We start from the raw sequence: 132,155 nt of genomic DNA, 5'->3' as shown, positions 1-132,155 counted from the left end.
AAGAGTTACCTAGTCACAACATACAGAGTTTCAGCCATGTGTACCACGTTATAAAAATATCATAAAAGATACGAAATATGATCTAGATATGAATAAACATAATCTCACATGTTCCCAACAGGCACAACCTCTTTGTAAGCCTAGCAGAAAGTACAACTCTTACATAATGAACCAATCACAGCTAGTGTTGTTCTTTATTTCTGAATGCAATGTTCCCACTCATTTAGCTCCGCCCACCTGGACTTGCACAATTGGTACCGTTGTACTCGCACGTTTAACACTTTTCCCACGATTTAAATTATCCAACGGTATGCCTGGAACAGCGCCATCTTTTAGTCTAGGCCTAGCATTTGCATATCCTAGAGCTGCCATTTCTCAGGATCTCTCTAGTAACATTCCTTTGTGAAATGCAATGAGCACAAAGTGCTGCATGGTGTTGCTTTGAAATCGACTCGCTTGTAATGATGTATCCATACTTGCTTTATGCCTTTATCTTTAGCAAAGAATAAAAAAGGTTGTCCTCAGCCTTTTCTTAATATGCTATTACATCCGTAAGCAGCTCAAAACGGCATTGTCTTTTACTCTGGCAACTGCCAGTCGGGATGCTGTATTCGCTACTAGGACGTCACATCACGAACGTAACCGATCAGGTACATACATTTTGCATACGAAGTCACGGAAATTCAGCTCCTAGAAGATATGCCAATATTTAAATATTGGCATTACGGTCGCAGATGATACTTCAGAATCCAGTTTTCTTCTATAGTGCTTTTATTAATATTCTACATTTCCATTGGTTTTTGGTTCCCTTTAAGTAAAACTATCAGGCAGATTATTTCTCTTTAATGCAAAGAGAAAATTCAAAATACACAATATTGTTAATTGAATTCCACGTAATCCTATACATCCTATCTCAAGTCCAAAAACTACAGACTTCCAAATGAATTCAAATAGTCTTGACTTTTCTGATATAAATACAATAATTACTCCAGAATGTCTTTAAATTAGTTCACGATTTAATCCCAAGCAGTGTGTATAAGACCAAACGTGAGTAAGAACTTTAGCAATTCCTCTCGAATTATATCTGAACACAACTTGTAAATTCTGATCAAAATACACCCGCATAATGACCTAAACCGAATGAATGATTTGTTTATCAAATTCCGATGAAAGACATTTTCGCTTGACCTATATGGTACAATAATATGAAACAATTCAACGAAAAACGATAGTTTAATTATAAACAAGACTGGACATGAACCTCTCATGATACGCACATAGTCTGTTTATAACATACCATCACGGAAAAATGCAAGCTATGCAAACATTCCCCCTGCAAAGCATCATCATCGCGGACAAAAGTTAAGCACACAATGCAGCTTAAACATACATACCAATACATGTGTGTGTGTATGTGTGCGTACTACGTTGCATCAGTAATTACAAATTGATAAGAAGACAACTATGAGAATCTTCTAACCTGAATACGTACTATAATATATAATTTCCGAACAGAATACGATAATCCCTAGCACAAAACATCCTTCTTGACTCAGAGCCGGAGCCCACCCACCCCATCTCAGAATATGAGCGCAAAACAGCCGAAACGTTTCCAAGAGTTAGCTTTCTTCACCATTAAATAGTTAAAGGCATGCTCTGGTAACGTTTCTAAGGCAGGATATACCATTGTATATTCTATTCCAGAGACCCCTTGCATATTTGTTTACCCCTTCCTGATAAAGACATTTATGGATCTGTATCTGGCTTTACTTTTGTCTTCTCCAGAGTAGCAGTTGATGCAAAGTATGCACTTGTTTGAACTTTGGTTAAAACATTTTCTCCTCAGTTTAAGAATTATTTATATTAATTTGTTATTTCTTTATATATTGTCTGTCTGCCGGTCGGTTGTGTTCTCTCTCCCACAAAACATCTTACATAGATTTGTATTTTGTCTCTATACTAGTTTGTCTGTCGGTCAAGATTTTTTCTGCTTCAAAAACGAACATCTTTCTTTAATTTATTGATTGTTGGTCTGACTCTCTCTCTCTCTCTCTCTCTCTCTCTCTCTCGATCAAAAATATATACAGGAGACTGATAATAACGTTGCTATGTATTTCAGGTGTGAGGGACGGGACTCTGGTTCAGTCTGCCATATCACTCGCTTCAGGAAATTAGCAAGTGAAGAGTAAAGAAAGAAAACGTTGAATGTTCGGCAGAATATCACGGATGTAATCATTGTCAGTGATATTTGTGTCATATCATTACGGGAACAAAACAAAGATTCACATTTTCGTATTGACCGCGACATGCATTCACCTACATGTAGATAAATAATTGCTTAGTAGTGTTAATTATTTTGATCCAGATCCTCTTCTACACAGGCTCTACGGACAATAATAGCTAACCTCTATAATATTTACCTTTCATGGGTAGTTGTAAACTAGGGTAAAGGTTGCAACAGCAGGAGTGTGGAAGGAGATCAGTTTCAGCAAATAGTTAAGTCCAACATTGTATATGTTTCTTTCCATTGTAAAAAACTCTGCCATATACAGATGTAAAAATGGCGATATAATTATGCATTGCAATTGTTTCCAGGAAGAACTAATGTGTAACAATTCATTGATCAGCTTCCATTGAAAATAGACTAGTATATTGAGTGGGTAAAATAAGGTCATGTATCCATTCAAAGAGGTGGATACTACATTTTGAGCTGAACATGAACCGATTACTTTTAATCCTCATACAGAATGAATTAGGCTTTTGTTTTTAAAGCGAAATAGGCAGATCGCCATTTATCTTCTTCAAGCAGCATTTTTATATCTATTTTAAAAAAAAAAAATACTATCCAACGATATCCTTGTTTCTGTTCTGAATTTTCCCCAGCAGTTATGTGTTCATGCCCTACAGCACACAAACAGCTTGGTCGTTATTGTTAACATTCGTAACGAATAATTAGGGCGCGCAAAATTTTTGTGTGACACTCCTAACCACCGTCAGTAGATTGATAACTCCTATAGTCAACTTACATGATGTTAGAGACAAACAAGTATGTAAGCAAACTGTTATAGTCAGCCTGTTTTATTCTTGTCGGAATCGTCTCAGAAAAGGCAATATGTGTATTTGCTATAATGTTTTCACAAAATAATCACTTTCCAAGTTGCTAAAGTTGAGTGTTGATGCTATGTATCGAGACGAAAATTGAATGTCAGCGACGGAGGCTGTTTTGTGTATGCATCTTTCGGGAGGAAAGTTTCGTTTTTGTTATAAATTCATCGAACATAAATATTCCTTATGTATGATCCTAACATATTTCAACCAACTTCTTGTGAGAGAGAGAGAGACAGACAGACAGACGGACAGGGCATATAATAGCTGCAAACTATTCAGCGTGGGAGCTACTCTTTCAACGTATATTGGACGCAGACAGTACTTCACCGATATAGGATATCATGTATGATTTATTTATTGTCAGGACGTTAAGTGAACTAGCACTGGATATTTATTATATTGCAAACAACGTGTCTCCAGAACAGATATTGTGAAAAAAACAAGTATATTTACAGTTAGAGAGATGAACACAAAAGTATATTTTTAAGTGCGCAATTCTTCCATTACCCATTATCTCATCGATATCATTGCTGTGGCATATCCCATTAAAATTCCAAATTATCTTGTAAGTGCGTGGTGTGTATCGCTTAAGCTCCTGTACATTTGGTGATACTCAGGAAGTGGATCTATATTTCGTTTTCGTGATCGTGGCATAAAATTGAATTTAGTTTGAATGTTGTATTGAAAGCATAGAAATTAACGATGATCCATTACAAATATACACAGTAGTATTTTCTCTTTATGAGATTTGTATTCCCGAACCCTTTAACTATTTATAAACAATGCCATATGCAGTTGAAGTTCAAGTTGTCAATGGCAACAGCTACAGCTGTCTTCGTGAAAGCATGTAAAAAGAACTAAGCCTAGAAAAGAAGTATACCACTTTTGTATTAATGCTAGAATGAACAATTGCGCAGGAAAATCGGCAAGATTTCTGGCGAGAAAAATGTCAAAATTGTTTAACCTCTGCATCAATTAGGTGTTCATGCATACTAACAATTAACATACTTTCACGCATGGATGTACACATACTCACACACAAATAGTCCAGGGACATCGAGACTCTTTGAAAGAGGCAGTTTACTCAAGGATATCACAATTGTCCACCAGAGGTGAGGCCCGCAAAGGAACTGTTTGTTTATAATTTGATTTGAGAAGTGTAGAAGCGATGGTCGCTTTAAAATCTAGCAAATCGGTACCTCCATAGCTTGCATGGTTACTATTCATATCATACAATCAATTTAATCTCAGCGGAGGTTCGTCGGAATTCAAAATAGTGAATTCATACATGGGTAGAATATAGTCCACAAAACGAATTAAAACACAAAATGCTATTGCAAATGATAATGGTAACCTAACGATGCACTGTAGTATTATTTATATCATTATTCCATTATATATTAGACCCAGCTAGTAAAATAATGATGTAACCTGCCTGTTGTTTTCGTTTTGGGTCGACTTTCTTCATGAGCATCTTCCATTTTTAACACGTTCATCTCAGTATTCAGAATGTTCTAAAACGCGATCAGAAAAAAGGTAAAATAGTACAAATGACCGGCGACATCTGAATGTTGGTTATGCATTTTGTGATACTTTGTACTTGAAAACGCGCGTCCCATATGGCGAGGGCATAAACGGTGAATTAAGAACACGTTTAGTCTCATTTTTGTCTTCCGTAAGAAGAGATTAAGTTTGAAATTTGTATATATGTTGTAGATGGCTTAAAACTCTGTCATCTGTTCAAAAGATAATCATGTTCTTAATTACCTGGCAGTCTTTTAAAAACGCAGAAATATGGTGAAAAGTGCGGGATTTTACGACATACGTTCATTTATTTTGACAACATAATAAATAAATACATAAAATTTTACTTAATAAATCTTCGTTCATTAAATGGCACATTTGACCAGTACGGATAACTTGATATTTCGTAAATCGTATTTACCATCTTTACTGTGATTAGCAAAAATATGTAAAAGGACGAATGTTTTACCACTGTCATGTTTACTTTAGCTAGACGTGTTTATTAAGCTAGAATACCCATAATGCAAATGTCCAAAGATGTCCGAAATAAACTGACACGACTGGAAAGTAGTCACACGCTCCACGTCAACCACCAGTACCAACACTACGCACGCACCCCCTCCCCGACATATACCGATCCATGTAAGCAATCACACCAGCTCTATTGTTATGCGCATAAAGCTATATATCATTTACCAAGGTCAATTTACTTCAGCATGAGAATGGTTACAATGATCTAGTCACAAACTATTCGACGTCTAAGAGATTGAAAACGCTCTGTAAAAAAGAAAATGATGTCATGGCATAAATACTTGTCGTATCGAAACTGTTTATTTGAACATGGCTACCCATTTTCTGTATGTGCCTTTGATTAATCTTAATTTCAAGGTCTTCAATTAAAAGTAGTACTTCACCCAATACAGCGACATTTGTCAAATGAAAACATTGAATTTCCTTGTACATACATGGTCGAGAAAGACACGAATTTGCCACTGGATCATAACACGATATAATAATATCCAACTAGGGTTTTCATACTGAAATGAATCGTATCTCAAACGTATTTATTCCATTGTGAAAACCGATATGTGTCCCTTGAGACAGCTTGGAAAATAAAGACCTTTGTAATAATAAATGTGGAAAAGGTACTAATTTATTTCATAAGGAAAACAAATTAAATTTATGACGCATGTATATATATATATATACATATATATATATATATATATATATATATATATATATATATATATATATATATATATATATTTGTTCTGTGTTAGAAACTTGTCCCCCATGACATCCATTCACAGTGTTAGTGATTTAATATATTTACAGAGATAAATTGCCATTGATATTTGTATGATGTTACATCATTACAGTTTCCTATCTCGACTGTAATTGAAGCCTTTTGTTTATATTAACTTCCTATTAGTTTCATATTCTTTTAAATACAACAATCACGATGACTAGCAGCAGGCAAACTTTCATATATATGATTTCTAGGTTGGATTCCACATTGCAAATATCAATAAAATTATCCTTCAAAATCATAACTAACTCGCAATGCAACTTCTTTATATTGTACCATTGCCTACAAAAAGTGGACACCAAGTTTAAATTATTCTGAATAATCTTTTTAATTATTCCATTCTGTTGAAACACCACCACCCCTCATCACCCCCACCCCCGAAAAAATAACACAACTTTATCTTGTTTCGATTAGAATATTGAAGTGCCAGTTTATTGAAAAGATAGTAAAACATTGTTGGACAGACAGGGGTTGTTATCAAAAGTGAGACTTATTTCATAAGTCATCTTTCAGAACTAAAGAATGTTCCGAATTTCACTTTTAAAAGGTAACATTTATTCTTGTAATAAAACTGTTATGGGATTATGCCACTAATACTTTTGGGATGTTTTGGTTTATAACTTGAACTCCAAGGACGTCGCTGAAACTGTATATAGTAGATACGAACACCAACCGAACCAAACTAAATAGGTTTCGATATGATAATTTGCACGAGTAACCAGTTTCAACTACATAATCCCTGTCATACAATCTTCTGATTCTTACATTGTAGAATGTAGACAACAGAGGTACGTTTTCAAGTGTTACAAATGAAGGTTGAAGTTATAATGTGTCTAATTGTGTTGGTCAACCATCTTTCTCATCAGGTATTCACTCAAAGAACAAGAGACATACAATCTGCACACTGTACTCACCTCTTGTTAGGGCATTATTGCCATGGTAACTGACAACCACCAAAAGGACAACGAGGTGTAGCATTATGTAAGATCTAGCATGACGCAATGGCCGTGCTGACTCTATATTTGGTTCTTACTCCTTATAATTTGCCGCTCACGTGTCCTTTGCACATCTGATAAGATACCAAATGTTCTGAATTAAATACAGCACGATCTTTCATGTGGATGTATCATGATGAGTTCAACATCTGTAATCAAGCCAATCCTCCCTTACCTTGAAAGCTTAATTGTTTTCAATGATACCTTTAACTTTTCTCATGGCGATCAAGCAAACAAGGAATCAATGTATTATCATTATTAGTATCATTATATATATATATATATATATATATTCCACAAGTTGGGTGCAAATAGGGGAAATTAAATGATACAAGACATGGGCAATAACCACATGGAGTAGCGTTCGCTAGCTGTATTTACGATTATTATAAAGGATTCGTCTTCTTCAGGGCTCTGTGCAGACGGTTCGAAATATGACGACAAGGTCGCAGTGCTCATTATCATACCCTGTAGACCTATCTCGAACCGTTTACAAGATACGGTCTCAGTTTTTACTGCAAACATTACAGCCATAGTCAATGTTTTGAACTTCACTGAACTCTCTCAAAAAAATGTTTAATCATCACCTAGGATTCCTTTACAGCACCGAAAGACACGTAAAATGCAAATATGTCAAATCGTTAATATTCCAGATATTACAGAAACATGGTTCACTCACATAATCTGATTGTATTTAATGACAGTGACCACTTAGACTGAAACAAATTCTTGTCTAGTGTGTTGACGTACACCCTGAGACAGACGTACGTTGATAGTAACTTGATGAAGAAAGAAGAATATGTTACGTAATATTTAACCCTTATAACCATATTTGAACTTAGATGCCGTGTAAAGCTAGTAAAGACATATGTGCATGTGCATGTATACATATTCTTATATATACCTATTGTTTATTAGGTAGATAGAAAGTTGCAGCTAATTTTGAAGTAACTCATAAATTGATCTCCATACTTAATAAAACAGCTCCCATATTAGCCACAAACTTTGCAACAACACTGAAAGCATTGCACTGTTTATGTCGTTCCAAAAACTAATTTCTAAATCTTTTTCCATTAACTTTCCACACTGAAAACCGAACAATAACTTAAATTTCGCAATTTCTTAATTGTTCATGTCATACAGAAACGTAATATATTTATACAGCATATTCCAAGCTTAATGTACTTGCTGTACACCCAGTCACGTCCTTAATGAGAGAGTAACACAAAGTGCCCTGCCAGTCACACATTTTCGAATTGAAGATTCCATACATGAACTTTACGTATTATATAAATTAGTAGGTTCTATATACTTGGCAAGATAAGTCGTGTGACGCCTCGACCAGTAATCTCTTTAGTGGATGTTTCTTTGATTTATATAGAAAGAAAAAAAATCGCTGAGTTAAGGCGCGATTGTGCTGCTCACGTATAGGACACATATGCTGACCTAGGCATACCTTCTCATGAGCAAACTTTTGTACACAATATGCAACGTGCCTATTTTCAGTGGCAATCGAACACATTCTTGTTGGATGTATCTACGTTAAAATTGGAGACCCCAATTTCATGGCGTAGACTCGATCGATGATGTTACCAAAAAATAAATACATACATACATACATACATACATACATACATACATACATACATCCATGCATACATACATACATAAATAAATAAATAATAACGCATTGGACTTTTTAGAAGAATGCGTTGGATATTTTAGCCCTATATTGTTACAATTTTACTGCGTAAAAAATTATGTTTGCTTTTATTTTCCTTTGAGAAAAGCATAGGAATCTGCATGTCTCTTAAAACTTGTATAGTATTAGATATTACGTTCATTTTAAAGGTTTTAGCTATTTATAACCTTTATTTTAACAAAATCTAATTAAGATGTATACATTTTGTCATAAAAAATGGTTGACATACGAAGCTGGAAGAATACCCATTTGCCTACTATCATATATTGTCGGTGCATTCAGAGAGATATTCTTTTTTCACCGCACAATTTTATTGGTCAAAGAATAGCCACTTTTCATTGTGGCTTTATATCTTGTCAATTTGGATCTAGTTTAAAGGCATACCTTTCCGGTTTATTACGTTCAGTTCTGAGTAGAGGTTATTACTTTTATCGAGGGTAAAGAAAAACTACAAATTCATTTAATAGGAAAAACATTTAATTTACCGCGCAATATGTTTACCACTCTTACTGCTTCAATGCATAAGCAATTCTGCAAACCTTAGACATAGCGTAATTTTCAAAACTATTTTTGTTTGTAGGTTCAGTTTTGAAATAACTTAGTTGGTATCATACAGTCAGTTTAATTGCTGGTGTGAAGTATATAAATTTACGGTGTTTCTTTCTATTTTGCACCTATTACATTTTGGTTCAAAATTTGTTCACCAAAATTAGATGTAACTGATAGAAGCAGATATAAGCAAATATGAACAAAGATCAAACGTTGCTAAAATGATTAGGTAACAAAATGGAGTCCTAAGAGTGACAATGTGCTGTCATATTAGCTCCAAAATTAAGTTTTTATAGATATCTTAAGGAAATGAAATGCCAGTAGATAACTATGGATAACTTAATTAAAATAAAATATAAATACCAAATAAAAGCAAGGAAACGATGATGTTTAAGTCTCACTCTGGATCGGTCTGCGAAAGTAAAGTTGGAACGTTTCCAGTACTTGCTATAAGCGTAACATTTTAAACTACACTTCTGCATTGTGTTACTTACCTCTCGACAGGGCGCCTGTATAGTTACAACCAATTACTACCAAAAGAACAATGACGTGTTTCAGATTGGACGACATACCCAGGTCAGGTGACGTTATGGAAGCACACCTGGATTGCCCTCCTTATATTCCAACGCATGCATCTCTATCGGCACTGATAGCAGTAAGGTTTTACTTAAGAAGATATGTATCGATGCCCCATACGGAAACAATATCGATGGGTGAAACAGTGCTGACGAAAAGTGCACTTCAAGTGCACGGTCAGATAAGTTTTATCTCGGGAGAGGCTATTTGAAAATAACCTACCACAAATTTTAAACCGATAATAAAGTATTGAATTTCATAAGATAAACGAGCAATACAATATTTATATACACCGCACCTACATGTACAAAGTACAGTTATACCATAAATAAGTACCACTCAAGGGGTGAATCTGTCTTTTGTCTTTACAAAAAGATGGTCTTTACATGCAGAAAATATGCATTGGTTCGTGTTTATATGGCTGTATGGAACTAAATCGCGTTATGCACAGTTAATCATAATTTAAATGAGGTTGCTAGACAAGAAAGATAGTATTTTTCCCAACTAAGAAAATAATTCTTCGGAGCAGTTTTAATACAATAATACGAAAGTGACAAAAAATTGCTATTAAAATTTAAAATTGACATACCATCTCTCTGACACTCGCCTTTCATCTACCCATACCGTACAGTGCACGCATATAGATACTTAAATTTAACCATGATTACTAGAATATATAGCTAGATGACGAAACTTCACTCTGGAAGAACGACTACTTAAACACTCAGTAGCACGTTTAATAAGTTTTGAGTAAAACGCGAGACATTTTTAATTCAAAATAGCCTGAATGATTTGTGATTAGGAGGCAGTGACATTTTAAAGAGAGAATTAAAAGACTTTCTATGTCACTTGTCGTTACATATTCTTCTCACAAAGGACGGTCTATAAATGCATTAATTGTATTATCTTTTTAATGCATTTGGAGCTGCTCCTTCTCCGCTAGTGATGAAAGCAAAAATAGTTGCACAACAGTCCTGGCGAGGTCTACTGGAGAGGTTTAGTTCCTACGCGAATAGTCTTGAATATTATGATCGCCTCTTTCTTTGTAAAAGCAAGAGTTAGTTACGTGGGTTTTTAACACAAATACAAAACAGTTATTTGCTTTGATATCGACCTATATAAGTATAAATTTATGTGAAGCTTTAATAAATGCACCCAGGCCCAAGATATCCGAATAGGATAGATTAGAATGGTGAAAGGAAAGAAAGAAACACAAATATTAATTCTCGCGGAACTACTTAATGGCATGACTGCTATCATCGATGCAAGAATGAATAACTGGCATGCAACATCTACGTACATTCATGTTCATATGTAATTAACTATTAATTTGGATTGGAAGAACTTTGATTTTTCCGTTTCCAGAAAAATACGAGAATGTACCTATATGAACTAAACAATGGTACTTTAGTAGTGTGGTGGACGAGCTTCAATAATTTTGATAAGTTTTTTTTTATACCTACGTGTCTACAAGACTTGCTGCCAGACAGTTTCATACCATGATTAAAAAACGAACCAACATGTAGAGATCCCTCTTAATATTAACAAGGCTCAGAATCTACTTACAGTCATGGAGCCAATATTAAGTCTCGTAACTCCGCTTTTATTGTTCCTTCATCATCCACATAGAAAGCTCTAAAATATCACAAGTGGACAATATTGCACGATCTAAATGAAACAAGAAACAAAATGAATTAAAACAGCAGTACTTATTATATTATAGGTGCTGGTGGCGCTTCTTTAGTTTCTTTATCATTTTGTTAAATAATATAGGTGGTGCCTTACAGTCATCAACATACTATTGCAAAATAGGTTGGATTTAGAAATGAACAGTCAGTTGAAGCACAGGATCCGTGTAAGGACGCTCGGTGTCTGCCTTAACAGAGTACAAGTATTAGAAGTAGACGACTGAACGTGTCTATTATAGACCCAATAACAACAATGAAGCAGATCATCCAGCCCTCGCTAATAATTGCTGATATTTTTGCCAGATACAACAAAAAAAAAAAGGTTTCGCGAAATATAAATTCATTATTAACTCTATTTATCCTGAAGACCTTAAATCTCTTTTCGAAGTGGTGAACATACTGTTTTTACACAATATGTTTAATATACCAATAGGTCCATCATCAATGATGAACATTTAAGAATCTGTAACCTGATCGATCTGTTTTCACTTATTTCACATTCGACTGCCTAATAACAAATATATATTTACCTGATAAAATAGGTTGCACAAAACAGGCAGATCTCAAAACCTCTGCCCTACTTCCAGAGGAATTTCAAAGGAAATCATAGCTTCCAGTCGTAGCCATACGTCCCCGTATAAAGACGGTTCAATGGATGGAGACAACGCTGGAGCCACCTTTGAAACACTCTGTAGCACCTACACGATTCGGTTACATCATTAAGCCTCAATTTTGTAATACAACAATTATCGCCATAACCAGCGTTTCAATGTACTTTGAAATGTTTCTAAAGACGTTTGGTCTTCTCTTCGGATTCCCTTTCCAGTCCGATAGCCTGGCAAAATATTAAATATGACAAACCGTTAAATTCCAGATATTACAGAAGCATGGCTTGCTCATATAATCTGGAAAAAATATTTGTTTTATTGATTGCTTAGTCCCATTTGCATCAAGGGAAATGAAAAAGCAGGTGAAAGCTGCAGTCACCCGCTGAACATCAACCAGAGTGCATACAGTGGCAGTGACCCACAAGAATGCAAGATATTTTTGTTTAGTGTGTCGATTTCGATCCGGTGAGAGAGATGTATTTTGATGTTAATTCATGAAGCTGTAGCATAATTTAATCCAATTAACCACTATTGTATTAAGGCTACTTCCATCCATCCATCCATCTATCCACCCATCTATCCATCCATCCATCCATTCATCTATCCATTATTAAGAAAACTAACACATTAGCATGCTACCCATATATTTTATTTATATCATACAAAACTACACATACTTGCATTTCAAACCCAGTTAAGACTGAATGCAAGCAACTGTGTATTAATGGAATGAATGAACTCTGCACAAGTTTTTCTAGCGTATCCGCAACAAAATGTAGTTCTTTACCTTTTGCGAGTAATCGTAATCTCATTTGCAAATGATACGGTGCTTCTTTTATGTTATGAACTTCTATTTTCATTCATATTGATGAAAAACGGTTATTATTTAAATATGAAAGATGGTTTAAATGAAAAGAGTGAAGCACTACAAACACAGCATAGTTAAGTACTAAAACAGTGAACGCGCAGGGAAATACATACTAAGTGAAATGAGGAACCAGCAAGAGTTAATTCAATCATTTCAATGTATTATAGTCGATCTAAGTTATTATTCTGATTTAATTAACATTACAATTGAGCACGTAATTGTACCTATCATCCGTTTCTATATTTCGCCTTTCCTTGGGTTTGTGTGACTATGTTTTTCCATCATTCATAGGTCCAGAGACATCATCGCAAGACATAAGCGAATATCACGGATTTTTACTGGTATCCTTCTACAATGGTCCAGAGAGAGAAAGAGAGAGAGAGACAGACAGAGAGACAGAGACAGACACAGACAAAGACAGACAGAAAAACAGATATGTGGTGATGGTGGTAGGGTAGAGGAAACTTACCAAGAAGGCATTTATCCATAGCGCATAGGTATGATACCAATTAACTCAGTGAGAGAAAAAGGCCGGGCAGTAAACCGACCTCCATCCACAAATAAGAAGAAAGAAATAAAAACAAAGTATTAAATAGATTATGGTACGTGTCTTCCTCCTAACCAAATATATGCTGTATAGTCTTGATAGTATTGTTATTGCGGACACTGTAATAAAATCCCAAAGAGCGTGTAGAGCTTACCAATCTTGTAGGTTTATTGGTACAAATTCCGCTTTCTTTTTCTCTTTCACTCCACATAATTCTCTACCTCATGAATGAGAGAGTGAGAGAATGAGAGAGAAAGAGAGAGAGAAAGCACATAAGATTTCGATGAAACTGTGTCTCATATTCTCATATTCATCTCTATTTTGTTATATCGTTAATGATTAAATGAGGTGTTTAAATTTTTTATTAAAAGGAAACGATGCTTGCGAGTTTCATATTAATGACAAATTTATATAAAGAGTGGTATATCATTGTGACAGCGTATTACTATACATATATTTTATATATATCACATACAAATACATATATCTGCCCTTTGAACGGGGTTAAAATATGCTACGGGCAACTATATATTGTATTGAATGTGTGAACGAATTCGTTACATCCCTGCAAGTGTGTTCACTAGAAAATGTAATTATATGCCTTTTCTTGTTCTTCAGAATCACGTTTGCAAATTGATAAGTCAATTGCTTTCTTTTTAAGTTTCTATTTTATTTACATTGATTAAATCAGTATAAGACAAACTTCTAATTTAAACAGGAAAGATTGTTTTATGAGGAAAGTAGAGCAATGCGAGCTCGTTAGCTTCTTGTACACACTGAACGCTCAGGCATTCACGTACTGGTTTATTGAAATTAGCGTGGAATGGAAACTAAGCAAAATGACGAACCAACAAGAGGTAATTGAAACATTTTAATATATTTACAGTTGATCTAAGTTCTTATTACAAATTTGACTTATAGTGTCGACCGGCTATTGTAACTATGTATCGTTGATATTATGAACACTGCAGAGATACCAAGGAAAGTGTAAGCATACCGTTGCTAAGACCCTTGTTCTTGCCGGTTACTTGGTTCACGCTCATTTTTATGGTTTCATCCAACCCAAATTGTTTTCTTTCTCGTTTATCGTTTATCGTTATTTTCATACATCATTAATGATTAATAAGCGGAAATTCATCATTGATCTATAGGCCTACAGTTGAAAGAATGTTTTATATATTCGTATTATTGCGCTAAGGACGTATCACAATTTGATATCCCAAACAAATTGGTACATCAATCTGATTTATGCCAAAGTTTTAAATGCCACGTTATTTTTAGGATATATATATATATATATATATATATATATATATATATATATATATATATATATATATATATATACATTATACAACATATAAAACTCGTTCACAAATGATGTTATTATTGTCCTAAATGCTAAATGCAGTTTCAGTTACTGTATAAATCAATCACACTTCTTGAATTACATGGAAGAAACACTTTAACCCGATAACTATATTGAGGAAATGGTACGTCACCATTGGGAAAGGAAAGAATGTTTATTTTGTTTATGTTTCTTGCTGCTATCCCCCAGGTGTTACTCAGAACCTTTTGCACTTAAATGATTTTGTACTTTATTGTTTGCGCATATGTCTGGTGATACTATTTCAAAGATAGCTAAAAACTGTAAAACCGTAGCATGACTGCATATTGCAGACCTGAACATGTGTACCTCAGCGCAGAATAGTTCCATCAGTAGTATAGAAAAAATGAAGGTTCTGGACCACATTTATCATTACATGATAAAATAGTGGTCAAGGATGAGCCCCCATAAATCTATACTACTGAGAAATGGGGATTCTTTATCACATTTTGCCATGGGGTTTCTGGACCACTTTTGGTAATGAGTGTTCTGGACCATCAGCCGTGGTTCGTACCACTTTTCCAGGAGTGGGAAATGTTTTTTGGACCACTTTATGCCATAGGGATTGTGGGCAACTTTTGGCTCTCCGTGGTTTATCTCGTGATACTGTGTCCATGCACGAGTGCATGAATGTCGTCAGTAGAGTATCGTTTATCAATAGAGGAGAATAATCTTTTTTATGATCGTTGTAGATAATTTGGTTTTACTGTGATAGGAAAATTCTCATAGAGTAGTAATGCAGGACACATGGTACTAATTATACGGAAGAACTGTGAACCAGTCTAGAAATGGGTGAAGAAATAATAGAGTATTTACGGGTTTGGTGGTCCATAATGGTTAATAATGAAAACTAAAATTTTAGTAAAAGTATCTTTTGAGAGCTTATCCTATATGTAATTTTTAAAAAAGACAGATTTCTAGTGATGCAATTTTAGCATTCTTACAGGCTTGACTCAGGATTACTCAATAATGAAAGTAGCACATGATTCATTTGGAACAGTTGTTAAATTTGGAATATGATGGTGTTTCCACATGTTTAGTATTGGAGCTGAATTAGTAGCGTATGTCCTGCATGTCACCATGGTGTGCTTGCTTGTAATGCTGATGTGTGGCTATTTTGGCGGCGGCATGTTTTTTTTTTTTTTTTTTTTTGACTCTTTGGCATTTTTCATGACGGTGCCGTCGTTATAGATGATGCAGTATATTTTGACTCGAAGTGCGATAAATTCCGATATGGTTACGCCATGAGTTTCGTCTTTGAACTTTCTTAGCACATTGTTATTGTCGTCGTAGTGGAATGGATGGTCTTGTTGATAATCGCTGAGATCGAAGAGTTCTCGGAGTTAATACAGATCTGCGTAGACGTTGTCGGCGTAAATTTAGTACACGAGCGAGTCAGGATCGGTCATGAGCAGCTTGGCTTTATCGCCGTATTGGTGTCTACGTGCGTTCGAGTCTCGGATTCAGCCAATGTGGGTATGTGAGAAAGCTTGCCAGTAGCTTCTCGAGGGTCGGTGTTTCTTTCCGGGGATTTCCCGGGTTCGTCCTCCACCATTAATACTGCCGCCATGTATAACTTATCGTGTGCTGAAAAATGGCGATAAACCTTACAACAACAAGTACAAAAACGTAGATAGGTTTGTCCAACTTGAGATGGGTTTTTCTAGATTCGATCGCGACGAGTTCTTTGTCCAAAATTTCCATGCTGACAAAGGCATCTCCTCCTTCTTAGTGATTGACGATCTCGAGCTGTTGTTCAAGAGTTTGAAGAAGTCTTTATCGAAATCCATCAGAGATAGATAAAACTTGAGGGCCCGATGATCTTTGTCGTTCACACGTCCATGTGGAGAGCTTGTTCGTGCAGCCGATGATGCATTTCATAGTGTGTTTTGTCTCGAAATTGGGTACCAGTTTCTTCACTTTGGCAGCTTTGAGTCCGAACCTCCTTTTCTGTTGACGTTTTTGTGGAGAGAGCATTGAGTGGGTGACAAGAATTTGTTCGTCGCAGAATAGATAGTCGTTATGAACGTCGTGGATAGGTGGTGGATACCTGAGATAGACATCCAAGAAATATCCCCAGTCGTTGTGGCATCCTGCTTATCTTTCCTTGAGGAACTGCTCTTCGGTGATCCAGCGAATATAACCTATGGGAAGGGGTTGTGACATGGCTCATCCCTAGAGGTTGTCCGTATCGAAATAGTTGATTTATACGTGTGGTTTTGTTGGATCGTAGATATTCCATGTATTTGTGAATAACGACGGTGTATTTTGTTTTCTTCTGATGACGGAGATTCGTCCGCGTACCATCTGGTTGATGGACATGAACACGTCTGCATCGGTGAAGAGTTCTAAGGTCACTCCGGATTGTTTGAGAAGGGTGTCCCAGAAGAGTTCCGTTGAGGAGACATACCAGAGGGGATCGAGTTGGATAGTGATTCAAGAACATGTGTCTGAAATGACCGAAGAGATCCGCTAGTAGGAGCACTTCCTTCTTGTGTCAGAGTTCGTGATAGTCTCCGAGAGTTTTACATCCGAATTCGTTCCATATATTGTTCGTTTATTGGTCGTTGAACCCTGATAGGTGGAGATTAGAAGAAAAATGCGTCTTGGGAGGGAAACGAAGTTTTCTTGAAGCGTGAAGATCCATCGATGATTTTTTAGGGATAAATTCCCTTTTTTAGCAAATATGCTTTGATGCATAATTCTTTTCCGAGGTGTGTAAACTTAGGTCAGTTTTCAGCGATTCAGTTTATATTTTGTGTAATACTGCTGACTGTACCGTTGTATCGGACGATGTTAAATATAACTACGTCTCAACCACTCCTCGTTCTCGTGCTCGTCAACGATCTTCTCACAATATATCATCTCACGTACGTAACTCAAATCCTTGTTTGCATAGGCTATGACATCCTTCGTACGCTTCAACCACTCCTTAGCATCCCCCTCTTAATTCCAGTAATGGACTTCGAAACTCCTCATTCGAGCCCAGTCGATCCACACTCAAGTGATAACACTCTTTGCTATACCACAAGTACATCTCTAATACAACTCAAAGCGGTCTAGAACCAACACAGTAAAACAAAACTAGTATATAACTAGCCTGAGGGCTTTCGACTCTTAATGAGTCTTTTTCAAAGGTAAATACAATACATAGACAAGACAAACAAATAAAACAGAACAACCGTTGTGCTTGCAAAACTTTACATGACTATTTCTAGAGGAATGAAACCTTTAAATTTATTATTTTTCAACTAGCTTACTTCAAAAAATATTTTTATATTGACCTAGAAATCGATGAGCCATAACGACATCTGTCATTTTATGTAAATTTATTTAAGATATGTTACAGATATCACGCTTTGCCTACCTATACAGAATAGAGTCACATAGCACAACCGTATCAGGAAAGTAAATGAACAATAATATATAAAATTATTGCAATATGAAAAGGATATGAATCAGTTCGTCAAATATGTTGTACACTTCATCATTTGTTGATGAGCTTTATAACCACATAATGTCTGATAAACGTAGCATATGGAAACCATTGCATTTGCTTCAAGTGGCTCTCAGACTAGCACACTACATCATTGAAACTAAAACAGACTTAAATTGTCAATATTTGCAACTTGAAAGACGGCATGAAATTCGTTACTGAATTTGACCTTATTGCAGAAAAGAGCACAATGAGCAAGAATGCAGCTGTTACACTATTTGTTTGCTATGGAAGTCTTACTTCTTGATCGAATTGCTGAAATAACATCTGTTTTATACCTATCGAGGAATTACAGGGTTCAATCTATTTAATAGTAGGACACTTGTATCATCTCTGTACATCTGTACGAACACAAGTACACACACTGACTTGCGAAGTTATCGTTTTTTTTTCTAATATAGTAGAGAACAGTGGACCTTCTTGCTCCCTCATTCAATACGGGATGTGAAAGGCATTATTTATATTGTAACAGCTACGTAAAAGCTAACTATGGAACTGTGATCTACAGAGGCTAAACGAGGTAGAATATCGAAGATATAGAGATTCTGTGCTAAAAACAGAATAAACTGGAAATGATGGTCAATTGTTCCATATTCTTCCTGAACTGTCATTCTTAATACTACTGTTTTGAGGATAGATATAAATGTGCATTTATAATGTAATAAATATGGAATATGCGCATTTAGTTATAGCGTCCCGTTTTAAGGAATTCTTAGATTTGTGCGATTACTTGTGTGATTATTGGAATAAGGCGCAATGGAAATATTGCTAGTCCGAAATACTTAGCCAATTATTAGGAGCAAACGTCACGAAGTGAAGTGTTAGTGAGTTTCCATGATGCCATGATTCACTAGTAGTGAATTCAGGACAAAACCAAATGAATGTCCCTGGCCTGGAGTAAGATAGTCCATATTAAAATCTAGTTGTGTACATTGGTGGTGGACTGCAGTGGCAGTATTTACGGTATGAAATCGGTAAATTACACAAAGGAATAAATAAGAAGGGACTTAGCAGATACCGTTTATGTCGCCATGGGGGCAAATGTGGTGCAGTTATTTTGGTGAAATGTGCCTGGAAAGCATATATTGACTGGCCTAAGGTGGCGGATTTAAAATAGTTCCCAGTGTTATGGGATACTCGTACATTTTCTAAGGTGTGAACGGTTGGCTGTTTGGAAACATGATGAAGATAAGCCCTGCAGATGTGCGGTTGATAGATATTTGGTAGGTTGTTTTATATGTGGTCTTACATTATTTAGAGTAACATTTAGGTATATCATGAACACGTCGGGCTTTCTAATTTACAACTGAAATTTTATGGAAGTCTTTGGAAAGTTGGGGTAAAATTATGACTTCTAGCGAGAATCGCGCCAGGGTTTAACAGCCGCTCGGGCAAGTATATACCCCTGTTTCAATTCAATATCAGCTCAGTCTGTGCAAATAATGCTTTTAACAGTTGCTTTAGATTTTATGATTATTTTTATTACTGCGAGTATTATTTTCATTCGATAAAGCTAATCTTCATGCAATTGTTTCTAATGTTTTTTCCTTTAGATATCTCTCAAGAAACCACCTATACATTGTATCCATTTCTAGTGTCTTTAAATAACAATGACATTATTCCACTGATTTTAATTTCATTTCCTTCTTTATTTTCCAGTTACTTATAAACCATTATGAATAAAGTGGAAACAAAACCCAGTTTTGATATGGAAACTATTTTGTTCAGGTCCGTCCAGAGCATGCTGCCTCTGTGATCTTGTCTTGAATCGTGTGTAGCAACTCAAAACTGTTGACCTGCATCACGTAGCTGGGTTTGCTGGCGATGGCACTTAGTTCGTGCTGATCCACTTCAGGACCAATTCCGATGCTGAACACGTCTGCTGTTTTCTTCAGCAGAGCTGCCTCTGCTAGTGTAGCGTTAGGATTCACCGAACGTCCGTCTGTAATTACTATTACAATGTTTGTGGCATTTGGTCGTGAACCATGCTGAGTTTGGAATATCTCTGTCCGAGCTACATGGAGCGCGTCGGAAGTGTTAGTTCCCTGTCCAATGTAGCTGATATTCTGGATGGCATTCAGGACATTATTTCTGGACGTGTAAGTATTGAAGTAGAATCGGACATTCACCGTGGAGGAATACGTTATCAGGCTGAAGAGGACGTTGCTCACACCTATGGCAAATTGACGGGCAAAGTTGTAGACAAAGTCCAGGATTTTCTTAAAATTTTCCGGTCCTTCGCTGTCGGATGAGTCAAGAACGAATAAAATATCGGCTACCTTAGGACCACAAGCTGTTAATAATAATAATAATAATAATAATAATAATAATAATAATAATTATTATTATTATTATTATTATTATTATTATTTTACGACGATAATGTTTACATTTTATAACAAATACTAATTTTGCACACTTCCCTGTTGTCTTAAATGATGAAAATTATTTGATTGTGCATTAGAGTAAGTTTTGTGAACTTTTAGATAAAAAGCAATTGAAGCTCAAAAAGCACGCCTATAAAGTGGGTCAGTGGAAGGTAGATAAGCACATCAAGAAGGGGGTGAGGTGGGCAAAATAGGTAAATAATAGGTTGAAAAAAATTCGACCGCGATAATGACAAGTTAACTAACATAATTCAGCATAATACTGTATCAACGACTGTTAAACAGTATATCGATACTATGGTGCAGAGAATAAATAAATAAATAAATAAATAAATAAATCATTAAAGAATTAAATTTTTAAAAAAATAAAACTGTGCCTAAGTACCGCAATTATATCCGATCGATTGAACTTTAAAACCCAGGTTTATTTTCATCGATGAAGCTTTGGACAGACGCATGTGTTTATTTTGACTCAAGAGGCGTGTTTGTGCTGACACCAGGAGTGTGTGTTGAGTTATACAATGAGTTTCGCAATATAAGTTTGCCGATATTAGCTTCATATGAGCTCTGGGGGTCAAAAAAGACTCTTGGCAGTCGCACGAGAACTCCTGTGTTAAAGTGGCCCATAGACTTAGCATGCGGGGAACTCTATAACGTCAAAGTGTGTATACGGTCATATGATAAGTTTTAAAAGTGGCTGACATAAACTGAAGTCACTTAATAATAGTGTTGTAGTCGACCTCAGTAGGCGTACATATGGGAAATCCTGTGTTAAATGTGTCCATGGGCTGAATATGCGAAGTCAAACGTGTTTATCGGGTTAAAAGCGTACAGAGGGACACAAGGGTTTAAACAGACAAAATGATTTTAGGGTCAAAAGTGTTGATTTGTTCCAAAGGGTTATGGGGATAAACAATAAGAGTAATGGGAATAGGGCAAAGAAGCACGCACATGCACACTACATGGATAATGCAACACTCGCTTTTTGATTACTATGTAAAATGTATAGGTGTCTACAGGAAATGAAGACAAAGTAATTGTTACTGAATTTAACACAGTGGAAAAGTGTCGAAGATGTTGAGCTTCGAAGAGTCGAAACTTTGTTGAAGTCTACGAGCAATTAACATGGCATATATATATATATATATATATATATATATATATATATATATATATATATATATATATATATATACTATATAACACCGTTAAATTCAGTAAACAATTATCTGGTGTTAAATTCCCGTAAACCCATATACAGTTTGGATAATAATAAAAAGGAGGGTGATATATGGCCTGTCTGGTGTGCATGTTAGTGTTGTCTTATTCACATTGCCAGTCTCATCCCCCCCTCCCTCCCAATCATTTTGACCCCATTCTCCCCATAATTACTTTTGACCCTTTCGATCCTCCCAGCGATGTCAAACCTACGGACATGTTTAACAAAAGACTTCCCATGCGTACATTTGTAGAGGTCAACTCGAACACTGTTACTATGACACTGTAGTTGAGTTAGCAATTTGTAACACTGTTACCATTTGACCCTATATACAGGTTTGACCCTTTAAAGTATCACGCATGTTAAGCCTATAGACCGTTTTAACACAGAATTACTCGTATGCCCGCATGAGTCTTCTCTGACCCCCAGTGCTTCCATATAATTGCTACGGACAAACAGTTCATAGTCAATGATTTCATTGTTTAACGGCTGGTAACAGGCGACAAGTATCAATATATCTAACTAAAGGTGCTCTAATTACCACGGCAAGAACAACATACTAAACGAGCAGATTAGGACAAATACGTTCACTATCATGATTTATATTCAGACAGACAGGAACTTACTTATGTATCTCCAACATTAGAACCAATATAGAAAGACGCACGGATAGACAGATATTATACTTATAAAAATGGCTATCCTTCGGATACCGTGGAACTTCAAAATTTTGAAGTCAAATAGCGATCAACTGCAGATCTAGGTTATTAAACAGGAAAGGATCGTGCACCATAAATAGAAGTTATGCTATTATGTTTGGGAACATATATATTTTGTCTGAGAAAAAGAAAATGGTTGCAGACATAATTTAAATGCTTCTACTGTAAGCAAAATGCCATTCACATCAAAATGATCTTGTAGAATGTTTGATTGATTTGGTCACTAGACAAAAAGACAGACTATTCAAAACAGGTGATACATATAAGGTGTCACAAATTTATAAATACTGAGCATAACATTGCACTGGTGTTGCACTGGTATTTCACATAGTCAAAACCAATAGGAAAATATTATATATTCAAAACTGTAACACTGAGACAGCTTTATCTTAAATATATACTATATAACTCGATTTCAAATCTCGTTGAAGGTCTTCCCTAAAAGTTATTATAAGATAAAAATGCACTAGAAGAATCAGCATCCTAATCCTTTGCAAAGTTTAAAATGATACCTTTAAATAACAAATTAATTGGACCATGACAAACGAGTTTGAATAATTTAAACGTCACACTTATAGTAATCCACGAGAGAGAGAGAGAGAGAGAAAGAGAGAGAGAGAGCTGTTTGATACACATGACATTTACCTGGTTTTGTTGTTGTTGTTGTTCCCATAGTTGTGTGCGTTGTAGGTTTAGGGGTCGTAGTGTGCGTCGTAGGTTTAGGGGTCGTAGGAGCCACTGAAAGTATAACACATTAAATGAAAGGAATGTAATAAAGTATAATAAAATACTATTCGTCTATGTATTCTGCTGCAATCACAATCTGAATAACCCTCAAATACAGTTCAATACCCACAATACTAGCAAAATCGTTGGAGTCATTTCTTCCAGTACAAATAAATATTCAAAAAACTACGCACTATTACTTATAATATACATGTATATTAGCTAGCTACCATACGTAATATTTTCGAAGCATTTTAGAAATTGATAAATGCGCATGGGAGGATTGTTGCAGACTCATGCAAACGAATTACCTTTAACATTGTGTCAAAATAAATATTTAAAATTGTGTCAAAATAAAATAAACGCCTTTCATCGATAAAAATGTGATAAGTTCATATGTTCTGCAGCATTTACTTTTCTTTTTTTATGTCATGTAGTTTAAAATAGCAGTTGATAACAAAATATTGACGAAGCTCAAACTTATTCAAATTGTATAAATGGAACATTACGTAGATACAATTGTTGTATACGAGCATCTGACTGCCTAGGAAGCAGCGTCCTAAATTAGCGCAGACTCCAAAGAACCTGACCGTCTTCTTGGATGCCACAGAGGACTTGCAAAACAGGGGCGCGGACATGTTTCAACTTCATACCAAACCAACACAGCTACTGGCAACATCACGCTGGTTCAGTTAGCGTGTCTATGGGATGTATTAAAAATATTGTCGTCAATGATATCTACTCGAGAACATCAAAAGGCCGCCGAAACGATGAGAAGCATCATGTTGAAGGACTACAGGTCAATCCAAAACGTTTCATTTGATGCTGTAACCAGGCTGTGTGTACTAGCGTTGCGGGCTTTATCCGTTTGAAATTGCGGGTTTCTTGTAGCCGATGGATTTCGATTAGTCGGTAATCATCTTTAGTCTCCATAGACGTTGTAGGTCAGTGCGTGCCAGACAACAACATTGATCAGTTTTGAAAGGAGAATATTGTCTACTTAATACCCAGCATACTCACATCTGTCATCAAAACCATCACGGTAAGCGCTTACGGATTATATCACCGGTGATGTTGAACTCGACGACGATACCGATTTTATTACTGTCCCGGACGACCGGATTGACGTCGTTATCAATCATGGGAGGCGAGGTGGCGAAAGGTGGCGAAAGGTGAACGAATCTCTCGTTAATGGGGTAGTCCGGTATCACAATACAATGGCCGCAATGTTTATGGAACCAGGAGCAACTCGCAGAAAGGGATTTTCAGCTACTTAGAACGTCATCCACTTGGGCTTGGGCCTTATGAGTGCGATAATTAGATCCAGCTTTCGTGTAGAACGACCAGACACAGAACACTTAATATTGGGGCCGGCGAATCCTGCCGATAACATTACGCTGATAATGAGAGGAAGGTTAAAAAAAAAAAAAAAAAAAAAAATCATGACTTCGAAAATGAAGACAAACTACTGTCGAAGGATTATCTGCGCTACAATAGGATAACAATTTCCCGTTCACACTGGGAATGATAAGTTAAACTAGGAAGACAGACATCACTGGTAGCACCCAGAGCACACCAGACCATCTTGTGGTCAACTGTTATGAATTGTATCAGATACGTTAACAAAAACCAAGCCTTACTACTGATGTGGTGGCATTGCTGCTAAAATGAACATAGAACTCTCATACCAGTTACATTTTCGCCGGCACATGTAAAACTCTCAATCGCTGATATCGATAACTCCAGACAAATGGTTTCATTTTTGTATTTTTCTGTTAAGTTTTCTAAAGTAACCCTTTCCCCCGTATCACATTAGTTTACCAAAAACTCGACACAAATGAAAGATCGCACGATACTGCATTGTCCCTTAACAATACTACTCTTTTAGCATATGGTGACATCAGGGAATCTGTCAGCTTCGTTGATTCCACCGCAGTATTATCTGTAGCAAAGGCGATCGGTTAACGTTGAGGAATATGTAACCAAGGACACGAACTAATTAAATTTCATATTGCGCTTCTTGAAGACAAGCTATAACGGACCACTCACCGCTGTACCTTAAGCTCCAAGACTAACAAGAGATCCGACGGAACAATGTCATCAAAATTGAAGAAAAACTACGTCCCAAAATTGACGAGCGGTCACACCTTTTCTTAAATAATTACCAACACTCATTTCGTATGTTTAACTATGTCGACCAAAAAGGATCGGATAAGGAACGAGGCAGTCAGAGAAATGGCAACAGCAACACCTGTAATAGACCACATTGAAACACAAATGTTTTGTTCACTTCATTAGAATGAAAGAATGAACCGCCAGTAAGCCACAATTCAAGCCTAAAACATTACAAATTCACGTTTTAAAAGAAAAGGAAGACCAAGAAAAAAGATGGATAAATGGAATAGCATAGATATTGAGAAAACGCAACAAGATAACAAGCCAAGCCACATATTACTCGTGGCCAGAGACTCTGAGACGCTTTACCGCACAAACAGTATGAGAAAGAGACAGAGACAGAGAGATGATATCGACGTTGCGCCTGTTGGTGCCTATCTATCCATAGCATTTCAGGGTTTTGAATAATGATCAACGTCGTTGCCATCCCCATTAATGTGACTATTGTCAGTGTGTGTGAAATATATCAAACGTCCTGCGATTGTTTACAACCCTACCTCAGTGTGTTTTGTGGCAAAAGATGAATAGATGATGAAATTCGTGTTATTGCAGTAACAAAGCTTAACTCAGTCTTGGACCACGTATCGACGGCGTTTCAAGATTTATAGTTACTTTACTACGTTATTATGGGAAAATATGAACGATTTTTACTGAGTAATACTGAACGACCTAACGAGTGCAGTATTAGTCCGAAGAAAAAAAGCACAACAGGTTTATATTTTTCACACAAATGCAGTAACATTTTATTATATACTCTTTTTGTGGTATTCCATGAGGCTTAATAATAAAATATAGTAATAAAATAATATACTGTAAGTAACTTAATGTATTCTTTATTCCAAAATAAATAAACAGCAAAATATTCATTAATACATAATACAAATATTCATGTACACGTTGAACCGCGCATTGAACTTCGTTCTGGCGTTCGGCATTCATTCTAAACAAATTTCGTTTTGGTCCACTTAAAATTGATATTTAAAGTCTCATTGTGAATGAATGCGCATTGGAACTACCTTTTCACCTGGTCTGGAATGGATGGATTTTAATTTTCTGTCGATGCAAATCCGTTTTTCGTTTCTGCTCCAGATGAACAGATCTATCACTTAGTCAATTCCGTACAAAGATAAGTGATTTGAGCAATCGAGGGAATCCGCATATAAACATCCACTTCTCTGTTTCTGTTCTGTCATAGCTTGTTTAGGATCATGATGTGGGGAAAATATTAATTCTTTAAATTTAAATTATATAAAAGATAAGCGATTGAATCACACATTCATTTCGTCTTGAGTGCAGTAAGAAGAATGCGATTTGTTGGAGCATGTAGCTGTAATCACAGTATAAATTCGCGGAGTGTATCGAGTTTTGGAACCAATGACGTGAGGCATGTACTTCTGATAAGAAGAGCTAAGAAAGTACGTTTCGAAGCATTTTAATGCAAAAATAAGTTACTCTATTGCCATTCTTATTGTCAGAACCAGAAAGCATATTTTTATACCCTGTCCGTTGCACGCTCTTTGTTGCAGGGATCCAAGCTAGGTACATGACATGTATGACTTCTAACGCCAGCCTAATATAGGTCTATATCCAAAACATTGCATTAGAAAGGTTAAACAGGGAGAATGGCAGCGTAGCTGCTGCTGATAGTTCGTTTAGCCAGCTAAAATAAGACTTCGTCGTCTTGTCTTATTGGCTCTGATGCTCATATGTCTACTGAAGCCTTCAACTGCATTTTTGTCTCAAATGTCGTTTTTGACTGACTTGTAAAATGGCATGTCTCTGATAGACATGCGATAGCCCTTGGACTCCGTATGTTTTTCTATGCTACTTTATTGACCCTAACGAACACTGGTCATTGTCCCAATCATTCTAGTTGCGAAAAGCTATGATCAGAATAGTATTTTCAGTTATCCGTGTCTCACGTTTGATGTGGACATTACAAATACCATATTCATTTGTTTGCTTGGCTGAAAGTTGCTTTTTTGACTCAGTGAATTTACTCACATTGTTAACTGTAATATCTCGTCTTTGAAATGGACGAAAGTATCTTCTAGATGAAGGCACAATCAAAAGTAGTTCCTAAAACACTATAGTGTTTTTAGAGACACGTGTCGTAAATGTGAAGACGTGCAGGATGGAAACATAATGCACGATTCTGACAATGTAAAGTTAACAAGGAAAAAATGAGCATGTAATTAAAGTTAATGTAAAAGGAATATTTCATGTTGCTTATCATCGAATATAAATCATACACGCCTTGAAAAGAACTGATAGGATTGAACACCCAAAAGGAATGATTGAGTCGTTATCGATAAGATTGAAGCAACTTAAATAATACCCAGCGCAAGAGCAGACAAACGCGAAAAAGCCATAAAAAATATCATAATAAATTCACCATAAATGTTCGCATGCTCTGTGGTGTCAGTTCGAACAACAGAACCGTCGTTACTGCAACGTTAAACCCATTGCCATTGTGGTGAGGAAAGTTAAATATAGGGCCTGCACCACCAAATACAGTGCATTGTGTTCACCTTAAAGTGCTGCTTCGCGGTGCAACAACATAGTTGTTTTTCCTCTTATCGTCGCTAGAAAGCTTGTATAATTAAAAAAAGCGTTAATAACCTTTCAGCCCGTACACGTTTCGCTATGTATAAATTGAATAAAGTACGCTTTCAAATCATATCATAGCATTAATAACTAAGGATATATATATATATATATATATATATATATATATATATATATATATATATATATATATATATATATGTGTGTGTGTGTGTGTGTGTGTGTGTGCTACAAATTAAAGTATGGATCTTGCCTTCATGTAGATACTGAGTTTAATCGCCTATCATTTACTAGTTATCAGATACATATAAACATCTGATGGTGTATAAATCTGGGCTGATGTCTTACAGTAACATAACTCAGTATGAGTGGATTAATTTCCACCGATGAGATTATAAGATTATGACAACGTTTGGTCAAGTGTGACCGAAGTCTTCGAAAACAGAATGATATTAATTAATTATTCATGTATGAATCAGGCATACATTGCTCTCAACAAAAACATTGTTCATTTTTCTTCCGTTGTTAAAATATTTTAAAACCTTGAATCTAGAATCAAACTTTGGGCCGAATTTTCGTTCCCCTTCCCCCGCACTCAATCTTTGACAATGTCGCTTTGTTCTTCACTAGTTAAGATAATACTATATCCATTTCAGTAACAACACTGGTTCTATTTTGCGAAATATTCGAATATGATGCAGATTACAAGTGTATGCAAGGACCGATGAATGGATTCCACTAATATATGTATGTGAAAGACGTAAACATTTGAAATTAGTAATGGCTGGAATGCCTTGAGATATAGATGTCTCTGGTACTTACTTGTTGTCGGAAAGACGGTTTTTTCTGAAAAATAAATCCAGTTTCTGCATTTAGTACATACACAATTCTAATAAGTGTAGAGGATGAGTTTCATTGGTTATCCACCTTCGCCCACCCCCAGCATCCCGTCCCGCTGCCGTAAACCCATCCCTAAAAATAAGTAAAGATTTGCATTCTATATATTCTGGAGTATGCGCTTAACTTGGTTATGCCTTTCTCTATCATGCCATTTAAGCGCTTAACTTGGTTTTGCCTTTCTCTATCATGCCATTTAAGCGCTTAACTTGGTTATGCTTTTCTCTATCATGCCATTTAAGCGCAAATACGACAATTTCATTATCTTCAACCACTTGTTCTTTATAGCACATTTTCTCATTTCCGTTTAGAAATCGATTGTCGATTGATCTATTGAGAAAGCGCTATTTAACTCGAAAATAATGATGTAAGAAGAAACCATGCTAAAATGTGTTCGTTTTAAAATGACAAATACCTCCATTATACATTAAATTAGATCTATCCAATTTTTTTCTCTTAGAGTGTTGTTAACAACGCCATGGAGCAGTCTCGCGAGTTATCTGAGACCACATGTGTTCAATAATTGAGACTGACAACTTCCTGTGTCTTTATTTTTTCCTATCGTTACCATCTCGTCCACACCAGGAATGTTGCATTAAATTCAACTACTTAGAAAATTGGGATAAAAATTGCCATTTTGAATTTTGTTTTGAATTGTCTCGAGACATATTGGTACTATTTGGCCGAATTTAAATCAGAGTTATACATTACGCGCGGAGATAAAATCTATACAATTTGTGGAACTACGCATTGCTAGAAAAAACTATGCAGTACAAATGTGCATAAACGTATAACGTCAACCTTAGATCGTGGATACTGTGTGTGGGTGTGTGTTTAGGATTTTTTTACGTAGCTTTAACAATGTCTGCAGTGTGGCGGTTTACAATGATGCCTATCACTGAGGCATCATGTCGCAGACATGTAGCATGATATCCCACCCAGTCACATTATCCTCACACCAGGCCCACCAATCCTAACAATAAGCTCTTAATGCTAAGCGCCTAGCGAGGCAGCTGTTAGGACCATTTTTGTAAGTCTTTGGTATGACTCGGCCGGGGATCAAACCCACGACCTCCTGCATCCTAGGCGGACGCTCTAACCACTAGGCCACCGGAGCGGAATAATCATGGATACGAAACTTACTCTAAAAGTCTCAAATACGAATTTTCGTGTTAAATATTAAAAATGAGAAAATAACAATAAAATTATACGTATTAAACGTTTGAATCTACTTTGAGAAATATTAGCTCACGATTCATATGAAATCCCCTCTACCTCTTCTGTTTTCTCAGAAAAGAAGAAGACGAAAAGAAGAAACAGTACTTGACCCTGAACTTGAACATGCATCTTGTAATATATACAACATAATGCAGTTGCGTTAAAGAAATAGTTTTCATAACAAACTACATTAATCTTTCTTTGACAAGGCAAATCAAAGGAAGTCTGAAGATTAACATAGGAATTGTGAAAGCGGCTTTTGTGTAGCCGTGGTATGACACATTTCTTAGTACTTATATTTATTCTTGAAATTATCTGCAAATTGTCATCATACTGCATATATTGCATACTATAAACTACTAGGTGAACATCAACGACAATTACATTCACCACCACCACCACTATCGCTGAATGATTTTTATAGTTTTCTTTCCACGAAAGTAATAAAGCACCAATATGAAAGCTAAGTTACACTTGGTATCCATACGTTTAGATAAAGACCTACCTGCACAAATCCTGTCGACAATCTGCTGGTGAATGGTGTCCAGTTGATCGAAGGTGTTAACTCTGAATACATGACTCCTGTCAGAGGCTACATCCCTTAGCTCCATGTCATCTACGTCATTTCCAATGCCAATGACAAATGTCTCTACACCATTCCTAAAAGAAGTGAGTTTCATTACTGTATATATACAAAATAACAAATCCCAACATAACCGTTACCAACGAAAACAATCATTTTCCCCACCCCCTCCCAATACATATATATATATATATATATATATATATATATATATATATATATATATATATATATATGCGCGTGTGTGTGTGTGTGATTAATGAGGGAAGCAAACAAACTTGTAATATATACGTCTAACATTGGCACAGTATATAACAGTTATCCTTTTCTTCTTCTTTCATGTGGCTTCTTCCTCGGTGTACTTGTTGTTGCTGCTAAGATACCCAGTAGTGTACTGATTCTTTGAATCATTTTCCATTATCCCAAAGTAAGATTTCCAGAGAGTTTCTTTGTCACATATTAGAAAAGGAAGAAATTATGCGTTTGTTTGACTATTGGTAGCTTAAGCCTGACCATGTAACCAAATGTTAACAAAATCTAACTATATCGAAAACATACACACATAAGCACAAACACATATATAACTGGCATATCTCCGTTATGTATGCTGCTTTAAGCAAATTCATAGTAGATAGCACAAATTACAAATACTCTGATACTTAATAATTTCTGAAAAGTCAATAGCTTAAGTTTCAAGCCATAAAATATCATTATTCGAATTTTGAACAAACATTACGACACTTACTGATGAGACAAATTTAAATAGCGACCGAATCCTGACACGCTCAATGTTTCCTGGGCACAATTTACGATGCGTATGCTCTATACATTGCTAAAGTGTTTTCCTACAGACGAAGACATTCGAGTCACTTCGGATCTTACTACAGTCGACTGAAAATAATCGCGATTTATAGTAGCTTTCGTTTCAATGTTTAAGTTACTTCATCTAATGGACAAGTGCACTTAAATAACTGCGTTTGACTGTTTGGGATCACGTGATTATATAGTACCAGAATTAAAGATACCAATAGTAAACATTCAAACCACTCACATGTGAAGTCTCCTAGCCTCTTCGACAGTTCTTTCATGCTCCAGCGATCGTCCGTCAGTCAAAATGATTGCGAATCTGTGTGATTTAACGGTCAATATATTGTCAGAGAGCTGAGATCTGGTCAAGTCTAACCCTAAATGTAAGTTCGACTCTCCATCCCTAAACGGAACCTTCAGAACATTTTGCATAAATTCCGTTTTTGTGTGATATCGAGTGATTGGAATTTCCAGAGATACGCCGGTTGCGAACGTTGCTAGTCCCATTTGTGTTGTATCCGGTCCGAAGTCGAATTCATTGGCTACAGTATTAACAAACTCCAATTGTTTACGGAAGTTGACAGTGCCCTCACTTCCAGAGGAGTCCAAGAGGAAGAAAATGTCTGCTGCACCTCGGCCGCAAGCTAAAAGTACAGTTAAAGGTATAAGCCTATAGTTATTTGTTATCTAATTAAGTGAAACTAATACTACCTGGCAACAAATTATAAGCATTTATCTTCCCTTAAAGTTTTTGATTGATTTTGTTTCTTTTTAGAAACTTATAAAAAATAGTATTCAATATTATAGTTCAATTGTTTGCGTCGATTCAGCGATAAATTAGCACAAATGATAGTAACTTATGCTGACGGCTTCAGTCAAGTATGAACATAATACAAGAACGTTTGAGCGGACGAAATGAAATATATGCATAATTATATGCATTTGCTTGAAAAATTAAGATTGAATTCATTGTGAGGTTTATTTACATATGGCATATTAATGGCGATGAATAAGTAAACGTATTGTTGTAAAGCTTCTACACTGAATGTTAAATATCACCGTAACATTCGCCAAATTTTGTCTTTTTGTTTGAGGGATATCTATATATAGTTTCTTTTCAACACATATTACAATTGTATTTACGCAGATATGCCAGAATATATATCTATATTTCAATGACTGACCCTTCCTCCCATTCCCATTCAATACAAAGTTAAAAACTTGGCTAGATTCTAACACAGAAAGACAATGATTTCATGTGGACGTCGCTATCAATGATCAACTGAACCTACCCATCGCTCTAGACTGCTTCTACATAGCGGCAGCTGGATATATAGAAGGCAACTTATTTCAGACGTTTTAGCTCAGAAAATAAACATTTAAATATAGCACCCAATGAAACGTATGACACCATTTAAGCTTACACGTGACTTGAAAGAAAACACATTAAATTAAGTCCATACTCACTGTGACATGTAGTATCCGTCAAATCCTGACGAATTGTCTGCAGAAGGTCAAAGCTGGTAACAGTGAAGGTGTGATTTTTATTTGAGGCAATTGCAAGCAATTCCCTGGGATCCACTGCATTACCTATTCCTATTGCCATGACAGTCACATCTCTTCTCTGTTTCAGTAATGTAGCCGCTTGCACAGTTAAAGCTTCTTCATTCGATTTTCCGTCCGTTAGAACAATGACTATCTTATTGACGTTGTTGCGAGCTCCATACTGGGGCATCAAAGAGTGCAAGCGTACGTGATCCAGAGCAAGATGTGTGTATGTCTCGCCGTTTGGATAGTGCGCACGCCCGATTGCACCAAGTACATCAGCTTTACTGGCGTAGGTGTTGAGATTGAATTCATTAGTTACGTCAGTAGAAAACGTTACTAGAGAAACCTGAGTTTGATTTTTACCAATCTCAAACTCTCCGGTGAAGTTTTGTATGAATGCCAGCTGCTTCTGGAAATTGGGAAGTCCCTCGCTGCCTGAGCCGTCTACCACAAATACAATATCTGCAGGTTTATACGGGCATGCTGAAACAATTGAAAAATATATAGAAATATAACTCTATAACGATGTACCATGTCATCGCGCTTTTTCGTCATGTACGACGCAGAATTCCTGCTATTCGTAGAATTTGTCATTGGAACAAAAGCAGAAGAAGAAGAACAAAAAACACAGAACAAACATATTGACATAAAACGCGTGTTGCTAATTCATTTGTGTAACATTTAAGTGTAGAGAAAATGTATTTGTGGAATTATTCCATAATTTATATCTTCCTTAAAATAAAGTGTCCCATATCTTGAAGGAGCACATTTCTCTGTACTAAAGACAACTTAAATATTGCGATATATCTTATCTTTATGACTTGCTACTATGGCACGAACCCAATTTAAAATTCTTTAGATCATGGGTCAAAAGGAATTATATCTACTGGATAATAAATATGACCCCTAATGATTAGTTGATTAATGTGACTGACACGTGTCCATTTTCGGCAACTCATAAACCCAATCACAGGTTAGACGTAAAGAGCGTGTAGATGAGACCCGTACTCTTAATTTCGACCACGGTTAAGTTTATTTACATATCGGCAAGCAACATCTGATAAAATATTCTGTTTCTCAGCATGTACTTTGACGAATATTGTCCAACATTCAGCAGCGCGAAATGAAAGCACTGTAAACATGTTTCACAGTGGAGTAGAACCTTTTTGACAATGCGAAATGAAAGCACTGTGAAAAGGTTTCACAGTGAAGTCGTAAATTTTTGACAATGGGAAATGAAAGCACTGTGAAAAGGTTTCACAGTGAAGTCGTAAATTTTTGACAATGGGAAATGAACCTGCTATAAAGTACCATGGTAATGGAAAGGGAATAATAGCAAATAATAAATTTGAACTGTCACTGTAAAGATGAGTCAGTTTTAAGAATGTTAATTCTTTAGGCATTAATTTCGAAGAATAGAAAAGAGAATGCTTAGAATAAACGGTGTTTCAGACTTACTTCTGTACTGATCTATTGTATGAAACATACAAGTAATCTCAATTGTCTTGAACAATTATATGCCACCAAACATGATCCTCGCTTCTTTGAAAACAAAACTGTCAAGAAAATGCTCATACAAGGTAATGTGTGCAGTAAGTCTTGTACGTATTAATTTGACAACAACAAATAAGGTGTTTCATTGCATGATGCAATACGAAAAGTATGATTTTACCTCAAACGCCCTATACTTGTTTTGAGTCAATCTTTGTTCTTTGGGCATGTGGCATGCAACATACATTTATATTTTTCTTGTGTAGTATTATTTTATATGCAGTATAACTTTAATTGTTTAAAGAGTTGAACAAGCAGATTGCCTGGATGATAACATTGCTTCTGACCTTACAATATATCGTAGTCAAGATGGATGTGAAGCAATAAGTTCGTAGTTCACATGCTTTCCGATCGGATAAACGAGGAATCATCACGTATCTAGTATACGTTTGAATGTACTACTGCATGGAAATGGTCATGAACAAATCTTAAATATGGTAAAAAGCGTGTTGGACACGAGGCCCAACGTAATTCACTTTATGAATACAACTTAGTTTACCTAGATAAATATAATGCTTTCTAAGTGTTGAACAGTTTCTATCATTGATCCAATTTCCTATTTTCGCTATAAACATCAAATCTCTCTTCTTATTTGGTGGAAAAAGTTTCAAAACAGACACAACTGATTTTACAACAACATAATAAATGAATACAAAATATTTAATGGAAAAATGTCTCGAGTTGGCATGGCTATACTGGCTCTGCCCATTGGCTGCTTAAGGACACATATGGATATTATATATAATCTAATATTACGTTAATTGGATTTATCTCTCATATTTTCTTTAACTAAAATGTAACAGGTCGAAAATTCTTTGACAATTTTTAGTGTAGATGGACTTGCTTTTAAGCAAGAATCTCTATAACGCAAATTAAGTTTAAGTCCAAAGAAGTAAAACTAAACTGAAACAAAAATAGAATGATGGCACTCCTCTATGACCGCCACCACACCACACATCACATCAATACCCCTGATGCACACTAGCACACGAAGCTTTATTTTTGTGTATACAATTCACCTAGGTCACGTGGTTTCTACATAGTCTTGCAATGGAGTCTACAAAATTGAAAAATTATCAAAACAAGAAAATTATTTCACGGCTTAAAAATCTTATCAGGTTATAAGTAGGTATATTAAAATGTCAACCCAATGTCAAATGTTGCTTTTAAGGTCTTCACCCTAAACATGAATTTCGTCCAGTATAAGTACATTTGCAATATTAAGACAATGAATTTCTTTCCACACATATTGTCGAAGAAAAAAACTATGTCGCTACTGGATGATGACGATTACTAGCAGTATCTAAATATGACTTGTATATTGGAATGAGTCGTATCCCACGCACACATATATATTGCATTGTGATGGCCTATATCAGAGTCATTCGAAACAACATGGGGAATAAAAACCTTGGCAATAATAAATGCTAAAATGGTACTAATATATTCTTTGCATATACATCCTGATCTACGTATGTCTAAATTCAGGTGCCATAAATATCATTCGTCTTCGTCACGCGAGTCTTGCGGATAGACGAACGGATAATACCAAATCAATATGATGTTGCGGCGTGCCATTGAGACATCTTTTAATGCTGCTGTGGTCGAAACTATTCACCCGTAACGTCAGTTCGCAGAGTGAGTGATTTAACACATTTTCAGAGATGTATTTCCATTGTTATATTTATGATGTTCACTCATAACATTTTCCCATCTTGACAGTAACTGCGTCGTTGTTGTTTAGATATACTTGTTATTAGTTTCATAATTCTTTTAAATACCTTAATCCCCATAACAGGCAGGGGAGTTTCAAATGTATTATATCTATGGGTAATTCCCCACTGCAAATACCATTAACATTATACTTACCAAATTATATTTGACAGGGATAAACACTTTTTTTTACATTGTTTAGCTGCTTAGAGTAAATATGAAACCAAGCTTCGATTTTTTGCAAAGATGTGCATATAAATTTGTGTCGATCATTCCATGATATTTGAATGAATCTCAAAATACCCCCAAACAAAATATTAGATGTTGTCTTGTTCAGATTGGACAACCGAAGAACCAATAGGTAAAATGATGATTAAACGTGTTGAACAGCCAGACAATGTTCTCAAATGCTAACCGCATGTCATAAATTCTTTGAAATAATTGAATTTCTCTTTAATAAAGCACAAAATCTATTCTGAGATTCTTTGATGACGCAGCTAATTATGTTATGATGTGTATGTTTTAACATTCATTAAAAAAATTGATATTTTACACATCAACACCAATCGACCCAACAAATCGAAGTTTCGGTTACATACTTTTGCACAAGTAACCGTCTTAAATTACGTACTTTTTTGTTATAATGCATCAGATATTAACATTGTAACAAGTAGGCAACAGGGGCAAATAATCTAAAGCGCCGCAAACCTCGATTGAAGTCACACCGTATCTAAACTTGACGGCTCACCATTTGTTCTCCATCAAATATTCACACAAAATGAGAGACATACAATCGTTCCGCTGTACTCACCTCTTGTCAGGGCATTAGTGCCATGGTAACTGATAACCGTCAAAAGGACAGCGAGGTGCAACATTATGTAAGATCTAGCATTACACCATGAGCGAGCTGGATTTATGTTTGGTTCTTTCTCCTTATATACTACCGCTCACATGTCCTTGCAGGTACGATAAGATACCAGTGTTCTGAATTAAATACAGCATGATCTTTCATGTTGAATATGTCATACTGAGTTCAACATGTGCAATCAAGTCAATCCTCTTCTGCCTTAAAGACTCAGTTCTTACAATAACTCCTTTTACTTTTTCCCATGAATCACAAACTGCTATAAATTAATCATATCTTTCACTTTTAAAACTAAAAATTGCTATTATTTATTTTTCACTAGGAAAAATGGGAACAAAATTGGGTGGATCAAAAGATATGATAAAAATACAACCACGGGATAGGGTATGGTTCATTTAGTATATGGGCACGCTAGTTATGTTTTGTGTCTAACTTTGTACCTATTATATACAATGGTAACCAAGCTAACATATGGGAAAAGTTCGATGACAGAAAATCTAGTAATTGAAAACTGTCGGAAATTTGTATAATCTCCTAGAAAATAAGCGTTCTGTGTAACCTAGCTTGTTAAGGGAGTTTTAACAATTTTAGTCATATCGTTACGATATCTACAGTGTGTCATTGCATATCTTGCAATGGGTACCATGTCACATCCATGTAGCATCATGTCCCAACCAGTCATATTATTTTCACAACAGGCCGACCAATTCTAACACTAAGCGATTAATGCTGAGCGACAAGCGATGCAGCTGTTAGTACCATTGTTATGTCATTGATTTGTCTCAGCCGGGTTATGAACCCGCGACCTTCCGCATCCGAGGCAGCATGTTTCGGTATGATTTTAATTGCTATCATGCAGTTAGTATCGGTATGCATTTATACTCCTACGTCTTTCAATGGGAAATACTTTAAATTTGTATTATTGTTGCACAGTTTCCAATGATTTACTCTTAATTCCGTTATTTGCAAAAATTACTGCTTCTACGAAACTATTAAAAACAATCATCTTCAATATTCTATTTCCTGAAGTAATTTTATCTAGATTACCAGCAACGACCAGTGCAATAAAACTCATGAAGACATTTTCTTTTTGACACTTCGAGTCTTACAATCCGTTTCTTTAGCCAGGGGCACCGAGTGGCCCAGTGCTCTAAAGCGCTCTCCGTTAAGGGTCACTGCCATCTCACCTCTGTATGCGTGGGTTCTAGTCTCAGATTCGGTCAATGTTGGTATGTGAGAAAGTTTGCCAGTAGCTTCTCGTGAGTCGGTTGTTTTTCCTGGGGGTTTTCCCGGGTTCTTTCTCCACTATTAATACTGGCCGTCATGTTTGGCCTATCGTGTGCTGAAAAATGGCGTTAGACCCCACAACAACCACAACAATAACCGTTTCTTTAACCAAGTATATTGCATATCATATTTCACTTTATCAGATATATTACAATACACCCTTGTTTCACTTTCAATGTTTTATTTATGTTCGAAATTTGCGGTCCAAAAGTGGAAGCTGAAAAAAGCAAAAGCGACGACGAAAGCAACTGTAGGAAAGAACCAATGAAAGTAACTTGAGAACAGCAAAAACCTACATGGAGTTGAACCTTAAAATGATCGCATGACATCAAAACAGCCGACGACAAATGCTTGAATTAAAAAGGAAAACATACTTGGATCGAATTTGGAGGCATACACCTCCGAGATAAATATTTTTTAATTGTTTATGAAGGGTAAAAAGCAATTAATCATTTCAAGACCCAATAATTTTACAGTATTATCAATATGTTTTCCATGTTTGTTACTGTATGTATCTTAGAAAAATCTGCAGATCTAAGATATATGATAATGTTTAAAAGATAAGTTATTTCTATAATCAGTTTTGAAATGACTTATATAATATCATACTATTTATTGAATTTGCTGCATGAAACCTATAAATTTGCAGTTTTCTTACCATTCTGCACCTGTTAGATTTTCCTTGACAAATTTTCAATAAGAGTAGATAAAAAAGCACGTGACTAGATATAAAATACTTTAAGACCAAAATTAAAAATTGGCACTGTGATTTAGTCCCAAAGTGCGGCTTCTCGACTGGCAATGTCCTATCATATTACCTCTAGATCTGTGAAAGAAAGAAGTGAATTTGAACAGTATGCCATAAAATATATATTCGACAACTGTACTGTACGAAAATTACCAAATAAAAGCAAAGCAGATGACGATGTTTCAATCACGTCATTGCTGAATCTCACTCTAATCGGTCCACGATAGCGCAACTTGAATGTTTCTAGGCTTCCAAAAAAAACATATGATGTCAATCCAGACGCCTTCATTCTCAAACTACCAAAAGAATCTTGATGCGTTTCATAGTGAACGAGATACCCAGTTCAAGTGATTTTCTTTATTGCACCCGTTATATTACAACTCATGTGTCGCTATCGGCACTGATAACACCAAGATCGGCCTGAACGAGATATGAATTGATTCTACATCTGGAAGCTATCTCGACAGATTACAATATGTTGATAAAAAGCGCAATTCATTAATAAGTTCAAATAATTTTTTTTATGGGGGTGGGTGGGGTGGATTCTTAAACAGCTTCCAGAAAGTTTAAACCAATGTTAAGTTATTGTATTTTATCAGAAAAAGCGATATTTTAAAAAAGTAATACAGGACATTGCTTTGCTCCGACGCTCTTTATATACTGCAAATATGTATTGGCTCCTGTTTAAATGTGGAATTAAGTCGGGAACTAAGTCTTTTTTAATTAAAGTGTTTCTCCAGAGAAAGAATATTATGTTTCGGAGCAGCCAGCATAAAACCAGATAGATAGCTAGATAGATATATAGATAAATAGATAGACATAGAGACAGACAGACATACAGACAGATAGATAGATAGATAGATAGATAGATAGATAGATAGATAGATAGATAATCTAGTGTCTTTTATTCAGCAAAAGGATCTGACAATGATAAAACAGTTACTTAATTTATAACATAAACTGTCAACCTTTCTCTAACATTTTTCTTTTCATCCACCATTCTTTTACGACGCTCACATATAGTTTCTTACATTTAACCTTGATGATTCGAATATTTAACAGATAATGAAACATCTTTCTGCAACAACGATCATTCAAACATCCAATTGCACGTGGAATCAGATTTGCTTAAAACCGTGAGATAACATTTGCAATTAAAACACACCTAACTAACTTATGATTAGAATACAATGACCCGTTCATACAAGAAATCAGGTATGTATATGTGCTATGTATACTGTGTGCTTAACTGTCTAAAATGATTGTTAATTGTAATTTAAGCTAATGGTCACGTGTACACAACATATTTATATAGCCAACGTTTGTCCATGATTGTGAGTTGCACTTTAAGGTAATATTTCTAAACATAATTACATGACATTTTGACCGTAGAAGGTTCTACAATTCCGATTGTTTACGAATTTGATTGGAAAATGACCCACATTCTGGTCAACGTTTTGTGTCTTAAGTTTCTCTATAAAGTTTACGTTGTAAACAAAGTATTTAGTCCTATTTTAATATCTGTCTAGCGTAAGCACTTTTAGATTTGTTCAGATCTAAGTAGGCGGAAAATGAGTTTTTAAATCTTTGTTTGGAATTACTAAAGTGTTCATTGACGGGATTAACTCTATTCGGGAATTAATGCGAATTGATTCAAGAACATTCTGAAATATTTCATTGTGATGCGTCAAGTTTCTTCTGTACATCAACACACTCGAGACTGGGGGCCCCGAGTGGCCGAATGGTCTAAAGCGCTCTCCGTTACGCATAACTGCCATCTCACCTCTGCCTGCGTAGTTTCAAGTCTCGGATTCAGTCAACGTGGGTATGGGAGAAAGCTTGCCAGTATCTTCTTGTGGGTGGGTGGTTTTTACCGGGGTTTATCCCGGCTTCTTCCTTCACCATTAATACTGGCCGCCATGTATAGCCTATCTTGTGCTGAAAATGGTGTTAAACCCCACAACAACAACAATCGAGATTGACATTCATTCAGAACATTATATTTTTTACTTTAGGTTTATAGTTTGGACGTATTTGGGATTTAATTAACAATACTACCAGTTTCTCATAAATGTGCAATTTATTACAAAATGAATTAAAGTATTTGTTGATTGTACTAAACTTGCTGGTTTTTCTTCTGTATGTTACTTAGTTTAAGATCTTATAATCACAACACTATACCACTCCTTATTACTCATTCTTATCCCCAAAGACCACGAGGATACATTGCAAAAGAGGGGTCACAAATGCGTTTCAATTGTAAATAGTGTGCCGGTTTCTCCGTATACACCAATTGTGGTATAATTGGTCATATTGCGTCACAAATTCAGTTTTCCTTCCTTCTCTAACTGCCAATGTAATTCGAAAGAACCATACTTAGAGCGCCTTTACCACTAAATTTCAAAATAAATTATTGTACAAAAATCATGTTGTGGACACCTGATTGAAAAGAAAAGTAAATATGCAGCATGAAATTTGTTTCCCGCATGAAATCTTGTTGTGAATTATGCTGACTTCTTCCTTATACAAATAAGATTTTGGTACATTTATTTTATACAAAATAGATATTGACATTGATAATGAACCATATATTATACATTTCTGTGAAACTTTAAGAAATGCACTCAGTCCCAAGATATCCCCATAGGATAGATCAGAATGATGAAAGGAAACAAAGAGATGCAAATGTTATTGCGCGCGAAGTGATTTATCGACCACATTCTTATCATTGGCGCAATAATTAGTGGCTGGCATGTAATATTTACGTGCTTATATGTTGCGTATTTCATAAATTATTACATTTATTTTAGCTAGTTCTGTTTTTCAATTTCCATAAAATTAGAAGACTATACCTACAGGAACTAAAATGAATGGTTAACGAGCTTCAATAACTTGAATACGGTCATACATGATCTGCATATCAAGACATGCTGCCAGACGATTTCTTATCAATATTTCTAGCATGAGGCACAGATCCCTCGACATATAAGCAAAGTTCAGAATCTGGTAGCATTTATAAGGCCAATATTAGGTCTAGTAAATCAATCTGCATTGTCTCATCATATGCTGGCGGATTATGATGAGACAATGCATTCCTCCACCATTAATACTGGCCGCCATGCATAGCCTATCGTGTGCTGAAAAATGGCGTTAAACCCAGCAACAACAACAACAATCAGGGGACTTGACACATGGCCACAAGTTAGAGTACATTGCATTTACCATAGATACCAATTTTATTTGATTCCATTGGAGGCAAGACATTTCCAAAATGTAAAGTATTCGGTTTTGTCAACGCTTTAAAAAATACATATACAATCCAAACAATAAACCTTGTCCCATTTTGATATTTACGACTGGCAGTATGGCAAAAATGTTATCAGTAGACGATTATCCCAACCTAAACCAAATTTGTTCTTCGTAAGTAGCGCAATTAATTTCAGTCCATTCGTATAAACGTTCGACTACAAAAACATTAATAAATGATATACAGACGAAATTATTAGGATCATCTAAAGAGCCTTTCTTGTTTAGTGGTCATATAATACCTTTTCCCCACGATCTAGAAAACATATCAATATTAAAAAGTTTATAAAAACTGCTTCTATCAATGGTGTGTCAAGCATCATAGTACACTTGAAATAGACAATCCTTATCCTATCTTGACCGCGAGCATTTTCAGATATGAGTCTAAGTACACTGTGTACAGCTTCCTCTTCATCTTTACGTTCATTTAGTACATCACAATCTGCATGATGTTTATGCATCACAGGGACCTTTTATGACTATTATAAATGACTTTTCTGGATGTCACGAGTTCTCTAAATAATTATACCACTCTGAGCCAGATGTAAGACTTGCTAAAATAAGCTATGTTATCACAGGATCTAAGTATTTTCCAAAACGTTTTTTAAATTATCTATCACAGAAACAAGAAAGTTACTTTGGTTATCTTGATACTTTCTTTACTTTGCAATTATATTTGAATTTATGTTTTGCTCGCTTATACAGCTCAACAGTCACTGGATATTTAATTACTTTAAAACTGAGTCACGCTAATTTTTGTCATCTTTGCTATGTTCACACTCAGAATCCTTCCAAACAGGTTGAGATTATTTTTTTTATAGAAGCATCTGTGTTGAACTTTGAAACATATGCAGTCGTATAAAACGAATTGTTTAACACACTTACAGACTATTCAATATTTTCGTTAATCAATGTACATAAATCTGAATACACTGTTAGAAACCTCTCACTAGCATCTGATAAATACATATCCTTAAACACATCTTTTAGAATATATATTAACTGTTCAGAAAAAATATCTTCCATATAAAGCTCCCGGGAGACCCAGTGGCCTACATTGGTCGCCTTGACCGATCACTGCCATCTCAACACTGAGTGGGTTCGAATCTCAGGCCCAGCTAACGATCGTATCTGAGAAAGCTTGATGGTAACCTCCTGTCATTCGGTACTTCTTACCAAGTTTACCCGGGTTATACCTCCACCGGTTATAATGCGCGCCATGTATAGCCTATCTTGCGCTGAAACATTGTTTTAAATCCAAAACAACAATGCTTTTTATAAACATTGTTTGTATTGTCCTCTGAAATATTATAAGGAAAATGTTGGGTGCATTTTAATGGGAAATGTACACTATCGTACTTCAACATGGAAGTATGTTGTCAAATGGTAATGACCTGATGAAGGAACGATGCAGTCTACAATGCTTGCACCTTCGTCAGTCATTCGTGTTTAATTGCCATCAAAGCCACTTAGCAACCTTCTATTAAAAGCGTGTACTCCAAATGTGCAACACATCTGTACAAATGATTTGCCGAAATTGTTCTTTCTCTCTCACACTCATTTCATTTTCTAGGTATAAAAAAAATCGCTTTCATACAGGACAGTACCACACTCAAATTCTAAGTTATCATCCTGTATATAGACTAACAAATCTTTAAATCATGCATTGAAATGAAACGAAAAGCAGCATAGCATCTGGAGAAAGTGATCTTAATCCTCGCTAGATATGATTTGTAAAACACAATGCCTTCTCTTCTATTCACTTGTGTCATGTACAGTAAATCCTTCTGGAGAAATATATAAACAACATAGTATTATATTTTTAGCAATATTAAAAACCTTGCACTCAAAATATAAAATCACAGAATTGTCGATTTTAGTAAATATTCATCTCGAACCACCTGATTTCAGTAATTTTCTTTATCAAAAAATAGAGACACCATCTTTGTTTTTAACCCTAATATAACTCTTTATTCTTGAACTATATAAATATGTATATCCATTTAAGGAGCTATGAAAGTACTACTCTACTATGATTCATAGAGTCCAGTTCAGAATAAATATGATGAAAACTACATGACCGCTTATATGTAAAGACCTTCACTGTTTTCATGGTAAAGTATCAATGTGTAATGTGTTTTGGTGCATCACAGAGTCCCTTGTCCGTCTTAAATGGACCTCAACCGATTTCTGATGAATTTTCTTCCATCTTACAGTCCATTACCCTGCTCCTGGTCCCATCGTCAAATGGGAACGTTATGTCTATGTTTCGTGAGTGAACTGGTCTACCTCTGACACCATAAACATGCCGCCGACCTCGTACTTGCTCCTGCCAGGTGCAAAGCCACATGCACGTTGTTTATCAACATCAAAACAGGTCACTATTATACTCGTCACAAATATATTTCGTGTCATCAATCACTAGCTGTCATATTTTAGAAATGAAAAACAGTTTACTTGAACTTCATTTAAATATGGAATGAATGCCTTCCCGGTAGAACGCAGCTCTGTGTAAAGTACACTGACAAGCCTGTGAGTCCTACCTCTCCCAAATTATTTACGGGCTTTTTGCAGCACGTTCATTGTGTCCTTATATCTATTAAGCTTGCTAATTATAGAATGGTCACGCTTGTTGTCTCTGGACGGCAATCTGTAAACAAGCCCTGTGGTAACATCCTCCGCTTGCGACAAATTAAGTTTGTCCTGGATAAAGGACCTACCCTTGGCCTAGAATATGTCCCAACTTTTGTTCGCGAGGCCCTGAGTTCCATAGAAAAACAAATTATTTCAGCTAGAATGTGTTTCAAGTTTGTCCACCTGGCTCTCCGTTGTCTTAATATTATATTTTAGAGTTGGATTTTCACATTTCAGACTCTCGCTATAATTTATTAGAGAGCATCATTGTCAGCCTTGAAAGTAGTTAATGGGGGGATGTTTAGGGACAATATAAATCCCAGTCAAAAAGGTCGTGTGCACGAATAGGGACAATGGGAATTTAACATGGACAAACCCTGAGAGCTGTTAGGGATAATAGGAATATATATCCTGTGTATGCGAGAAAGCTGGTTAGTAGCTTGCCGCTGGGTTACTTGCTCTTTCTGGAACTTTTCCGGATTCTTCATTCACCACACAAACTGGCTTACATATATGGCCGATTACGTGCTGAAAATGGCATCACTGACGAGAAAATTTACCACCATCGACCTTTACTGACCAACAAACATCTTTACTGACCAAACCTTTTGTAGATCAATCAGCGAAACAAATAAAGGAAGGGGTGGTTTTATAATCATCAATAAGACGTATAATTACGATCCAGCAATCACATTTACCATCCTGTACACACGTAGCAAACGAAAGGTGTAGTATTGTGATTGTCACTTAAACAAATTTGTGATTTTACCATCCAACGTTTGCGTTTGCAAATAAAATAGATGAAGGAAAGTAGGGGATAAATAGTGGCTATTAACACACTTATTTACCATTCAACACACACGCAAACGCATAAACACACACGCATATACACAACGCCAAACGGACGAAGAAAAGAGTAGTGGTGTAATAGTCACTAATATCCAGAATAGCAGTCCCAACACCCACAATTACAAATGAAACAGGTGAGGGAAATGTGACGGGCGATGGTTAGAGACCATTACCTAACTTCCCTGTACCTCGTCCGTTTTGGTTGTCAGCATCAACATTGAGAAAAACCATGATGTTGAAGTGTTTGCGTGAAAAAAAATTCTGTTTGTGAAACCGGCTTTTTGTTTTACCAATCATTTAGAAACCTTCTTACTCAAGTTTATATTTTGCAATATTTTTATTATATTACTTTATTTGGAAGTATGAGTTTTCGCTTACCTCTGAGCGGCCATCAAGATTTGCAGGAAAGTTATAATACCCTACATTTTATTTTCAATGTTCTTGTCTTTTTGTTAAGGAAAACTAAGCATTTCTTTAAGGTCAAAATTTATATTTCAAGAATGAATAACTCCAATGTGGGTAATTCTAAAATTAAAGAGTGGCTTTTCAACACGTGTATCAGATCTGCCTTGCAAAAAACAGAAACAAAAACCAATAAAAAATACAGCCAAATTGCAAATAGCTTTTGTTGGTAATCAATAATTTTGAACAATTATAAGAATACTGAGTTCTAAACTGTTAAAGGCATAAATAAAACATTTAGCAATTCAGTAATTCAACATAGACAGGAAATAAAAACAAAACATAAATAACGTCCGTTTTTTTCACCGTATCTTGGATATATCAAGAACATCAGTTTCTTTCTGACCGGATAAAAGAAAAAGGTATTTTGCATAAAGGACAGTAGTTCACAAAATTCGTAAGTCGCATAAAGCATTTGAAATGTAGCAGTTCAGATAGAGCAATTACCTTTCTGCATTTGTGAATAATAATTTGTTGTAAGTAAATTTGCATAAAGCATTGAGTAATTCGCATATCGCATAAAGCATGCAGTATTTAATAATTTTTACTTGATTTATCGGCTTTCCACACTTCATCTATATCGTGAGTCAGCTGTAATTCTGTCTTCAACGTGACTAGCAGGAACAAATATGGGGGTTTAGCTTACTTATCCGTAAGGAATGCGTGTTTGGCTCACTTGTCCGTAAGGAAGGGACTTCTGTCGCACCTATCCATGAGAAAAGGGGTTCTGGGTCACTTTTTATGGGGTGTCAAAGGGGGTTCTGACTCACATCATTATTGCTGTCACTGTGTTTGTTTATGTCTTTGTGTCCATGAGCGAGAGTGTGATGCCATCGTTGAATAATCGCTTATCATCAACGAGGCATACTCCTTTTTTGTTCATGATTGTGGTGGAGATCTGATGTGGTTGTGATCTGAAACTTCTCATTGAGTACTACTTGAGATGACCGTGTAGTGATTGTGTATTGTGGGTGGCTACATGAGCAGTGACATGTTTTATTTACTCATTTGGCTTTTTTCATGAGGATGTCATCATCACGTGAGATTCAGTACATTTTGTATCGAAGTGCTATGAATTCCTTGATGGGTATTCCACAAGTTTCATCTATAAATTTCCTAGCAATTTGAATTGTCGATGTAGTGAATAGGATGGTATGATGGAGAATGGCTGAGGTCGAATAGCTCCCGATGCAGATGCATGTTTGCGTAGATGCCTTCGGTGTGAATTGCATACACGAGTGAGTCAGTATCGGTCATGAACAGCGTGGCTTTGTCTCCGTACTTATGTTTGATGAAGTCGTAGTGAAATTTCAGCATAATCATTTTGGATACACCGAGGACTGCTGATCCTACGTAGATAGATTTGTCAATCTTGAGGCTAGTTTTCTGGATATGATGGCTACGAATTTCATTGTCAAAGATTGCTAACAAAGGCGCATTAGCTACGAGATTATCTCGTGGTCGCTGGTTATTAACCACTTCATATTCTTGCAACGTCTAATATTTCCATGATTTATCCGAAAACGCTATTGTTCATGAGTGTGTAAAAGTCATTCTCGAAGTTTGTGGTTTCTTTAGCGCGTTGTATCTTGTTGATATCGACTGAGATTGTTTGAACTTGAGTACTTAATGCACTTTTTCGAGAACGAGTCCGTGCTGGATAGCTTGTTCGAGAAGTCGATAATGCATTTTGTAGAGTATTTATTGTTGAGATATGTGTACAAGTCTTTTTACTTAGCGTCTCCGAGTCCGAACTGCTTTTGTCGTAGCTGTTCCTATAAGAGCATGGAGTTGTCGACGAAACTTTGTCGAGCACAGAAGGATAGTCGTTGTGACGCTCGTGGAGGTGCTCTTGATACGTCATATCTGCTTCGACGAAATAGCCATAGCTACCGAGGTATCCTGCCTGTCTTTCCTGGAGGAATTGTTCTTCGCTGATCTAGTGAAAATCTCCCTCAGGAAAGGGATGTGACATGGCCAGCCAATAAAGATTGTTTGCTAACAGGTAGAGGATATATACAGGTGGTTTGATCGGATCATAGTGTTTCATGTTTTTATGGTTAGCAACAGCTTGTTTTTTTTTTTTTACTGATGACGGAACATGAACTTGCCTGGATCAAGAATGATTTCTAAGGTCATGCCAGTGTGTTTATGCATAGCATCTCATGAGAGTAATGGTGAGGAGAAATATCAAAGTGGATCGAGCTGGTAATGAGTGAGGCACGTGCGTCTGAAATCTTTGAAGACATCCACGAGGAAGAGCACGTACGTTTTGAGATAAACATCGTGATAATCTCCTAGAGTTTTGTAGCTAAATTTGTTCCATATCTTACTCGCGTACTGATATTCCTCATTGGTGACTCCTGTCAAACTGAGATGAGAATTAATGTCTTTTTTTAAGGAGTATTGAGGTTTCGTCGAAGCACGAGAAGGAATTGATGTACTCGTAGGGATAAATTCCTTTTTGCTTGAGAAGATCTACCTGACGACCAAATTCTTTGTTGAGATGGATAAACTTGGGACAGTTTGTAACGAGTTCTTCCAGTGACGTAAACATAAACTAGAATGACTTAATCAAAGGGAAAGGCCCGATGGTGATCGACATGTACTTTTCGAAATTGTTGTGGATGCACTGGATCTTAGTTTCCATTTCGACAAGAATCTGCTTGATGTGTGGATGATTGAGGTCTGCCACAATGAAATGTCCATCACATCCATGTAGATTATGACCAATGACCGGAAGGAAGCCTGGGTCTTTGAAGTGTAAGTTACAGTTGACACTAACAGCTCCTCGATAGTGTCCGGTGATGTGACAGAGGTTTCTCACGTTTTGCTCATGTGGCTTGAAGTACTCTTCGCATATATGGCACTGCTGAGTTGCTTTGTGCTGTTTTAGCTGTTGTGGAAGGATAAGTTGCTGTTTTGGAGATCATCACCGGATAGACCACGAAATGCTTATCTCCTGCATTTTTGTCGTCGAGTCCGAACACACTGATGAAAAGTCCCTCATTAAGCGATTATAGTTTACGAACGTCTTTGACTGCTTCTGGAAACGTTATGCCGGTGGTTTTAAGATTATCAAAATACGGCTTGTACTTGGAGACTCGATCGGCATTGTCCTCTGCAGGATGTAGCGCAGAAAATGTAGCCACCACAAGACATTATTGATCTTTGTTCTTGACGTTAATGCAGGCTTTTGTGGCCAAGACGGATTTGGGAAGAGGCGCATACGTACTTCCAGGCAACGTGTGAATTTGGAAGTTTGAAACGAGATTGAATTGACTCCGGCAAAGATCTAAACAGATACTCACTTTTGATAATCTTCGATGCGACGCTGGATAAACAACCAGGCGATGTCGACGATGCTGCTAAAATCATCACTGCGATACACGATCAAGGATTTGGATCTGATCCACACGTCGATGTTCTTGTGTTCATGGACGAAATTAATGAACGAAAGGCGACTCAGAGCCTGATGGCTGTGTGGATACGCAGTTCTGTTTGCAAATGAAGGAAGCAGAAATACGTAAATATTTTTCTAGTATCCTTTTACTGTATCTGAGCTGAGTTTCTATGCTGACAGCCCATATATGCAATCCACCATCTCTCATCACTACTCCCCATCCCTCTCATCCATTTTCACTTCACAGTTCGCCGTCATTGTTCTTCAAAGAATGGAAGACTAAAATTAACTATGTAGAGATACCTTCCGGCTATAGATCAAACCTCTTTTCGCAGTCAAGTTGACCATAACATAAAAGTAAATATTCCACAAAAACGCCTATGCGGAAGGGTAGGGTCTTAAGTTAAATTCTCGTGTGAAGTTTACTCCCCTGTTCATTTATATATATATAAATGTTAGTTACCGATCTTAATGTAAAACATTTATCTCAATTGTTATAGACTGTCGACAGCTATGTGTTTCGATTAAACTTTAGGAAATGTACTTATGACCCATACATCGCAGATTTGTTCAGAAGGAAGGGTCAACAACTGACTCCATTGTCATTGCGTGCGAAACTCGTTATTGGCCGCATCTTTATCATCAGCGTAAGGATGAACAGCGGACATGTGACTACACAGGTTTACGAGACCTAAGAACGGTCTTGTGAATGGAAGTAAATTCTGACCTTTGCTGATATGCCGATGATCTATATTGGTTGATTATGTTGGAAGCTTTCTGATAAGAACAGGTCTGGCAGTAAGTCTCGACCCACAGGTACAATAGGAAACCATATCTCTACTGCTAGAAGTTTCTCCTACACACCATAAAAGTACTATTATTTTAGTTCATATAGGTACATCATCCTATATGTATTGAAAAGGAAAGCATCATGTATCCAATTAAATTGAAGAATGAATTAAATACGATATATACAGCCAAGCTTGTTTTACCTAGGTGGTAAAGTATGTTTCATATATATATATATATATATATATATATATATATATATATATATATATATATATAAATTAAAGGTTAATTGTCATCGATTAAAAGCTGTGTATGGACCATTAAGTACTATTCCATACAATTCAGTATGGGTACGTTATGTAAGTCATCTTGGGTATGACTTGTTTGCTGTTTATTGTGTACATCTTTAAAATCGAAGAACCAGTTATAAGACGAGAACACCATGTTTGTTGCAGACCCTTGAGCATTCAGAATTTAGAGTGGAAATTTCTTTCATGTGACAAGTCTTTCCTTAAACGACATGGCCGACTATCCTATTGTTGAAACTGTAAATGTATGGATTTCGAATAATATATTCTAATAATTGTTAAAGCTACATTAAAAATCCTACACACACACTCTTTCTCTCTCTCTCTCTCTCTCTCTCTCTCTTCCCCCCCCCCCCGAAAATGGTTATCACAGCGGCAAACACATAAAGAACGACCATATACAAATCTGCTTTTCTTGTATTTCTTCTTATATGTTTAAAAACCTATGATCACATAACATGATCCCATTCCCAAGGTTAGAAGTCACTCAAGGACTCCAGAGTCGGTCATGGTTACAGATCGACACAAGCAGATTTTCATCCACTCGTTGCACACGCCTATTACTGTCCGGCCACGTGTACAATTAGATCTTCGGCCCAACCACACTGCTTCTACTAGAAATGATCTACCAAGAGCATTGTTGCCAAACAACAACAACCAGACTACTAAACACTTTCTAACAAATCACGCCTCTTCACGATTCCGGCACCTCGGAGTTAGGATACCACCCTTATGTTCAGGACGATTAAGGGTGTTAATTCGAAATATTTCGTATTCTCAGGTAAGGTATTATCTAGCTGAATCAATATAATTATTATGCATATTTAATATCAACAGTCAAAAAAGGACAAAAAACATAAATTAACATCCATCTAGCATACACTTTATTTCCTTAACGTTCGTGATATTACTTAATGATCCGCATGACAATAAATTTTAAAAAATTGCATTGGTTTCCCAAAGAACTGGTAATGCTACACGTGTTTCTTTTGATTAGAATTTTCTCTCCTGAAATAAAATAACCTCTTACGTTATTTTGTCGTGTGTATATCTGCCTCACTGTCCGCCCACCTATTTGTTCTAATTAGTCTCCTTCACAGTCCTTCATATATTGACTACATTCCCATGTGAGCGTCTCTCTCTCTCTCTCTCTGGAAGTATATTCAGGGGTCTATGATTCAGTCCGGCATGTTGCGTGTTGGTTTATGCTCTTTTATGTTACTTCGTTTAAGACCATAGAGTCCTTTATAAAGAAATAACGGATTCATGATTTTTTTTTCAAAAGAAGAACTAACCCGTGTTTCATATCCTTGTCCTGCAATTACGTTTAACATTGTTTAACGGATTGGATTTAGTTAACTCAGGTCAAATACGTTTAAAAGATTATATTTAGTTAACTAGGGTCAACTAAGGTTAATGGATTAGATTTATTTAATTCGGGTCATAATAGGCACTGTGGAAAATGTGTTTTCACATTCCGTATTTTGTAGTGGACATTTTAAATTTTACTTCTTTTTTACTCATGTTTCTTTCGGAATATTTTATGGCTTGCATGTGCTTATTTTGCATATCTAAGTTTCATAATTATAATTTTATTACTTTCACTACTTCTGTATATCCTCCATTCTCTTTTTCTTCTGGCATAGTAAATAATGTATAACATTATTATGTTTTTTATCTTAAAAGTAATTTAAGCACTATCCGTAGAAGTGATAACTTTCAAGTAAATTAATTTGAAGAGAGAGAGAGATTTGGGGGAGGGGGTCTTTAGCGAAGGCAACCAGGAACTAAATGTGTTCGAGGGTCAATAACTAGAAAATAACCTGAATCTAATTGTCAATAATCAAAATATTACTTATGAGCTATTTTGATAAAATCAACAAAATCAGTGCAAAACTCAACAACTAATACAACAGGAATGGACATTCAGTCTACACCCTCGAGAATTATTAGTATTATTTTAAATCCTGTACACTATCCGGCTTCTAAATTATATTGACACATTTCCTTTATTATCTCTTTTATAACCTAGGGGCTTAATCTATGTAACAAGAGAGAGCGACGACTAACAATTTTTTTATAATTGCAAATATTAACTTATATCCCTAAAATACAAAGTGAAAGAATTAAAGCTAAATTATCTATTCCAATAGATCCAAAGTAAGCCAAATATATTCCCGAAGGTATTGTGAATGATAGTAATAATGTATTTATATGTCAACAGTACAGAAGATGTCACTGTTTTTAACTACGGACATCTTTATGTAAATTCAAGGTAAAATCTAAACTGATCCAAATATCTTTATATGAATTCACTGTAAAACCAAAACTGATATTCGTTCTTGCATAGAATGGTAAATATCCATTTTTTATTTGAATAAACTGACAATGCTCTAGCATAGGTATAAATATCAGAATATCTTTGAATACATATTTTCACACAATTGCAAATCAAATTAATTATTATCAATGTAATTAAAAAAGCAAGATCCTCAATGTATCTCGTACAAGATTGATATCAACTTTAAGAATGAGTGATGTCGCGTTTTAGTTTGCTGATAAAGAAAACGCAAAAATTAATTCCGTTTCTGGAATGTTATGCCAGACTTTCAATGAATCGTAATTATTTCAAAATGCTAACATCAGTAAACAAAATCAGATTTTCCCTTTTAACCAATCAGAAAATAGGACAGTCCTACCTTTCGATCAATATAAATGTAATCGTTAGATGACGTGATGTTATTTGGCCTCCATTCACTTCAAGTATGACCCAGTTGGACCACGTGATGTTTACTACAGTCATGGACCTTGGAATTTGTACGTGACATCGATGTAAACATTATTCATTCCTAAACGAACACAACTCATTCATTAAATGACTCTTACAAACCAATTTTATCAAATAATATACATTTTATAGATACAAATAACACCTTCATACATAACTTTATCGTTATGTAGTTTCGTTTGTTAATTTAGTAGATGACGTCGATTTGTTTGTGTTGCCATGTATGGTCTGCATCCTTTGTCCACAGCCTGCAATTTGGTCCAAATATTTTGGTTCTATGTGCGATAAACACAATAGCATTCCCTTTCTTTTTGCGATGCTACTTTCTTGGACTAATGGCAGTACAAAACAGACATGTAGTTTGCCAGTTTTAAGACCTTTCTTCAATTGTTTCTTCTTTCATTCTTCTATTATAATATATTCGTTGTTGATTAACCCTGCTGTATGTTGTTCCTTCCCATTTAATGGTGCCTGTTTATCTCGAAACGTTAGAGAACTGTTTTGAACTTGTGCCGTTCTCAATTTTGTCCCAGGTTGCGGTGGGGTGCTCCCATTATTATCTATAATTATTACAGAAGACCCACCTGGCTCATTTTTGTTAGAAATTGAAGTAGTGATAGAGACGCAAAGCTCCGAGCGCCCCATTCAGCGATGCCGACAGTTAAATTACTGAATACACAAAAGGTGAAATTCAAATAAACAACACATTTAATACCATTCAATTACAGATAATCCTTCCTCAATTGAAATTCAATATTCAAAACCCTATCACTCGTCTTTCACTCGACCAAGTGACGGCCTATTTCATCATCTGACTTAGTGTGATAGATTTTCCTCCTGTCCTGTGTTTCTACTCATCTCATGATCTGTAGTATTTCTTGACTAGTACCCAGTACACCTTCAGTCCAACAACCACGTCCTTCACCCTTCCACTTCCTCCACGTCCGTTCTCTCCTTTTCTTGTCTCCCAAAGACTCGATACCAACTGCACCAGGGTATTTCCCTTCTCTGTCTCCTACAGTTCATCCGGTCCCTAAAAGCTTCCTGTCTGAACACACACAAATACATTAGTATTTTCCTCTAGCTATCTAGCCTCACACTAAGCAAAATTCTATCATCAGATAAGCCATTACCTTCTTTGGTCACGCATTCGTGCACATCGAAATACCCATACTTTCTGGTATGGTATACACGGCATCAACTGCTTATCATGCATATATCAATATATTTCATCACATCGGTATATGGAATCGGTTCACAATTAATACTTCCAGTTCAGTACCCAAGAATGTAGTTCTAGTCTAATTTTAGAACATTTTTTCCTCTCTCAGTTAGGTGGTGATAGAAGAATTTTATTTATGCATTTTTGGTAGGGATTTAAAGGAAACTTATTCTTGATAATATGAGCTCAGGGTGTTGTTGTCTGTGTGTATTTCGGCGACAGTGCACAGTAAGTAATAAGGCCTTGGTGATGATCCGGAAGTGAAATCTGTGTTCTGTTTACATGCTGCTATGTTGACAGTCCAGCATCTAAAAGAAGAGCAGGTCAACCTTTGACGAGAACTTCACCGTGAAGTCATCTTTGAATGTATTTTAGATTAACATATGATTTGTATTGATTGTCACACAGTGGAAAGGTCAGTACTGAGAAACAAATGTAGAGAACATATAGTAAAATTAATTGTGTTCTATGTCCATATATATATATATATATATATATATATATATATATATATATATATATATATATATATATATATATAGATTCTCAATCTTATTATACAGAACAACATCACGTAGTCAGAGGCATTTCTGTACATTACACTTCTACAAAGTGTACACAGATATCCACATATCCATGCGCTGATATATCATTACACATTATTCTCCTACAAAGTATACAAAAATAGTCAAATACTCATATTAACTAATGCTGCACACTGCAACCATTATACAAAGTTATAATTCAACATTTGCAAATCTAGAATATCACATGAATAAATGCACGAGGTTACTACGAATTAACCAAATAGCGAATTGCAATATTAATTCTTTACATAAATATTGTTCATATCTCAAAATACGTATGTAGATCAAATACTACACATGAATCAAATCCTACAAATGGTAAGTATACGTACAAACGATTCTAGTAATGAAGTATACATACTGCACATAATTAAAGTACAATTACCTTGCCGTAATAGATTGCGACAATCGAGCAAATAAATCACTGACCTTTCCGAAACTCCTTTGTAATTCCCAGAATAACAATGTTTCCCTCCAATTTCGAATGACGTCGGATTAGCTTAGAACTTCCTTATGTAATTCCCGCAAGATGGTTTAGCGACTACTGACGTTTAGTTTCAAGACACTAGATTTAAACTTGCGATTCCAATGGTGGCCACGCCTTGCTCAATTCCGAGAGGATGTCGATTCACCCATGGTCTACATAATTATCAGACGTTGCCCCCTCCCCGGCAGTCTGTCAAGGGTGGATTTACGACCCCCACTTGATTTCATTTGAGCCAACACCGGCAATTCCTGCCAGTTACCTGCGAATCGCATTCAAAAGAATAAGGCGCCAGTAACAAGTTCCTATGGCCATATTATATACAACTGGCTACCTCTCCGTCATTTTGATGTCGGCTTACACTCGCAACATTTATAAAGTGAATAATTAGCTTCAGGGTCTTGCATATACATGTTGCAATCTGGCTATTGTTCCTTACTTATAACGTGACACACACACACATACATACATACATATATACATACATACATACATACATAAACACACACACATACATACATACATACAGCCATGCATGCATACAGCATGCATACATACATACATACATACATACATACATACATACATACATACATTGATACATACATACACACACACACATACATACATACATACATACATACATACATACATACATACATACATACGAGATAAGAGAAATAAAGAAACTAACATAAGCATGTAATAACTTATACAATAGACTATTCCGGTTCCCTTGAGTATGTTTACAGACTGGTTACCAAGCAAGCAGCTCCAGATAAACTACCTGAAAAACTTCTTAAAATAAAGGTAAATCGAAATATTTACAGGCCGCATGATCAATTCAAACTAGTGAAATTTAAAATAATTTAGGTAAGAGATAAAACGTTCCCCCAGATAGTCTTTAAAAATTACAGAGGAAACGATGACGTCAGCAGGAAGATGATTGTGTTGTGATGTGATGTGATTTCGATTTTTAACGTAGCTTTAACAATTTTTCAGTCGATGTCTGAAATGTGGCAGTGTATAGTGATGTCTGGCACTGGAGCATCATGCCGTAGACATGTAACATGATGTCCCACCCAGTCACATTATCCTGACACCCTGCCGACCAGTCCTACAACTAACCTCTTAATGCTGAGCGCCAAGCGAGACAGCTGTTAGTACCAATTGTGTAAGTCTTTAGTATGACAGTTAAGATCTGATTTTATTCAGATTTAGGAATGTGGTCACCGTAGCTACGCAGAAAGCTACCATGGGCAGCTGTGTGCGTGGATAAAAATGAGCCATCGCCTCTGCTTCCAGTGCCAATCGAATTTACAGAAAACGAAACAAATTAGTAGTATTTCATATAACTACATCATGTCGTATATTCCACTCGATGTTACTCTGTCTCCACAGCAAAAAGGAAGTATCGCTGTGGCTGCCACCCATAAAAGACCCATCTCCATCCGATTAAAATCGTCAGCTCTCGACTCATGCTGATCCAGCGTCAGGTCAACATTATCAACGGAGCAGCTGTCCAGGCAAGGAGGACTTATCAGTCCTATGCTCGCCTGTCTCGTTGAAACCGTTTTGCCACGATTGCTTAGTATCGGTGAAGAAATCCAGTTGCAAGGAACTGTGCGCTAAGAGAAGGGGGGTGGGTGTAAATTTGGATTTTTAATGTAGCTTTAACAGTTTTCAGTCATATCGCTACCATGTCTGCCGTGCGACAGTTTATAGTGATGTCTAGCACTGGAGCATCATGCTGCAGACATGTAGCATGATGTCCCACCCAGCCACATTATCCTGACACCAGGCCGACCAGTCCTAACACTAACCTCTTAATGCTGAGCGCCAAGCGAGGCAGCTGTTAGCACCATTTTTGTAAGTCTTTGGTATGACTGAGCCGGGGATCGAACCCACGACCTCACTCATCCTAGGCGGACGCTCTAACCACTAGGCCACCGAAGCGGTAATTCAGTGCGAAAAAGAAAAGTAGAGAGACTTTGAGTTATAGAGATAATTAGTAAGAACGACAGATATAGAAAAGAAAACTTACTATATTTAGATGGGAGATTTGACAAAGAAACACTATATAAAATAACTGACTATATTATATACACAATGAAAGCCTGTGACCAGATCATAGTGATAGGGAAATAAAATAAAAGAAATACAAATTAAAATTTCAGTCATATCGCTACCATGTCTGCCGTGCGACAGTTTATAGTGATGTTTAGCACTGGGACATCATGCCGCAGACATGTAGCATGATGTCCCACCCAGATACATTGTGCTGACACCAGCCCGACCAGTCCTAACACTAACCTCGTAATGATGAGCACCAAGAGAGACAGCTGTTAGTACCATTTTTGTAAGCCTTTGCTATGACTCCGCCAGGGATCAAACCCACGACCTCCCGCATCCGAGGCTGAAGCTCTAACCACTAAGCCACCGGACAGATTATCGCAGAAAGGGATTCCCGAGATGAGAAAAAGTGGTTTCAAGTAACGTTGATTTCGACTATCTCTTAGCTTCTCCAAATGTCCGATGCGTCTTTTCCAATGATCAACTTTCTGAAAAGAGTAGATAAAACGAAAGCTGCATCGTCAATCTTCGAAATTATTACAATGGACACGGTACCCACTGGATCTCCATTGTCAACAATCCTCATTCCGACGATGTAGAGTATTTTGATTATTTGGTTTACTCTTCCTGATGTAGTCACATGCTATCTCTGAACTGCTCCTAAAGGAGCGGTCAGTAACTTCGTACAATTTCAAAACGTCAATGATAGTAACTGGGGTGGGGGGTGGGGTGGTAATGCGTTGATTTCATACAGAACAGACGTCGAGGAAATCCTCTGTGATGACAATATTAGATCTTAAATATACGCACTGCATTATCAACTCGTGATGGCTTAAGTCTAAAGCCAAGACGGAGAGTGTGGACCCCATTCAAGTGGCCACCAAAAATAAACGACTCATGATCCAATCCAGGTGTGCTGTGTGCGGATCACAAAATTCACATTATATCAAGACGCATGAGACCCCTAAAATATTAGTATCTTGTATTAAACATGCATCATTGCAGACATTGTGACCTCGATACGAGCTGCGAGGACCTTCGCGTGGAATGAATTATGTGTGTGGGTGAGTGTAAAGGATGCGGACAAAGAAAAATTCTTGGGGAAGCTATGGATGTCCATACTTTCGTCGGAACACTTCCTAGATCTCGAGACGAATGGAAGTTGTCACTACATAAATATACAGGAATATCGAAATCCCTTATCTCAACAACTATATGAAAACTATCAGCCCCTTCCAGGTCAGGAACCCTGCAACGTTGTCGATGCCACTGCGATGTACCACAATACATGTTACATAGATCATTCCGACGATAAAGCTGGATGCAATCGAGTCATGCTAATGAACTTAAAAATAATTCAAACCTAAATTTTTCAGAAAACGTGTCGACCGAAGTCTCATCCGATGTACCATCGGGGTCAAACATAAGCTGGGCGTGTGTGTACAAATCACACCTGATATGTCTAAAATTGGGATTCCAGGCAAGTCAACTGATCTCGCAGAAGAAATTTATAAGCCTGTACAAAAGAGAATTGCACTCCGCAGAGTCGTCGCCGTAAACATGAACGAAATATGGTCAGTTGCTCTCGTCGATATGAGAGATCACTGCGCGTATAGCGATAGTTTCCACTATCTCGTGACGGTTATCGATGTCTTTAGTACATATGCTTTGGCCATTCCTCTCAAAAACAAAAAGGAGCTTTTCTACTGGCACTGGGTCATATCACAGGAGAACGAAAACGACATAAACTCTGGGCAGATCATGCGAGCGAATTTTATAACAAGACCGTCCCAGACTGGCTTAAAAAAAATAACATAGCTTTGATCAGCACTTATAAATCTCTCAAGGCCGCGGTCATCGAACGATTTAGCCGGACTTTCAAAAATCGCACGTGGAAGATATTCACCATAGCTAATTCCAACCGATCCTAAGATTTTCTTCCATACCTCGTGGAGCACTAAAAGCATCGAAACATTCGAATTACTGCAGCAGAATCCTCCTCGAAGGATCAGAAATAACAGGTCACAGAGGCCTTTCTTAAAATCCAAATTCAAACCAGAGAATCGCGTCAGAATTAGCGGACAAAAATCCACCATAGAACGAAAGGATACACAATCAACTGGACCGAGGAAGTCCTCGTCGTCAATGGTTTTCAGTAAACCATTCCCATTACCTGCACACGCAAAGATTATTCAGGAGAACCCATCCAAGGGTCTTTTTACGAGCAGGAATTACAAACAGAAAAGACAGCCAGAACATCTTCCGAGCTATCACTCAGACCTAATTTATCCATGTGCTAGAGAAACTAATTGATTGTATTATTGCATATAATTCTGCCAGTGTTCATGTATTTGCCAATACATATCACTGTAGGACATATTCCGGCCTTCTTTTATTCAAGTAACTATTAAGCCAGTAGACCTCCACTGTCGAAAGATCAACTCGCCACGGAAACGTCGCGAAAAAGTCTGCACACCGAGACACTTCATTGGTCGATTTTGTTCTTGCTGTTACGATTACTGCTAATAATGATGACGAAAATGTGTGTGTGTGTGTGTGTGTGTGTGATTTTGGATTTGTAACGTAGCTTTAAAAAGTTTTCAGTCATATGACTACGATCTCTGCAATGTGGTAGTTTATAGTGATGTCTATCACTGTGACATCATTTCGCAGACATGTAGCATGATGTTCCATCCAGTCACATTATCCTGACACCAGACCGACCAGTCCTCACACTAACCTCATAATGATGAGCGTCAAGCGAGGCAGTTGTTAGTACCATTATTATAAGTCTTTGGTATGACTCGGCCAGGGATCGAACCCAAGAACTCCTGCATCCGAGGCGGACGTTCTAACCTCTAATCAAAAATCCAAATCATACCCACACACAGCCTCACTCGCAATCCAGAGGTATCTGATTCAATACCGTCTCAGGCAAGCCCGGGTCTTCTGTCTATCTACCACCATGGGAAAGACACTTAACTCCCATGTCCTCGGCTCGATAAATCCAATAATGTCTTTAAAATGCGGTTTAAATCCACGGAAAAAACAAAACAATGCAAAACGCGTGGATACACAGGCGGTGTAGCTCACGTCTTCATACCTTGCTTGTTTCTTTGTGAGTATCCTTTCAGTGTTTCTTTAAATGTACACTCCAGTGCTTTTATTTGAAAAAAGCCCTATTTGACAAACATTAGAAGACAATTTTTCTAAAATTAGAAAATATACAGTTTATCCAATATTATAAAAGTATTTCCTAATAAAAAGAAATTAGTTTTCTTAAAAATAGTATTAATTAATTATCTGACATGAGATATTAATTTTCTAATAAAATCAGATTATTAAATAATTTTTGTAAATGCCAGAACACTATCTTTCCTAACATTAAAAAAGAAAACTTATATTTGAACACAACATAAATATGAAGTACTAAGTCGAAATTACAGATAGCAACATCGCAATTATGAAATCCAAATTAGCAGCATCATAATTATGAAATACAAATTAGCAACATCGCAATTATGAAATACATATTAATAACATCACAATTACGAAATACAAATTAGCAACACCACAATTATGAAATAAAAATTAGCAACATCGGAAATGTGAAATACAAATTAGTAATGTCGCACTAGTGAAATAATCACAGCAAAACAAATCTTGTATAGAACGTATAAATATTTAGGTGAACTACTAATCTGTTTTCCTATATAGTATATGTTCTGCAACAAAATATCCATTTCTTTCTTCTTCTTTCTAGACCCATATCTTCTAAGCAGACAAGTACAGGCAAGGTGGAAACCTTTGTCTGTTAACTACAGAAAGTTTGCAAAAAGAGTAGTTTGAATGGACATTATCTCAATCAAGAGCGTAAGTCTGAAAGTGTAAACATTTTTCCTTTCTTTCAACGATAAGAAACTATGCCACAACTAAAATGTAAAAATGGCGAATAGACCAAGTATTGCCTTGAACTGATCTAGTGATCTAATACAGTCAGCACCTTAGTTTACGGAACAAATATTTTTCCGGCTGTGGGTTTGAGACTAGGTTTGAGACATTTCAAGTCAATCAAAGACAATGCTTGAAAAGAAAGGTTCTGTGACATTTGTTGGCACAAAATATTGGACTCAAACTCAAGTTGTCACCCGCTATGATCATTTACGCATTAAGTTTCTGACGATGATAATGAAGAAAGAATAAAACACGAACAAAATATCCAGATTTCCATATATTTTTGTGCTTAATCGCCACCTTATATATTTTGTGAATAAATATTAAGTACCGTTGTTTCAATAGAAAACTGGGAGCAGAGGTAGCTCAGTCGGCAGAACGTCAAACTACGGTTTCTTCGGTTTCACGCCTGGATTTCACCGTTTCTTTGGCAAGGCACGCGACGCCATCAGCGCTGATAAGACTCTGATTGACCCGAGCGAGATATGGATTGATCCGCCATCTGGAAACTCTCTCGGCGGGTTAAAAAAAATAATTAGTTTGCCTGGATAGTATGGAATCAGAACGTCCGCACCTACCTTTGAAACCATTATCTAATTACAGGCTTTAATTTTTAAACAAAGGACATACAAGAGTAATAAAATCAAACGGGAAGTTTCCATATGAGGAACTTTCTTGCACAATGTACAGTCAAATGCGTGTATAAAGACCATGTAAAATTAGTATTGACAAGCAAATAGACTTTTTATCAGGAAATATATACTGTTTATTTATTAATAGTTCCCGTGAGACGAGGTCTTTACACGCAGCTGGTCGCTACATACAATGTGGTTGTTAAAACAGGTTGACAACAGTTTCCCCCGAGAAAGGAGAGAATTGTCTCAGAAGAACTGCACATAACCAGATGATGACATATTGTCCTGCAACAATATACCATCAGTGGCTAGAATGCACCAAATTTCAATAAGCTGAAATGGCGTGCGCAAAAATGCGATACAATATTTTCAATTATAAACGGACTCAATGATTTATGAGGAGTCAATGAGATTTAGGTCAAAACTTTGTATGTCTTTCCATGCGCCACCTTTCTACTTTCATTTATCACCAAAAATTGCAAATGAAGGAAGCAGAAATACGATCATTTTTTTACTAGTATCACTTTTGTGTATCTGAGCTTAGTTTTTCTACAGGCAGCCCATATATGCAATTCACCATTTCTCATCACTACTCCCCATCCCCCTCATCCATTTTCACATCACTCTTTCGCCGCCATTGTCCTCCAAAACATGGAAGAATAAAATTAACTCAGTAGAGAACCCCTCTGGCTACAGATCAAAACTCTTTTCGCAGTCAAGTTGACCATAAAATAAAAGTGAATGTTCCGCAAAAACACCTAAGCGTAAGATTAGGGTCTTAAGTGGAATTCTCGTGTGAAGTTTACTCCCTTGTTCATTTGTATATATATAAATGTTAGTTATCGATCTTAATGCAAAACATTTATCGAAATTGTTATAGGCTGTAGACAGCTATGTGTTTCGATTAAATTTTAGGAAATGCACTTATGATTCATACATCGCAGATTTGTTCAGAAGGAAGGATCAACAACTGACTCAAATGTCATTGCGTGCGAAACTCGTTATTGACCGTATCCTTATCTTCAGTGTAAGAATGAACAGCGGACATGTGACTACACAGGTTTACGAGAACTAAAAACGGTCTTGTGAATGAAGTAAATTCTGACCTTTGTTGATATGCCGAAGATCTATATTGGTTGATTATGTTGAAAGTTTTCTGATAAGAACAGGTCTGGCTGTAAGTCTCGACCTTCAGGTACAATAGGAAACCATTTCTCTACTGCTAGTAGTTCATCCTACACACCATAAAATTACTATTATTTAAGTTCATGAAGGCACATATCACCCTAATTCTGCCAGTGCTCATGTATTTGCCAATACATATCACTGTAGGACATATTCCGGCCTTCTTTTATTCGAGTAACTATTAAGCCAGTAGACCTCCACTGTCGAAAGGTCAACTCGCCACGGAAACATCTCGAAAAAGTCTGCGCACCGAGACACTTCATTGGTCGATTTTGTACTTGCTGTTATGATTACTGCTAATAATGATGACACGACAGTGCAGGGTCGACATACTTATGGCGCTAACCCATTCCTTTGTTCCTGACTTACATAGTCGCGTGCAGGCAAACGTGACAACCTCCCCCCCCCCCCCGCTTGAGAATAAAATCGGGATTTTATTCCCACAAAATTACTTCAAATGCAAATGCGCGTTACTACACGTAATAAAATAGCAAAATTATAGCGACACTACACTCTGACTACGGACACGAATATACACACAACAAACGGTTATCTACAGAGCGATCTATGACATTTCAGCGCTCCTACTCATGAAATCAACGCATACATTCTCGGTTCCTTTCACGTATCTAATCTGCATCTGGTACTGCTGTACGAACAGCGACCATCACATCAAGCGTCCATTAGACAATTTCGCCTGCGCGAGATAGGCGAGAGGTTGGTGGTCAGTTTCCGATATGAACTTGCGCCCGTACAAGTACCGCTCGAACCGTGATATTCCAAACACGATTCCGAGGCATTCCCTCTCCGATACAGAGTAGTTCTCGGCAGCAGACAATTTCCGACTGCCGTACGCGACATATACCGATTCCCGTGCGACGACGCGGCTTTTATCGGTCCGATCAAGTCCATCGCGACGCATCAAAATGGTTCATCGATAAGGAGGTTACTCCTCAAGGGGACGGGTCGGTGATCCTTTTTCGGTGCCATTCTCTGACACTTGTCACAGGAGAGACAGAATCGCTTGACATCTTCCTGGACCCCTGGCCAGTAGAATTCTTTGATAAGACGGTCACGCGTCTTGGCAATTCCCATGTGTCCTCCCATGACACTTTCGTGCGCAAGTTTTAAAACTTCGCCTCGCTTCTCTTTCGGCACGGCTTGTTTAAAGTGTTCGCGGCCTTTCCTGGCGTGGCGATACAAGACCCCCTTCTTGTAAGCAAACTTCACCGCGCCATTCGGAGTTTCTTCTCCGTTCCTTCTGCAGCTTATTTGTGCAACTGCGTCAGATTTGCGTCCTCCTGCTGCAGCTTCCTCAATTCGGCCAGAAGAACTTTACTTACCGGTGTCGACGTAACTTCTATCGGCATCGCCTTCGTCTATCGACTCTTGGACCTGGTTTCCACAGCACTCACCGGCATCGGTGTGCAGGTTTCGGGGTTCGGTTTTGGCAGCACATAACGACATCCCAGTATGACGTCATGTGAGAATAAAGCCAAGCACGCAGCTTCAATTTTTCCCTTCATGTACGGTGAATCGAGGTCGATGACAGCCACTGGCAATGAGTCACGCGCGCTGTTCGCGTACTGTACTTCAATTACCTTCCCTGTGTAATCCTCAGGCTTCACGTATTTCTTGTCGACAAGGGGGGGGGGGGGGAACGCTACAACCAGTGTCATACAAGATGGTGGCACCTTCTCCGTTGACAATAGCAGACGCAATGTTTGCTGGTTTAAAGCTTGCCACCGGCTCGCACTTCTTTCTAGCTACGGCATTCACCTGGGTCTGCCTGCCCCTGGGACAGTCCTGGCAAAATGTCCCAAGCGTTTGCAGTTGTAATACGTCAGCGGCCCTCGCCGACCTGCAAGGCCCGTTCTCGCGGGTGAGGCCTGTCCTGGTCTATGGGTAGCATCCTTGCCTAAGGATCCCCCTCCGACCTTCCCGTCGCCCTGACGGTTACAAACAGCCGGCTCTCCCTCACCCACCCGCGCGTGATTCAGTGGGTCGGGGTCGGTCCGCACCCCCGGAACCTCCACTCTTCGAGTGAGCCTGCTCGTATCTCTCCGCCATGCTTAAGATCTCTTCGAGCGTCCGGTGCTCTCTCTCTCTGCTAGAGAGACTGTCATCTCGCGACGGTAAGTACTCAGAACATGCTCCTTGAGTATGACCTCGCGTAGCCCGGCGTACGATCGTTCGACGTCGGTCATCTTCATCCACTTCTCAAATAACCCACGAAAACGGGTGTGGAATTGAGAGTTGGTTTCCGTTGTCTTTTTCGTCGAATCCCGAAAATGTTTACGGTACGTTTCGGCAGTCAGCCGATAATGGCAAAGGAGGGCCTTCTTAAGCGCGTCGTAGTCGTCAGCATCATCTGCAGCTAAGCTGTGGTAAACTTCCCGAGCTGCACCTTGCAAAAAGGCTGAGACGTTAGTCGTCCAATGCTGCGAGTGAATTTTATAAGCGTCCGCGAGTTTCTCAAATTGCACGAGGAAATCGTCAATGGACTCTTCTTTGTCATTGAACCCCGGCATACTTATCCCATTCGGTGATCGATAAATGGTTGTACGCTCCCTCCAGGAATCGTACTGGGGTCGTCCCTATCGGTGTCCCTAGCCGCTAACCTTACTTTCTCCATTTCGAGAGTGTGAGCCAGTCTGGCCAGATCTTTCTGTGTTTCTCTGTCCGCTGCTATCTTGGCCAGCTCCAGCTCTCTGTCCGCTGATATCTTGGCCAACTCTGTGTCCACTGCTATCTTGGCCAGCTCTCTGTCCGGTGCTTTTCCTGCCTTCCTTTCCTTAATGCTTTCCTCTAAAAACGCTGCCAGGCGATCTCCCTCGTACCCGAGATCTTCCGAGCCTATGGCCCGGTACTCCATAATCATCTGTTTTTCTGTAGCCATTTTATGATATACTTACAGTAAGTGATACCTTGTCTCGACACACTAACAATTGACAGATGTTACCCGTTTCTACCAAATATGTACTTGTTAACACCACTAACTTCGCTGAGGTAAGATAATTTGCTCGATATTTGCTTCAAAATGACTGCAAGCAATTAAAATCTATCATGCATGCAAATATAAACAAATATCATACACAATATGAAAAATCATAAAAATTCAAAATACACAGGATGGAAAATATCTCACAACTATCTCACACTGTTCACTAATACTTCCTAACAAATAAAACTTTAGGTCGTAAAGATAATATTTTTGTCTAATTCATATCCTGACGAAGCGCCCACTGTGAAGTTTTATGTGACCCACTGTTATGCGTTGGGGTGGGATGCTCCCAATATTTATTTGAATTACTGTGGAATTCCCACCGTGGCTCGTTTTTGTAGGAAGGGAAATTAGTGATAGAGAGAGGTAAAGCTCCGAGCCCCCAGTCTGCAATACCGACAATTAAATTATTAAGAATACAAAGGTGAAATTCAAAAGAATAACAATTTAATACAAATTAAACTATATTAATTTCTCAACCAATCTTCTTCCTCTCGACCATGTAACAACCTATTTCATCACGTGATTATATTGTGAGATGGCATTCCCCTGTTCTTGGTTTCTACTCATCTGTGTTTACTCCGCCAATTCCTTTCCTCCTACCGGCGTTCTCCGCACTACGTTCTTCCTGTACGCTTCCCCTTCTTGTTCCTTTTTCTAATCCTCCTTCTCTCTCTCTCTAGCAACTAGGCTTGTTCTCTGCCTACTGCCTTGCTCTATCCTGTCTCCCTCGGGATTTAGTTCTGTCCCCAAAAACTTCCTTTACGAAGCTTTCTGTCCTTTAGAATGCACTAAGTGTTTTCCCGCCAAATCACGAGTGGCTCCCGGAGTGAGTATATTTCTGCTGGACCAGGACGATGGCTTTCAATCACTAATTCACTCCCAGCCCAAATGGCTGTTAAATTCTAGTTCGAATTGATGGCCTCACCCTTTCTCAGTTCTGATTGGATATCAATTCTACCCTAGTCTGTCCAGCTTAACAGACGAGCCTCAGGCTTCTGTCAACCCGATGAGATTTACATCATCGAAGGTCCTTTGTTCTAGAACAAAGCTTCTAACGTCTACATGTTAGTTTTGACACCTAACGACGAGAACTCTTGTACAAACACGAGTCGCCACGACAGTGCAGGGTCGACATACTCATGGCGCTAACCCATTCCTTTGTACCTGACTTACGTAATCGCGGGCAGGCAAACGTGACACTCGTCCACCTGTTTTAGCAATGCCTCTACAAATATGTAGCGCCGACGTGCATGAGAAACTTGTACAGTATGGCAGCAGCGAAAAAGGTACAGCTTGACAGCAAGAGAAAAGGTACAGCATGACAGCAATAAAGAATAGCATAACACGACAATAAGAGAAAATGGCACAAGACGACAATAAGAGTCAATAGTAGAACACGATAGTAAGAGAAAATAGTACAACACGACAGCAAGAGAAAACAGTACAATAAGACAGTAAGTCTGACTTGAGCAATTACGCATTAAAGTCCAAAACTTGTTATTATATACATCAATGATTTGCCAAATGTTTTTAATAAGTCATGTGATCACCCACTTATAAGTAATCATGAATTAAATTGCCTTGTGTATGAAAATTATGTATTCCTTTCCACTTGTCAAACACAGACCAAACAGGGCCCCATGACCTAATGTAAGAACACAATTGTTGCCATTATTTTATCTCTAAGTGTATGTGGGATCTCCCTAATCTCTCCCACCACGCTAACAGGGGAGATGAAAAAAACAAAGGGGGTGGAGGGACAGAGTGGCCATAGTTCAATATTATCAAACACTTAAATATCTATATTTCTTTCTGCCCCACTCTGTTAGGGCTCTGTTGAAATAAAAATCCTAAAACAATGTCCCCTCTAGTTGTATTAAGCAATAATCTATTTTTTTTAGCTTAATCTGTTGCTTATCTCTGTATGAAAATTGTTCTGAGAAACTCTTTTTTCAGTCTGTTGTCAGAAAAAAGCATACATATATCTGGTTTATCCAGCTTCAACAAATTGGGAAAGTATTCTTTATTTTTATTCAGTACTATTTCATCAGCTCCTATGTATTGTTTCTTCGAGATCTCTGCTCATTTAAAGTGTTAGCAGTTATATACAAATTTGACACTGTGCAGAGTATGTTTTTATGAATGTGTAACTAATTTGTGGGAGTTACCCATCTTCAAAATAAAACAACTGCTTACTATTTATTAAGTGACATAATTATGTTTCCAGCATACGCGCCCCCAAAAGAAAAAAAAAACGAAAAATATTCCCTTTCCAAAACAGATAAAATTAATAAAGTTCATTAGATTCATCTTTCTAGTTTATCCTAAGATGGTGTATGCAATTGTCACTTTTGTAATGATTTGACTGATTCTCTCTTTCTCAAGCCTTTCATCATGCAAAAGCATATGAATTAATTTAAAAAAACCCACAAATATTCATAGTACATCTACACCTTTTAGAGGAGTAATCAATGTCTGAGTTACACTATACTAAAACAAAACTGAGATAGATATGTTAACTGATGCATGAATGGACAGCAGCAAAACATGACTGTCCTATTATACTGGTGATGGGAAATAATGACTTTGATAACACCAGAGTGTTAACTTTGATAGGTTTGGTACAAAATAATCACTCCATTAGTCCAGAAGTTAAAGCATCTGCCTCAGATGTAGGAGGTCGTGGGTTCAAACCCTGGTCTAGTCACACCAAAGACTAAAAAAATGGTACTAACTGCTGCCTCACTAGGTGTTCAACATTATGAGGTTAGTGGTTAGGACTTACCAGGATAATGTGACTGGGTTGGATATGTGACTGGGTTGGATATCATGATACATGTCTGCAGCATGATGCCCCAGTGCAAGACGTCATTATATATTGTCATACTGCAGACATTGTAGCGATATGACTGAGAAATTCTTAAAGCTATGCTACAAATCCAAAAACATGCAATTGCACACACACACACACACAACAGACAATACAACACTTTTATGTGTTTGGTATATTTCATATTCATGAAGATACAAGCTTTATGGAATGCTGATGCATAAGAAACATGTATATATTTCATGTTAATATATATCATTTAATTCTAAGACAAAGTGCACTGAAATTACGCATTTTCTCTTGAATGAATATATATATATATATATATAGAGAGAGAGAGAGAGAGAGAGAGAGAGAGAGAGAGAGAGAAAAGATGGTCAACAAATACCATGAACCAAATGCCAGTTTTATTATTATTATTATTATTATTATTATTATCAACAGATTTAAGAAAAATTCATGTACACATTGAGATGTAAAATGTTTGTTCACACAAGATTAATGCATTCTGCAAACTTTAAATAAAATCATCCCTGGCAAAAATGATCCCTGATCTTTGCATATTGCACACCTTGACAAAGCTGCAATTACTATATCTTACATATGACTATGAGAAAGCAGACACACTCTATGCTCAGCATTCTCATATAATAAGGCTTATGAACAAGTCCTCACACCGCAATATATATTTTAGGGATGAATGGATATCCGGGCTGGCCATCTGGTCTACACCAAGTTTTGCCCTACCAAGAAATACCTGGCCATTTTTAAAGATAAATAATTTGATCTAGCAGGGTTGCCCCACCCACCCACCACCCAAGTCTTTCTGGGTGTTAGTAATAAAATACCCTCCTCCTCAAAAATGTGTTATGGTTGACAAAAATGGGGGTGGAGATTGTGGGTGGGGAAACTGGACAAAATAGTAGTGGAGAAACATGATTTTGCTTTGTACCTGCACTCAGCATCTCTTATAATGTTCCTACCCATCCTATCCCTAATATATATATATATATATATATATATATATATATATATATATATATATATATATATATATATATATATATATATATATATATATATATATATTAATTGCTATGCAGGTAACGGCACTCTTTCATCAAGTTTTCATGTATCAGTGTTCTAATTCACTTGGCAATGTGTTTCAAAAGACATTATTAGCATAAATGTCAATGAACAAGTCCTCACACCACAATATATATTTTAGGGATGGATGGATATCCAGGCTGGCCATCTAGTCCACACAAAGTTTTGCCCTACCTGGAAATACCTGACCATTTTTAAAGATAAATACTTTGATATTGCAGGGTTGCCACACCCACCCACTGCCCAAGTCTTTCTGGGTGTTGCCAACTGAATTGCCCTGCAGGTAACAGCACTCTTTCATCAAGTTTTCATGTATCAGTGTTCTAATTCACATGGCAATGTGTTTCAAAAGACATTAATAGCATAAATGTCTTTAGGTCAATTTTCATCACCTTCTGGATTCATCTGCATTACAATAATCACAAAAAAGCATTGATACTGATTGGACAGACTTCATGGTGTTGCTAGTTACTTAATATACTGGTCTGGTCTGCGCCCCATCCCACTCCACCCTTTTTACAAAATTGTTACTAACTAGAAAAAGAATTAATTTACTGCTAGAACGGGAAATTTCCCCATTTCATATTTGTTTCATTTGCTATTCTGTGATGGACCAAGTACTTTATCCACATGTTTTTTCTTTAAGGGGGTGGGACTGCATCTGCAGCAATGTCTATACTCAAGCAAGAAGTCATTTTCCACCAATATATTTATAATTACAAGATTGAAGGGTGATGTATGGGTTAGTTAACAAATGAATAGGTATTCTAGTTGTTGGTTTGGAATGTGTCCATAATTCTAAATCACAATCTTTGACCAAACAAGAGTATTCCTTTAAACAACAGAATGCAACTTCAGTAAAAGTGGGAAAATTGGTTTGATTGATGGATGAGCTGTGGTAATGTAAAATTTCAAAGTGATGAGATGCCAGAATGTGTTCCATAAACAATGTCAGTTTCATTAGTTGTTTGGGACTCACTTCCTGTACCAGCATCAGTTTAACTTAAAGTTTTAAATATATATATTATATTGAAGTTTACGATAGAAGTTTGGTTTCATGACAAGATCTGAGAAAACACAAAACTTCTTTGTAGTTTTGCTTGTACAAAATTTGATGAAAGAGATCACTCAGTGCCATACAATAGTCTGGATAAATGAGACTACAAATGGAATCGACCCAGATATGCCAACAAGTAATGTATTGACACATATTAGGGTCTACCAGGGCCTCTTATGTGTACTGATTAGTTTAATTTGCTGTTTTATGACACAACATCACTTTAAAGGGTATATAATGAGGCAAGCAGAGTATGCCATGTCCAAGGACACACCACATTATCCAATACTATGGGCTAAACTAATGGCAGGAACTGAACTTACACCTGATTGGTTACAAGTCCAGTACCATAAAAATTAAACCATAAGAACCACTGCATTATTTATTAATAAATATGATACTTGGTCAGCATGAAAAATAAAGGCCATAGATGGTAAGGGCTCAAGGTGCATGGGAACAAACTCCAAAGACAAAGGGAAATTACTCTGCAGATTGCACAATCCCAATGGATTTCCATTTAGAAATACATGTTATAACGACAAACTGACACCTATATACCAGCCAACTTTCCCTGGGTCCCACATTGTAAAGAAACATATTATATAAAATATATTTATATGGAATGACACAAACATTATCAAACAGGTTATTGGTTCTTCAAGACGTATCCAACAATTAACAATTATTTTCAGCACAATAGAACAAAATAAACATTAATCTGACATTCATATTTTAAAAATACAAAATATCAATAAAATTATTTTCACAAAATTATCTAAAACAATATACTGCATTGGAAATCCTGAATAGACTGTAAAAGCAGTGAAAGTGGCTCAAATGCGGAACACAGCACTTTGGCAATTTGTTGATTTATTTTTCTTGACTCTCTGGCTATGGTTACTGTGATTCCATTCAAAGGTAGCCATTTTCCCAGAAATTCTCTGATGGTACACACCCATTAACAATAAAAACTAATGCCCAACTTTATTTTAAATTAAATTGAAATTTAAATGAAATATAAATTAATTCAAAAACGATAACTACAAACATCAAATATTAACAACATGATTAAGATCAGTAAGTTTGAGCAGGTAAATTAAATTCCATCTCAGATGTATAATTTATAACAGCATTTTGATTTAAGAAAGTTTTAATGTGGTTTAAGAAAGTTTTAATGTAGTTAAGAGTTGTACAGTTTATACAGTCAAATCTAGGTTATCAGGCTATATATACAGCTTGGCATCTCATGCAACTAGATGTCTCATTTATGGGGTTTGTCTCATTAACTCTTTAACTCATTAACTCATTATACACCCTTTAAAGTGATGTTGTGTCATAAAATGACAGAGTTACATATGTACAGATGAGAAAGGTAATGGGACTATTGCTTTTCACATGATGTCATGAATGGGAATATTGCTTTCACATGATGTCATGAATGGGACTATTGCTTTTCCATGATATAAGAAATGAAGATAATTTTGACAAATGGTTTAAAATTAAATCCATTTATTGAATAATTAGGTTCATTAACTCTTTTTGCAAAGGATTCTGCTTGTGTATAATTTTCTTTTCAGGGTCTTTGAACAGAGAAACTGTGAGGAAAGCAAAGTTAAGAGAACATGGATATGCAGGGTCCATCACGCCTGTAAATGACCAAATTTTTTAAAATAAAAAATCAAACTGATTCAAGATCTCAGCAATACAAGCTGTTATCTCCTCTATAGATTGTCTAAAGATGTGAAACTAATCTACAAGGACCATAAGGTCAAACCCATAAAAAGGCACATCTAGATTCAATAAACAATATTCATAATAACCTAATCAGAATGGTTGCTGAGTAATGCTGATTACAATCAAAAATCCTATGAAGTTGATAAAGCTGACCAATAAGGGCCATAACTCTGTCTGAATAGTTGAAAAATCTGTCCAAATGTACAAATGATATACTGGTTACAAATAACCCCCATGTGAAGAGATACTGTTATGTATCAAGGGCCATAACTAAAACCCAAATTGAGTTAATGAGACAAACCCCATAAATGAGACATCTAGTTGCATGAGACACCAAGCTGTCAGAATTAATTATTCCTGAGCTACAAGGTTACAAGGATATCTTCATGGACATTAAAAACTGATGTTAAAAACAGACAATAACTCCATTAAGACCAACTCAAAAGATTCAACCTTCAAAAGGCACATGTACATGTAATAGACAATTCACCCATGAAATGGCATCCAGTTATGTACATGGTTTGCTGAGCTATGCAGTTACAAAAAGAAATAATAAAATGACAGAGTTACATATGTACAGATGAGAAAGGTAATTACTACAGGGCCTCTGCATCTTGATATCATCTTAATCTATGAATCAGGTCTCTTTAATCTCATTACTGTGTCTCCTAAATCATCTTTCTATCAGTCTCCTCAACAATGTAACTGTCTAGTCTCCATATTTGCTGTACCATCTAGTCTCCCTATTTGGTTTATCATCTAGTCTCCTTATTTGCTTTATCATCGAGTCTCCTTATTTGCTTTATCATCTATCATTTATCACCTTAATCACTTCAACATATAGTCTTCCTAATCTATTTATCATCTTGTCTCCCCAATATAATTACTGCCTACACAAATCTCCTAAATCACATCACTATCAGTCTCCTCAACAAAGTAACTGTCTTGTCTCCTTATTTTCTTTGCCATATAGTCTTTTTAATCTTTTTATAATCTTCTCTACATAATGTCATTACTGTTCATATAAGTGTCCTAAATCTCTTATGATCAAGCCTCCCTAATCACTTTATTATCTAGATTTCTTGGTTTCTTTATCATCTATTAGCTTTTGTTGTTGTTGATGTTGTGGTGTTTAATGCCATTTTACAGCAGACAATAGGCTATGCATGGTGGTCAGTATTAATGGTGGAGGAAGAACCCAGGAAAACCCCGGGAAGAACCACCGACCCATGATAAGCTACTGGCAAGCTTTCTCATATACCCACTTTGGCCGAATCATAGACTCAAACCCATGCAGACAGAGGTGAGATGGCAGTGATCTGTAACAGAGAGTGCTTTAGACCACTCGGCCACTCAGGTCCCCTATCATCTATTTGCCTTGCCTAAAGTGAAGTTGAGTCTACAAATTAAATGTACAGAATTCGTTACATAACATGTTAAGAGATGTTAGTAGACGATGGAATAAAATGAAATACGACAAACACATGTTTAAGTTTCCTGAAAAAAGGCATGTAGTCATGATATCCCTATACAACAAATCTGCATGAAAGAAAAATATCAATGCAATTAATAAGTGTCATTCTGATGAACAAATAAAACTAAACTCAGATTTTTTAAATTCTTGAACAACTTTCATCATTAAGTATGAACTAGGCCCATTCTAGATAAGTGTGTTGCAATGGTGCTAATTAGCTTTAACTCTGTCAACAGGCCATATACAGATAATCCTGTACTGAAAAACAAAGTTAAAGAATCTGCCTTCAGGGGCCATAACTGGTCTCAGTGGTAATGTGAAATGCTTAAACTCCAATTCATTCAAGGCAACTGCAGATTAAATCTCGCTGAAATCAATCAATCCTTGGTGAAGTAATTCTATATAAACCAAGTTCAGGAGGACAGTCAATAAGGGGATAAAACTCTTCCAATGGTACTGTATAATGCTGGACATGAATTCCTTTTTATCACTTATCAATATAACACTGCATGCTAGATCTGACTGCAATCCAACATACCCTAGAAAAGTTCAAGATGTACACAATCTAGTCAGGAGAGAGGAAGGGAGCTAAACTCCTGTATATTTGTTGTGGAATGCTAAATATTTAACTAATTCAGGTTGGTTGTGATACAAGAATCCATGTTAAATATCTGCTGCAGAAACAAAGATACACAAGCAATCGACAGGGATGCATAATTCCTGTTAGTAATTTCAGGCAATGCTGGTAATTAAAATCATTCAAGGTCTCATAAATGTAGAGCAGCATACCAGGTTTTTATGCAGTTCATCACTCTGTAGCTAAGTTATGCTGTGGAACCAGGAGGTCAAGATGACAGGCAGTCCAGGGACATAACTCCTGTTGTTGTTGTTATAGGGTTGAATGCCAAGTTTTAGCACAAGATAGGCTATACATGGCAGCCAGTATTAATGGTGGAGGAAGAACCCAGGAAAATCCTAGAAAGAACCACCGATCCACGAGAAGTTACCGGCAAGCTTTCTCACATATCCACATTGGCCGAGCCCGAGACTCGAACCTACGCAGAGGTGAGATGGCAGTGATCCATGACAGAGAACACTTTAAACCACTCTTGGCCCCATAACTCCTGTAAATTAAGTCATGGAATGAAATGGTGTCACAGAATGTAGAAAATCAAACTCATTCAAGGTCTGATAAAAAAAAGGTGACCAAATCTCAAATGTGGTTGAAGTCCTACAGACTTTGGTAAAGATAAGACATGGAAACAAAGTCTGGAGAATATGCAAATAGGGGGCATAACTCATGTAAATGACATTGTGGAATGCTGGAAATCAAACATTTTAAAGGTCTCTTCAATGTAAAGCTGAATGCCAAATTTTGGATGAAATACAAAAAACCTGGTAAAGTTATGATGCAGAAACCAATCTTATAGATGGGCAATAAATGAGCATAACTCCTGTAGATGACAACTTAGAAAGCTGGAAACTGAGTTAATTCAAAATCTCATCAATATAGAGCTTCACAGCAATCTGATTGAAGTCCAATAATCCTTGTTAAAATCATGCTGCTGAAATGAAAGTTAGGATGATAGGTAATCAGTAGCCATGAATTCCTATAAATTATTACAAAAATTGGAAATTTAATTATTTTGTCATCTCATTATTATAATGCTGCTTGCCAAACTTTGTTAAAATCCAATTATTCCCATTAAAATTCTCTAACAGAAACTAACTTATTTACCAACAGATGGCCAAACAGATGGTCTATAGTGGCAATTTTATTATGTCTTTTGACAGACCTTTATATATAGTTTTCAATGTTGTGCTCTGTTTGTCAAACAGGATGCATATTACCTTAATGCTTAGAAGGATGGAGTTTTTTTATTTTAAAATTTGCACAATTTTAATTCAAAATAGCATCATTTTTTTCATTCGATTTGAAAATTTTAAATATCAATAAAAAATGACACATTAATGGTATATTTTTTAAAGAAAAGGTTTAATTTTACAACAAATTATATATTTATGAGACATGATTTTTTATTTTTGGGGCTTTGTTAATTTATGAATTCTGTGTCAATAAATAATATGGACTGGTTCATCTTTGGTTCGTTATAAACCGGTCCCACTGTTTTAGAAAACAATACCCTAAATATTAACTGAAATGGAGTTGATAGCATATTTATCGCTTTTGACTTTTCTTGTATTCTCATGGAAAAGTGAGACATCTTCTTGCGGTATGTTCCAAGGCTGCTCTGTACCTTTGCCAAAAATTAGGTAGAAAATTGCACCAAATATGTTGATCCCTGCTGCTATGTAAAATATAACCTGCCAACTTTCTCTGGATTGCTGGAAAATAAGCCATTTTAAATAACACTTTAATATCCAAATTGGACCAAATATAAATTACTTTAACACATTTGTAACACAAACTAAACACTACACAATTTAACTATCTTGCTCAATTTTATCAATCATGTACTCATGCATATGCGCATTGTGAGTGGGTATGTGTATTGTGCACGGTCATGTGCATTGTCAGTGGGAATGTTTATTGTGAGTGGATATGAGTAAAGTGCATGGCTATGAGTATTGTGCATGGCTATGTGTATTGTGAGTGGGTATGTGTATAGTAAGTACATGGTCATGTGTATTGTGCATGGCTGTGAGTATTGCATGTGTATTGTGCATAGCTATATGTATTGTGAGTGGGTATATTTATAGTGTATGGTTAAGTGTATTGTGAGTGGGTATTTGTATTGTGCATGGCTATGTGTATTATTGTGTATGGTGCTGGCTACGTGTATTGTACATGGCTATGTGTATTATTGTGTATGGTGCTGGCTATGTGTATTGTACATGGCTATGTGTATTATCGTGTATGGTGTATGATTTCAGCCCTTTTCTCATCACCATTTTGCTCAATGTACCTCACTAACTCTGTTTAGAAGATTTTGTCAGAGAGAAAGCAGTAATGAAATTATACACAATACATACCACACATCATCAATTCCAATGAAATTATGCACAATACATACCACACATCATCAATTCCAATGAAATTATGCACAATACATACCACACACAATCAATTCCGATGAAAATATACACAATACATACCACACACAATCAATTCCGATGAAAATATACACAATACATACCACATACCATCAATTCTGATGAAATTATATGCAATACACACACCATCAATTCCAATGAAAGTATACACAATACATACCATGCACCATCAATTCCAATGAAAATTATGCACAATACATACCACACACCATCAATTCCAATGAAATTATGCACAATACATACCACACACCATCAATTCCAATGAAATTATACACAATACATACCACACACAATCAATTCCGATGAAAATATACACAATACATACCACACACAATCAATTCCGATGAAAATATACACAATACATACCACATACCATCAATTCTGATGAAATTATATGCAATACACACACCATCAATTCCAATGAAAGTATACACAATACATACCATGCACCATCAATTCCAATGAAAATTATGCACAATACATACCACACACCATCAATTCCAATGAAATTATACACAATACATACCACAATCAATTCCGATGAAAATATACACAATACATACCACATACCATCAATTCTGATGAAATTATATGCAATACACACACCATCAATTCCAATGAAAGTATACACAATACATACCATGCGCCATCAATTCCAATGAAAATTATGCACAATACATACCACACACCATTAATTCCAATGAAAGTATGCACAATATATACCAAACACCATTAATTCCAATGACAGTATGCACAATACATACCAGACACCATCAATTTTGATGAAATTATATGCAATACATACACCATCAATACCAATGAAAGTATACACAATGCATACCACACACCATCAATTCCAATGAAAGTATACGCAATACATACCATGTACCATCAATTCCAATGAAATTATGCACAATACATACCACACACCGTCAATTGCAATGAAAGTATACACAATACATACCATGCACCATCAATTCCAATGAAAATTATGCACAATACATACCACACACCATCAATTCCAATGAAAGTATGCACAATATATACCAAACACCATTAATTCCAATGACAGTATGCACAATACATACCAGACACCATCAATTTTGATGAAATTATATGCAATACACACACCATCAATACCAATGAAAGTATACACAATGCATACCACACACCATCAATTCCAATGAAAGCATATGCAATACATACCATGTACCATCAATACCAATGAAATTATGCACAATACATACCACACACCGTCAATTCCAATGAAAGTATACACAATACATACCATGCACCATCAATTCCAATGAAATTATGCACAATACATACCACACACCATCAATTCCAATGAAAGTATACACAATGCATACCATGCACCAACAATCCCAATGAAATCATGCAATCATGCACAATACATACTACACCCCATCAATTCCAATGAAATCATACAAAATACATACCACACACCATCAATTCCAATGAAAGTATACACAATACATACCACGCACCAACAATCCCAATGAAATCATGCAATCATGCACAATACATATCACACCCCATCAATTCCAATGAAATCATACAAAATACATAAAACAGATCATCAATTCCAATGAAATCATACAAAATACATACCACACACCATCAATTCCAATGAAAGTATACACATTACATACCACACACCATCAATTCCAATGAAAGTTTACACAATACATACCACACACCATCAATTTCAATGGAATTATACACAATACATACCACACACCATCAATTCCAATGAAATATAATTTATATTTAAATATTTAGAATATTTATATTCAAATAAACTCCATTTAATACTTTAAAAATGTTGCATGTTGTATTGTTTTTTTTGCAAGTAAAATGACATTTACATTCCCACCAAAGTTCTCTTCATCAGTAAGTGCATTTACACTTCCTATATTCAGGCAGCATCTGGTATCATCCGAGTTCATGCCAAGGTTAACTCTGTGTGTGTTTGTGTGTGTGTGTGTTTGATTTTTAACATAGCTCTAACAATTTTTCAGTCATATCACTATGATGTTTTCAGTGTGGCAGTTTATAGTGATGTCTGGCACTGGGGTATCATGCCACAAACATGTAGCATGACGTCCCACCCAGTCGCATTATCCTGACATCTTGCTGACTAGTCCTAACACTAACCTGTTAATGTCGAGCACCTAGCAAAGCACCTGTCAGTACCACTTTTATAAGTCTTCGGTATGACTCAATCAGGGTTGAACCTACAACCTCCTGCATCTGAGGTGGATGTTCTAACCACTAGGCCACTAGAGCAGTCTAGGTTAATTGTTACTTTCAATGCAAAGACATGACGATTCTGCAGGTGAGTACAAAGGTGTCACTGGTTAAGAAACTGACATCTGTAGCACATGGCATTACACTGTACCATTTATTTTAACATAGATAAACATTGTTAAATGAAACAAAGATATATTGATAATATATACAAATCAGCACATGTCCAAAAACTAATTAAAATTACATTGATTAATAAACAGGGTTACTTGTTGAGTTAGATGCAGGGAAAAAGGAGTGATATAATGTGGGCTCTATAATGAAGAGGATTTAATTATGGAACACGTATGGTAATTTTAAAGATAAAATCTTGTGTCTGCATACAAAATGAGCATTTTATTGTAAAAAAGGCACTAAATGACTTATAATAATGTATACTAGACCAATATGATTGAATGTAATCTAAGATGTGAAATGCTGCAAATATCTTCATTACTTCATCCAAATGCACCTCTCCATGAAGGATGTTGGCATGTACTATTTTAATATGACTTGAAAGACGTATAAAAGGCAAATTTTATTGAAGTAATTTCACTTACTGTATTGACAATTACTGTATTGATAATTACTGTATAATTACTGTAATGATAATTACTGTATTGATAATTACTGTATTGACAATTATGTGTACCTTTCTTTTTACACACTAGCATTGGAGAAAAAATCTCAAATAAATTAAATATATACATAAATGGCAAGCAAAAACATGATGCACAGAATAACATTCATTAAAGATCTTCATTTGTTTTGATGTTGTTTTTGTAGGCATGCATTAATATGCTCAACCTCTTTAGAGTTTAAAATTCCTTTCTAAAAAATTTAATATTTTCAATTATAAAACAAAATCTATTTACCAAATGTTTTTGTAAATAGATATTGTGACTTTTAAGAAACAACTTTGTAAGGAAAAATTGGTGGGTACAAAAATTACTTTAATTATGGAAGATATTACTTATGGTTTTTATGTTAAGTGATTTGTGAGAGCACCCAAGCAGAAAGCACATGTAAAAAATTATATTAATACAGGAAAATAAGCACTTGCCATACAGAATTAAATATTTCATTATATCCAAGCTATCTCTTAGATTATATTTTTGTTTAAAAGTTTGAACTTTATTTAGAGAAATTTTATTTTATGAATTTATGACAACATACAGCTGCATGAACATAAATCAATGACCAAAGTGGGTACTGCACATGACCAAAGAATACATTCTCACATTCCTACGTGTTTATGATCATGATTTTGAGATTGGTAAACTGGAGCAGGCTAGATCTCTCCTGTCTCACATGTGACCTTTATCCTGACCCAGGACTATTTAGATTGTCTTTCACAATAACCAAGATAACCATTGATTGCAATATTTACTTAGTAAAGTGAGCAGTGGCTGAAGTTAAGTGTCAATCAAACAAGCCACTACACACTTTTTAGTAGAGACAAGGATGAGTCAAAAAAGATGCTCTAAACTTAAAATTTGAAAAATTCTTATTATCATAATTATCTGTAAGGGGTAAATCAATTCTAGCTCAAAGCTGAATCAAGGACTATTTCACTACTATTTGTCTGTCTCAACAAATTTTATAGTTAATAATGGATGCTATTTTTCACCTGTTCGCATTTGCATCACTGCTGAACATCACTGCTGATGCTTTCAGCAGTACACAATTCATGTGATTGGAATTGCCATCACTGAAATGAGATTTCATCTGCATTATACACCTGCTCAGGACTGAGGTGCTCATCAAAATTTGTCCACATACTTATCAGATCCTTCATGGTCTGCAGACCGTTTTTCTCCACACACTTTATGCATGGAAATTCCATGACACTTCTTGAACCTTTGAAGCCATCCTTTGCTATAGTTAGATCTATGTTCAACTCTAAGTTTTTTATGAAACTACTGAGCCTGGTCCATTTCCATCTTGCCAGAAAAGTCCACTCCATCACTCTGACATCGTCAAAAACCATTCCATCATCACTCGGTCATGCTCAGTACTCTTACCACCTTTCACTGTTTTTCTAATGTTCATTCACTTCTTGGAATCACTGTCTGAATATAATTTATTTCAACATTTTGTCCCTCTGCTTCTTTATATCATAACCAGTTGATGAAGCAATACCATGTTGTTCTACTTTATCTTGTATTGATATTGACTGGTGCTTATGCTTGACACCACCAATGACACTTTAATTTTTCTTAGAAGCCATAGCGAAGGTTAAATATAAGTAAAATAAGCAAAGAACAGCACAAAATACAAGTACCATCACCAACAGCTACAGTATAAACAATCTAGGTGAGTGTGCGCCCAGTGAACTAATTTGATAGTGTTGAGAATTTCAAGTGCCCTCATGTAATTTTGTCCAGACTAAAAGAGGTGACAGACTATCCGTTGCCGGAAAATCAGTGATATACCTGTATCAGCAGTTCAGCAGAACACAATTCATGTGCTTGGCATTGCCATCACTGCACAAGCTATCAGTAGTACACAATTCATGTGCTTGGCAAAACTATCAGCAGTACACAATTCATGTGCTTGACATTGCCATCACTGCACAAGCTATCAGCAGTACACAATTCATGTGCTTTGCATTGCCATCACTGCACAAGCTATCAGCAGTACACAAAACTACATGTGCTTGGCATTGCCATCACTGCACAAGCTATCAGCAGTACACAATCCATGTGCGTGGCATTGCCATCAGTGCACAAGCTATCAGCAGCACACAATTCATGTGCTTGGCATTGCTATCACTGCAGCCATTTGAACTGTTCTTTAAAAGTTAAAATGTGTCAAAATGCCATTTAAAGTTTAAACATAAATTTTTAATCTAAACCTAACTTTTACCACTAAATCTTATGATTAGAAAAGTTTCAATGGGTGTTTTGCTGTCTGAGAGTTATATCAGTATTCATAATATGCATTTTTAATTTGACCCTCATTGTTCATTCAGAATCATGAGATAAAGAATGCTTCATTATTATTTAGTGAAGGATAGGAAAATTCCACCACTGTCATTAAAGCCTTGGCACAGCCTTCTGTCTGACGCAAAATACCGACCTTCTTGTACAATTTTCCTATCCTACACCGATTCATATGAAGGAGTCTATCACTGAGGAAATGACAGACTCCGTCTTATCCAGACACACATTTTGTGGGGGAATTAACAAGTTATTGTAACTGTTTCTAACATATTACTTACATTATGGTTGGTCAATATTCCGACAATTTGTGGTGCAACAAATCCAGGTATTGTAGCCATAGAGTTTGACATACCCATCAAGATACCTGAAATATGAAAACAAATACAAATTTGGGAAAAGAACCAGAAAACAGTCACACCTTAGTGGTGTTTGCTTAATCATGCTATCTGTAACAATGTTACCATCAAAGAGTTTAACAATGTGTAATAAATTGAAAAACTGACGTAATGAACTGATAATTTAATTTGGGTATCTTCTAATAAATACAAATATGTTTACCATATGTCATTTATCTCAACTTCATGAGATTTTTTTGCCTCATCATGCTAACGAGGTTTTTGTCAAAAACGTTTAACAAAATTTCATTTATCTTCATTGAGTGTTTTTAACGCTTTCTTGCTAACAAGCTTAAAATAATTTCAAACAAACTGTAGAAAACTTCTAAAAAGGAAGCTATCTTATTCTCTTCTTTCCATGAATTAGGACTGTTCATTTATCACTTTGTAACCTTGTTCACATGCTGACCCATGCATATTATTGTTTGCTTTACATGATTCTCTTGGGTTGGTGGTTCTTTCCGGGGTTTTCCCAGGTTCTTCCTCCACCATTAATACTGGATCCCATGTATAGCCTATCGTGTGCTGAAAAATGGTGTTAAACCCCACAACAATAACAACAACTTTACATGATAAACCACATTATGAACCATAAGTCTGAAATTCCAAATATAAAATGACTGATTATTTTAGCTCAAAATATATGTTTGGATTTTGCTCACAAACATTTATTTCTATGATAAAACCCATATTGGACACATGGCTATGATAAAACACATATTGGACACATGGCTATGATAAAACCCATACTGGATACATGGCTATGATAAAACACATACTGGACACATGGCTATGATAAAACCCATACTGGATACATGGCTATGATAAAACACATACTGGACACATGGCTATGATAAAACCCATACTGGATACATGGCTATGATACAACCCATATTGGATACATGGCTATAATAAAACCCATATTGGATACATGGCTATGATAAAACCCATATTGATACATGGCTATGATAAAACCCATATTCGATACACGACTATGGTAAACTCCATATTGGATACATGGTAGAGGTGTGCAGTATTACTGGTGTACTGGTTTAGGGGATGCTCACCAGTTATTATGTACTTTTGAGAGAGTGACATATGTAAGCTGAAGTTGTTTGCATTTGAAACATCCACAGTGGTGAGAATGTTGGCTTATCTCTGTGCTACTCTAATGTAATGTGGCTGACTTTGTACTTTTGGAAATTGTAAATGATCTAAGCACACTGCTAACTAAAATGACTGCTCCCTTGTGTTAAAAAATCAGCCTGAATTAGTCTAAAGTACACTATCCATAGCAGCTATTAAAATAGGGAAAATGAATTTTGCCATACTAGACAATACCAGCTTCTGAAAGTGTAATGAATGAACTACCAAATAAATAAAATGTAAGAAAAGTTCTCTTCTTTTTTTTAAACAATTTCTCTCTGAAGTTCAGGAAGTGAAAATGTCAAAGTAGAGCTAGCACTTTTTTGAAAGGTGCACATCTGGAGTATGGCCAAGCTGTATACTCTATAACCCATATTACACCCATCAATCATACACCAAAATAAAGGGAATTAAAGGTTCTTTGAACTATACCTAAGATATACAAGGTCTTTTTATTAAAAAAACAGTATAACCAGTGAGGAAAGCTGGGAAATTATTTTTGTATAAAATTCTAACCCTATGCAAAATACAAAACTGTAGAGTGTCACGTTAAAACGGCATTTTTTTCAGTGGTACATACCATGGTATGTTTTCACTGTACTGGTATGCTGGTAGTTTATATCAATAACGAATGGATGGAAATTCCTGTTATGATTTGAATGATACTAACACTGTGTTTTCATTATACAGAACCAAATCATTGTGAAAAGTTTATTTTTATATTTTTTTACATAAATGTTGTACCCGTCACAAATTAATGGTGAATATTACAAATATACTTATGTTTATTATCCATCAATCACATGTATAACACATATCATGTATGCCAATGCAAACTCATTATATCAGATTTGTAAACTATGTAGAACTGTAAATAAAGATTATTTAATGCCACTGAATTTAATTTGTTTTTTTCAGCATTATTTACAACAAAATATTTTTTTCATATGCTTACGCATATTATATAGTTTTGTTGTCATTAACATTATATTTTCACAAATGAAGTTTCTCACAAACTCTGCAATATTATTTTTGCTACTGCATAAGGTTTTGATTTACAGTAAATTGTTATCTTCTTACCTGCAAAGTTTGGTGAAAGGTCAATGTGATTGACCTGGAAACCTCCCATGGTAAATCCGAGCACTCCAAGTGACATTGTTAACATTATTAACAAGGGCACATGATCACATCCAGCAAACTGCAGACAGACCAGAATTACTGCTGTACCAACCAAACCTAAAATAACACCATGTTGTGGAAATATATATCTTAAAAGCATGTAGCGGGGCTGTGAATATTTGATTTAAAGTAAGATTAACATGAATGTCTACTGCATTCCTGTGCAAAATTAATGTTGACATTATTAACTGTATGAACACTAAGAGTTCATTAATTGTATGAACACGAAGAGCCAACAAAATTAATATTGACATCATTAATTGTATGAACACTAAGAGTTCATTAATTGTATGAACATGAAGTCAGCAAAATTAATGTTTACCTCATTAATTGTATGAATACTAAGAGTCAGCAAAATTAATGTTGACCTCATTAATTGTATGAACACTAAGAGTCAGCAAAAATAATGTTGACATTAATTGTATGAACACTAAGAGTCAGCAAAATTAATGCTGACATTAACTTATGAACACTAAGAATCAGCAAAATTAATGTTGACCTCATTAACTGTATGAACACTAAGAGTCAGCAAAAATAATGTTGACATTAATTGTATGAACACTAAGTGTCAGCAAAATTAATGCTGACCTCATTAATTGTATGGACACTAAGAGTCAGCAACATTAATGTTGACCTCATAAATTGTATGAACACTAAGAGTCAGCAAAAATAATGTTGACATCATTAATTGTATGAACACTAAGTGTCAGCAAAATTAATGTTGACCTCATTAATTGTATGAACACTAAGAGTTCATTAATTGTATGAACACGAAGTCAGCAAAATTAATGTTTACCTCATTAACTGTATGAACACTAAGAGTCAGCAAAATTAATGTTGACCTCATTAACTGTATGAACACTAAGAGTCAGCAAAATTAATGTTGACCTCATAAATTGTATGAACACTAAGAGTTAGCAAAATTAATGTTGACATCATTACTTGTATGAACACTAAGTGTCAGCAAAATTAATGTTGACCTCATTAATTGTATGAACACTAAGAGTCAGCAAAATTAATGTTTACATCATTAATTGTATGAACACTAAGTGTCAGCAAAATTAATGCTGACCTCATTAATTGTATGGACACTAAGAGTCAGAACATTAATATTGACATCATTAATTGTTTGAACAATAAGAGTCAGCAAAATTAATGTTGAAGCATGCAGAAAGTTAGAATTAAGTGTTTGTTTATATACACAAGAGTATGGGAAATGAAAACTAAACTGGAAAAGAAAATAAGTAACAGACAGATGACCACCATTAATATGCAGTTGCAAATGATAGGCAATGTGCCAAGAAAATAGGGGCCATAACTATGTTAAATTTTGTTGGAAGTTGTGAAAATATAATTTGCCCTAGGGCCTCTTCATGTAAAACATTATACCAAATTTTGTTTCAATTCACTTAGTTCTTTACAAGTTAATGAACAGAAAATAATGTCTGATAGTCTTATCATAATGTGACTGGACATGCTAACATGGGAAACACTATAATCCCCATTTGTAAATATAGCATAATTAAAATATAACACAATTCCATGCTGTGTGCCAATAAATTACAGTACAAGTCAGGAAAATGGTAAGAAATATTTGTTCTAATTCTGGTGCATATGTGGTATTGTTTGTCCATGTACAAAAAGTAATGTGGTTTGAATAGAACCCTTCATGTGCATTGTTTGATACAAGGAGAATCCCATTTGAGGGTCAAATTTTGTGGGTAGGAACTAGGTTTTGCCAAGTTCTGGCCCACAAATTCAGATTCAGAGGTTGGGATTTCCCTGTCCTATACCAACACATATGATGGATTTTTATTTATGTTATTTCTCAACAGGAAATATAAATGGGAAATAAATGTTGTGACATACTATCAGTTTTTAAATACCAAAAGAAATACAAAATTCTTTTCAAAATTTGTTGTATCATTTGAGACATGTTAAACATTTAGTTATAACAAAATCTGTTGAAACTAGGAGTGACTTTTTGATACATTTATCCATGCTTATGTTAAACAGAATGAAAGTTTTCAATCTGTATTATGTCATAAACATCCCCTACAATTTAAATAAGAGTTTTCATTTGGAATAATCATGCCCCCACATGACTTTCTCACATGAGTATACTCTATCATGCGTGAAGAGGAATGAGTGGTTTGCTATCTGATGTAAGAGGAACGAAGGGTGTTTGCTATCTGATATAAGAGGAATGAGGTGTGTTTGCTATCTGATATAAGAGGATGGAAGGGGTGTTTGCTATCTGATATAAGTTCACATGTTCTCTTGACCGCACTTTGTGATCATGCACATGACTGTATTGGGACTTCTGTTTTTAAACAAAGTGAGGGAGTTGGGTTTGTATCAGTGGAAGATGCAAATTTACTGTCACATGTGGCAAAAAAATGTTTCTGCTCAGCCAATCATCTCTGTTTTCAGTTGCCAACCCTAGCACTTTTTCCCCCATTGTACAAAAAATAAAAAATATTTTTTAAAAAAAAAAAACATTACCAAAATTTATATGTGCTGAGCTGCTTTAGCCCAGTACTTGAAGTGCTTAGTACATTATATATACTAATCATTATAATATATATATATATAATATAAAATGTTTTACAAAATCCTAACTAAAGACTAAGATTTTAAAATCAGTGTAACAGGAAACATACAATGGGGGGGCGCAAAATAACAATTTTGCTGTACAAGAATGTGACCAAACCGTTTCACGTTTTTTCTAATAACAAAATCAACACTACTATTCACATCATGTCAATAAAGGGATTCAGTGTTTGATACTGTTCATAATGTGTCAACAAAAGAATTAAGTGTTTCCTACAGTTCAGAGGGTGTCAATACAAAAATCAGCATTTTCTATTGTTCATAGGATGTCAGTAAAATAATGCTATGATTTCTACTGTTCATAGGGTGCCAATAAAAGAATGGGGAAATTACAACACAAGAACAAAGAACTTGCTAAGGGCTGTTCCATTAAAACATACATGGGACCCAGGGAAGGCACTTTTTAAAGATGGGTACCCACCCATAGATGCAATTTAGAATTTTCGTATAATTTTATTATGAACTCTGTGAAACCAAAGTACCCTGGCATATATTTTTAAAAAACTGCCTTAATTGGGTACCAGGTATGTTTAATGGAACTGCCCTAAGGAATTTGTGTCAAGTTAAAAAAGATGACCAGTGGTCCTGTGGAAATTATGAATATGAAATGACTAACCCTACATCTATGGTAAATGTAATCATCAAAAGATCAATAAAAAACACATGAACAAATATGATATCACTTATTGGACAGAATGACAGTGCTATGCATTCAAACTTCACAATGTGATCTCTGCATATTTTGTAACTATTATTTTATTTAAGTCACAGGGAAAAACAAATACCCAAGAGTCCTGTTTCTTTTTGTTGTAAATATTATGAACATCAACTCTTCAACAATTCAGTTCTTTCAAAGTGTTACTGGCAGAACCTGTCCCATTTATATGTAATCCATCATATCCTAACATTATATTTCACCTGTTTTTCTGAGATTTGCAAATCCTATTTCTTAATCCAAAATTTATAACGAAAAGGTTTGATAAAAGTAGTTATCCCCAACTGAAATTTCTCTATGCTATGAAAGGAATGAACAATTTTCCAATGTTCTACTCTTTCTCTCTTACTCGTTAGCTGGCTCATTATCTGTAATGATTGCATAATGATCTCATTCCTTTGCTCAACACTTGAAAGGATAAGTGTTGAATTAATCTCTTGAAATATGCTTGGGAAAGAATTAGAATGGGCAAGACCTATCTAAAAAATCTCTTTGTACATCTTGGTCTGGCACAGAATAATTGACAGAACTCTATTTTCTGTCTTTCTTCATTTCTTGTTTTGGTTACAATATGTGACAATATACTGCACAAAATCACATTTGCTTTAAATGACCATTCAGTCCTATCTACATTTAGTGGCTGCCTAGCTTCATTGTAAAATGAAATCACGCATAACAGCAAACAATATCTTTGTCAAGGGAGGTAATGCAGTAAGAAATTTAGGACAAACTTACTCTTAATTAACTTCAACTGTAAATTTCAGTCATTCCCTTGGAGTAAATTTTACTTGAGAAACAGATTTTTCACTGGTACATGTTCTAAAAAAACTATGAAACTTTCCCATTTTGAAGATTTGTCTCCATATCTGATCTTTAAGTGTACGATAAGAGAAAAACACATCGTTTTATGCATACAAATGATTCTATTAGTCTATAATGAAACAACTACTCTACTACCCTGAGAAAAAAAATCACTGATCAACTAGCCTGACCAATAAACTGAGATCTGTCAAATTTATCAGACTAGAAATGTGTCAATACAACATGGATGCCCCAGCCAATATGATGCAGGGCAATTTCTGTGTAAAATAGGAACCATAATTCCATTACATTTGCCACCTGATTGTGAAAACCAAATTCAACCTAGTTCTTCTCAATGATGAGACTTATACCAAATGTGGTTTCATTCCATGCTACTCTTAAAAATTTAGTGTGTGAAACAAGTTTCACTTTATTTCAGTTTCTTAACAGTATACTCACCAAATGTATTTAGTATTTTCCTGACTGTCACAGTTTGCAAGAGTGATCTACTTCGGAAACAGTCAGCTATCTGCCCTGACACGTTCTGACATACCCAACAAGCAAAGTATGGAAGGGCAGACAAAAGTCCATTCTGAAAAAGGAATGGCACACCATTTGAATTGTAACTATTTGTACACGTATACTTTCAGAAGAAACCTCTTTTTACCTCATGGCACATAGCTATTTACCACTCATTCAACTTCAAGGAAAAAATATTATGAATTCCATAGTTTTTATTGGGTACAAATATTTCTGAGTTTCAACACTGATACCAAACCAAAAATTTTAATGAACCAATAATCCCTCCTAGGGAACAACTGGAACCATTCAACAATCTATAAATTTAAGCACCAATAAAAAAAAATGTCTTCATAACTATGAAAATTGGTAACTTGGAAATAAATCATAGTATAACATATTGGTACAAAGACTTATTTGTAACTAACAAAATGAAACTTTCAGTACATCCTTGTTAAATATAGCAGGGAAATTGTTTTGACTAAGGATCTCACATAGGTAATGATTTAATATTGAATTTATGAAACAAGTTGAATACTGTCCAGCCTTTGCAAGCCTTGGTGAGCAAACAATGTGTGTTATTGAGTTTCGTAAATTTAATATTAACTCTTGATCCATTTTTGAATTTATTATCACTTTCTTTATATATTAATGCAAATAGTTTAGAGAGGAAGTCTTCTGAAGAAGAAATAATCTCATTCAATCTGACTCAGCCTATCTGCCTTTCAGTCACTGCATGTAAAATATAGTCCCAGACAATAGTAGAATTAATACTTTGCAGTTTTATAATCAGTAACTTTAAAAGTCGATTTTTGTATCTTAGAAATTATACTTCAAAGAACAACTGTCCTTCAGAATCAATCAAACATTTGATATAGACAACATCAATTTTCAAAAGCTGACAAGCCATAGCCATTTACATGTAGTATATATTGATTTTGATGAGAATGCTTACAATTTTTCAAGGAAAGTGGGTCCATTCCACGATTAAGCATTCCAGTTGTTGGATATTCATGTGAAGGAATGATTTGTAGATGCAGAAATTCCAGATTTAATGTATTTGTGACTGGATATTTGCATTATTTGATTTAGAACAGCAGACAAAGACCAACTGTATTTAGTGACATAACTGCATCACTTGATAAGAAACATTAGCTTCACATAAAGACAAACTTCTGCTGAGGTTCCAATCATACTAAAGCAAAACTCTAAAAGTCTTTCAAGAAACTTATCTGAAAGAAATAACTGTTAAATGTTACTATTATACATGAAATAAATTAGTATTATTCATGAAATAAATTATTATTATTCATGAAATAAATTAGCATTATTCATGAAATGAATTAGCATTATTCATGGGGTTTAATGCCATTTTTCAGCACACGATAGGCTATGCGTGGCTGCCAGTATTAATGGTGGAGAAAGAACCCTGGAAAACCCCGGGAAGAACCACCAACCCACGAGAAGCTACTGGCAAGCTTTCTCACATACCCACATTGGCCGAATCCTAGACTCATATTATTCAAGAAAGAAATCAGTATTATTCATGAAATAAATTACTGTTATTTATGAAATAAATTACTATTATTTATGTCATAAATTATTATTATTCATGAAAAAGATTAGTATTATTCATGAAATATATCCTTATTCATGAAATAAATAAGTATTATTCATGAAATAAATTACTTCTATTTATGTCATAAATTAGTATTATTCATGAAAAACAGTAGTAGTATTCATGAAATAAATTGGCATTATTCATGAAAGAAATTAGTATTATTCATGAAATAAATTACTATTAGTTATGAAATAAATTACTATTATTCATGAAAAAATAGTATTATTCATGAAATAAATTAGTATTATTCATGAAATAAATTAGTATCATTCACGAAATAAATTACTATTATTCATGAAATAAATTAGTATTATTTATGAAATAAATTACTATTATTCATGAAATAAATTACTATTATTCATTAAATAAAGAGATGTACCTTAAATATTAACAATAAGTACAATTTTGTGTATTAAAATTCTATTAAATTAAATCCATTTACTCTGAATGCTACAACCAGGATAAATATGAGAATTCTATTAATATATTTCCCTCACTTCTATTCACCGACATATAACCTTTTGTATGGTACTAAATAGCCTAACAGTGATTATGTGCTGTAAAAATACAATTAATCAATCAATCAATCACTTCTATGAAACCTACTGTCTGTATGTTAAACTTGAGGACATTCTTCATGTAAGACGGAAGACAGGTCAGCATTGTATAGAAGCCCCAGTTGTTGGAGAAATGGGCAATGTTGATTGCCCACACTGCTGGTGTCAACAAAATTTCCTTCCATGGCGTAGGTAAATTCTGCAATTCAAATTTGTGTCTTAATTAAATATCCAAAAAGATGTTAATTAGTAGAAAATCATTATAAAGGATTAATTAGTGAAAACATTATATGTATGGTGCACTTAAAGCTTGTTTGCAGATTTTTATTTTTTTTTTTATTTTTTTAAATCAATTGCAGGTGAAATATATCCTCCAAACCCATTAGTGATGTACCTGTATGGACCAAAGAACTGTAAGAAAATCAAAACTTCCATATACAAGATCATACTTACTCTTTTAAAGTCATTCAGATCTAACATGTATAGACATGTAAACAATAAAAAGATGCTAAAACATATATATTTCTAATCTGACTGAAAAATGTTACCAGAGATCAAAATTTTGTAAAATCTGAACATGAGTACTATTTTTTCTTACTTACCTCAATATTGGGCACGCCTGACTTAAGACAGGTGCTAAAACATCTACATGACTATAGGTACAGGACACTGACTTGAGTCAGTTAAGTGCTTAGACAGTTACATGACTATAGGTACAGGACTGACTTGAGTCAGTTAAGTGCTTAGACAGCTACATGACTATAGGTACAGGACTGACTTGAGTCAGTTAAGTGCTTAGACAGCTACATGACTATAGGTACAGGACTGACCTGAGTCAGTTAAATGCTTAGACAGCTACATGACTATAGGTACAGGACTGACCTGAGTCAGTTAAATGCTTAGACAGCTACATGACTATAGGTACAGGACTGACCTGAGTCAGTTAAATGCTTAGACAGCTACATGACTATAGGTACAGGACTGACTTGAGTCAGTTAAGTGCTTAGACAGCTACATGACTATAGGTACAGGACTGACCTGAGTCAGTTAAATGCTTAGACAGCTACATGACTATAGGTACAGGACTGACTTGAGTCAGTTAAGTGCTTAGACAGCTACATGACTATAGGTACAGGACTGACCTGAGTCAGTTAAATGCTTAGACAGCTACATGACTATAGGTACAGGACTGACCTGAGTCAGTTAAATGCTTAGACAGCTACATGAATATAGGTACAGGACTGACCTGAGTCAGTTAAATGCTTAGACAGCTACATGAATATAGGTACAGGACACTGACTTGAGTCAGTTAAGTGCCTAGACAGCTACATGACTATATGTACAGGACACTGAATTGAGTCGGTTAAATGCTTAGACAGCTACATGACTATAGGTACATGACTGACTTGAGTCAGTTAAGTGCTTAGACAACTACATGACTATAGGTATATGACTGACTTGAGTCAGTTAAGTGCTTAGACAGCTACATGACTATAGGTACAGGACTGACTTGAGTTAATTAAGTGCTTAGACTGCTACATGACTATAGGTACAGGACTGACCTGAGTCAGTTAAATGCTTAGACAGCTACATGACTATAAGTCCAGGAATGACTTAAGTCAGGGGCTTGGACAGTTGATAATGGGTTCTGGATTAACCTGAGTTGGGTGCTTGGACAGTTACCTTCATACGAGATCAGGACTGACTTGAGTTAGTTATGTGATTAGACAGCTTTCTGTCAATGGGTCATGGACTGACTTGAATCAAGTTATTCCATGTATCTGAGTGACATATGACTACAGGAAATTATTAAAGATATGTGAAAAATATGCATTTGAGAATATCATATATAACATAGAAGAACTGGTACATATATCCTTTTAGTTGATTTCTTTCCAATTACCATTTATTCTCTTTGTGCTAGTTAATGGCCTTCCTCTTGTACATGTCTATATGAATTTGGGTAAACATTTAAAATCCAATCAGTCAGACAATGAAGATATGATGAGACATTACAGATTATTTAACTGAATTCAGTAATTTGAACAAAATAAATTCAGCCTAAATTGATCACAACATAATACAACTTAAAGTGCTAGGTGTTAAAGCACAACTAGTAGAATTCTTACAGTCACAAGATAATATTGTTCTCTTTTTGACCCCAGGTCACAAATTGGAATTTTCTAAAAACAACCATTACCAAGTGGAAAATAACTTTCTAGCATGATTTAATAAGCCCTTTGTATTAAAAACTTAATAGCCTACAAAATTCACTTTGGATTCTCTAAAACCTAGACCGAAATGAAAATGCTTACCTGAATAATACATCAGTTAATTGGCTCATACACATACATAATAATAAAGCTATTATTAGTTGTTTACATCAATTAAATAAAAAAGGAAGTCAATCAGGTCAAAAACGTAAATGAGCTCAATTCTGGACAAGGTCAAGTCTAGTAAACAATGTTACATTACAAAAACACGTAATGGAATATTTAAAAAATTAAACTAACAGAAAAACAATTAAATTAAATATGCATAACAGTTGTGTATTTTAATACCAAATTCCAGTACATTTTATAACAAAAACTAATTTTCAAGGAGGTTTCCAAGATATTTTCATTGAATTCAAATTCCAGTTGGATTATACAACCTCTTAAAATTCAGGATGGCTCAGGAAGCCTGTGGTTGTTTAGAAGACCTTTTTACTTCTAGTTTGTGCCAGTTCATTGTTTAAATCCTAAAAATGGCTTGGGAGTAGATGAGACTCACTTGAAAGCAACACCAGTGCCCCTTTGTTCAACAGCATTAATCCATTTATGGCCTTAAGCTGTATAAAATTAGCAGAGTAAATAAGTACATATTTAAAGCTCACTTATATCAAAACAAAATACCACTACATTTTTTTACAATTATTTTTAGACCATGATTACAGAGACTTCTTTATTGTATTTTTGAGATGTTATTTAACTTAAGTGCAGAGGTACCAATGATCAGAAACCAAGATGTACATCACTAAGCACAAATTAAAACCTTCTATGTACATGCAGTGATGCAACGTTGTTGTTGTGGGTTTAATGCCATTTGTCAGTACACGATGGGCCATGCATGACAACAAGTATAACTGGTGGAGGAAAAACCCCAAGAAAACTTCAGTAAGAACCACTGACCCATATGAAGCTACTAGCAAGCTTTCTCGCATACCCACGTAGGGCCAGCCCAGAGTTCTAACCCATATGACCAGTGGTGAGATGGCAGTGATTGGTAAAGGCAATCCCTTTAGGACACGTGAGGACCCATATATGATGTAAATGCATGATCAAGAAAAATGCAAGAGATGTACAAAATACTTATTTTCATTGTTTTAATAAAGACAGATACAATTTATGATACAGATCATTCAATCAAATCTTATAAATATGATAAATATATGATGAGATAGAAATATTTCCTTAAAAAAATGTAACCTTAAATTTCATCTGTGTTGAAAATGGGTGGATCAAATTTTGTCCAACCTTTGAAATAAACTCTATCTTAACATCTTTCCCAAGAAATATATATATAAAATTAAAGGCGGAGTCTACTTAGTTCCCTTACTGCCATCTAAATTAATACACATCAGGAAGCCAACAAATGACCTTTCAACATAAGATATAGACAATACTAACTTTCAACAAATAAAAATGCCTAACAGAAATTTAAATTAGATTTAAAAAATAAACTGACAATTTATCACAAAGTAAACAAGCAAATCCTTTATCAGCAAATTTATATCTGAAGAAATATCAATTTAAAAACAGCTTGCTCCCAACCAGAGGTATACTGGATAACATTATCCACCACAGATCTTTATTATAGCAGCAGGCTGGAATGTCATAGCAACCCATAGCCCAAAATACAAGATGCCTCACTAAAAGGGGAGTGAGTTGTACAGAGATAAGACACATCAAATACCAAGCTTACTTTTTTGACCCCTACAGATTCCTCTATATAAGCTCTTTCCTCTGATGAAATACGGGGGTGATCCGCTGGAGTGTCATGTACAAGAAGGTACCAAGCAATAAACCACAAACAACCTAGGACTCCTGAAATTAAATTTATAAAAAGTTATAAATTCTTGTACACATTTTCATAAATTGCATACTCACAAAATGCAAGATAACTGTGGTACGACTCGAGACTTCAAGCTTGTTGTAAGTACTGTTTTCTTATTACATACAGCAAAATACAGTGCAGCCCCATTATAGCACACTCCGTTATAACACAAATTCGGATATAACATGGTCATTGCATGGCTCTTGAAATTTTATATGCATCTTTCTTATACATGAAAAAATAGTTTATTTTTTCAAAAAGTACAGAAAATAACGTGCAACAAGTTTATTCTGGGATCACACAGGGATTCCCCAATGTCACAAACTGCAATTTTATTTCCTTATTGGCAGTAAAATGTATCATCTGGTGATTTTTTTAAATTTATTGGCAACATTGTTGGCTGTTTAAACTTGTAAATATAATCATTGGTTTGGAGTGGATAAATTCAGAAGCATCTGCATGGGTTCCAGTCTTGGATTTGGCTAATGTGGGTAGGTGAGAAAGCTTGACAGTAGCTTTTTGTGGGTCGGTGGTTCTTTCTGGGGTTTTCCCTGGTTCTTCCTCCACCATTAATACTGGCCGCCATGTATAGCCTATCATGTGCTGAAAAATGGCATTAAACCATACAACAACAACAACATAAATTCAAAGGCTCCATTGAAGGAAGTCACAAACTTGATATAAAATGCACTAATATTTATCAATTGTTACATAAACAAATCCTTTGTCCATACTGACAAAGTGTTTTAACAGTGCATTGTTAGATCATAATCAACTTATGTTGACAACTAGGATGAGTACTGAATGTTGTGAGATATCCGCTTTTCTTGCTGTTGACATTTCTGGTAATGGAGATCAACCGGACGAGGCATTATCTCATAATCTATCTTTCACTGGATTTTTGGCTGCTTGCTAGTAATTAATATAATTACAGCGACTGTAATGGGATGGTAAGGATAATTCCTCTTCTTTTCACTCAGAATTAAATCCTTGAGAACACTCACATTTTCTGTAGCAATCCCTGTCATCAGACCAGAACATTTGCGTCTCTATTGTCCGTCGACCCTTTGTTAAGTTTCGGACGCACGTGTGGAAGGCAGCATCACTCCGCTACCACAAATGTAAAAAACAAACAAAAACAACAACATCTTAATTGTTGTTCTATTCAATAGGCAAGGAGGAACAGTAGCTACAATCAACCAAATGACGGCCTATTCCTTTTTTTTTTTAAATGAACCCAGATAAAATAGTTTACAGAAATTTCAAAGAAGAAGAGCATGAAAGTGTACATCAATTTTAGGACTGATAACAATTTTAAATTTTACTCATGGATTTGTACCATTTTAAGAAACTATGGCTATTTTAACATAGTTTATTACAAGAGTTGCCTCCCCTATAGTTTTTGGGTAATATGGTTTGAAGACAATAGTTGCCTCCCCTGGCAAACAGGCTTAAACTGATTGTGTTATTTAGCATTTATCCTTTCATCAAACTGGAATCTTTTGACTTGTAGTCAATGATGGATATTGCCAAGATACATAATTAGTGCCATCCTGAGTTAACAGTGTCTATTACTACATTTCAGTATTCAATGTCTATTATTACATTTCAACATTCAGTGTCTATTACTACATTTCAATGTCCACAGTGTATATTTCTACCACATTTCAGTGTCCATTATTACATTTCATCATTCAGTGTCTATTACTACATTTCAATGTCCACAGTGTATATTTCTACCACATTTCAGTGTCTATTACTACATTTCAGCATTCAGTGCCTATTACTACATTTTAGCATTTAGAGTCTGCTACTACATTTAAGAATTCACAGTGCCTATTAATACATTTCAGCATTCATGGCATCTGATTTCATGAAGATACAATTAAAACACCATATGGCAGTATGGCTAGATTGAAAAACATGAATAAATTGTTTGGGTTTTTTTCTTCATGAGGTACCAGTTGTTGTAGACTGTGAACCATTGCCTGTTACCTACAAATTTACGTAAACTTATTTAATTCCCACATGCAATGGCATCTGAGAAAATGACCTAAACGAAACCCATAACCTAAAGAAACAAACGTTTAATGCAAAAGAAAAATCCAGACTGCTAAAAGATATTCTATCGTTCAAATTTAAATAGTTATTGCTAACATGGCTGTAAAACTTCCCATGATGAAATCTCATGGTAAGTAATGTGACTCCAAAGGCAATAGTACCATATAAAATCATTAAAACACAAAGGTCAACTAAAATCACTGCACTGTCAAACATAAGTCAATTGCCTCATTGTCACTAAAGGTGTAGTAATCCTCATGATACATCTAAACATCAAATTATGTGACTCTGTGAGTAATAATGTCTGAGAAAATGACCTAACTTCAAATCTCTAGAGAAAATGAGCTAAATACATTGGTTAACCAAAATTACTGGACCATGAAATAAGGGTCAGTAATAATTTTCAAAAATATAGTACTCAAGTTTATGCATCAAACTACCAACTTATTTTACTCTGCGAGTAACAGTGTATGAGAAAATTACCTAAATTAGTGGGAAACTGAAATAAATGCAAGGGATAACATTAATTACTGAACCATGAAATACAAGTCACAATGACTTAGTTTTCATTAGCTGGTTTATAATAGTTCTCTTTATGACGAATTTACATACTATTTTGTGTGACTTCATAGGCAACAGTGTCAAAGAATGACTTGATTGCAAACCTTAACATGAGTGTTGATGCCAGGCACTGATGGATAGACAGCTGAATATAGCATCATCATTCCACAGACAGGAACTGCTTTGCATGATTTATTCATGTTTTTACCATACAACATGATATAGAGAAATGATTCATTGTGATGTCAGCATTACGAATTACTAGAGATGCTGAACATATATAGGATGAAATGTCAATATTAGTCTGCTTTTTAATAATGAAAAGGCAATCAGAAAATACACTTACTATATTTACTACAAACCCTTCCAGACCCCATATGGTATCTTATAATATCTACAATTCATTAACCCTACAATAATAATAATATACAATGTCACATTATCCATGCTAATTGACTTTGTACTAACCATAAATTTGTACTATCCAAGTTAGTATTAATATTGCTTTATTACATCAATATAGTGCAGAAATAAAACCTTTGTAGAAGCAAACCAATATGAGAAATTCAAATATTTGAATATTATGAAATTATCTTAAATGTATGACCTGACATAAATAGGCATAACTATCATCCATCTTCAGGGTACAGACACTGCCTCAATAATAAGTGATACTGTACATGGCTACCAGTCTCCCAATTTTACTGTAAAGACATGACCTCAATACTAAGTGATACAGCAGATGGTTACCACAGTCTCCCAAGTTTACTGTATATACATGGCAACAATAATAAATGATACAGCTGATGGTCACCACAGTCTCCCAATTTTACTGTACAGACATGACCTCAATAATAAGTGATACAGCAGATGGGCACCACAGTCTCCCAATTTTACAGTACAGACATGACCTCAATAATAAGTGATAAAGCAGATGGGCACCACAGTCTCCCAATTTTACTGTACAGACATGACCTCATTAATAAGTGATACAGCAGATGGGTACCACATTCTATCAATTTTACCGTACAGGCATGGCAACAATAATAAGTGATACATCATATGCATACCACTGTCTTCCTAGCTTCACAGCACAGAGATGACACCAATAATAAGTGATACAGCAGATGCATACCACTGTCTTCCTAGCTTCACAGTACAGAGATGACACCAATAATAAGTGATACAGCAGATGCATACCACTGTCTTCCTAGCTTCACAGTACAGAGATGACACCAATAATAAGTGATACAGCAGATGCATACCACTGTCTTCCTAGCTTTACAGTACAGATATGACACCAATAAGTGATACAGCAGATGCATACCACTGTCTTCCTAGCTTCACAGTACAGAGATGACACCAATAATAAGTGATACAGCAGATGCATACCACTGTCTTCCTAGCTTTACAGTACAGATATGACACCAATAAGTGATACAGCAGATGCATACCACTGTCTTCCTAGCTTCACAGTACAGATATGACACCAATAAGTGATACAGCAGATGCATACCACTGTCTTCCTAGCTTCACAGTACAGAGATGACACCAATAATAAGTGATACAGCAGATGCATACCACTGTCTTCCTAGCTTTACAGTACAGATATGACACCAATAAGTGATACAGCAGATGCATACCACTGTCTTCCTAGCTTTACAATACAGATATGACACCAATAATATGTGATACAGCAGATGCATACCACTGTCTTCCTAGCTTCACAGTACAGAGATGACACCAATAATAAGTGATACAGCAGATGCATACCACTGTCTTCCTAGCTTCACAGTACAGAGATGACACCAATAATAAGTGATACAGCAGATGCATACCACTGTCTTCCTAGCTTCACAGTACAGAGATGACACCAATAATAAGTGATACAGCAGATGCATACCACTGTCTTCCTAGCTTTACAGTACAGATATGACACCAATAAGTGATACAGCAGATGCATACCACTGTCTTCCTAGCTTCACAGTACAGAGATGACACCAATAATAAGTGATACAGCAGATGCATACCACTGTCTTCCTAGCTTCACAGTACAGAGATGACACCAATAATAAGTGATACAGCAGATGCATACCACTGTCTTCCTAGCTTTACAGTACAGATATGACACCAATAAGTGATACAGCAGATGCATACCACTGTCTTCCTAGCTTCACAGTACAGAGATGACACCAATAATAAGTGATACAGCAGATGCATACCACTGTCTTCCTAGCTTCACAGTACAGAGATGACACCAATAATAAGTGATACAGCAGATGCATACCACTGTCTTCCTAGCTTCACAGTACAGAGATGACACCAATAATAAGTGATACATCATATGCATACCACTGTCTTCCTAGCTTTACAGTACAGATATGACACCAATAAGTGATACAGCAGATGCATACCACTGTCTTCCTAGCTTCACAGTACAGAGATGACACCAATAATAAGTGATACAGCAGATGCATACCACTGTCTTCCTAGCTTTACAGTACAGATATGACACCAATAAGTGATACAGCAGATGCATACCACTGTCTTCCTAGCTTTACAATACAGATATGACACCAATAATATGTGATACAGCAGATGCATACCACTGTCTTCCTAGCTTCACAGTACAGTGTTATGTATATTTTGATTTAATGTGTTTATTTGTTAGTTCAAATGTTTTTTAAAATTCCATTACATGATATTGTAGTGTAACTTTACTTACTGGATTTGACATTTTCCAGAAAATCAGTTCAGTTCTATTTGACATGTTTTCATAAACAACTAATAATACAAAACTTTGTATCTAATGCAGACCTTGATTCAGAAATCATAAGAGTTGAAGTAAACAACATTTTAAATTTTTTAAAAATTCTTTCCCGGAGTAAATATCATTGGTTTTAGTCAAGGCCATAGTGGGAGTATGTGATATTAGGCAAGCAAAAAGCTTTTATGCTGTTCTAGAAGGATAACCATGTGACCCTCATACAGGAATCTGTTTTGCATCTTAAATTAGTATATAACCATTCTATATAGAGAATTTGGGCAGTCAGGCTTAAAACCATTGACAATTAAAGGTATTTTGTTGTGACCAGTTTGAGGTGAATTTGTAATTTTTCTTCAAATTATTTTTCCCTGGAAATACTTGTGCTCGAAATTAATTCTTGGACTAGGACAATATTATCAAAATTTTCACAGAATTCAAACATTGGAATATTATATTCTGTGATTCAACAAAGAACTGTTGAGACATCAGTATGACACTGACCATAACATATTGAAATAGCAGATGGGTATCATTAGCTTGCAGCTTCACGGTACAAACATGACCTCAATAATATGTAATACTGCAGATATGTATCACTGTCTTCCAGCTTCACAAAATTCCCGTGAGTCTAAAAACTGCTGTTACATCAGTTGGTGCATTGTGACACTAATAACAAGTAGTACAGCTGATGTGCATCACAGTTCCACTTTGCAGCATGATTATAACTCTTTTAGCAAGTGATACAGTAGATGGATAAAACAGTCTTCCACCTCTACAGTACAGTCATGACTCCAAGAACAATAATTGTCTTCTGGCTCTACAGTACAGTCATGACCCCAAGTACACTCTTTTCCAGTGTTCTACAGTACAATCATGACTCCAAGAACAATAATTGTCTTCCAGCTCTACAATACAGTCATGACCCCAAGAACAATAACTGTCTTCCAGCTCTACAGTACAGACATGACCCCATGAACAATAATTGTCTTCCAGCTCTACAATACAGTCATGACTCCAAGAACAATAACTATCTTCCAGCTCTACAGTACAGTCATGACCCCAATAACAATAACTATCTTCCAGCTCTACAGTACAGTCATGACTCCAAGAACAATAATTGTCTTCCAGCTCTACAGTACATTCATGACTCCAATAGCAATAACTATCTTCCAGCTCTACAGTACAGTCATGACTCCAAGAACAATAACTATCTTCCAGCTCTACAGTACAGTCATGACCCCAAGAACAATAACTATCTTCCAGGTATACAGTACAGTCATGACTTCAAGAACAATAACTATCTCCCAGCTCTACAGTACAGTCATGACCCCAAGAACAATAAATATCTTCCAGCTCTACAGTACAGTCATGACTCCAAAAACAATAATTGTCTTCCAGTTCTACAGTACAGTCATGACTCCAAGAACAATAACTGTCTTCCAGCTCTACAATACAGTCATGACCCCAATAACAATAACTGTCTTCCACCTCTAGAATACAGGCTTGACTCCAAGAACAATAATTGTCTTCCAGCTCTACAATACAGTCATGACCCCAAGAACAATAATTGTCTTCCGGCTCTACAGTACTGACATGACCCCAGGAATAATAACTGACTTCCAGCTTTACAGTACAGTCATGACCCCAAGTACACTGTTTTCAAGTGTTCTACAGTTCTACAGTACAGTCATGATTTCAAGAACAATAACTGTCTTCCAGCTCTACAATACAGTCATGACTCCAAGAACAATAACTGTCTTCCAGCTCTACAATACAGTCATGACCCCAAGAACAATAAATATCTTCCAGCTCTACAGTACAGTCATGACTCCAATAACAATAATTGTCTTCCAGCTCTACAGTACAGTCATATCCCCAAGAACAATAATTGTTTTCAAACTCTGCGGTACAGCCATGACTCTAAGAACAATAACTGTCTTCTAGCTCTAAATTAACGTTATGACCCTGATAACATCCTGTGTCTTCTAACTTCAGCCAACACCCTGATAGCAATCGCTGTCTTCAATCTTCATTCATTACAGCCATAACCCTCAAAACAATCATTGTCTTTAAGGTTCACAATACACCCATCAACTGAGACCAATTATTTTCTTCCTGCTTCAAAGTAAAGCTATGAACAAGATAGCAAGCACTACTGTCTTTAAATTTCACAATACATTCCTGAATCTGATAACAATCTCTGTCTTCCAGCTTCACATAATACTCATGACCATGATAACAATCACTGTCTTCCATCCTCAAAGTACAGACATGATGTCAAGAACAACCACTGTCTTCCATCTTCACAGTACAGTCACAACCCTGATAACAATCACTGGTTTTCATCCTCACAGTACAGTCATGACCCTGATAACACTCACTGTCTTCCATTCTCAATGTACAGTCATGACCTTGATAGCAATCACTGTTTTCCATCCTCACAGTACAGTCATGACCTTGATAGCAATCACTGTTTTCCATCCTCACAGTACAGTCATGACCCTGATAACAATCACTGTCTTCCATCCTCACTGTACAGTCATGGCCCTGATAACAATCACTGTCTTCCATCCTCACTGGACAGTCATGACCCTGATAACAATCACTGTCTTCCATCCTTACTGTACAGTCATGACCCTGATAACAATCACTGTCTTCCATCCTCACTGTACAGTCATGGCCCTGATAACAATCACTGTTTTCCATCCTCACAGTACAGTCATGACCCTGATAACAATCACTGTCTTCCATCCTCAATGTACAGTCATGGCCCTGATAACAATCACTGTCTTCCATCCTCACAGTACAGTCATGACCTTGATAGCAATCACTGTTTTCCATCCTCACAGTACAGTCATGACCTTGATAGCAATCACTGTTTTCCATCCTCACAGTACAGTCATGACCCTGATAACAATCACTGTCTTCCATCCTCACTGTACAGTCATGGCCCTGATAACAATCACTGTCTTCCATCCTCATAATACAGTCATGACCCAAGTTAAGTCATGACCACAATAAAAAAATAAAAGTACTGATTCAGTCAACTACTTTTTTCTTGGGTTTTGCTCTATAAGATGAAGGGAATGTTCCACCTGTGAAAATTGCTTGAATTTGTAAGGGTTCCTTCCTAATGTAATCCTCCTAAAAACATGCATGTAATTATACTTATCTGGCATAACTTTTGCAAGAAAATTAAAGTGCAACCAAATGCATAGCAACAAAAGAATTTCTCTATATGTCAGGTTGTTTTGACTTGTAAAAATACAAAATATTGTTTTGCAAACGAATTAAGTACTTACATGTTACCAGTAATCATCCTTAATTCATTTTAAACTACATTTCTGAAATGCATCAACAGGTGTAACTTGAGACGAAACAGGTCCAAACATACAGACTTTCACATTTTTGTAAAGATAACCTACCAAACACATAAAACACTGATGGCCAGCCTCCAGCAAAGTCAGAATTACACAGAAGGCCTGAAATTGGTTCTGCAAACACAGTTCCAAGCTGGGAACCTGCAGAAAAAACAATCATCTACTGGTTGTAAGAAAACTTTACTGAACATCAACAAAAGACAAAACTACTACAATCTCAATAGTCATCTTTACTAATTAACATCAATAGTCACCTTTACTAATTAACATACACTTTTGCTATTATCATCTCTTCATATTCATCGATTTTCTATTTTTAAAATAACAAACATCAATTCATCACAAAAATTTTCATAAATACAATTTTTCATTACCCTTTATATGTTACATGGTAATACACAGCCATAATGAATAAGTATTAACGATTATCATGTGCATCTAATGCTTTCATGGTAAATCAATAACCTCTATTAGATGGATATAATATGCAGCCATGATCAATAATCAATAACCTTTATCATGTGCATGTAATACACAGCCAACTGGTTAGGATATAATTATTACAGTAATGTAATTAGTATTATTACAGTAATGTAATTAATATTATTACACTACAGTAATTATGATTATTACACTAATGTAATTTGGAGTTGTTTATGATGCTGTCAGTACACAGGCAATAACAGGCTGTATTATATGACTGCTCATTTTGCTGTGATCTGATAGGTTAAATCACAACTATCTCTAATAAAACATTATTATTATATGCTCATTTTTGTCTCTGTTAACTTTACAATGTTGGAATTGAGCAATATTTTGCAATATTGCACACCTTTGTATTGCACTTGTGTGCACATCACATGTGCCCACTAGTGTATTAGGAAATACTATATAAACACATCATGTACTTTACATTTTGGTTGATTAAATTTGCTTCTGAATAAACTAAAGCAGATGTGTCGTGGACTGCCACACACCAGCTGCTTTGCCACATTCCTGTTAACTTTCTTGATACAATATTTCAGATTTAGGCTAGCAATTGATGCCAGATAGGTCATAAAATCGCAGGGTCCATAAAAATAACATGCAAGCGACAAGGCATAAACTGTCTTTCTTGGCTGGTAATAAGAATGGCAAAAGAACACACTTACAGTTTTACATCCTGAATTTCCTCAAAATGTACTTTCTTAATTCTGCAAGTCGAATTACATGAATCATGTCATGGGTTCTAAAGCTTGATTACACATTTCGAAATAGTCCTGTAATTTTTAATATATTCCAAGTGCAATTACATCCTCCTTACTGCACTCAAAATGAAATGAGCATTATATTCCAAAGTGTCTCTTTGTTAATTGCAATTGAAAGACCTCATATGTTTCCCATATTACGGTTCCAAACATTCAATGACAGAACAGAAACACACTTGCAGATGTCAACATACTGCTCCTTGCTGCTGAAATCAGATGTACTTCATGTAGAATTGACACAAATAAATCCTGTCATTATCACAAAATTTAGTAGAACTGACAAAAATACCAAAATCTATTCATTCCAGACTAAATGGAAAAGTTGTGCAATGTGCATTCATTCACAATATCAATCTAAATTTCAATTTTAAGTATACCAAATGATGATTTCTTCTGAAAGTGATGTCAAGCATGTGACTAAGTCCAAATTTAGCTTGGCGTAACTATGTGCGCATTAATAATGTCGTTGTTGTGTACTGATGAATCTGCGCTTGTGTAATTAGTTTGAAATACATCATAAATTCAGTTACTTTTGTTTCTTGTGGTGTATTTTTGTTTCTAAAATTAAGCCTTAGTTAGCATAAGAAAATGAGCATATAATAAAAAGGTTACTGCATTTGTATGGGAAAATATGAACTCATTTTAGGGATGGGTATACTGCACTCCCAAGTCCATGCAGTATGTCCATCTGAAAAACTCATTTATATTTTCCCATACAAATGCAGTAATCTGTAATTACTGACATCACATCTGCATGCAATGGTAATACAAAATTCTAAAGGCTCACCTGATATTTGGTCTGTATACCTGTATCAAATATGAAGTCAACATTTCAAATGTGTCAAGTGGTTATTTTATGTTCAAGTCCAGGGTAAAACAATACCACCAATTAGAGGCAACTGTAGCTTATTAACTGCATGAAACACTGTGAGAATTGTGTTCCAAACATGATCACAATCAATACAAAGCAACAGAAACTTCATACTAAAGTGTATATCAAATGATCCGTAAAGTACTTAAACTGTACATGGGGAACACGACTGGAATGTCTCCTTATATGCTGATATACATAACCAGTTACTTAAGGAACTTACAGGATTTTAAAAACAATTAGCACAAATTTGGAAAGGAGGCAGATTTTAAACCACATGTGTTATGATCACCTTGTTAAATTTTGTGTAAGAGGATTGGGAATATTCTTTTTCATTGACAGAAATGAGTGCCTATCACTGTGGCAGTTGTTTTGCATCCACAGGAAGTACAATGTGATAGACTTGCTTGTTAGTCATCTCCACTCCCACATTCCGATTTATTCTAGATAAGATTTACCTTGCATAAGAAAAATAACACATTTTTTCTGTTTTGAAGATAATGCCATAATACCTTCAAAATTTAAGAGCAAAGATGACATTTGTAATAAGGTGCTCTCAAAGCAGTCATGCAGTGCAAAACAAAGGGTGTGGTGGTCAAGATGAGTCCTGCATTTGATTAAACAGAGCAGTCTAAAATGGCAAAAACAGCTGTTGTTGTTGTTGTTGTTGTAAGGTTTAACGCCATTTTTCAGCACACGATAGGCTATACATGGCGGCCAGTATTAATGGCGGAGGAAGAACCTGGGAAAACCCCGGAGAGAACCACCGACCCACAAGAAGCTACTGGCAAGCTTTCTCACATACCCACATTGGCTGAATCTGAGACTCGAACCCATGCAGACAGAGGTGAGATGGCTGTGATCCTTAACGGACAGCGCTTTAGACCACTCGGCCATTCGGGGCCCCCAAAAACAGCTGAGTTAAAATCATTAACGACTAACATGTAGTCTGTTTGGAGTGTGTGCATAATTAGAATTTTCAATGCAGCTTTAACAATTTTTCAGTCATATCGCTATGATATCTGCAATGTGGCAGTTTATAGTGATATCTAGCGCTGGGGCACCATGCCACAGACATGTATTTGCATATGTACAAGTCACTGTATTCATCAACCTAATAAAGTATGCAAATGCAAATCATGACCTTAGACTTAACAGCAATATCAATTAGATCCAGATTTCCAAACTCAGTTACAAAAGTATGACTATGCTGCACCGTTTTCATCCTGAACCAAAAAATTGAATATTTCAAGAAGTGTTTCAGTAAAAATAATATGTCAGTGCCATCAATTAAGCAACAAGATTTTGAAGATGGTTACTAAAGTACTACGATGAAATGTCACATGAATATATCTTTCCAATCCAGATACAAATGACCCTTGTAGTAAAAACATCATTCCAATAAGACCAACCTTTCAGGGGAGCTAGTGATAACAAGATTTTCAAGATAGCTGTTAAGGCAGCCGTTTTGAAGGTTAGATCAGAAACATTATAATATGAGAGTAACAATATAGTGCAAGAAAGAAGCATTGTTTTTTTGTATGTTGGTATGGCCATCTGTTTAAGATAAGCAGCCATGGTGAGATTTTTCAAACTTTGGGAGGTCACACTGGAAGCTTTTCCACTTTTTCACTTGGGACCAACTACATAATTAATGTGAGGCAAGTCTGAGTGAAAACCTAATGTTGATACTACCAAATCTTCATAATGTTGATACTGCCAAATCTTCATACTGCTGATAATGCCATATCTTCATACTGTTGATAATGCCATGTCTTCATAATATTGATGCTGCCATATTTTCATATTGTTGATAATGCCATATCTTCATACTGTTGATAATGCCATATTTGCATACTGCTGATAATGCCATATATTCATACTGTTGATAATGCCATGTATTCATAATTTTGATATTGCCATATTTTCATACTGCTGATACTGCCATGTCTTCATACTGCTGATAATGCCATATATTCATACCGTTGATAATGCCATGTATTCATAATTTTGATATTGCCATATTTTCATACTGCTGATACTGCCATGTCTTCATACTGTTGATACTGCCATATCTTCATACTGCTGATAATGCCATATATTCATACTGTTGATGATGCCATGTATTCATAATTTTGATATTGCCATATTTTCATACTGCTGATACTGCCATGTCTTCATACTGTTGATACTGCCATGTCTTCATACTGTTGATACTGCCATGTCTTCATACTGTTGATAATGCCATATATTCATGCTGTTGATAATGCCATATCTTCAAGAGGAACATTGATCTACACTGTTCTTATTTAGAAACAGCTACATCTCATAAGAAGTGCTTTAATGGAAAACCCCACGTCAATATGACCAATGGCTCAGGACAAGTAGCAAAAGCAAGACTGCCAACACAGTCACACTACTGGATACCTAAAGGGCACCATTTTCATTTATGATAAACTAGCATTCAAAAGAAACCATTTAGGGAAAACTCTATGTCAGTAAGACTATCCATTCAGAAGGACTAGTGATAAAACTTTTTAAAGATGGATTACATGTCATTAAAAATGTCAGACTGGCACCATTTTCAGTTTCAACCAAGCGGACATCATAACAAATCTTTTATTGAAAACCTAAAGTTGATATGATCATCTGTCTATGAGGAGTAGCAATAACAAGATTTTTAAGATGGCTACTGTGGCAGCCATCATGGATGTCCATGTGGCACCATATACATTTGGCAGCAATTACAAGCTGTTATTAATGTGTGTGTAAGTTTCAGTGCCTCCTCCAAGTAGTTTAGGAGATGAAGTGATAACAAGCATGTGGCATTAAGATGTCTGATGGATGGATGGATAATGGACAACAGGCCAATTCAAAGGCTCTTCTAGCAGAGCTAAACTCTTATGGGTGTTTATTCCAATGTGAACATGACTATCATAAAATCATAAACTATGTACTTTCCAGCTCTTCTATAAACATCTATACATTTTATGATCTACTTATTGTTCGTAACCTCCATCTTCTACAAATTTAATTCAAGGCATTAAAATGTATTTTCATGAAAAACACAAACCTGCATAGGTGAAGGCTGTCAACTTGCTTCTTTCCCAAAGTGGTGCCCACTTACCCCACATGGCATGCATGGCTGGAAATGTCACACCCTGAAATCACATGCACTTGTTATATTTGTCATGTTGAAAAGAACTTTGTTACTACCTGCATCAACAAAATTTGCTCTGTATATCTGTATGCTAAAATTAGGAGATAACAGTCTTGTACTATATATACTCTTTTATAAGTCAAACCCAACTGCAAACAAAAGTGACCCTGATCTACCATCACATAAAATGTCTGCAGAACAGGGTCTATGTTGTTTGTTCTAATGAGTATTCCTGATAGCACTTTATCTGATGGCAGATCTGGATCTCTTTGCAGTTTTCAACTGGACTTGACTTATAATGAAATACATACAGAATTTGAGGACTGTCTCAAATTGATATCTACCTGTGATACTGAAGTGGAGACTGTAAACTTGATGTTTACAACAGTGTTATGCATAATAATATTGTGGGTTTAACTTTTGACCATGATTGCATATTACAAGGGTCATTTATAAACATATTACATAGCTAACTTTTGTCCGTGATTGACAATTATACTTTAAAATAATTATCATTTGTAGACAACATGTTTACTTGGATTTTACTACAGTACCTTGGCTTTTGCCTTGGATTTTCTAGTACCTGAATTTTGTCTTTTCTGTAAGATATAAACAAGTTGTTTACTGATATCTGAGTTCAAGGTCTAGCCTTATTTACAAAATTTTGAATGTTCTACAAGCAATCTTTTGACACACATCCTGGTCATTTCATTTGTGTCATAGTTTTTCATAAAGGGTCAAGGCTAAAAACGAAAAAAAATAATCATTCCTATCTTAATATCAGTCTTTGTTGTTTAATTTTATGTTGTGTTAAAATATAATCTGAGACGAATCATAATTTTAAAGCATTCATTGTAATTACTAAAAATGCTCACTGATGGGATTAATACAATTTCTGGATTATTATGAATTCATTCAAAGACAATCTGGATTACATCATCGTGACATATCAAGCCTATTGGTATATCAAACTATTCAAGGCTATTCTTATTGGAACATCAGCACATTCATGATTGGAATTCATTCAGAACACTAAACTTCTGGACTTGTGAGAGAACATTTTGGATTACATTGGATATAATTCACAATACAGTTAGTTCCTCTTATATTTTCACCCTTGTAACTTATAGAATTAAATTATTTGTTGAATTTTACAAAACTTGTTAGTTTTGCTTTATCTGTTACTTAGTTTAGAACCACAGAGTTGTAACAAAAGTAACATTATCAAGTCCTCAAATACAAGTATACTACCTATGCTCAAACACACTTTGAAAAAAAAATGGTGGAAAATTGTGAAGGAGAGCCATGAGCTTATCACACAAAAATCTCTGACAGATTATGGTAAATTATACTGCTACAGATTTGACAGCAGAACAGTTCAACTGTGCATTGCATTCATGGGCATGTTAGAATCTGATTTCATTTATATTTCACACAATTTTTTTAAAATATCACAGTAAACTCCTGTTTCAAGTTGGCATAAACTAGAAGAATGGTGATGAGTTTGCTCCCATAAATATAACCTTGCCTCTTCTATTACCAATGATGGCAACAAGTTTATAGCAATGAGATACAGGCACATCTTGTAAAAGCAACATGAGTAATGACCATAATATTTTAGTAATATAATAAGTTTCATAGCAATCCACTAACAGATGTAAAAGTAGCCAGATTCACAAAACTCTGGCATACAATGCATAAAGCTTTTAAGTCAAAAAGGGCAATAACTCTAAAAAAAATAAAGGGAGCAAAAGATTTGTCAATATGCACACCTTTAGATGGTGACCACAAAAAGTTTCATAGAAGTCCTTAAAAAAACTGCAAAAATTCAACGAACTGCCTTCACAAGATTCATAGCAAAGAGGACAATAAAGTTGCAGGAACAAAGTCAATTAGTGCATCTTAGTGGGATGACTATAATATATACAACAATATTTACCAATGTTTATCTCAGTTCATCAAAAAAGTGTTAGCTGCAAAACTGGATCATACACTGAATTAAGTTACAAGACAAATGGGGCAATAACTCCAATAAAATAATTGTGGAAGCAAAGTGATGATATACATATTTTATGGTGATGAGCATAATATTTACACACTTGCATGGCAACTGTGCTAGCTGGGCAGATGGACAGACAGACAGATAGATGAACAGAATGTATACAATATATTCCTACATACAGAGGTGTCAGCTTAAACAGACCAGAAAACTGAAAAAATTAAACCAGTTATCAGACTCCCATGGTACCCTCCAATAGCCCATTTCATGCAGACTTCAGTGAACTTCATAATTTGCTCGGAATTTTGATCATGTGGCGGGTGGTCAGCTGACCGTAATAGGTGGTAGGCAAAATATGGCAGACACTTCAGCATCAAGTTCTGTAACTACTTCAACATCGTTTATCGAGTTGAAAAATGCATATTCAACAGCAATGCTGCCGCAGATATTGACTAAATTTAATACTGAAATCATCCTGTCTTATTTTCTGGAAACCGGGGCGGATTTCAAACCCATACGAGAGAGTAGCTTTGAGCTGTTTACATCTGGACATGTAAGTAAGGAAACGGTGTCGAAGTAAACAAATTTAATCCTGACAATCAAAGAGCAAGTTGTTCAAACTATTTCTCTGCACCCGAAACATCACTATAATAAAATGCGTTTGATATGAGTTTATCAGATTTGTTTTTGAAAGTATGTGGATAATTTACATATAAATTTCAATCATTTTAATTTATTTTATTTCTGAAATATTTCTAAATAACAATGGATGACATTTTGTTATGTACATGTGCCCACCAGCGTTTGATTGGCTGGAGTATAAAGTAACTCAGGAGGTTATTCGGATAATTACAGAGCAACTCGGTCAAATTCGGTATGAAATGGGCTATTGCAACCCTTGGACAAAAAATTAAAACTGCTGTAAATAAGTGAAAGTATCCTCAATCTAATTATGAAATTGGACGTTTCTTTCTGAAATAGAGTTGTACTTTTATGATATATATATATATATATATATATATATATATATATATATATATATATATATACGTAGAAATCTTAAAAGTTATTCACTAGTGTAGATACTGGCATATTTAACTCAATTATTCACAAGAATCATGGACCAATACTTTCAAAACTGTCATTCTTGTAACACTACATAATTTTAGCAGCACTGCAATTTTTTTAATGTCAAAGCATTTTGTTTATATTGTGCAAAAATATTTTTGGACAATTAAAATCATTAATCAATATTTGAAATCAACACAATAGCATAGTTGTTAACTTACGTTATTTCGGTTTCCTTGCTCTTCCTTCATGATTCACTCCCACTTTATTGAGTATTCCCACTTTACATAGCATGCACCATTACCAAGAGTTGCACTCAGGATCCAAAACTTTTGTTATCATTTAATAATCCTCCTTAAACGTTTACCAAATATAATAGCTGGTATAAGCAGAGTTGTCTTGCTTTCTTTTTAAAGGTTTACAAATTTCATCAGCAGAACTTTTAATTTCTGTTTTATGTCATTCTCAAAATCTATTAAAATTGGCATATTACAAATAAAGGTAATATCTAAGCAATGGATAAGAATTTGTCATGTACTTCAATTTGAAACTAATTTCAACATGACCTGCAACATACTGTAGCCCCTCTCTTATACAGCCCCCTCAACAAGTTATTCCTTGCATGAAAAATTAGCCCTTCCCTTATAAAGCTCCATCACAAACTCAAGCCTTGCATGACACATTAACCCCTCTCTTTTAAAAACCCCTCTCCACCTCAAACCTTCCTTGACACATTAGCCCCCTCTTATAAAACCCCCTCCCCACCTCAAGCCTTGCATTACACATTAACCCCTCTTATAAACCCCCTCCCCACCTCAAGCCTTGCATGACACATTAACCCCTCTCTTATAAAGCCCCATCACCAACTCAAGTCTTGCATGACACATTAACCCCTCTCTAATAAAACCCCCTCCTACCTCAAGCCTTGCATGACACATTAAACCCTCTCTTATAAAACCCCCTCCCCACCTCAAGCCTTGCATGATACATTACCCCCTCTGGTATTGAGCCCTCCCTCATCTGCAGGTGCAGAATGAGTATAGATTCAGGTGCAGACCTGGGTGCATAATTATATCAATGCAGATTTAGGTGTATGTACATGTGCAGACTTAAGTTTATATTTGGGTGCAGACCTAACTGTATATTTAGGTGCAAACTTAAGTGTATGTGGTGAAGACTTAAGTTTATATTTAGGTGCAAACTTAAGTATATTTAGGTGCAGGCACAATGCATATTTAGGTGTAGACTTAAGTGTAAATTAAAGTACAGACTTGAGTAAATATTTAGGTGCAGACTTATGTGTAAATTAAAGTACAGACTTGAGTAAATATTTAGGTGCAGACTTAAGTGTAAATTAAAGTACAGACTTGAATAAATATTTAGGTGCAGACTTAAATGTATAATTATCACAAGATGACTCCTCTTACAAGGGTTAAAAATTACAGTAGCCAATGGATTTTGAAAAAGCTGAATTAGTGTAAAAAAATGAATTCATTGAATCGAGTCTAATTTTCGTAATGAAACCACATATATTACTGACAGGTGACACTGTACCTCTCCAATACCCTCTAGAACGCGAACAGTTATCAATGCTCCAAGGCTGAGTCTTGCTGCAACTGGAGTTAATAATGTCAGTACAGCTGTAACCAGGACTCCAAAACCAAAGAGCTTCTTGCCACCAAATCGCTCGGCAAGCCAACCTCCTGGGATCTGTGTGACGATATATCCATAGAAGAAGGCCCCTAGAATGATCCCTTGTGTATTCTCATCCCAACTGAATTCTCCTGACTGAAACATTAACAAAATGTACTGAATATTAGATACCAATGTGCTCCACATATAATACAAAATGTATTGCCTACAATAGGCACATATGCATCTACTTGCATACAAGTTACCTGCCACATATACTAGCTTATTAGTTGGATCAAACTGCATATTGTATAGACCCAAATCTGCCATTGCTTAATCTGCTGACAGATTTGGAGTCTATGCAGAGTATAATCAGTAGAACAAACAACATAGACTCTGAACTGGTAGCACATTATGTGACAGCAGATCTAGGTCCAAGTTGTTTTCTGTTGCAAATATGAACATATGATATGTCAACCTAACAGATCTAGTCTAGATCTTTTGTAGTTTGCAGAAAAGTAAATTTTCCACTGCCCAAATGCAGAATTGGATACTTAATGAATTTTCCTTACCATTCAATATTTCCCCAAAGTGAATTTTTCATGTAGAGGCCCTGGGTGGCTGACTGGTCTAAGGCACTAGCCTTTACAGATGACTGACATTTCACCTGTCTGCATGGGTTAAAATCTTAGTTCAGTCAATGTGGTTACCATATGTGAGAAAGCTTGCTGATAGCTTCCTTTCCTGGGGTTTTCCTCCACCAAATATACTGGTTGCAATGTGCGGAAATATGGTGTTAAACCCACAAATCCAAACCTTTTAATGTAAACATAAATACTAGCTGGAGCAGAGCGCATAAATGAAATGGGTATTTACAATTATCAATACTAAAATCTAGCTTCATCTTTTGGCTTATTTACTTTTTAATAAAACATCCATGCTTAGAAATAATTTCCTGTCTGCATGTATCCTCATCTTCATCACCAACATTTGCTTCAGAAGTGCTGGCATTTACCATAAGCAACGCAAACCCTGTGTCAGTTCAATAAAGGTGAAAAATGCAGACTATTGGGTCAATGTGCAAGAACTTCTTTCACCATTGGTTTCAGACTGTAGAAAATTTTAAAGACTGGCAGGATTCTAGGAAAATTAAGACCAGGAAGAATGCAGGTTGATGACATATCTCCACTGATCAAACATAGTGATTATGGTTTATTATTCTCAGACTAATTTACATAAGGATGCTGTAGAAATATCAGAAGTAGGGTAAACAGTTGTACAAAGTACAATATGCACAGAAGTGTTGTGCTATGAATAGAAGTATTGGTGCTATGCATATGTGTTGGTGTTATGCATAGGAGTGTTGGTGCTTTGCATAGGAGTGTTGGTATTATGTATTGGAGTGTTTATGCCATGAATATGAGTGTTGGGGCTATGCACAGAAGTGCTGGTGCTATGCATAGGATCATTGCTGCTATGCACAGTAGTGTTGGTGATATGCAGATTAGTGTTGGTGCTATGCATGGGAGTATTGGTGCAAGACATAGGAGTGTTGGTGCTATGTATAGGAGTGTGGGTACTATGTACACGAAGGTTGGTGCTATGCATAGGAAGGTTGGTGCTATGCATAGAAGGCAAAACAAAATATCTCCAAGCAAATGTTTCATAAAAATTTCTATATCTTGCACAAAAAATTTGACTCGTTTGACATCAAAACATAACACTACCATAAAGTCTATGGAAATATTGACATAAATATACAAACGCAACATTGTATTAGGGGACAAACAAAAAAATATACTGGATACAAGAGACCTGTGTTATAACATCTGCCATTATACAAAGATTCTGGAAACAATTTACCAATGTTAAATAACTTTCACTATAACATGGTTAGAATATAAGTGACTATTGTTATAACAGCATTCATTGTAAAATAGTTCTGGATAAAAGTGACCAATGTTTTAACAGGGTTTTGGATACAAAACAGCTTTATAACTCCCATAACAGTGTTATGGGTACAAGCTACTTGTTTTATAGCAACATTTATTATAACAGGATTCTGGAAACAGTCAGGCAATGTTATAACATCCTTCATTATAAAAGGCTTGTGGATACAAGTTGTTGTTTTTGTAGTAGGGTTTAATGTCATTTTTCAGCACATGATAGGCTATACATGGCGGCCAGTATTAATGGTGGAGGAAGAACCCGGGAAAACCCCGGAAAGAACCATAGACCCATGAGAAGCTACTGGCAAGCTTTCTCACATACCCACATTGGCTGAATCCGAGACTCGAACCTTTGCAGACAGAGGTGAGATGGCAGTGATCTGTAACAGAGAGCGCTTTAGACCACTCAGGGCCCCGTGGATACAAGTAACCAATGTTATAACACATCATTCCAACAGGATTCTAGATATCAAATTGATTCTGTGGAACCCATTTCAGATATCAGATATTTTTTAAAAGTGGAGGTGTTTCTGCATATGATCCATGATGCATTATCTTTAAAGTGAACATGGTTTATATGCAACAATATATAAAAACTGTTACAGTATCAGTCATATGTCCAGAACACAGTTATAATGATGTTATAACACTTGTCAATTATACTACTGTTATTTAACTGTGTACAATGTAACACCAACTGCAAACTACAGAGATCAATGTGTGCCATCATGTCATGCAATGTGGATCTATGTTGTTTTTGCTTGATAATGTATTATGTAAAATAAACATCATGGACAAAAATGTGCCCATAGATGTTAAGTCTATGATGCACATACATTGATGTACCAGTAGCTGTGAGTTTATTCTGTATAAACCTTGATGTACTGGTAGCTTTGGGTCTATGATGTACAGACCTTGATGTACTGGTAGAAGTGAATCTATACTGCATAGACCTTGATGTACCAGCAGGTTAACATCAAGGCAATATAGGTCTAAACTATGTGATTGTCATATCTAAAATGTACAGTATCGACTTCACTTTTCAGACACGTGTTTAAAACGCTGTTTGCTTGAAATGTTATGGAAAATGAACAGCACATATCTTAATATGTCATGAGTTCTGTGTCAATGCTATTTGCTTGAAATTATATGGAAAATGAACACAGATCTTAATGTGCCAGCAGTTGTGTGTCTATGCTGTTTGCTTGAAATTATATGGTAAATGAACAACACAGACCTTGATGTGCCAGCAGTTGTATGTCTATGCTTTTCACAGGTGGGTGTACATCATACATGAGTTGAGACAGTACCTTAGAAGATGTGGAGTTGTTATTCAAACTTCCTGGACAATCGTCACTGCTATTGCTTGCAGAAGAAGAGTTGCTGTTGACAACCATGTCCACCAGGGCTACACTGAGGTTCACTCGCAAGCAGTACACATTGAAGAACCCCAAAAAAGCCAAGAAGGCCAAAACATGTCGCTGACCACAACATTGACCTGAAAAAATAATGTGGCTTGGTTGGTTGACTGTTTTCTAATCACTCTGTTGTGTTCAATGGCACTATGTTTTCTATGTGTCATCTGCAAATACACAAGTATAAGGCAGTAAACAGTCATGAGACCCAAGTGGGCCTGATATAACTCACCTGGATTATATAACTTGTTGATCTTGTTCATAAGACCACATCATTAATATGTATTGATCTTGTTCATTACTAAACTCATTAATATGAATTGATTTTGTTCATAGTACTACATCATTTATATGTATTGATCTTGTTCATAGGACTACCTCATTAATATGTATTGATCTTGTTCATTACTAAACTCATTACTATGTAATGATCTTGTTCATAGGACTATCTTGTTAGTATGTATTGATCTTGTACATAAGACTACATCGTTAATATGTATTGACCTTGTTCATAAGACTACATCGTTAATATGTACTGATCTTGTTCATAAGACTACATAAGACTACATCGTTAATATGTATTGAACTTGTTCATAAGACTACCTCATTAATATGTATTGATCTTGTTCATAGGTCTACCTCATTAATATGTATTGATCTTGCTCATTGGACTACCTCATTAATATGTATTGATCTTGTTCATAGGACTACCTCATTAATATGTATTGATCTTGTTCATAGGACTACCTCATTAATATGTATTGATCTTGTTCATAGGTCTACCTCATTAATATGTATTGATCTTGCTCATAGGACTACCTCATTAATATGTATTGATCTTGTTCATAGGACTACCTCATTAATATGTATTGATCTTGTTCATAGGACTACATCATTAATATGTATTGATCTTGTTCATAGGACTACATCATTAATATGTATTGATCTTGTTCATAGGATTACCTCATTAATATGTATTGATCTTGTTCATAGGACTACCTCATTAATATGTATTTGACCTTGTTCATACAACTACCTCATTAATATGTATTAACCTTGTTCATAGGACTACCTTATTAATATATATTGAACTTGTTCATAGGACTACTTCGTTAATATGTATTGACCTTGTTCATAAGAAACATCATTACCATATATTGACCTTGTTCATACGAATACCTCATATGTAATGACCTTATTTATAATACCACATTAACATGTATTAATCTTGTTCATTACTAAACTCATTCTAGATCTTGATGACATAACCCCATATTTCCTGAAATCAGATGTGGATTGCAGAGGGGTATCTAGTTCAGACAATCAGATGCAAGATCACCTACTAATTAGTACATGTGGATCTCACTCAATGGCAAATTTGTCTGTGATCTTAATGATAAAAGTATATAATCCATATCTGTCTAAAATCCAATCAGAAATACTACATCCAGAAAGATAACAAGCTCAGTCAAACAGATGCAATATTACCTAATTAATATGCATGGATCTCACTTATTATATATAACCTTATCTAAGGTTTTAAATATAAAAGCAATAAAGCATGCAGAACTAAAACAAACTCAATCAAATGCAGGATCACCTGATTAGTACGTGTGCATCTCAATACTGAACTCATCTGAAATTGTAAAAGTATAATCATATAGTCTCATTTTGATCTAACTCAACATATCAGCTGCAAGAGTACCTGATTAGTATGCATAGATCTTGCTAATTATCAAGATCATCTCAGATTTTTATGACATAATATGAAATATGGACTCAAGAGTGGCAACAAGCCAATGTTGTTGGACGAATGCATTATGGACAATACATGACAAATGCAGGCCCATAAAATAAGCTCACATAGCTTGCAAAGCAAAATCATCCTTATTTTGCAATCTGATGAAAGATGAGAAATTATGAATGTAATTTAGGATTAGCGCTCGATTTATCATTGCCTTTTTCTGCTTCCATATCTTTTGCTACCCAGTGTGGAAGTATGGTTGTACCATCTAGGTTCATCGTAAATGCCCTAAAAACAACAGAAAATGGGTAAAATCGGATGGATTGTAGCTAGTAATTTTCCAATCACCCTGTATGTTTGTCTTAGTTTCTATGTAAGCAGGGATCGTCCTGGGCTTCGCCAATGTCGCAAATTGCGATTTTTTTTCCTTATTGGCGACAAAAATATCCCATCTGGCGATTTTTTTGGTGACAGACTTTTTGGTTATTTAATTTGTACATACAATCATGGAGTTGGACTGGATAAATTAAAAGGGAGAATGAATGGAAGCCACAAACTTGACTAAGCAATGCATTGGAATCAATCTGTTACACAAACGATCCTTTGTTCATATTGACAACCCCATCTTTACAGTGCATTGTTACATCATAATCTGCTTATGCTGACATCTGGGCTGAGTACTGTATGCTGTGTTACAGTCAATCATGCTACCGAACTATACCTACAACTGACCGACTTCTAAAGACGCGAATAGAACATATACAATTAATTGAATGGCTAATCCTTCTCTTATTTTTTTTTTTTTTTTTTTACATATACCAATACAATAGTTTTGTTGAACCTTCATAGAAAACTGATAACCTTTGAAGTACCGACTACTGCGTATAAATACAAAGCAAATGGAAAAAATCTCAATCACAATTATATCTGTCGCCAGTGCAGCATTTTACTCATTGATCTTTTCCTTTTGCCATCAATCCCGTGTTACGGCTGCAGAGACTTAAACTCCGCAACAAAAAATAGCAAAAAAAAAAAAACAGTTTTGCATAATTAATAATAATTATTTATTTCTCAAAATACAGGAGTGAAAGAATACCTAAATTGGGTGTGAATTTATGCTTATATATACGGTCCAATATTGCCAGGTGTTGACTCCTGTAAGTTTCATTCGTGGGAATGGAGATCCTATTCTGTTTGTCGAGAAAATTTATACAGCATTCAGTGATCATTCTTGGGATTTAGGAAGCAATTCACTACAAGCTTTGTGAAGTTAGCCATAAGGGGTGGGGGGGCTGCTGAGAGACTACAGGTGTCACCTGTCAGCACTGTAGACAGTGAATGTGGATTCAGTAAGATGAACCTCATAAAAACTGAAATCAGAAATAAACTCTGCATCTCATCTCTCAAGAATTTAATGAGAATCAGCATGTACAGATGTGAAAAATTAGACTTTGAAACTGCATTCAACAAGTGGGCAGCCCTAAAATCGCGACGGATCTTCATGTAACACTTTGTAACATTTTGTTAATGCTTGTTGTAATTAGAGTATTAACTAACCCATCTTTTGTAATTTTCATTGCCTGTTACATTAACAGACTAAATTAACACTTGAAAAAATGTACACTACTTGTTCTGGCGACACTTTTTGAAAATTGGCGACAAAATATTGAGGTTGGCGATTTTTTTGGCGACAGCATTTTGAAAGCCAGGACCATCCCTGTGTAAGGTCATCAAAAACTAATGTTTAATGATGAAACAATGGAGGCTTGATATACATGTGATAAAGATGAAAACCTTCTCCTTCTAAGGCATGGTCTAAATGTGGATGGGCAGTCATAATATACCAATGGACTTCACCCAAGTCCTTTAAACCAATGTCATAGTCGTCAGGTAGGTGGGCTGTCAAAATGGATCTGTGGACTTCAACCAAGTCCTTTAAGCCAATGTCATAGTCGTCAGGTAGGTGGGCTGTCAAAATGGATCAATGGACCTCACCCAAGTCATTTAAACCAATGTCACAGTCGTCAGGTAGGTGGGCTGTCAAAATGGATCAATGGACCTCACCCAAGTCCTTTAAACCAATGTCATAGTTGTCAGGTCGGTGGGCTGTCACAATGGATCAATGGACCTCACCCAAGTCCTTTAAACCAATGTCACAGTCGTCAGGTAGGTGGGCTGTCAAAATGGATCAATGGACCTCACCCAAGTCCTTTAAACCAATGTCATAGTCGTCAGGTAGGTGGGCTGTCAAAATGGATCAATGGACCTCACCCAAGTCCTTGAAACCAATGTCATAGTCGTCAGGTAGGTGGGCTGTCAAAATGGATCAATGGACATTAACTAAGCCCATAAAACCAAAATATATGCAGGTTAAGCTTAATAACAGTCTCCATGGTACCAGCCATTTAACTGGGGTGGCGGCGCTCAACTTCTTTTGAGTCAGAATCGGGTGAGTGGTGTTGGGGGCGGGTTTCTTTTCTTCGCCTAAAGATAATTTCTTTTGTCTACAAACATAATGGATTTTGCAATTTTTTATTTTCATGTCTGTATTTTTGCTAAATGTACCAGTTCTTCCCCCAACCCCCACTGACCGCAAGCATGATGACAGAAGAAATATAAGCCGGTAGATCACAATATTTAGCCAACTGTCTAGCTCATAAAATAACTTAAAAACCTTGAGCTTTTGAAGAAACCATGTCGTCTGTATCAAATCGAATCTTCGAACTATCAGAGACTTTAGTCATTCGTCAGTTATTTAATATCAAAGTTAATAACTGTATTGAAAATTAACGAGCATATAATGATAAACTATGCTTAACCTTGTGTTGTCTGTCCGTCCGTCTTAGACTTTGAACCGTAGTTATCGAGCAAAGGTTGGTGCTCTTCTGCATCACGTGGATTTCTTCCTTCCGACATTCTGAATTATATGTCCCCACTCTTTCACGTTAATTTCAATAAAAAATCTGGATTCATTTTTTACTGTCTCGTTAGCGTACCAACTGCACATGACATATTAAAAGTGCTAAACATGACCCCTGACCCCACTTATCATCTCCATCGTGAAGAACCTCTGTAAGAGTTATCTCAAATGCTTTTATCACTTTATACCCGTTTGTAAATTATCAGCGCTTTACTTTTACATTATTGTCGTCACCATCGTATTGATTGTTAATAATAATAATCATTAGGATATAGCTTAAACAAGTTTTTGACATAATATTGTAATTGTGAAAAAGGGTGTTAAATTTATTATTTTCGAAATCGAGTTGATGCTAGTAGTTAAAGGGGATAGTATAGGGACCATGTGACTGAAATGGTTTGTACCGTATGGAAAAATGAAATTTAGCATGGTTAATTTTAACATTTTACTGTAGGAACAATCCGGATATAACATGTGGAATTTTAATATGGGGGCGGCTATAGAGGGACAAAAAAATAATTTGGACTGCATATTGACAATATGAATGGAACATGTGGGTGACGTCACGGTACTGTTTTTAGGCAAGAAAGCAAATCTTTACGAGGCAATGGAGTGGCCCTGAAAAGGGCTGTTGGTTTTATGTTAACATCATTCCGTTAACAAAGATGGCAATGTATAGGTCTTCTTCTCTTCCTCTAGCTTCTTCTGACTTCTGGACCGTACACGAGGACTCGCTTCAGACAGCATTGTCTCCGCACATAAATTCTTCTTTTCCAAACGCTCCTATCTGTGATCCGGATGATTGCTCATGATTGTAACATTATACATGGGTAACTGACCAACCAGAACCCTCTGTGCATGAGTCATAGTTCTACTGGTAGTATATACAGGCGTCTGCCTCTTTGATACCACTCTGTATTAAGACCTCACAGTAGTCGTTTGTATATATTAAAGTTATTGATAGCTAGCACACAGCGTCTCATCTTATGTCTTAACACAAAAACACAAGATGGAGTCAGAAGTGATCATAATTGGAATAACAATGGATCGTAAATGGATATTTTAAAACAATAACTTTACAATCCACGGAAGATTTTACAGGAATTTAAAACCTTTAAAAAGTGGAAAATTCTGCATACGAACTTAATACCTTCAAAATGGATATTTCCGGCGTGCCAACCCCTACCATGGACTGGGACAATTCCAACCTTACCATATCATCTGCTAAATTCCAACAACACTGTGAATTAATATTTAATGGACCGATGAGTAGAAGAAATGATGCGGTCAAAGCCAACAACATTCTACTTTGGGTAGGAGACAAAGGTAGATATATTTTCAACACATGGACTCTGACGGACGCACAAAAACGGACCCATCAACGCTCTTTACAAAATACAAACATCACGTGCAGCCAGTATTAAATCCTGTCGTTACCAGATTCAAGTTTAACAATGAAATTCAACGCTCCAGGACAATATACCAATGTGTGACTTCATTGAAACTCTTGGCCAAGGATGTCTCTTCAAAGATGAAGACGATATGATTCGCGTTAGAATTGTTTTCGGGGTATCGTCATCAAAGATACCAGACAAACTTGTTAGCGAAGGTGAAAAGTTGACTTTGGAAAGTGCTATTAACGTCAGTCAAAGCCATGAATATCCCCACGAGCAGTTCCGGACCATGTCTGCATCAGCTAAACCGGAAGTGCATCCGACAATTCAACGACAGGCCAAGACAAAAGAACTACAGCCGAACAAGAAATGGAACACGTCTGCTAGACGTAGCGTCAACGCGACCTGTAGAAACTGCGGATACAAATCACATTCAAGACAGGACATGTGCCGTGGAAAAGGAAAGACTTGCAATAAGTGACATAAACTCAATCACTTTGAGAAAGTCTGTAGATAAAAAACGGTCAGTTGATTAACAATGAACATCAAAACTAGGATTTATATATTGACAGTCTAAGAAGGGATATAATTGGCAATGGCCAGATGTATGCAACGATAGAGGTAGGATCTAATTTAGTTTATATTGATTTTAAATTGGATACTGTTTCTCAAGTTAACATCATACCCTCGCATATATTCAAAAAGCTAGGCATAAAGCATCCCCTTCAACCTACATTAAACACATTATCCGCATATGATGGCAAATTATTGAGTACAAAGGGTATAGTCAATCTCACATGTAAACGCACTGAACGTACATATGAACTCGACTTCTACATTGTTAAAACGAAAGCAACGCATATTCCTGGTTTACAATCTTGTATGGTGTTGGGCTTTGCTAAATTTACATACTCTGTTCAGACACAGATGTCACATTTACAAAGCAACAAGAGTACGCCCCTCACTAAGGCAGTTATTCTCAGGGAATATGCAGAAGTCTTTAATGGCATAAGTCTTTTCCCAGGGGAATGTACAATACACATCGACCCCAAGACTATACCTGTAGTGAACTATCCGCGGCGAGTACCTGTCGCACTTCAAGACAGACTAAAAACTGAACCTGATCGCAAAGAAAATGAAAATATCATTGCCCGGTTTACATCACCTACAGTGTGGGTAATATATGGTTGTCGTAGAAAAGCACTCCGATAAACTTAGGGTATATCTCGCCCCACAATATCTTATTAGAGCAATGTTGCGTCCCCATTACCCTATGCGCATATTAGACGACATCCTACCCCGATTATCAGGTGCAAAGTACTTCACCAAATTGGATGCACGGTCAGGGTATTGGGCAATAAAACTGTCACGTGACTCTTCGTACCTCAAAACTTTCAACACCCCTTACGGCCGTTACCGTTTCATGCGTCTCCGATTTGGTTTGAAATCATCTCAGGATGAATTCCAAAGGAATATGATGAGAGTTTTGAAGGTTTAAGTGGTATCGTTTTGATTTGCTACGATATACTAGTGTTCTGACGCACACGCGACGAACATGATACAAATGTGAGAAATGTTATCAAACGTTCCCTTGAAAAAGAAATCCGGCTAAATAAGGAAAAACTAGACGTAGGTGTCACAGAAGTACTTCTGGCATATTCTGTCAGTAGAAGGACTCAAACCCGACCCTGCCAAAGTAGTATCGGTCAGAGATATGGAACCACTCGTAACCGAGCGGAGTTATAAACCATTCTTGGCATGGTTAACTACTTGTCGAAATTTGCCGTCTAAATTTGCCCCAAATTTGGCAGAGGTTACCAGTCCGTTAAGACAACTGTTAGCGAAAAATGTAGAGTTTTCATGAGACTCTTCGCAAGTAGACGCATTTCAAAAGGTCAAAGGCATAATTACTATAAGCCCGGGACCTGTTCTGTCATAGTTTGACCCTACGAAAACACTGACTTTGCAAGTTGACGCGTCAAAATATGGGCTCGGTGCCTCCCTAATGCAAAATGATAAGCCCTTGGCTTAAGGAACAAAATCATTGACTACAACTGAAATTAATTATGCTTAGATAGAGAAAGAAATGTTCGCTATACTGTTTGGATGCAAACGTTTCCATCAATATGTATACGCGAGAAAGGAACACGTTCAAACTGACCACCTTCGACTTGTCTCTATAATTAAACCACCGCGACTACAGCGCGTACGTTTGCAACTGCAGCGTTATGACCTAGAGGTAAAACATTACCAAGCTAAGAACATACCCGTAGAAGACGACACACTCTCCCGTAATTTCATAGCTGATACACACGCCACCTTATCAGAAGTTATAGATATGCATGTGCATATGATGTTATCAGCATTACATGTATCTGATGGTAATAAGGAATAAATTCAATCTCTCGCTGTAGATGGGTTAATCTTGATGGGTCAAAATATAGTCTTACCACAAGTCAGGTAGAAAATGCTAGAAACTGAACATTTCGGTCATTTAGGTATTGAGAAGTGCATGAAAAGAGCCAGAGATGTCTTATTTTGGCCAAGAATCTCAGTTGACATTTCCGATTTAGTGTCCAAATGCTCTGTCTGCTTGGAGCGCAAAAGTTCCAACCAAAAGGAACCTCTCATCCCCCATGACGTCCCTGAATACCCGTGGCAAAACGTCGCCACAGACCTATTTACATGGAACAATAAAGAGTACATTGTTGTAGTAGATTATTCAGCCGCTACTTGGAAGTTAAGGCACTTTCAAGCTCAAAATGTTGCACTGTTATCAATCACATGAGAAGTATATTCGCGCGCTTCGGAATACCGGAAGTCGTTGTCAGCGACAATCAAACATGCTATTCTTCCCAAGGGTTCGCAAGCTTCGCGAAAGAATGGGACTTTAAATACGTTACATCGAGTCCCACATACCCTCAGTCGGACAGCGTAGCGGAGAAAACAATTCAAACTGTAAAGATAATTCTCTCAAAAGCAAAAGCCGATGGCAGGGAACCGATGATACGTATAATAGAGTATCGAGCCACTACCCTTGGTATGGTGGCGCTTTACGGTTTCGTATTTTGCATATAATTCTGAGGAAAAATAATTTCCCAGGATTTTTTCACTGGTTATACTGGCTATATTATAAAGACTTTGCATATCTTAGGTGCTGTTAAAAGAACTTTTAAATCCCTTTGTTTTGATATATGATTGATGGGTGTAATTTAGGTTCTAGAGTATTCAGCTTGGGCTCACTTAAGATGTGCTCTTATAAATAAAAATTGCTAGCTCCTTATGGTCACTTTCACTTCATGGACTTCAGAGGTAAATTGTAGAAAAAAGAGCTGATAACTTTTTTTACCTTTCAGATATTTTGTAATTGAATCATAGCATTTTAAGTAACTGATATTGTTTACTTCAGCAAAATTCGTTTTCCTTATTTTAATAACTGCTAAAGTTAGTGTACTTTTGATTAATTATGGTTAATTTGTCAAGCACAGAGGAGCATCCATTTTGTTGTACCGTGTGCTTAAATTACTTACAATTTCCACAAGTACAGTATCCAAAGAAATGTCAGCCACATTACATAAAAGTAACATAGAGGTATGCCAACATTATCTCTGTTGTGCATGTTATAAATGCAAACAACTTCACCTTACCTACGTCACTCTCTCAAAAGTACAAAATAACCGGTGAGCGCCCCCATTGGATTCTCACCAGCACAATTGTTAATGGGGAGACAACTCAGATCAATTCTCCCAACAACACGCGAAAAATTAATTCCCAAAACACCCACCAACGTGGATGTCAAAAAGAAAATTACACTACGCAAGAAGAAAACAAAGAATTATTATTATAAAAGTGCAAAACCACTAAAACCACTAAAGGAGAATCAGCCAGAGTTCAAATCAAAGGTCAGAACTGGGAAGCTGCCTTTATAATAAGAAAATACAACGAAAGGTCATACTCAGTTTGCACCAAAGATGGTACCATTTATCGTCGCAATAGACGTCAGCTCATGAAAACGAATGAAACACCCTCCTTGCAATGCAATATAAATCCGACCTTCTCTCAGGTTGAAAACACTGTCTACATTTGTATCACTTCACGCAAATGCCAGTAAATCAATTTCACAATCAATGGAATTTCAATGTTTCAGCCAAAGTAAACCTAAACCTGACGCAACAATCCTCCTTGATTGTCAGCAAAGAGTAAAGTGCACAAATTCTGGAAGGCTAGTAAAACCAAAGAAAATAGAATCAGTATAATATTAGAACCTGACACCTGTACGGAACGCCAGAGCTGTCTTCAGATGAGAATTGTTATGATATGATATGCATTTGTACTTATATGATTTGCAAGTTTCTTTATATGATGTGCATTTGTACTTACATGATGTGCAAACTTCTTATATTCTGTGCTTTTGTACTTATATGATGTGCAAACTTCTTATATTCTGTGCTTTTGTACTTATATGATATGCATACTTCTTTATATGCTGTGCAAACTTCATTATATGCTACGCTTTCTTCCTTATACGATGTGGAAACTTCGTTATATGCTATGCTTTTGTACTTATATTATGTGCAAATTTCTTTATATGCTGTGCTTTCTTTCTTATATGATGTGCAAACTTCATTATATGCTGTACTTTCTTCCTTATACGATGTGCAAACTTCATTATATTCTGTGCTTTCTTCCTTAAATGATGTGCAAACTTCTTTATATGCTGTGCTTTCTTCCTTATATGATGTGCAAACTTCATTATATGCTGTGCTTTTGAACGTTTTTGATGTGCAAACTTCTTTATATGCTGTGCAAACTTCTTTATATGCAGTGCTTCCTTTCTTATATGATGTGTAAACTTCATTATATGCTGTGCTTTCTTCCTTATACGATGCGCAAACTTCATTATAGGCTGTGCTTTTGTACTTATATGATGTGCAAACTTCCTTATATGATGTGCAAACTTCTTTATATGCTGTGCTTTCTTCCTTATATGATGTGCAAACTTCATTATATGCTGTGCTTTCTTCCTTATATGATGTGCAAACGTCATTATACGATGTGCTTTCTTCCTTTAACGATGTGCAAACTTCATTATATGCTCTGGTTTTGTACTTATATGATGTGCAAACTTCTTTATATGCTGTGCATTTGTACTTATATGATTTGCTAATTTCTTTATATTACGTGCTTTGTACTTATACAATGTGCAAACTTCATTATATGCTGTGCTTTCTTCCTTATATGATGTGCAAACTTCATTATATGCTGTGCTTTTGTACTTATATGATGTGCAAACGTCTTTATATGCTGTGCTTTTATACTTATATGATGTGCAGTTTTCATTATATGCTGTGCTTTTGTACTTATATGATGTGCAAACTTCTTTATATGCTGTGTTTTCTTCCTTATATGATGTGCAAGCTTCATTATATGCTTAATTTGTACGTATATGATGTGCAAACTTCTTTATATTCTGTGATTTTGTCCTTATTTGATGCGCAAACATCTTTATATATTGTGCATTTGTACTTACATGATGTGCAAACTTCTTTATCTGCTGTGCTTTTGTACTTATATGATGTGCAAACTTCTTTATATGCTGTGCTTTTGTACTTATATAATAATAATAATAATAATAATAATAATGAGGACTTTGTATAGCGACTAATCTTTAGAAGCTCTAAGCGCTTTACAACATTAGATAACACATATAAGATAAGAAACATAATCATATTATTACAAAAACAAACAACACGAAATTAGAAAAACAGTAAAAAAAATTAAAAAACATGCTGAGAATATTTCAGGTAGGAAACATTATTAGGTTTTAAAGTTTGCTCTTGCGGTCGAAATAAGTGAGTTTTGAGAGCCCTCTTGAATGTGATCACTGTGTCTTTGTGCCTAAGTTCAGTGGGCAATTCATTCCACGTTGCTTGGCCCTTGTATGCAAAAGAACGCTGTCCATATGACTTTGTTTTCATAGTGGGAATAATGAGTATACGACTATCAGAAGAGGACCGTAAGTATCTTGCTGGTGTGTACACATGGGCGAGGTCAGATAGGTATGTTGGACTGGAGTCTGACAGTGAAATGTAGCACAGAGAACAAATTTTGCGTTTGATTCTGGATCGAATGCATATCCAGTGTAGGGTACAGATCAGCGGGGAGGTGTGCTCTGATCGTGGTACTCTAAGTATGATTTGAGCAGCTGTGTTTTGAACTTTTTGAAGTTTCTGGAGTAAATATTGAGATGAACCAGACAGAACTGAGTTACAATAGTCCAGTCTTGAAAGTACTAATGAACACACAAGTGTTCTAGTGGCATCAACTGAAAGATATTTGCGAACTGAGCTGATGTGTCTCAGCTCAAGATATGCAGCCTTGCATATGTTCATGACATGTTGGTGCAATGTGAGATTACTGTCCAGAGTAACACCTAAGTTACGTACTGATTGTGTGAATAATGTTGGCGCTGCTGATAATTATTGTTTGAGGTAAAGGATGTGAATGAGAAAGTATTTTTGTTGTGATCAGAATGGCCTCAGTTTTATCATCATTCATCTGCATCTTGTTACAAGTCATCCATGAGTTCACATCAGAAATGCACCTCACTACACCTTGGATGGTAGCATCAACTTCAGTTGGGTGGCTAGATTTGTATATTTGGATGTCATCAGCGTACAATTGGTGAGACACTGGATGATGATCAATGACACTTGAGAGCGACTGAGTGTGCATAATGAAGAGAGCAAGTTCA

General features: G+C 36.0%; 3 protein-coding genes and 1 long non-coding RNA gene across 7 annotated transcripts in view; 1 reads left to right on the top strand and 3 right to left on the bottom strand.

Annotated features, from left to right (window-relative positions):
* Positions 1-2,852, top strand: part of LOC149784608 (uncharacterized) — a 5,620-nt gene extending 2,768 nt beyond the window's left edge. Inside the window, exon 2 of the long non-coding RNA XR_016414173.1 lies at positions 2,120-2,852. This is a non-coding gene — a long non-coding RNA (uncharacterized LOC149784608). The remainder of the gene's footprint in view (positions 1-2,119) is intronic.
* The window catches only part of LOC149784607 (collagen alpha-5(VI) chain-like), a 46,528-nt gene extending 36,709 nt beyond the window's left edge, over positions 1-9,819 (bottom strand). For 3 of the 4 annotated variants that reach the window (XM_089932662.1, XM_089932663.1, XM_089932661.1), the window contains exons 1-2: positions 9,685-9,819; positions 6,859-7,013 (exon numbers count right to left, since the gene is read on the bottom strand). The gene's annotated coding sequence lies outside the window, so the exon portion shown is untranslated. The remainder of the gene's footprint in view (positions 1-6,858; positions 7,014-9,684) is intronic. The other variant, XM_089932664.1, reaches the window with a different exon arrangement.
* Positions 9,820-19,985: 10,166 nt separating this feature from the next.
* Positions 19,986-37,440, bottom strand: LOC149784606 (matrilin-1-like). Its single transcript, XM_089932659.1, has 7 exons — positions 37,283-37,440; positions 33,127-33,690; positions 31,904-32,303; positions 30,775-30,929; positions 28,977-29,000; positions 23,331-23,423; positions 19,986-20,653 (listed from the first exon to the last, which is right to left on the bottom strand). Exons 1-7 carry the CDS (start codon positions 37,344-37,346, stop codon positions 20,085-20,087), a joined length of 1,869 nt encoding a protein of 622 aa, XP_089788785.1. The 5' UTR covers positions 37,347-37,440; the 3' UTR covers positions 19,986-20,084.
* A 32,855-nt stretch (positions 37,441-70,295) lies between these two features.
* LOC149784605 (sialin-like) lies at positions 70,296-124,119 on the bottom strand. The gene is made up of 11 exons (XM_089932658.1): positions 123,907-124,119; positions 119,239-119,426; positions 115,902-116,135; positions 111,194-111,281; positions 106,048-106,143; positions 97,102-97,223; positions 93,188-93,337; positions 90,901-91,033; positions 86,214-86,369; positions 83,871-83,956; positions 70,296-77,608 (listed from the first exon to the last, which is right to left on the bottom strand). The coding sequence occupies exons 1-11, from the start codon at positions 124,001-124,003 to the stop codon at positions 77,408-77,410; spliced, it is 1,551 nt and encodes a 516-aa protein (XP_089788784.1). The 5' UTR covers positions 124,004-124,119; the 3' UTR covers positions 70,296-77,407.
* Between the last annotated feature and the right edge of the window lie 8,036 nt (positions 124,120-132,155).

The sequence above is a fragment of the Sinohyriopsis cumingii genome, chromosome 14 (genome assembly GCF_028554795.1).
Source record: "Sinohyriopsis cumingii isolate HCF-2022 chromosome 14, ASM2855479v2, whole genome shotgun sequence".
Classification (NCBI taxonomy): domain Eukaryota; kingdom Metazoa; phylum Mollusca; class Bivalvia; order Unionida; family Unionidae; genus Sinohyriopsis; species Sinohyriopsis cumingii.
This window is presented reverse-complemented; position numbering and strand designations above follow the sequence as displayed.

Coding starts and splice junctions, on each gene's coding strand:
- LOC149784606 (XM_089932659.1), bottom strand. CDS start 37,346: ATGTTGCACCTCGCTGTCCTTTTGACGGTTATCAGTTACCATGGCACT. Junction 29,001..30,774: donor TGTCGACAGGATTTGTGCAG/GTAGGTCTTTAT, acceptor TTTATTTTTCAG/AAAAAACCGTCTTTCCGACA. Junction 23,424..28,976: donor AACCGTCTTTCCGACAACAA/GTAAGTACCAGA, acceptor TTATACTTTCAG/TGGCTCCTACGACCCCTAAA.
- LOC149784605 (XM_089932658.1), bottom strand. CDS start 124,003: ATGTCGGAAGGAAGAAATCCACGTGATGCAGAAGAGCACCAACCTTTG. Junction 106,144..111,193: donor GACAGCCTTCACCTATGCAG/GTTTGTGTTTTT, acceptor TTTTTTCTGCAG/GTTCCCAGCTTGGAACTGTG. Junction 77,609..83,870: donor GAATATTGACCAACCATAAT/GTAAGTAATATG, acceptor CTTATTTTCCAG/CAATCCAGAGAAAGTTGGCA.